The 144,179-nt window shown below is 42.1% G+C and overlaps 2 protein-coding genes across 3 annotated transcripts in view; both read right to left on the minus strand.

Annotated features, from left to right (window-relative positions):
* Positions 1-28,102: 28,102 nt before the first annotated feature.
* On the minus strand, positions 28,103-110,290 carry PID1 (phosphotyrosine interaction domain containing 1). 2 transcript variants are annotated; one of them, XM_057366907.1, is made up of 3 exons: positions 110,207-110,290; positions 77,710-77,856; positions 28,103-30,060 (listed from the first exon to the last, which is right to left on the minus strand). In XM_057366907.1, the coding sequence occupies exons 1-3, from the start codon at positions 110,234-110,236 to the stop codon at positions 29,584-29,586; spliced, it is 654 nt and encodes a 217-aa protein (XP_057222890.1). In that variant the 5' UTR covers positions 110,237-110,290; the 3' UTR covers positions 28,103-29,583. The 2 variants fall into 2 exon arrangements, with proteins under 2 accessions (XP_057222890.1, XP_057222891.1); XM_057366908.1 differs by lacking the exon at positions 110,207-110,290 and adding an exon at positions 88,664-88,703.
* Positions 110,291-124,859: 14,569 nt separating this feature from the next.
* Positions 124,860-144,179, minus strand: part of DNER (delta/notch like EGF repeat containing) — a 108,542-nt gene continuing 89,222 nt past the window's right edge. Inside the window, exons 8-13 of the mRNA XM_057366910.1 lie at positions 143,968-144,179; positions 137,880-138,002; positions 135,676-135,789; positions 134,514-134,645; positions 129,762-130,008; positions 124,860-125,947 (exon numbers count right to left, since the gene is read on the minus strand). The exon at positions 143,968-144,179 is cut by the window's right edge and continues 13 nt beyond it. Of these exons, the coding sequence (XP_057222893.1) occupies positions 125,836-125,947; positions 129,762-130,008; positions 134,514-134,645; positions 135,676-135,789; positions 137,880-138,002; positions 143,968-144,179 (940 nt within the window). The 3' untranslated portion in view covers positions 124,860-125,835. The remainder of the gene's footprint in view (positions 125,948-129,761; positions 130,009-134,513; positions 134,646-135,675; positions 135,790-137,879; positions 138,003-143,967) is intronic.

Below are 144,179 nucleotides of genomic sequence, written 5' to 3' on the forward strand. Positions count from 1 at the left end.
AGGAATGATGCTGGGCTATGCGTTTTATTTTAATAATGCAGTCTTTTGTGAAGATGAGTTTTAACCCAGCCACATGTAAATGCTGTTTTTTAATGACCACCGTAGTGGGGCAGCCCGTGAATGAGGTGACACCTGAGTGCATTTGAGCCACCCAGCAGTTGCTCTAATCACTCAGGAAAATGCCTTTGGGACTTCCCTTTCCCRAAAAGAATGGTACCCCTACAGACCATGAACTTCACTTCTCTCCCTGTCAAAGGGAAGAATTATTCTGTTGGTGACAGAAATAAATGTTTTCAGATTACTGAGACAATTATACACAAGGAGAAAATAATTCRTTTTGAGGTTTTATTTAAGAGACAAAACTCATTTAAAAACGGTCTTCTCCCCAATGATAYCTGCAGCCCTTTGCCAGAGCTTTCAATGTCAGCAGGACTGCACCTCTCTTTCTTGTGAGGAAAGACTCACTCTGTGATGATTACAAATGGAAAGAGTGAATAATACATACTGCTGAGAAAGTCCCGTGACTGGGAAGAATTCCTCTCATCTCCTRCTGCTGCTTTCCCCATCATCATCGGGGCTATTTGATGCTGCTGTGGTGCTTGCAGGGCAGCCAGTGCCGCAGGGCCCAGCGCTGCTGCTCCAGCTCCAGGGCCAGCTCTGCAAYTGGAAGGGCAGGAGGAGGTTAACACAAACACATCAGAGTGGAGAGCTAAAGGCAGCAYGAGACAAACCCTTGCAGTGATGGAGTTATCACAGCTTGGCTCTTTCCCCGTTGTAATTTCCTGTGGACATACAGGGATAGTGGGAAAAATAAACTTGTATATGTTTCAGTTAAATCCACTGTCGTGGTCTTTACGCCTTTCAAGATGAAAAYATAAATCTCAGAGTATCACTATCTGAACCCAAGAATGCATTTCCTCCTAATTGCACACGACTTCCAGAGCTGCAATTAGTTATTGAGTGTGCCTGTTTTCTTGGTCCCACCTAAGGATTCAGCCGTATTCAATATCCCTGTATTCAAYACCTCACCATGTTCTGTTTGGGCTCAGCATGCCCCCACATATCAGTGGGAGCTGGGAGCTCTCAAAGGAGCTGTGAATMTCTGTTAAGCTAACTTCCTTCTCACAGAATCACTGTTTTAAACATGGTATTTCACCAAGAGTTCTTTGTAGCAATCTCACCAGATGAGAATCATCAGCAAAATGCACTGAAGTGCAAGAACCAGCCTACAAAGTTTCTTTGAGAGCTGACAGGGAAGGAAAGTGAAGATTCAGATGAGTGAGTGACTTGCCTGGCTCTCTGGGCCAGAGGTGAAACCACAGCAAATCAGGTGCYGGGGGAATAAAAGAAAGCACTGAAAATTCCACTGCCTCGACAGGTGGGTCAGGATGACTGAAATGTCCCTTTTCATTTTGATGTCACTTTTCTGGGCAACCGATGTTTATATATTTAGGAACAGGAGAGTCATAAGAGATAAAACACTGTTTTTTCTCAGGAGGGAACAAGTCAACCCACAACAGAAATCTTTCTCTATATTTTCACCATAGTGACAAAGTAACTCCTATATTTTYATTAACAATATTGTACTTGTCAAGAAAAAGTCAAGTCAATAACTCAGAGCTTCTTGAAACATAAGGTTTTGACATGTGAGGTCTTTGCTTTCAGTTAATGGAAACYGGCTACACTGAGAGAACTTGTCTGTAACCTCCTGGTCTCACTCACGTCAGAAAATGCTGAAAGGCAGAAGTCAGGGTGAGTGGGAATTCTACATGGCAGGCTGGGACAGGCTTGGTCCCTATGGTCTTGCAGGACAGAAGACAGTGCATTCTTGTAAGTTTATTTGCAACATTTTGCCTGCTCCCCATACATTTACTTTTATTCATTCACACTCACCCACTAGTAGCCTACTCATCCCTCAACCCCAAARATTRCCACCAAGGTTTATGTAAAGGTTTRTTGTAAAAAATGAAAGGTACACATGAGAAAGGGGTAAAAATATACTTTCCCATTGCTACAGATATTCCATTCCAGTGCTTCCTARCAAGAGCCACTTGCAGACTTATCAAAATGGAATAGAAATGGTTTCATCAGTGTGCTACTGCTCCCCCAGTCACACTCTGACCTTGGGCAGGTAATTTATCTGCTCTGTGCATCAGTTTTTCCTTCTACAGCAAGGGGGAATTGAATTTTACCTTATAGGGGCATGCTGTGAAGCTGCAGAGTTTTAAGGATGACAGGAGCAGACCTAATAAAGGGAGAAGATACAAGACCCTGAGACAGATTCAGCTCTTGGGTTCATTTCCCAGGACTTTGCCCTTATAGTACATTTTGCAAACAAGGCCAAAAGAATTTCATTTTAAAAAAATAGAAAAAAAGGAAAAAATAACGATAGATAAGTCTTTATGAAGTTAAACATGAGATTAGCTGACTCTCAAAGTCATAACATTAAATTTAAAACTTCCAAATTACGAGAGCTTTCAGATCAAAGTGCTACACAGCAGCTCAAATGGAACAGAAATAAAAAGGCATTTATATCCAACTGCCCTCCTGCCAACCACTGCTTTGAAGGCTGGGCTCAGCTTCCATCAGCAGCTGCAGTGAATRCAGAGATTCTCTAGGCAGCAACAAGCTCTGCTCAGGAACCCCCACACCTGATTGAAACCCTGTGGGAYCAATTCCCCACTGGGAATCCCAGCAGAGCTGCAGTCCCTGCCCTGTGTGGGGTGTACCCGGAGCACTCACACCCAGCAGGGTCACAGCTGGTGACTGCCAGCACCTAAAATCCAACGGCATTGATACCAGCCAGCCTGGTCTGTCTGTCCATGGATGGACAAGGGCAGGTCAGTGCACRCCCCAGAGGAAAGGAGAGACACAAGAAACATGGACTGGGTTCAATCCAGAGACCTTGCAGCTGCTGATTTGGGTCCACACCTCCATCAGGAGCATTTTCATATGTCCGCTTTCCCACTCTGCAGCCCGGGAAACAAAATTACTCTGGGACATCTGTCAAATTCCTGCCCACCTCACTGGTTTTCTGCATTTTTTKGGGAGGTTTTATTTTTTGTTTGGTTTAAAAAAATAAAACAAACAACTTTCTTTGATTAAAGTCTAAAATTATTAGGTATCTTCTTTACTTTCTTTCTGAACACCAAGTCTAGTTCTCAAAACTGCATTTTAAAAGACAAGAGACTCTAGAAATGGGTCCTGCAGGGGTGGGACACATCTGACAAGGGCAAGGGGCAGTAGAGAGYGGCTCCACATGCAGGATGGGATGTGGCCGAGGCACAGAGTGGGCAGTGGGACTGCACAGCTCTCCTGCTGCACATTCCACAGGGAAGGCTCCTGCAGGGCCCTCTGACAGCAGCTGTTGGTGTGTGCAGAGCCACAAATCCGAGCTCTTTGCTGCTCCTCTTGCCATCCCTCTCCTCTCAACTCCCGGGTTCCCAAGGGAACCCTCTGAAACGCCTTGTCCCAAAAGATCCATTCATGGCAGTTTCTCAAGCAGCATTGCTTGCTAGATATTATTTCTGTTAATTAGGCCTTTTGGCTGCTTGATATGCTGAAAATTCACATTTTTCTACTCTTTTTCTCCTGCTTTTGAGTTGTTGTATTTATTCAAGATGAAAGCCAGATGTTATATTAATAAGAGAACTGCCTTTCCTAAAGGGAAGCATTCATCAGGGCAGACGCAGACATTGTAGCTTTGCTGTGAATTATTTAAATTCCTCCTTTTTTTTTTTCCTTCTGAACAGGAAATCCAAGAAGATGTATTTGAAAGCAATAGTATTGTGACTACAGAATAAAAGCCATTTACTCTAATCCCTTTAAAAGCTGGTAATAGGGATTTAAATGTACTGAAGTTTAAAAATGTTTAAATTTGAAGGAAAGTCAAATATAAACCCAAAATATTGGGAGAAAAGAGAATGTTTGGATAATTTACATAGCAAATACTTTACAAATTTAACAACAGATAATTACTATCAAACCAGCTGGATTTTTTTTTTATACCCAGTGGCAATTGTTTTTCCTACAGAGGCTCTTCTCTCAAAGCCAGGGTTTTAGCAGAAATGGACCTAAATGACATTTTGCTTTATGYTGAAAAAAGACACATTCTACAGCACATCTCCTCTGAGATTGTGCTGCAGGGGTACACTGTGATTATTTCCATAGGGAGGGTGGATGGATGGACCTGGGAACAAGTCATTTGTGCAAAGATGAACTTTCCCCATGGCACTGCCCAGGCGGGTTCTTGGGTGTTTCTGTCGCCTGGGTTTGGCCCTTGTGGAGCTGTGACTCCTGGTCCCGTGCTGGAGGTGGGAAATGCTCAGTGGGTGCCTATTTTCCTTCTCCTCCTCTCTCATTTCTCTTCACAGTGGCTGGAATGAACCGTTGGAAGAACAGCACAGAAGGGAAATGCAGTGTTTTCTCCCCATGAAAATTCAACAGCAAATAAAAAACACTTTTTTTTGGAAAAAAAAAACCCCTAAACTTTGCAACTGACTGATGGCTGCAGCATTTCCCTGTGAGCTGGGGCAAGAGCAGCCTCATGTATCACCCCACCCCACAACCCTGCTCTTGTGGGTGAGCTGCTCCCACTTACCTGTGACCTGCATCCCTTCCAGTGCCAAACATGGCTTAGAAACCTAACTTTAGGAGTATAACCTTTTAAACAAAGATCCAAGCTTCTCACACATCCAAATGACCACTTTGAAAACATCCCTGCTATGTGTAACCTAATATCTTTAACATTTAGATATATAACATATATATATATCAGAGATTTCTAATACTGTATATTCATAAAAATAATCATAATCCTGAAACCTCACTTACCCAATTTGGGAAAAATTGTTAAAGTTGTAATGAAATTATCTACTTGTATAGAATATTGTATCTTTATTATTAAATATTTCCATTTCTGGAATATTTTTAGAATTAATATAATTGGTTGTAATAAAAAGAAGAGGACTGGCATAGCTATTTGACAGAATGTGTTCCAGTTGAACGAGCTAATTAGCTTTTAATAATGAGATCCAGCCAATGRGCTTACAAAGCAAGCTACTGGAGCCTAATGATTTCAAAAGCTATCACATTTACAAGTTAATGTAGTATAAATTATTCATGAGCATCTTATAAATAAGTGCAATAAGTTATTTGCAGGGCTAGCGTTGCCTTAAAATGCAATTCTTCTGAAAAATGCCTTTAGAAAGAGAGCTTTGTGTGACCCCATATCCACCCTGGTTTGGGGAATTTTCACATGGAGTTGCAGAAGGTTGAAGGTCATTCCCCAGCACAGATTTCCTTCAGCCCAATCTCTGCTAAGCCCAGACAATCCCCATTTAGGGTTTAAGAGCGAGCAAAGGCATCAGAGGCACTTGGGGCAGTATTCAACTTTCCTGATTCTTTCTCTTAGTAGAATATAGGTACTGCCCATGCCTCCCTCAAAAAATTACTTCCAGGGAAACTTCCCAGTACTGAACCAGGAGAGCTGCACAGAGGCATCAGCAACACTTTCTTTGTCACCCAGCCCTTTCTTTCATGGGCAGGCTCTGGCTTATCCAGCAGATGAAATATCCTCCCCTGGGTGAAAAGTCTGTAAATTTTGCAAACATAAGAAACTCTGACCCAGGCTTTGTCACTCTTGCCCAGAAAAGAAGACAGAGTTTCAGTAGGAAAAGGTGAACCAAGCTTACAAAACYTTTTTAAAAATGGGTCAGGAGGTGGTTCAGGAGATATTCTACAGGTAGTTAMGAGTTTTGAGCCTAAAGGAGGAACACTAATTTAGAAGGAAGGATCTCTGGGGAACCAGGGACTAAGAGGAGGAGGAGGGAAGGGTTGGCTTGGTTTTAAGGTTTTTAAGGCATTTTTAGTCTTCTACCGTGCTCCTATTGCTGTGCTTGGCCTGCCTCAATGAATTCCAATTGTCAACTAAAGCAGCTGCAGCTGTTCAGGTCAGGGCTTCAGTTTGTATCACCTGGGGATGCTTTTGTTCAGTGTTCAGAATAGTAAAACTGGTTCATCAAGAAATTGCTTTAATTTGTGAGAATATTTGAAAGCCAAAACTTCTAGTGCACAGTCATCTCTGTCAAGCATCACTTTTTATGCAAAAAGAATCTCTCTTCTAGCAGGGATTTTGTATTTATTTTATATACAGGTCATAAATCTGCAAGTTCTAATTCCAATTTAAGACCAACAAACACACAGTAAGATTAAGGCAGGAATGTTTTCCCTGTTTAATTCCCTGTCTGAGTTACATCCTGACAAAGTTCCCTGTGATTTGTTTGTTCCCTTATGGATGGTACTCTAGACATTTTCYCCATTTTGTTATTTTGCTTACCAATAGGGGATTTGGATGACTCAGACACATCAGTTTCTGTAGAACTTCAAACTTTCAGAACAATCCCTGCCATTCCATTCAGCTGTCATCATTTGGGATTGTTTGGGTTTTGATTTTACTGAGTTTTTGAAGCCACAGCATGATCCCTTCAGGCCTCAGAAGGAACTWTGTGGTCCTCATAGTTCTTATTGATTAGCTACAACTGGTATTTTTAAATACGAGAGGACAGTTTATTTCACAATTGCTCATTGAAAGAAAGAGAATATTGTATTTTCTCTCAAAAAAGTAACTTGGCAATATTTATTTATCTTATCAGGAAATAGGACAAGGGAAGATACTTGAACTATGTTCCTCTGACTCACTGGTTACATGGAGAAGATGTTCARTACAAATTTGAAGGAGCAGAAGTTCATTAGATGTGTCAAACTGAAAACTCACTACTGCTTCATTATCAAAGTCCCTTTGCACGACAGGAGGAGACAAACTGGACTCAGAGGATTTCTAGCAAAGCGTGCATCATTTACCCCAGGGTCAGCTCAGGAGCATGGAGTCACTCCTCAAGAAGYTCTAGTTATTACCACCAGGCTCTCCAGCTTCCTTATCCCTTAAAGCTGCATTTTAGCCCTGTTTCCTCCATTGTAAGTATGTAGCAACCACAGCAATCTAGCAGAAAAGCTGATATATAGACATTAATATCCACATGTGCACGACTTGTCCTCCCAACACAAAAAAATCTTACAGAAGTCCAAAATATCTCCCCACAGGGAAAGGAAATAAGAGCAAACATCAGCCCACTATTATTTAAGAAAATTAGGTTGTTTTTCAAAGGGGACAAATGACTCTGTGAGGTGATGCCTTCCACTTGGGTATGCTCACCCCAAAGTTCATTCATGAAGTTAAATCCCAGTTTTGCAGCAACAGCAAACAAAATAGATGGGTCAGAAGGTCTGTAGAAGGCTAAGAGGGATGAGAGCACTTGAAATACTTCTCTATATTTGTGTAAGAGRTATGAAAAGCTATTCAATGCATACTCTTCAAAAAACCATTATGGATATTTAGTACTTCATGAACACTATCTGCTATTAGCTGGGCTCTTAGAGGGCACCCATGAAGCTCTGGTTCAAAAAACAACTTGATGATTCACTTGCAGGTTTCAGAGAAATCTACCTTTACAATCTATGACGAGGTCCTTAAGGAAGAGACAAGGAGCATCATCAGTATCTGGGCGTATTTATCAAAGTAGTTGGCATAAACATCCCAATGGCATATTAAAAACTTAAAAAACCCAAAGGAAACAGTTTTTCTCAATCAATTTAAATTACTTAATTTACAAAATGTTGAGAAAAAGCAACGCCCATGTTTGCAGACATTTCTGAGCTCTGTTTTTTCTCCTCCTTTAATTAGCAATTTATCAGACCTTTTAAAACCATTAGGGTTTGCCAAGCAGTTCCATCAAGTTGCATCCGTCAATGAGTCCATGAGTTTTCATTCAAGCGAAGAACAAATGAGAATGTCACCAAGACAGCTAACAGGAACCAGGTGGGGTTTGCACAGTGTTTTCAAGTCATGCGTCATCGTGTTGCATTCTTGAGCCTGGTGTGACTTCCTGGGAGCAGAGCCAAGGTCAGGCAAATCATTATTTACAATTAATGACATCTTGAATATCGCATACACTTAAATTCCTCTTGTCTTTGTTTCTTTTGAACTGCCTCTGTCTTTTTTTTTTTGAGTCTGTCTGCAAGCTTTTTGGGACAAGGATTTCCAACARTTTGCAGTGTTTGGGAAAAGGTCGGAGTCTCCAGAGATCAACCACCAAACCTGCACCCATCAGGAGACCAGTCTGGTTTCACAGGCACATGAACACAGCACTTTCCTCTCCCCAGGGAGGGGTTTGTTGTTCCCGAGTGTCACCCAGTGTAAGGTCACAAAGTTACTGAGAATTCCTCACACTACAGCCCAACTGTGAGGGATTCATTCCTACAGCACAGCTCAACTCCAGCCTTTCTGCTGCTCCCCAGCTGTTCCATTTTATCCAAATTAACTCTCAGCCCCTCGGACAGCTCCTGGTGGCATCTCACCACAGGCAAAGCCTTCCCAAATCCTCCTTCCAGCCCTTTCTCACAGCTGCCTTAGCTGCCTCAGTCTCCCCTGCGATGAGCACAGTCCCCTCGGGCAGGCAGAGCCAGGACCTGAGCACAGTCTCCATCTCCCCGCTTCTGACCCAGGGCGTGGCTTCATTTGCAGATTCCTGCTGCATGAYATCTGTAAGATGCAATTTTCTTATATATTGAGACATTAAAAAAAGTTCACCGGCACTACACCTCCCATCTGATACAATCTTGCCTCAAAAACTCAATCTCGTAGCTCATCCCCTTTCAGACACCTTCAGTGTGTCCCTGCATGGCACATACCTGTCACCAGCAAGCCCAGCCACCCCACTGCCTCCTCCCTCACCAATTCCCAGCTCCAGGCAGACATTTTGCAGCTTCACAGGCAAAAACCTCCATCATTTTTCCCCTTCACCTCCTTTGTTGATATAACATCCTATAACAGATAATTTTAAGAGCCTTTTGGACTAAAAGGCTTCCCAGGTACCCGCACCATTACCCATTCACTGTATTTACTCTGAACATCCAAAACCATCAACAAACAAATTAGACTCTTAATTACTGCAACAGGAAAATGAGCTTTACTATTAAAATATCACAATGCTCTCTTGCTGGAAAAAAAATTAAGGAACATGCAGAACAAGGAAAAGCACCGAGTGAACATAGAATCATACAATCATAAAATGGTTTGGGTTGGAAGGCACCTTAAAAATCATCAGTTCCAATCCCCTGCCACAGGCAGGGACACCTCCCACTAGACCAGGTTGCTCAGAGCTCCATCCAACCTGTCCTTGAACACTTCCCAATTTGCTCCAGTGTAATTCCCCTAATGTAKCTGGTCAAAGATGGACTGTTGATACATATTTTCTTATAAAAACCACCTCTTAAAAATTTCTTCTTATACTTCCTCCTAAAAGTCTTCAACAGTTTGCCATTTTGTAATTATTGTGTTATCTCCTGCATTTGTAGCACATCAAATCTCTCATTAGTTGCTTATCCACCAGGAATTGGAGATGATTATCGCTCTGCTGCTTTGAATTTATACTTTGATATGATAATTTGCTGTCTAGATTTTATCAATAAGAGCCAGAGGAAGCAGCCTGAACACCGTGGCTGTAATTTGATGAAGGATTTGTGGCCCTTCTTGGCAGTTCTTTAACCATCGATCTGCCTCTGCAGGGACTTTGCCCATCTCCCCCCTCTGCCAGGCAATGAATCAGGTTGTGGTGCAGGGGGAGAAGGGATTGTTCCAACACATTACTGCCAAGTCAGAGTGTCTAAACAGTGTCCACAGCCTGTATGGGAAGGGATGGCCATAGAGGACTTGTTTACAGCCCTGAATGCACGCTTCTCTTGGGATTTATTAAGGTAAACAGSCCAAGTGGTAGTCAGAGCTTGTACTTTGTGCCCAGTTGTAATTCAGTTGTAACTGCACCAAAAAGATTGTCAGCGACCTTTGCTAGTTCATTGTGTAGATTTGAAGATGAAAAAAGAGCTTGTTATTTATTTAATAAAAGGCTAATGCCAGACAGGCCTCCCTGCTAGCACTAGAACTGCATCTGAGSAGAGGAGGAGCACCAGTTTGCCAATTGCCCAGTCTTTCAAAAGACAGCCACATTTATTTTCTCAAAAAACAAGAGCAAAATTCGGCCATTCATCTGAACAAACGTTCTCCCCAGGGTGATGGTCCCTGCAGGGCCCCTGGATCTCATTTTGGTTTGGAACAAAGGCAGAGTGGGACGCCCCTCTGCACAGCTCATCCCTGCCAGCCTTGGCCTCGGGCACAACCTCAGGTGACCTGGCACTGCTGCCAGAGAGACACCGTGCCCCAGCCAGCACTGCACTCACAGGGGCTGCTCYGGGCTCAGAGCAAGCCTGGACTAAAATAATTACAGTCCCTTGTCAGCTGCATGGACAGAATGTCACTGTCACCAAAGCCAAATTCCCATAGTTTACAGCTCCCAAAGCAGGCTGCCAGCCTGCACCTGAGGCAGCATTTCTGTGACCCTTCACCAACACTGACTAAATAAATTCAGAAGAAAGATGATGACAAACACAAAATTGGAAGCAACCATAAAATTCTTTCCGTTTGTATTTTTCAGGACAATTCCTGTTTGTAAAAGTTCTCAGTTCTTGGACTCCTTGGCTCAGCAGCTGCTTGCCCGGTTGCATAGCAACTTTCTCTCTGCTTCTGCTTGCCAGAATCAAAGGGCCACATGTTGCATAAAATAATTAGAGAATTTCTTGGCTCAGAGGGACCCAAGTTCAAGCAGGCTGCTGGCACCTTGTGCCTGCATTCTCTCTGACTCCAAACTCCCACCTTGGCAATAAATGATTTCATAGCACTGAAATCACAGACCTACCATTTGCCTTTTCTTTTAAGGGCCACAAGTATGRTCCTTTCTGTCACTGGCCATCTCCTGCTCTGAAAAGCAAGATGAAAGGGCTCTCTATACAAGAAGATGATTATCCAGCATGAATGGGGAGCATCATTGTAAGAAAAYGTGGTTTTAGTACCACGTGGATTAGAAGACCCAAGTCTTCCCCAGTGAGACATATGATGGCTATTTCATACCTCATAAAGATGCAAGACCTGACTGTGGCAGCATCTCCAGGTGCCAGTGAGGGTGRTGGCAGTCAGCTCTGGACACAGATAGAGCCATGAAACTCTCACCAGCCCTGCCCATAGCCAGGTGCCAGCCCCCTGAAATGATATTGATGAAGCCTTTGTTATTGGCTTGGCTTCAGGACAAGAACAGCTGCATTTTAGCACAAAAGTGAAGCACGGTGAGCTCTCAGGGTGCCTCACCAGCTCCTTGCTCTGTGGTCTGGGAGGTTGCTGAGGGGACTCTGTTTTGATGGCATTTCATGTACTTTTGTGTATCTTTGCATTTCCTTCAGGCCTGTACTCCAATAGAGAGGGTGGCCTTTCTGAAGAGACCCAAGCTGTGCCCCTCATCACTGCTCTGTTTTGTGCTTTGCCCATAAAATCGGTGAGGGTATGCAATTACCTGAAACTCTTTCCAGCTATCACAAGCACAGCCATCTTTAGGAGCAGTACAACTTTCAATAGCAAAAAAAGCCAAACAAAAAACTGCTCTAAAAAGAGCCTTTTTTACAGGATCTTTAGGGCAAAAACCTGCTCAAGCTTAAAATGRCAAACGAGTGCCTTTGATGGAAATACGTGGATACACACATACAAGGATCCAGCCCTGCTGTCCTGTATTCCTGCTGTTACTGGGAAATGGCTCCATGGATTTAACCCAGTCCTTTAATTGACCCTAAACTTTTTTACATTTTTTTTTTTTTTTGCATCTTATAATTTGCAGAGCACAATGTCAGCAGGAAGGAAATCCCAGTGAACAGTCCATACCTGTGGAGAAGCTCTGAATCACCTGGGCAGTCCAGCATAGTCCTTGCTGTGATTTTGGGCCAGGCCACCCATCAGCAGTGCCAGGGTTTGCTGACAAGTGACAGAAAAAGGCTCTGCCCTGGCCAGCAGCCCTAAGAGCCCCCAGCAGCCATGGTCAATCCCCAGCACGCTGTGGGGTCAGCTGCAAACACGGTTCCTGGGGACATGAGCAACACACCAGAACTCAGGGGCTCAGGGAAAGGTGCTCAGTGCTCAGACAAAGCACCCAGCTTGTTTTGAGCACCTGCCACTCCCTAACAGCTGAGACAGAAACAGCTCCCTTGTTCCTCTTTCCAAAACCCCACACTCCCCAGTTCTTCTCTCCAAGCCCAAACTGGTGTCAGATATCAACCACRGGAGGAGAATCAACCCTATCTTGAATCAGCCCTATCTACCCACATCCTCTGGTGCAGCTCCTGCACCAGCTTCACAGGAGTCACACTTTATCTACATCACCCTGAATGAAAGGACAAAATYGGCTATTTTCAACATCCATCACTTATCCTAGCACATAAAGAGCAGCTTTGCTGAAARTATGTCGAAATCTCAGATTTAAAAGACCTAGGAACTTCTAAAGATGAGACCAGTGCTGGATTTGATCTGAAATGTGCAATGAAGAAAAAAAAGGCAGAAGCTCAGATCTTTTTTCTTAGTCTCTGAACAACATAAAAATGCACTTTTTTGAAGATGCTGTTTGCATTAGCTTCATCCTAATTCGATGCCTTTCCCCCTTAATCACCACAWCAAATTCCAGTGGGAAAAATAGTATCAATTTCTCCAATCCCATAAATATATCTTCAAACCTCTAAAGATTAAATTTGAAGAGGGTAAGGGCAGAGACAGGTCACCTACTCACCTTTCAGCAGGGTGAAARTGCACCCTGGAAAAGTGCAGCTGTGCCTGGGTGTAGAACAGCTATTAGTACCCAAGAGCACTAATTTGGTATGCCAAAGGATCCTCAACTCCTCTCATTTCAAACAATGACTGGAGACCAAGGCATATGTTTGTGYAGGGCATCAGAAATATGCCAATTATGTATATGTGTGTGAAGATAAATACATGTGCTGATTAGCAAATACTGGTTTTAGGGAGAATTAGGTATCTCAACWTTTTTTAACATTTGACCTCAGTGGCAGGAAGTAGTGATACTGTGCTCCAAATATTTAGCAATGCATAAAAAGCTGGTTCATGATAATCCTAAGGACACAGAAATTATTAGAGATTACCACAGAAAGAGTTTGTTAAGTAAAAGCCAATATATTCCAAAAGATTCTTTCCACCCACATTTCTTCCCAGCTGTCTGATGCTCATAGAATGGAAGTGCACACACAGAGTGGGCAGGAKGCTGGCTGCAGCTTCTTGAGATGAAGATAAATTTCTTCATTTAGATGAAACATTTCTAAAATTCTTCAGTCATCTTTCCAACCTAAAAAATACAATTATCTTTCCTCTYTCTATAAAGCTTCCCCTCCCGAAGAATGTCTTGGTGCCCAAGTGCCGATGTGTCTATCCTGTCACTTGTCACCCCAAGTGCTCCCAGGCTTCCCAGCCCTCCGGCCCCCTTGGGTGCAAGAGCTATTCAAAGGATGAGCACAGTCACAGTCTGCTCACATTCTCATCCCAGAAGGTGCAAGGATATTTCCTGCATTCCTTTGGAAGCTGGGGACTTAGACACAGCCTGGATGCTCCATTCGTGTTGGGATTTTACCTTAAACCCCCCTGACTACCTGGAAATGCCAAAATGATCCATCCTGAAAGGTTTGCTCAGCTCCTGCTGGTCTGGCCAGTGATGCCCAGAGCAGACACAGAGAGGAGACACCTTAAAGAATCCTAAATTCTGGCTCTTCCACTGCRATTAAAACAACCACTGAGCAATTCATTGTTCAGGTGAGCAACTCCTCTGTCCACACAATCCATCTGAGGAAGAAAAGGCGGTGTTATTCTGAGGAAACCCACTGTATTTTCTGTCTCACCATCTCCCAGGCTCACACTGACACTGCCAGGTTATGGCTGCTCAGTATCCAAAGCTGCTCTCTGGGCACGAGAGGAGGCTCTGGGCAGTGAATCCTCTGATCTCCTGCTGCCTGTTTGCAGCCTAAAAACCCCTCAGAGCCACCAGCCAGCTTGGCCATGCAGTGGCTGGATGGGGAGCATCCCCTTGGTGCTGCTGAGCCCCCAGTGCCATGGGCAGCTCAGGGCATTTCCCATCCCTGCCTGACTCYGAGCTCCCAGGCTCTGTGGGATCTCTCATCAGAAATGAAGCACTGCCTGAGCAGTATAATTTCCCTCCTTTTTTCTTTAATGAATGCAACAATGACAGCACAGTTATGATAAAAGGTTCCCTCTGGCAACAGAATCATAAAATAAGAATATGATAGGCCCTCTGTCTGCTCAGAGCCGTATATTGGCTCTGGCATTTTTATTTTTTAAAAATTCAACTCCAAAGTACATAAACTTGGGCAAAAGTTTATGGAAGTTGATTTATTGATCTTGAACAGGATTTGCTCCTGTGAAAATATTGTCACAGCTCCTCCTGCTTTGAGTTGTAGGAAAAGACATGAAAATAGCCATAGAAAACCATAGATGCCGGGGATTCTTCCCAAAAACCTCCCCTTTATGATAAATGTTGTTGTCCTTCAGGTTTTTTTTCACATTATCTTTAGAAAATCAAGCAATTCAAAGTTCAAAAGTGTCTCATCTTTGGCTCCCATCCAGTTGTGTGGAATCTTATCAAAGCCATCAGTATCACCTCAGTCCCAAAACTGGACCTGAAGTGGAAGTGAAAACCCCTCCACCCACAGGCCTCAGGAAGTCAGGATTTACAAATAGCCTTTTCGGTGGAAAAAGACCCATTTACCAACAACAAACCTGGGTACACCTGAGAAACTCATCCCAAAGGCAATACTTGAGCCCTGGTCCTAACTGATGGAAATAATGAGTATGTGATGTACTGGTAAATCTTATCCCTGGTGCAGTAAATCTGTCTAAAATTTTGTAGGAGTTCCCATRCACTGAACTGTTTGGCAATAAATTCTTTCAAGTAATAGAAACAGGACAAAACTAAGAAGATGCYGTCATTGAAATGTAGAGAGGAAATTAATTGCCAGCAAGTATTAATTTTATAAAAATACATATGCATAGTCCATATAAAAATATATACAAAGCATTTTATATATTGATATAAAATCTCATTACAGGGTATGCCAGGCACATGGGTTTATGTGTAGAGTATAGGTGCTACCCAACTACAAAAATGTTACAGTGATTTGTTGCTTATAACAAGTCTGCTCTTAAAACCACAGTTCATAACCTTGAAYATCCACATTTTGAAGTGGAATGTTTATAGCAGGCTCTTTATATGGTAGTTTTCTCACTTATAAAACTCTCTGTATGGTTAGCATAACAATGAAAAACTATTTTCTTCCATTGCAGTTGAAAATGGGTATTTTTTCACTAATTGGCAAGAGCTATTTATCTGAAATATATTAATTTAATTGGTTTGGCGATTGTTTGTGATTTCGCACTCTGACAGAATATGCAATTTGCATAAATAAATACTAAACCTCTGTCAACTTGGCTGACAAAASTATTCTCCCTGCTTTAGTCTTAAATTGCAGCATTTGCATTAAAATGGGCAAGCTTGATAAAAACAAGCCATGAAGARATAAAACTGCCTTGAAAAGGAAATAGGGACCTCACCTAAGCAATTTCTTTATCTCCAAACCACTCTTTGTAGGGTCCTGTGTGGCTTTGGCTGTGTGCAGGACACTTTGACAAGCCCAGAGGCACCAGAAGGAAAACTCCTTCCCAGCCCACAGAATGATTGCCACGTCCTATCTGTTAAACAAACAAATGATTTGTAGTTAAACCTAAATGAGGATTATTTGGGGGATTTAGAAACCTGACAAAAGAGTATCGATGCTGCCAATAWAAGCCTTAACCTTCTGTTGGTGTTTCCAGTTGTCAAGTGTGGTGTTTGGGATATGAACTCAAGTGTGAGAGGGTGGAAACTTTCCACTCCTTTCTTAGCTCTGTCTTGGGTTTTGCCAAGCRCTGAGAAAAGGCAGGTTTGCTGTCAGTGACAGCCCATCATTTGTGAGTGAAGAAACCCCTCCCTTTCTCTGGGAATTCACAAAGGGTTCCACATCCCAGCTGAGTCCCCTGGCTCGGAGGGCAGCTCTCAGCTGGACAGGCACTGACCACCAGAGCATTTAGCACTGACCCCTTCACTGCTGCTGCTCGTCCAGCACAGGCTTTTGCTCTGCAGGTCTATTAATTACAGACTGAAAGCATCCACATACTCAGGAGAGCTGCAACATTTTCCCCAGGAATGTGGGAGATATTTGACATTACCAACTTCAAAAGGGGGAGAGGGAGAGAAGGAATTTAATTCTGCTGGTGTATGAGGTAACGTCAATTCCTTGCAGTCAAGAGACTGGGCCTTAATTGATATCATATGGCTAACAAATGCACTCCAAAGCCAGCCTCATTTGATTGCTTTTTAATAACTAATAACTCTCGGTGGGAGTCCAAAATATGTATGTATGAAAAAGAGTGCTGGAGCTGCCTCTGCTGTCTGCCAAGATCGCTGTTACTGAAGCARATTTGTACCTTTTGCAGCCCTGGAACAGCTACCAGCAGTGGCTGGACACGTACTCTCTCCGCCTGCCCCAGCCAGGAGTGTCTGGARGAGCTGCAGAGGGTTGGAGGGCATGTCCCCATGTCCCCAGTGGTGGCAGTGGCTGTCCACCCTCACTGGGGTGGCTYTTGAGCTGTGGCTGGAGGGAGGATTGAATCCCTGCCGCTGTCCTCTCCTGCCTGCCCAGACCAGCTCCCCACCAGCACACTGCCCAGGGCTGCTTAAGTACCAGTGGGCAGTAATTCTATCAGGAATCATTTTCCCATGGAATTTTTTGATTTTGTTTTTGTTRGGGTTTGGTGAAGTTTTTTTGGCTGTTTTTTGGGGTTGTCTTTGTCCAGGGGACCAAATCTTGGAAAAAACCCTGATCCTGCGTCTTTCATTCTGTCCATGGTCAAAGRTTATTCTTGCTATGGGTTAGTGTCAAAAGGAATTCCGAGGGCTTGTATCTATAACCAGATGTAAAACTGGGCAAATTATACTTGGGATAATTAATTTGTATTTGATTTCTATTGCTTCACAAAAGGATGCAGGAGCAGGCTTATTTAAAAYGAGTTTGCAGAGGGACATCAAAGTCCATACTCTGAAAGCAATTAATAAGGGACCTCTCCTGGGATTATAAGAAWGACAGCAAATAATGAAAAATTAAAGATACTTGATGCAGAGGAAAACAAAACCCAGGCTGGATAATTAATGATGAAAACAAAATKATACCTTGCTTGGGAAGAAAACAAACACATTCAGAGAGTCCAGGGGTACTTCTGAGAATAGAGACTGATGACTGGAGTGCTACCACTGTTTCTATGAAGCACTGTCAATGTATCAAAATTAGAAAATTGTAGAAAAATTATGAACTTTAAAACTGTTCTTCAGAAAAGAAGAGGTGAAAGGCTAAAAATGGCTATTTTGTGTTGAAAAGGGGGGAAAAATTACTGCAATGTCTATTCCCCTGCTATTCCTCATCTATTCCCTCATTTCCAAGCCAGCAGAGGTAACGGGCACATCAGGGCATATCTGCCCACCCCAATTCCTACTGAGACACAATGGGACCAATTTATAAACGTCATTAATGGGAGCAGTGTCAGGAAAGATTGTGGACTGTTACATTAAAGTGGCTRGTGACTTTGTTTTACACACAGGCACGCTGATTTTACTTCACCTCTATAAARCTGCCATTGATTTGATTTTCATGAAGACTCACACTGAATTGCACAATAGTCACGTTTAAGTGAAGGCCTTTCCTTTGGCTTTTCCCCTTTCCTGTTTTTCTTTGTCCAACATAGCTCAAAATTATAATATTTTTCATTTTGTAGTATTAGATAATCAGAACTTTTCCTTCAGTGAGAGCCATGGCTGGCTCCAAGTACAGACCACAGGGGTCTCAATCAGACCCATGGGAGCTCCTGCACCAATGTGGCACCATCACCATCACTTAACTGCTTTCATTTCACAATAAAATGATACAAAACTTCTTGAGATTGCAAAGGTGCTCATAAAGAAGCCTGTTAATTTTTATGCCTCATAAATGTATAATACACTTTAAGTTTGCTGTGAAAACACTCCTTTTAAAATCTGAGTTTATAGGACATGGAACAAATAGGATTTAAGAATAAAAGCCTGGTTTCTATTATCTTGAGAATTCTATTATTGTTAATTAATAATTCTGGTTTGCCTTTCTTTGTTTTCAAGTCTTTTCAAGCCATGTATTTCTGAAGATCTGCTGTTTTACTGCTCTCCTTTGATGAATATTTTATCACATTGTAATGAACATCTTGTAAGGCAATTGTACAGTTTACAACAGTTACACAATGAAACATAAAGCAAGTGGGGGAAGCAAAAGCAGAATGCTATTAAACATTTAAACTTTTCGAAAAGCTGGAGTGACATAATATGAATTTATTCTAAAGCCAGGCAGCRTGTTGCCACTCTGCTGCTGCCTGTGGTGAGATTTGGCTGCTGGTGTTKGATCATATTGTTAATGACACTTTTGGCAGCGTGGGCACAGGGAGCTCTGGTGCCAGCGAGGCCACAGCACGGTCTGAGCTGGAACCTGGAGCTCTGGCACACCCCACAAATYCCTGTGCCTCTCTTGATTCAACCTTGTCCCAGCCTGGCAGCCATGGCAGCTGATCCAACACTGGATTTCATTAATGTCTGTGATGAAGAGCTCTTTGAAGGACTCGTGGAGGGTTTCTGGTCTGAGCATGAGGCCATTGCCCCTCTGGCTGTGCTGGGTGCATCCCACAGACACCCTCCTGATGCAGAACATCACCACTGGGGAAAGCATTTTCAACAGACATGRTTTATTTACAGGCTGACAAACTGTAGGCCTCAGGGCTGAATATTAATGCAACAACCCCAACTGTAATAAACCTGCTGCTTCCCACAAGTGATGTCCCACAGATTTCAATGGSCCTRTTTTCCCCCCRTATTCTTCACTGTTCTGAAAATCASACTGCTTTCATTTCCCTCTCTGGACAGTCAAGCAGCCTTTGTTTCACCGTTTTGTTTCAGGATTGATTCTTGTGTTCTGCTAAAGTCAGGGGCCTGCAAACTCTTTGCCAGACTGTTTTGAAGGTTTTATGTTTTGGGGGTTTTTAAACCTTCATAACTACATGCAGCACTCACCTGAGCAGTGTGCAGGTACCATAGATGTGTTGTCACTGTTCCATGAAGCTTCACACAGTTCAAATGCAGGAATTCTTTCACTGGCACATTTTTGTGGTGTGTGTTACATAGGTGGCTTTAGACCATTGTTACATTTGTGTTTTATGTCATGAGGAGCAGATAAAGGAAAGGTTGAGCCCAACTTGACAGAAAAGGTTCCTCTTCTCTCACTCTCTCCTTCAGCCCCAGCTCTGTGGATATTCCAACCTATTACAGACAGTGCAGAGCAGAACTTGGAGACCCAAAGCAAGGAAGCAAAAATCAGCCATGATACGCTAAACCTTCCATTTGGGGCAGACACAGGCACAAGGAAACATCTTCAGCTGCATAATACTGCCAGAACAGGAAAGAACAGGGTGATTTTATCCMTTATCACTGTGTTAGAGTGAAGAATGTTGCACGGGGGAGCAAACAGATTTTAAACAGCTTTAAAGATTGACTACTGATTTTTAAAAAGCTGCACACCATGTGCATAACCTATTAGCTTTGCCACATACTATCTGCATTCAATTGTTTGATAGGGTTCACATACAAATTAGGCATAGGAAAATGAGAATATCAGATGGCTCTAATGAGGCAGATAGGTTTAAAAAGATGGAAACACTCAGATCTCCTTGGAGCACAAGCCATTTCCAAAGACCAACAATGCACAGAACGGAGCATTGCTGTGCCTGCTATGGCAATTCCCAGTTACTGAAGAGCCTCATATTACATTTTACTGTGTCTTCTTACACAGTACATTTACAGCTGAGAAAAAATAGCACTTGCTCTCCTTGAAGTGCACACAAGAATTTTTTGGCTGCACACTCACATWACTGTAGAACTGCACAATCTGCCTTGGCTTTCCTCCTGGCATCATTCTGCCCTTGCCTGGCACCTCTGAGCCTCTTCCAGACAAACATTCCTGATCACTGCAGTGAGCTGATGGCAAAGCACAACATACTGAGCCTCGAAGCTGTGGCTAACACTGCAATGTGGAATTGTTGTCACTATCTCAGCATTCCAAATGGCATTAATCTTGAGCCCAGCATTATTGCTATTACCTTATCTCTGGAAACATCCAAAATCCAGTGCCTTGAAGCCCATTTTTTAAACAGGCTTTCAGTGGAACCCACAGGCTATCAGCCTGAGCACTGAAAATCAGAGGTGGGATTAACCAAATGAAGCCTTTCTCCTGACTCCTTTGCAATCCCRTGGCCACCAGCCCATCCAAAGGGGCAAGGCAGGAGCCAGCTCAGCACTGTTTTGCCTTTGGCTGTTGCAAATGCTGTTGGAATCTGCCTGACCACTGGGTTCACCACTCAGGGAAGCACCACGTAAATGAAGGTGGACAGAGGAGAGGGGAAAGAAACATCTATTTTTGGACATTAAAAGAAAATATTTTAAAAATCACCAATGTTAGCAAGGAAAAATACTTGATTTGAGGTTTGCAAGTAAGCAATTATATTTTTAAAGCTGGCAKGAAGCCTGCCCTTTGTCCCACAGGATCTAATCCAACACCAGCTGAAATCACTTGCCCATGGACTTGCACTTGGAYTTCCATGTAAGTTAATACTTTACATAAAAACTCCCAGTTCAAAATTACCCAATAGAACTGCCTGTAATAACTACCTTTCTATAAAAATAAGCCTCCATATTTTTTAGAAGCATTTTAAGTGTTTACTATAAAATTTTATTATATATTAAACTTAATTACCCAAATTAAATTCCCAGTTATTCTACCTGTGCACCCTGTTTTACTTTTTGCTTCAGTAATGCCAGGAAGCATAGCGATTCAATCTCATTTTSAAATTTTGATTGCATTTATTCAGGTATTTCAGGTTGGTGGTGAACTAATGATAGAACCTGGTTGAGTTTTAGTATYACTGACAGCAAGCACGCAGTCACGCCTGGCAGCACACCCTGGATTTGCTTGGGAGAAAGACAGCAGTGATCAAACAAATGGGACTGTCTGATAGGTCCTAATGTTGAATCAAAAGCAGATTTCCATTTTGGAGCCAAATCTTTCTCAAAACCAGGTTTTCATAGATGAAAACATTACATCACCTTGGGGGAAAAGGGAAAGGATACAATAAGAAATTTTAAGGCAAATAAGCCTTAAATCTTGCCAAGCATATGACTGCTGACAATTAATTTTATTTATGCACTTATGGAACATCTTTTGCATTCTTATATCCAGCATAATAACCTTCTCCCCCCATACCCTGAGTCTCCACAGTATTAAACTACTGAAATAAGAAGTTATATTCTTATTATTTTGATTTGAAATCTGAGTTCCCTGTTACTCTAAACGTTGTAAYAGGCATATATTTTCTGGTAAGCTCACTGATGAGCTCTGCTAGCCATACAAATAATACAAACATAATTCAYTCCAAAGATATGCCCCTTTCAGAGACCACTTCATTTATTCCTTGCAGTAGCTGAAAAATCCAGGCATGAAATCATGTTTTCCAGCTATGYTTTTTGTCATATTTATGGTCTCTTTGGTAAAATCAAAGGAATGCACTTCTGTGTAATGGGGCATAGTTTGAATGGGGCACAGTAACCATCACACCATAAAATTTAGAGTTGGGCTGCTTGATTACAAAAGCATGTCCTCACTCCAGCCTTTGCACAATGCAGCTGTTTAAATCACWGGGAGTTTTAAATTGGAGTCACTTGAGAACTAAAATTGCATGYGATGGTGAAATGGAAGAAGATATTAAGTTTGGGCTGCCAATTTCAGAGCAATTTCTAGAAGTCTGAGAGCTTACTGATAAAATTATGAGATGAAGAACCTGCAGCAGTCATTAAACTCTACCTGCAGAAGTCATTAAACTCCTTTCCTTTTGCTTGCATCCTGAGATTTCCTATCAACACTTTACTGTGGGACYCCTTGAATTKWGAAACAGGTACCAACAAACGAGAACAGGGTAATGAGATTTTTGATGAATGGAGCCTTTAACTCCTGCTGGTTTTCTCCAGAGAGACACTCTCTGCTACTGCTCACTGAAACATGAATAAAAGTTCATTTATTACTGTGTTGGACAAAATCTTGCAATCCCTACTTGGTTTAAAAATCTTCATGGTGTGACAATCCCATGTAAATTTTCAAGTACATAACAGCACGCTAATGCAATGACCACCCTCCTTTTCCTTAAGGAGATGTGCCTGGAGAAGGCTCCTGGGAGACCTCACTGCAGCCCTCCAGTACTTGAAGGGAGCTTGTAAAAAATGGGGAGAGAAACTTTTTTTACACAGGCAGAGAGTGATAGGACAAGGGGGAATGGTTTTAAACTWAAAGAGGAGAGATTTAGATTTGATGTTAGGAAGAAATCCTTCCCTGTGAGGGTGGTGGGCTCTGGCACAGATTCCCTGGAGAAGCTGTGGATCCCCCAGCCCTGGAAGGGCATTCCTTGCATGGGGCCCTGAGCAGCCTGGTGTGGTGGAAGRTGWCCCTGTCCAGGGCAGGGAGCTGGAACTGGATGATATTTAAGGTTTTTTCAGCAAAGCCATTTATGGTGATTTGATGCTGATGAAGATTTGTACCATGGTTTAGTCTGGACAGTGGAGCCACCCCTGATCCAGAAGGCAGATGGGGAGCTGRCCATCCCCAATACAACTCTGCTCTGGGAGCATGAAACAAAAAAATGTGGGGAGGTGTCACCTCACCAGACACTGTTAGCTACAATAACTGCATTGTTCTAATAAACTATAGGGGAATTTTTCTTTTCTTGTATTTTTCATACTCCTCCACAGAGGGACCCAAACCATGTGAGCTGTCAAGGATACCAAGGATGACATCATGTGACTCATTAAAACTCAATAAAAGCAGGTTTAATAGCATGCTTTTGCTGCTTTTTCTAATTTCAAATGCTAAATAGCCCTACATCTTCTTCAAGATAATTCCCAGTTTTCAAAAAGAGAAAGAGACAAGACCAGACTTCCCCACCCAAATATTACATATTGAAAACACAATTTAATTTTATCAGAAATACATAATAAAAGTGCTGTGATTATCAGAGCTAATGCCCCGCCATTGTCTCCTGAGGATGCCAGAGAGGGCTCCAGGTCTCATGTCAAAGCATCACTTATCTCCMATGCAGGGAGATTTCTGCAGGGCAAAGGCCAGAGCAGAATCTGCCCTCCACTGTTTGTTGAAGCTACTCACACGCTTTCCACAGGAAATGCAGTCTAAGGATTACCAGACACCATTGCAAGTCTGCTCCTTCTGGTTTTCCTATGCTAATAAACCCCCAGACCTGTTGCCAACAAATGTCAGAAAAAACTCAACAGCTTCCAAAACCCTGTGATAACTGAGTGGCATCTACAACAGCAGAGGGACCAGCAGAGCAATCCTCCTTCTTTACAGCCTCAAAACTGTTTTATTTGGAAGAGAGAGGAAAGCCATTGCTGAACCATCATGGGGAAATAAAGGTACAACACTTCTTTTTTTTTTTTTAGCTGTTAAACAGTTGTAGAATTTTTTTCCACATTTGCAGCTATTGTTCTTCGCCCTTCTATAAAATCTGGGCGCAAAGCACTTCAGATCATTTTCTTTTCCACCTGCAGGAAATTTGCACACATCTTGCATGGTCTGACATCACTTAATCTGCAAGATTAGAGTTAATTCTCTGTTTTACCTGATTAACTCCACTGAACTGATCACACTTGCTTCTCTCTCTGGTTAAGATGCACACAGCTGCTCATCTAAAGCATACAAATTATCTCATAGCCTAGTTATGCTGCTGACACAAGGTCATGAAAAATGTGCCAACAAAACAGAATCCCCAGCGCTCCAGCAGACAACAGCAAACCTCATATTTCACTATAACTTGGCAATTAAGTGGGAAGAAATACCTCGGGAGAGGAGCCTTCTCCAGGATTTCAAGCAGAACAAACCACTGCTGCTGAATTAGCTGAGACCCACTGCAGCGTGCAGGCAAAATGTGAACYGTGCTGAAAGGCTTTTTTCCTAATCTTTATAATGGAATAAATTAGGATTCCTGYAAGTAAGGCACAGGGAATGCTGAGATCTGCTGCATGAGACCATGCTGCCTTAGGAATGCTCAGCATCAGCATCACTTCTCCTGCAAAGTGCTGAAGTGCCGTGGCTTGGTTGGGTGTGGGAGCTCCCCACGGGGGTGGCAGGGCTGTCCTGGCCACACACGTGTCCCCATGTGCCCACTGGTGGCCAATGCCCCAGACACACGAGCCAGATGGGACCATCATCGAGTGACACCAGGGCACAATGACCTGAGGCACTGTAGAGGTGGCTGCACACCAGCAGAGATCTGTAATGAACCAATTAGCAAACGCTGGGCAATTACTGTCAGTTAAAGCTGTGCAGGAAGGAGCCTTTCCCCTGTGCTAAGCACAGCCCAGTGCATCACCACACACACTGCACAGCACTGGTAGGGAACAATGGGTATTTCTGACAGGTCACAATTTCATCAGAGCACTCTACCTGCAGGAGACACTGCAGTGGCTCAGGGAGCAGAGGAGGGTTCATTGGAAGTGACAGTCACCTCCTCACAGGGACACCAGGCAMAGGCACAGCATGATGGCCAAGCCAGGCAGAGCAGTGGGTGCAGGGACCCTGCAGCTGCTCCCACACAGATCTGCCTCCAGCTCCTCCCGGGTCACTCCTTTGCTCCCCCAAACCAAAGGCTGTTAGAAAATGGGAAGGGGAGCACAAATGCCTCTGCTCTGTGTGGCCAGAGCTGACTCGAAAAGACACAAAGAAACATACCTGAAACCCCAGAGAGGATCAGCTCCCAGCCCACTCAGGAGTGCCTGGGTAGATGTGAAGCACAGTCTGTCAGTCAAACAGGGTTTCAGATTTCACCTGCTCCTGCATTGGAGGAGCTCTGACATATTTTATGGACACAAAAATATCCCACAGTTGACTATCATCATTTAACCTCATTTTTCCTTTCTAGAAGAGTTTCCTTTGAAGTTCCTCTGTGTATTTCATTATTGTCTTGGGATCTGGAAAAGCTGTTGTTACTTGAAACCATGAGATCTGGAATCCATTAAAGAYGATACTGAGCCAGGGAGCATTGGCATGGTCCTGAGCACTCAGCCACAACAATTTAACCCAACTGTGCAAGAAAACCTTGATTAATTATATCCTCAGTAATTATGTCTAAAACTATTTCAACTCTCTAAATGAGAGGTAACTAAATCGAAATAACAAATTTGAAATAGGAATAACTCACTTTTTCACATTCACATGACCCATATCAACTGTATGAAATTACAGTTCACTAAGAATGAAATCCACTCCTGTCCATCATTCTCAGAAAATCTATACTGCCCGCAGAAAAACATACCAGCCCCATGATGCATYATTCATGGGATTACAGTATTTCCTCTCTTTCCAAGAGCAGTAAGATTTACAGGGAAATAACAGAGAATGTAAAGCACAAAATCAAACCATAACAGGTAAGAGTTACTCCAGTACTACCTGCCCACTCGGATGGGGAAAGGAGAGATGCTCCAGCCCCTGCTGAAGGGACACACTGGTTCTGCACAAGGTGACAGGCACAGTAACTCAGTCACTCCTTTGTCATCAAGAGCTGGGACCTTGCTAAAAACACYCAGTATCTGCTTAACATTACATTAGAAGAAAGGCATAATGAGTGTCTCTACTTTCATTAAAGCAAATATTTTCTTACTGCAGACTCTGGTCTACAGGATAACAATCATACGTTTAASTTATCACTTCCCAATTACATGCAAGTTAATTATTCCTACCACAGGGAAAAATGWGCCCAATCATGTATCAGTCTTACAGCAGCTAATTGGGCATGGAGTGGGACAGCTCTGGTGGTAAATGGTAAATAATGMATATAGTACATCAAATTCTGCATGTAGATAGACAAGTTAATTTGCTTTCTACTGAAAAAAACCAGAACTTTTTAATAAGTAAACCATTAATCTCAAGACTAACACACTGCCTTCAYACACATACCTATTGTTACATATGTCCATCATACAGAAAATATTTAACAAGCATCATGTTTCAAGATGGGTGTGTGCTGATATGTATGAATAAATATACCACACGTGTACACAGACACACAGAGAACCTTACAATTAAAAAAAAATTCATTGTGAATTCACTGATATAGAAATCCCAAAACTTCTGAGAATTACATGTTTGAAGTTTTCTAAGAGACTGATAAGGCATTGCCACTGTATCAAAGCCTCCTCAATCACGTGCTATTTCTTTGTAGGTTTTAGGAAAATTAAAAGAAATCCATTGGCAAAATCCAACTGCTTTTTCATGTAAAAATGAAGTCATTCACTACTGGAAAGCTAAGGAGTGGAACCATCTGCAGAGGGTTTTGTTTGGGATTTTTYTTTGCTTGTGTTTTCAGTTGTTCCYTTTTTTTTTTTCTGTAACAAAACAAAACATTCAGCTGTTCTTAGGGGCCTTTGAGTTTAAAACATGAAAGAAATTCCTCTATGCTTTTCTCCATCCCCCTGGGCTAAAACCCCATGCACATCTAAGCGATTCTCTTGCAATCCACRCTCACTAGTGCAGAGGGTTGCTCTCCCCATGGTACAACCACCATTCACTCACAGCTCCACAGAGGACTCTGTGCGGGTAGGAACAGAAGATATTTCGATTTCAGAGCTTGCAAACAAAACAAACTTACTCTATACAGAGTAACACTTTCTTAAGGTAGTTTAAAAAATTGTGAAAATAGCCTTGACACAAGTGTGGTGATGTTACGTAGTGATGCTGAGCTGTAAGGACCTAAATGCTCTCCARTTTTTCCACATTCCTAATAACACACAGATATTCAAACCCTTTCCACTCTCCCCTAGAAGCAGAAGAGGGAAAGAAATCCTTTACGTGTTTTCCTGGCTGACACCAAAGGAACCATCAACCCACAGCGGGATGCAGTGAGATCCAAAACTGGGCTCTTTGTAGTTGAACAGGAAAGCCTTTAGCCAACTGGAAATGACTCCTGATGGAAACTTTATGATTCTTCTTTTCCAAAAGATTAATTGGAGGAAAAGTTTAACTTGATATTTCATTCCAGTATCTACTGGCAACTGATAATCAGTGATAACTGCTACACTAGCAATTCAGGATTGGAAGCATTTGTCTCTGTTGCAAATGGCATCACACATTTGGTATTGATAATGCAGAGAGAGTTGGCCTGAATTCCAAAGTATCTAAGGATCCAAACGCATGATAATGATTATTTTTCAAATCTCATGTTTTCAAAGACAAACTGCAGTTCACATTCCCTCATATTCCCTCGCATGTTTGAACTATTAGAAAATAGCTGGTTCATGTTTCAAAGGGCCTGATTTTCTAATAAAAAGAACTAGATTTTTCTCCTTTTTATTTTATTTTATTTTACAAAATTCTCAGGTAACCAGTCTCCAATTGCTAAGGAGCTGCCAGCTGGTGGTTTATTCCCTATCCCACCATTAAATGCCTCGCCTGAGCCACTCTGATTTCTCTAAGCAAGGCCATACTGCCCCACTCAGCAGAGTTCATTTCAACTGCTCAGGTTGGGTGGGATGCTCTGCCACCTCCCTCTAAGCAAAAATGATAAATCATGTCCACACTGCACAAAGAAAAAAACAAACAAACAAAACCACCCCCAACCAAACAAACAAAAAAGCCCAAACAACCCAACACAACAAAAAACCCCCAAACAAGCTAACAAAAAAAAACACCAAAAAACCCAACAACCAACCAACCAAAACACCAAAAAAAAACCCAAAACCAAAACAAAACCTCACCACAATAATGAACCTAAATATTGGAAAGAAAACAATTAAAAAATGTTAATGATATTTCTCCTGAAGACTATTGTAATAATTAAATGAAAATAAATTAACATTTTYGTTCCACTAAATTAAATGAGCACAGACCCCACACACATAAAACCACAGAGTTTACATTGGAAAGACAGCTTAAAACTACCACGGTTTAACTCAAAACTTTTTTTTTTATTAAAGTATGAATGCATTTATGCTGAAGAACAGTTTACATACATTGTAAAGCAACAAGCGTATTTTTCAAGAGGTCCCTCCTCAATACATCTCCATGCTCAGTCTACATGCTTTACCACTGGACTCACATACACTCTCACATACAAACACAGCGACACGAAACACAGACACAGAGCTATCTGCTTGGATTAGCTTTCCTTTAAGGCTTCTGTAAGGTGCCCTAGTGCCCCTAACATTACCATAATTACAAACAAAATTGTACAAACGAGCAGCATTACTTGCAAACTATTGATCTGCTCTTAGCCTTAAAAAATATCAAGTGAAACAAGTTTTTCCTTTATTTGAGTTTTATTAAACATCTGCATTTAAGAAAGGCATGACCGTATATCTGTGAACAAGGAAAGATACGGGAATCTTAACACGAGGTTCTGAAGCCGAACAGATGTTCAAACCTGACTCCTAAGGGACCATTTCCTTTGATCTTTCCATGAGGCAGCCCTGTGTGGTGGGCACTGCCAGCTCCAAACCAACAGGGCTGCTGGACCAGCGACGCGGAGAGAGAGCGGGGACAGGGCTGAGCCACCGCGCTCRCACCACGCCAGACCTGAGCTTGATSAGAAGTCACAGTTCAAACACTGACACACCCAAGTGTCCCTCTGCTCTTCCCAGTGGGCCCCCCTCCTGTGGAGCACATCGGGGTAGGACAATGCACAGCCAGCAGTGCTGAACCCCCAGCCACTGGGAAATGTTTGTGCCCACCCCTTTTTGGTATCCTGCAGTACAAAGTCTGGAACTGCAACTACTGGTGTTGGGTGAAAGACGTGGCAGCAGGTATATTACGAAAATAGGWACAATGAATAAAATAAAGGATAGCATATGATATAATGTGTACATACAAGCATCTTTCATTTTTTATCTGTGAAATGTGAATTAACTGCAGAACGCCAGGCCATTAGTCTAAAAGGCTATGTACGGCTGTCTTAGCCTACGCACAGTCAAAGGATTTGTGGGATGGATCATGGAGAAAGATTCTTCAGGAACCATTAGGGCTTTCCAGATCTACTTGCTCTTGTGCATCAGCATCAGCCCGCAGCTAGGAATGCCAGAGAAGCAACTAACAAAATTGCCTGACCAGTCTCATGAGACAAACAGGAATGACTGCACTCCATGGTATGCACCTGAACTAGAGAGACGAGAAAGGGACGGTGATGGGTGGGTGACAGARATGGGGGAGGGAGATATTTTTCTCACTTTTACAACAGCAGCGATTTCAATGTAATGTAATTACTTTAATGATATGAATATGTAGGTACCAAATTGCTCTTTTGATTTAAAAAGCTGGTCAGACAAATGTTTGGCAGTCCTTTCATTCCCCAGTATCAATTGTTGCTTATTCATCTATGAGCTCTCATTCCCTAAGCCGTTTCTGCCGTTGCTGAACCGTGAATGAGTTCAGTCAGCCATCGTCAGATTCAAATTCATGAGACACCTCCTCCGACGAGCTGTTCCTGTGGATCCGGCCATCGCTTTTCATGCTGTGAAAAGTCTTCTTAAAGGCCTCCATCATGGCGTGGGCCAGCTTCTTGGCCTCCAGCTTRCTCTCACACTCCACAGCATGGCAGTCCATCTGGTAGGACAGGTCATCGTTGATCTCCCGATAGACCCAYGCGAAGATGTTTGGGCTGACGTTGTGGTCAGCAGTGCAGTAGGCGATCCGTGCTACCTGGAAGGTATCCATGTGGACTGTCGCCTCACCTTTGAGGTCCAGATGATGCAGCCAGACTTGGAAAGGGCGAATTTCCAGAAGGGCATTAGCTGGRTAAACATCCTCCCTGGTGAGCGTGTGCTTCTTCCACAATTCAATGACTGGTTTTTCCGTGCAGCCTGACAAAAATTGCATCCCTGTTGTGGAAACTTTACCCAAATACGTAACCTGCAAAGAAGAGCAAAGATAGGTGAAAACACAGAGGGCAGACTCCGCCGTTACTTTCTGCCACCCCAGGGAGTTTTAGCTGGAAAACAAAAGCACACAGCTCCCCCTGCAAACTCCTCGATTTCCCCACCGCTTTCAGTGAAAGAGTTTTCAAACTGCTTTCCTAATATTTGCTTTTTCAGATGATGACCTCATCATGCAAACCCAGAGATTAAAAATGCCCAGTGTCTGAGTTTCAAGGCATTCCACTTTCTTCATCTCCCCGAGAAAGCCCAGCTTTAGAGCCCATGACTACCCCTAAGCTCATTTTAGCAAGTGCAAGTGCCACTGGGGGCAACCCCAGGTAGCTGTGATGCAAACCACTTTTTTTTTTTTCTTCTTCTTACTTTATTCAGATGACTTATTTATATCAGATTTGAAGCATTTGTATTAGGGAGGGGGAGACATTTTCAGTTTGATAATGCAAGGCCGCGGGGGGTCAGAAAAGCATGATCACAGCAGAGGATTTTAAACAGTTTGAATGTTTCTTTTCCAAAATCATACTGGTTTTCCACCACTTCAGCTATTTCTACTTAAGTTTTAAACCAGGAATAGCTCAAAGCTGTTCAAAACTTATCCTGAGCAAGCCTGAGACATTTATTACATCAATTTAAGAAAATATGTTGCTACAAAATCYAGTAATAAATCTACCTTAGTTTAATCACATCATCTGTCTGCTTTTCTGTCTAATCCTTCGGAGCAAATATCCTGTTATCCAATCAGCACAGGAAAGCAAGGTGGTTTTAGTACCTTTACTGTATTTTTTCCACAAACATCAAATTCACTAGGAGGTCCACATCAAAATTCTGTATTAAGCCCATGCAGAAACATTCCCTTAAATCTGCGCAGCTACTAATGAGGCTTCCTCCCACTTACAGCTGAATGGAAGATTATTTTATCTGGGAAAAGGGATTTTCTCTAGAAAACACAGGTCAATGCCACATAAATACAATTATGCAGATTATTCTATTTATTGCTRCTGTCAGGATGGTGCATTTAAGAGCAACTATATGAAAGCAAAATTGCTGCTCATTCATCTCTCGCAGCAGTAACTGCTTGAGACAGAATCTTTTACCTCTTGCTTGATATCTTGTAACCTCTACATTGTGCTCAAGGCATTTGGAGGAAAAARGTAATCACATGCACTTTTCAAACTAATTTCTTCAAAATTCTGCATTAAGCACACTGTATAGATGATTTTTGTGTTGTAAATGTATTAATAAATAGAAATAAAAAACATGGAATTTCCACATTTAAGCACATTTTTAAAATCATAACCACAAAAAATACAGAATTTGTAATCCATGAAAAACAAAATTTTCCACAAGAAAAATATTTTGCTGCCAGCTTATACGTTTTGTTAAACTCAGAGACCTAAATTAAGCCGTAATTAAGGAAAAAGCTTACAAAACTTTATTGGAAGTCTGTGTGGCTTAATCATGCCTGCCAAAAAAAGCAATTTCATCGCACTGACATTTCAAAATGGGAAGTCTTATTCTTTGTCCATAAATATTCATGATTTGCACTGGGAATATGTTGAATCTTATAAAGCTTTATATTTTTTTTGGAACAGTGGGAAATACAACAGCTAGAACAGTTGACAAGGCAAGACCTACCAGTGTTTTCCCTTATTTTATTTTATTAGTGATGAGAGTTGAGTTCCCTCAAGTACTGTAGAAAAACTTCAAAGAAAACCTCAGAGCTCACAGTGCCAACCAAACACATACAAACAGCACATACAGGACCAAARAGGAATGTGCCTGCAACATACTGGGGGGTATTTCAACATATATCCACAGTCCTTTTGCTTGGAACAGAGAAACACCATTGTCCAAATTTGCACATTCAATACATTCTCCAAAGGTTTGCTCAGCACTGTTTCATACTCACAAGGCAGCTTACAAAAGACAAACACKGTAAACTGACATTTGGGGTCAAATTCAAAGCCCATTGCAGCATCAGAAGTTCTTCACTAACTTCAGASAGATTTGCACAAAGACTTTAAACCCTGAGAAACAGCGAAATAGCCTCTTGCTCATGCACTTTGTCACTGCCCAAATACACCGTGAATCCCTGGCCACAGGAGAGAGCTGCCACCACTGCAAGTTTTGTCCCCTCAGCTGCTGTTTGAGCAGACCAGTGTCACCTGGAGACTGSAGAAACCCATGAGTGCACACCAGGAGATGCAGGGAATTGTTTCACTACTGGCCTGTCCTAAAGAGGAGGCTGCTGACAGCTCATGAGCTGCCCTGAGCAGCAGCTCRAGGGTGGGGAGAGGGAGGAATGCAAATTTAGTGTTGCTGAACTCTGTGCTGCAAATTCACCCTCAGCACACAGCATCAGCTTCTGAGCATGGACAACTCCCAAGTGATGCTCGGACACCTCCAGCAGCTGAGGAGTAAGATCAGAGTGAGCTGGCACACAGAGCAGCATAAATTGAATTTAATGTTCTCCTCTGTTCCTCCACAACTGCTAACTGCAACCCCCTGTTGGCCATCAATCCATGTGTGGCCTGCTTAAGAGTGAAGTTTCAAAAAATAATGGATTTCCTTAAAATAAAGTAGTTATATTTTAAGGAGAAAAGCAGTGAATTACTCTGTAATCAGCCAATGCAAAAGGAACTAATAACAAGGATGGGATATTGGCTTGTTTACCAAAATGGGACAGACTGGTCTGATTTACTGTCCCAGTTCTGTCATGATATAACTGTGTAGGAACCTTTGGAAAGTTGCTTCTTTTAACATCACTTTGAACCTCTATTATATAAATTTCATTTTCCTTTGAGGACACAGCCATAATAACATAAATATTTATAAGGGGCTTAGACATTACAATAAGGAGTTCACAGGGGGGAATAAACAAAGCCTCTGCTTCAGAGTCTCTCCTGCACTGTGTTTTATATAGAAACATCTACATCTACTAGTGCTGTTATTTTTTGKTTTTTTTAATGAGTGATCATTTTTCTTCCTAGTTGAGATATAAGCATTTCTCAAAAGTAGCATCACTGAAGCTCTTGGTAAAGAGAAAAGGAATGCAAATTCAGCTCAATGCCACAGCACTAACCTTAAGCAGTGAAGGCATTTCCTACCATATCTTCTACCAGGGTAAGAGGATACTTATTTACGGCCCTTTCAGTCCTTTGGTTAGTGTGTTCCATCTGTCCCACAAATTTCTGGAAGATACATATGACTCACAAAAAATTCTTGTCCATGTTAAAAATTATCCACATTCTTTCYAGCCTTTCTCTGGCAAATTTCACCCTGTGACAAGCCACTGACATGGCACCAACCAAGACATAAAATAAACTTGAGGCTTCAGCATTTCTATGCTTGCAAACATTCAGACCCTTCGTAAAAGCCGAGCTGTTCCGAAGAGCTCTTTATTTCACCCTAGAGACTTGCCAACACCAGTGTCAGTATCTGACAAAACTGTTCTCAACTGAAAAATGCTGCGCCTTTGCCCTTTTGTAATGCAGCTGCACCCATCTGCCACATAGACTCATCTCATGTCAAAGGACGTGAAGAACAATTGATGTCATTTTTCATGCACTCTCCTGGAACCACAGGAACATCTGAGTATTTTGACATTGTTGTTTTCAGCCCCTCCAGCCCAACAATGTACAGTGAAAATGTATTTTAATAGCTATATTCAAGAGCTTACCAACTTCAGAAAGACCAGTAGAGCAGCTGCCATAGACATTTACACTTCTAGCACAGCATGAATTGTCCAATGTAATGAGGGATTTTTCCTTTCCATACCCAACTCCTTTATCACTGACCTCACACTGTTCACTCGCAATTCCCAGCAGACAAAGAGCAGCTCAGCTTCTGCATGTCCTGACCTCAGAGCTGACTCCCCAAAGGACCGTATGGCTGCATTGCTCCTATCTCACAAGCCTCACCTGGGCACCTGAAGTTAGGCAGTCAAATGACTTTTTGTCCTTCTGTTCCCTATCCCCAGGCCACAGACAATCATTGCTCTAAGAAAGCAGATCCAAGCTGTAAAGACCCATAATTACTAAATTACAGGAGGACAGATGGTCTCCTGGCACAGGAGCTTGGCACGGGAACATGTACACTCACAGGATTCTGGGCTCTCTCACTATTCAAGACCATGATCAAAAGACCATATGTAAATTTAACTCCTTGGTTATTTCCTTAAAATAAGTATTTCTTCTGTACCAGATAAGGAGGGTCTTAGTTGACAAAATTAACACAGAAAATGAAAAAATAATTTAAAAACAGAGAACTGACCTTGAGCCAGAAGGTATTTACTCTGCGTATTTGYAGTCACCAGAGGATGCCCTGGAGGATCTTGAATCTTTTGCAAACCTTAGTAGTAGATGACTATCTCTTTTGTTGGTCAGTGTTTTAAAATAAACATTCCTTTAGCCTCAAATGTGGTCTATTTGCAACTAATTATATTTGATCAAGACAGTAAAATATTCCTAATTAAAGGTGAGGGATACAGAGGTAATGAGACATTTTCTTTCTGAAAACAGAATTTCTCCTGTGGCAACTTCAAGATACACGGAAAAGAAGAAAATGACTGGAAGGGTCTGCGTTGAGAGGCACAGGCACAGACTCCCCAGTCAGCAAGTAAACCACCATGGAATCATGGAAATATCAGGGCTGGAAGAGACCTTTAGGATCACCCAGTCCAACCATCCACTCAGCACCACCACTGTAACCCATAGGCCACTGAACCACATCACCCAGTCAGACACCTGTGAAACACCTCCAGGGATGGTGACTCCRCCACCTCCCTGGAAAACCTGTACAATGCCTGAATTGTGTCAGTTTGTCCCAGCCAAGCAAGAACCACCAGCCTAAAGATTGGGTAAACTTGCACAAGTATTTAAGAATACAGAGATTTAGAGAAGAGCCGCCAAAAGCAGGTTTGGGTGGGAGGATGTGTGCATGTCTTGTTTAAAAGTGCTGMAGGAAAACACACATGGACATGATCCCTGGGTTTGCAGTACAAAAGCAGATGCAGGRTGAGAAAATTCAAGCTTCACCTAGACTCCAGGCACATACTGTTGAGGCAGAGACACAGAAAGCTTCATCTCCACATCATTACAAGRTCTGGGAAACTCTGCAAGAAGCTGCTACTCAGGAATCCTGTGCTCAACTTCACTGCAATGACAGTGGGCACAAAGCCCACAGTGGCACCTCCATGCTGGGTGGTTGGGGAGMGTCAGGGCTCACCAAAGGGTCACAGATTTGATGGCTCAAAGTGGATTTTTTTTAWCCACAGTGGAGCTGGATACAAGCTGGACAGGCCTGCAGACGCTGCCCAACAGCTTGGTGAGTCTTGGCACAGCTTTCATGTCAGTAAAAGCAGATTTAGCTGTAGAGTCATTTTCAACATCTTTAATTAGCACATCCAGCTCCAGGCACAGTGGGAGCGCTCTGTGCTGGACAGGGTGCCCGTGTCACCRCACCAGCTCGGCTCTCCTCGCCCTAAAGCACGGTGACTCAGCCTCAGGCTGGCAACTGGGGATTTACAGCCAAAACCAGCTTTTTGGCTCTGAAGGAAAAACAAAAATATCCCAGACATTCCACTGGATCACTGAGCAAATACCACAAACTGCATTCAAGCAACATTTGCTTAAGACCCAGGAAAATAACTCAGTCAAGTAAAAAGGCTGCACAGTTTCCCTCTGTCTGTCACTGCTTCCTCACCCACACTGCCTGGGTCCAGCCAAAGCCCTGCAGCACAAACACSAGGGTCTTTGTGGGAACGGCAGGGCTCCTCAGCACACAGAAATACCCTGTAAAGGCAGTAATGTGGCTTACAGAAATATGTGAAGAACAGTTTTAGTTTTGAGACAAAATTCAGAGGGAGAACAGACTAAGCTAGGCAAATGCTTAATGGAAAATAACCATCCACTCTGACTGGCTGCCCACTGGATTAGGAGGGGGGGAAAAAAAAAGAGATCAGTAGTTAATGTCTGATTTATTCCAAGGAATCAAAGAGTAGCTCCAGAAAAAGCTKGAAGCGTCAGCACCTCTCCAGCAGTTCAGTCAACAGCCAGCATCTGACGCCTTTTGTGGGACCAAAGCTGAACTTAAGTCTTAAAACAATGCCACAATTCCCCCTTGAAAAGAAAAATAATAAACAAGCCCAGCAAGAAATGCATTYGACTCTTTACATCTTCAGAACTCCTAAGGAAAAACAACTGCTGGGCAGCAGCTGCTCCGTCTGTCCATCTGTCCCCACAGCCACGCTCACAGCAGCCCTTTGCAGGTGCCTTTATTTTCCCAAGTGTTTCTMAGCTGTGACCATGCAGCAGATCCTGCCTTAGCTTCCCCCAGGAAGGGTTCACCACACAAGTGAGGCATAAAGTGGTAGCACAGAATAGTCACTTTGGATRTAATTCCCYAACTAAAGGCCTTTGAAGGATACAYGAGTTCTGATTACTTCAGTGCATCATTGTTCTTTCAGATTTTCCAGCCTCTATGCTTCCCAGTAACTGTACGAATAGGAAATGCCGGGGCACTGTGAAAATACCTTTCTTGAAAAATGCTCTTCCCCAGTAGAAAGAAAACCATAATACCAATTTCAACGCTGCTGCTTCTGAGGTAGCCTAGGAAAGCAGAGCTCATCCATGAAGAACCTCTCACTTCCTCAAACACTGTGCAGGACAAACAACATCCCTGGTGGTGATCAAAGTGCAGGGCACATCTCTGAGATCCTGTCCCAGCCCTGAGTGACACCCAAAGGCACACAGAAATCCCAGAGTCCCTCTTCATGGCCAAATAGAGCTCTCACCCTTCCAGAGCAGAGCTCTGCCTCACACTGATGGCACTTGGGGAGGGAAGCAGAAGACAAAAACCTCTGCAGAAWGCCCACAGGAGTGGAATGGAACCCTCCTTACCCCATGTGATCAGCCCCATCACCAACACTAACCCACACTGCCTGAGAAGGACACAGGAAAACACACCAGCATTTGGCAAGTTTAAGATTTAGTGAATAAATGTACTGGAATAGAAAAGATTTTCCCTTGATGGCCTAATTTATAAACTCTGAGAGGAGCAAAAGGCAACAAGAAAAGGCCCACKGAGTCCACAGGCCACACAGCCAGTGTGGGGTAAATAAGGCAGCAAGCCAACCTTTCCTTCAGGATGACAACCCTGAGAAACACAATGATCCAAGCTTTTCACCTTTCATTACATCAGGCTGCTGCACAGCAAGCCTCTTTACAAACTACCCCAGGTACTAAACTACTGCTCTCAGTTAGACCTGAGAGCATCTAACTCATATCCAGTGACCAGGAGTCTCTGCCTCACTGGCAAAATGGTTAACCAAGCCCAAACACAACCTCAGCAAGAGCCAGCTCTGCTCCCTGCAGCCTCCTGTTAGCAACAAAAGGATTGCCTCTTGCATTTCATTCTCCACTGGACAGGAAGCTCTTTTTGTGGTTTGGCTTGGGGGGATGAATCTGAAATGAAATCAAGTGGAACTGGCAAACTGCTGCGAGCTTGCAGTCAGAGACTTTTYGGTCCTGGTGTGAGTGGAAGATTTACACTGCACTATTTAAAACTCAAGAAATCAATTTCATTTTAGCAGCAATTTAAAAATGTTGTAGTGCAAGACACAACTGAATGAACAAATACATCCATCACAAACAGCCTCAGCAGGGCTGCTGGACACCCTATTGTATAAGTCGATGATTACTTTATTCCCAAGTATTTTCTTTATGCTGCTATTTAGATCACTTTCCTCCTTTGTCTCCTTTCATCGCTTCCCATAACTTCCTCTGTCTGTACTCAGTTGCCACTGGGTTGAAATTATTTCTTGGATAAGCCGGTTCATTTCCCTTTATTCTTCAGGAGTCTTCACACGGCAAGGAAAGGGGTTGAGGCAGCCAGGAAAGTGAGAAGAAAACAAACCCACTCTGTAGCCACTATTGCAATTACTCTAAGTTTCCTTCACACAACATCCTTCCAAAACCTTTCCTCTTCTACCTCAAAACCTTCACACTGAGAACCTCCCTTGTGCCAGGAGAATGTGGCACAAGTTTGCACGACCAYGATCTCCCTGCAAATAGAAACCTACATTCATGTTTATGTTCAAAGTACACACAAACCTTTTTCATTACACATTCTTTATTCACATGAGGTTGAAAGCAAACATGGAAATCTGATTAAGCACCTCATCATGTTTCAGAAAGCTTTTTAGTCCTGGGCTCCTTGCAGCTGTTGTCTCACAGTAGAGGGAAGGAGCCCACGGACACAGAGAGGAGCAGACTGTTCGCTTTTACTTTGTTCCCCTTCCTTTCCAACCCACAGAAAGTTCCCTTTGGCACCAATCCTACAAAAACCTCAATCGTACCTCATTGAGCAAGCAAAGAAGGAACCAGGGAAACAGTTACATACTTCAGTCATCTTTTCTACTGAGGCACGTGTATTTTACACGCTCTCGGACACTGAAGTACTCCCAGAAAGCCACGCAGAATGTATGTTTTTCACTGTCTTTTATGGATAAGAGATCTGTCCTCAAGGTTCCCTTCTTTTTGCATTCCCCAGAAGATCCTTGTGTTTCCCCTTTAGTTMTTCCTTTCAAAAGAAGATGCCAAGCAATAAAATTGAACAAAGCCTCTGTTACTAAGACATTCAGTTCTGGAGACCAAAAATCTCAACTGCACTTGCTTCCTGGCACAACTTGACAACACCTGAAATTAAGAGCAAAAGAGAAGGGAGCCAGCTTCAGGAGCCACTGAAGATGACTACAAATTTGGGTTGTATTTCAAGGGAAGTGTCAGGTCTACATAGCAGGAAGAACAGAAGTAATAATAACTAAATTATTTGAATTCTTCCTCCCCCAAGTGCTGTAAGACCAGTACCATTCAAAAAAAGGGGAAAATTACAAAACAAACCACAGAGACTCCCAGAAATGGCAGTACTTGCTCCTTCTGCTATCATTCATACACTGCAAATGAAACACATTCCCTGAAGAGTACAGGGGAGCACAGAAATATCACCCCCATATAAATGAAACTGTACCCACATCCCATAAATTCTCTGATTAAAATACTCTGGCAGTACTTTTAAATCTCCTTCATGAATCATTAYGTGAAATGAGTTCCATGACTTAGCAAAACCCTTTGAGATTTTTCCAGCTCTCTCAAGTTTTARCATCTCCAGGAAAAGTCTTATTCAAAGGCTGGAGAAGAAGAAATACAGTGCCTACACTGGGATGGAGCTCKTACACTGCTGCAGCAGCGAAAAACAGACCTTGCATATTTCAAYTTAATAAAAAGAACTAAACATATTATGAAGAAGAAAATACAGTTAAACAACTTTTTGTATTGCTAAATGAGCCCTTAGATAAAAATGCCTGATTTATCATTTATTTCTGTTRTTAAATTCTGGATCCACAGCAATACAGCTTCTACACAGACAAGGARGAATACCACCTCACTGCCTCTAAGGTTTATGACACTGTATCACAATTAAACCAGAAATTTCCCACTCAACAATACAACAGGATGTTAGCAGACTAAAAAAAAAAAAAAAAAAAAAAAAAAAAAAAAAAAAAAAAAAAAAAAAAAAGACTTTAAAGGAACAAATATGTTCCAAAGAGTATAATGATGGAAGACAACAGTGCCATATAGTTTTTAATTCATTTCCAAAGCCACAGTTCACAGTGCCTCGAAGGTCTTGTTTTCACAATGGATTTAGTGCTTGCCTGTGTGTTCCACACAGTCACTTTCCATTTAGATAGTGTTTTGCCAACCAGCACAGAAGGACCTGAAAGCAATCCTTAGCCCCTGAGAGTGAACTGGGTATTATTCAGGCTCTCTGGGCTCCAGAGATGCTCACCTCCTGGGAATTTCTCTCAGCATCACTGTTTYTTACAGTGTCCCAGGGGGAGCCTCCTTCCTTTCCTGGTTAATTTAATCACAGTAGCACCCAAGCACATCTCCCAGAAAAGCTGCATTGCCTCCAACCCATTCTCATGGGGTGTATTTCAACTCTAAGGTGACGAGCCTGCAAAGCAGCCAGAAATACAACCCTCCACCACCTGAAGCAAAAATGGAGACATGGAGATTTCTATAGTCTGATTTCAGCCAAGATGAAAGGAAAAAGCAAACCTAAGATGGCAGAGCTTAGAAAGCAGCACTCCAAAGCAGAGGAGTATCTRGAGGAAAGAAGGGGATGGGGGCAAAGGTCCCCTTCTCTGGGGGTAGCTCTGCTTCTCACTGCTGCAATTCGTGTCACCATTAGAGCAGCTGGCCCCAGTCCATTCACCTGGCTGTGGTCACACTGATCACTATTCACACCACTTGTACAGCAAACTCCTAGGAGCTCCCTTCATATCCACAGTTCATCTCGCTGTACTGCAGAGGTCATGGCTTTTACAAAGGGCAGGAAATTCATTTTCATAGTTTCCACTGGCCCTGAAGTTGACTTTGCAGAGACAAAATCTACAGTGAATAGCAGCCCTGCTGTCGATCTGTTTGATGAAGGAAAGACTGCTGCAAATTTTAGAGATCTAAGGAAGAAAGAAACTACTTAGGAAAAATAAAAAAACCCTTCACTGTTTTTCTACACATTTGCCATCTTTATGCAATAATGAACACCAGCAGCTGGAAATGTCATAATCCTATTTTCTACCTTCCAGTCTGCAGTTTGACAGTGCCTGGGATTACACCAGGCTGTAGGGAGCAGAGAGCCCACCAGGGGCTTTGGCACTGACACTCAGACACCTTTATTCCAGCTGCTGCTCGGCCTTACCAGGGACAGAGGGACTGTTCTGGATACAGCAACTAACRCTGAAATGGCTCTGCAGCATGACAGAATACAGCTTCCTAAARAAACAAACATTACAGGATGCCTATGAAATTCTCTTGAACAAAACACACCATATGAAGCACAGGCCACTCTGTAGCAAAATGAGATCAAGGAGATCTCACCACCCAAAATTAGCATATTGCTAACTATGACTGCAGTGTATAGATCATACTCTATCCGAACTACATCTCAGAACTCTGATTATTGTTTTCTCTATAAACAATTGCTCTAACATTTTCCATTAACAAGGTGTTTCACAGCTCTGTAACAATCAGAAACTCAGTTTCATTTACCATCGTCCTAGAGCTACAATTTCCATATAGTTATTAAAATTATTTAATAGAATAAGCAGATCTTTTAAGAGCTTACAAGCTCTTGATCATATCAACCAACCGAAGAGTCCAACTAGTGYATAATACTTTCTCCAGCACTTTCCAGGATCAGACAGAAAGGAAGAATAAAGGAGAAGAGTAAAGAAGTAGTGTCCAAACTGACAAAGCAACAGCCAAGACAGGAATAAACTGCTCACAGGGGAAGATTTCTCTTCCCCAGAGAGCAGGAACCAAATATTTCCAGGCATTTCAAGAAAGCCCACAGGTTTTGAGTGCTCTTTCCCTTTGCTTTGAGATATTGACAGAGAGATTTTCAAGAGAGCACAGACAGMGACACGTGTCAAGCATTTTAAGAAAAACTGACCATTCTTTATCTAAAAACGCAGGCAGAAATCTGGCAAGAGAAACTGGTGTGTGTGTTAACAAATAAAGAATTACTCATCCTTTAAAATTCTGTAGCTTTCCCCATGTAGCCCAAAGCCAGCAGAAGCCAAGCGCTCCTGCTCCCAGGGAGTCTGATGCAGCACTGGTATGAGACATGGCTGTGTTTTTACTCAGGGATTAGAGCCTTTGCTAAGCCTCTYCTAGCACTCTCATTTCCTACCAAAGCTGTTATTATTTTGGTTAAATAGTTTAAAATAGAAAATTACATATATTTTAGGTTTAATTATGTAAGAGCTTAAATATGACAGTGCAAAGAGCACTTTCAGTAAGAAAGAATTTATGCTGAAAATATAGATATTTACAGTACAACCACACACTATTAATTGTTTCCTATTATCTGCCTCTAGCCTTCCATTCTTTTCCTCTGCTGCCTCCTCATCAAAACAGATTGGTATCTCTTGTTGGGCCAAAACCAAGCAGAAGATTCTTTAATTACAGTGCAAACACACAAGCAGCATTAAGTTCAAGCAGTGTATACAAAAATCAAACCTGAACAGACCAACCTAGCTATTCCTGGGAGGTAATCTTAYTTACAAGAAAATATACTGCATCTACAACAAACTCATGGGGAGGGGGAGAACTCCAACAACAAAAAAACCTTGCACTGTTTCTTACTCCAGGCAAGGGCAGCCAGCATGTGTGTTTCTTTGAAGGATCTTGTTTACCTTTTTTTTTCCAAGGAGAAAAAGCTGAAATAAAGGTTATTCCCCTCCTGAAAAACCAAATACTACGGCACACAATATATACATTTTTTTCTTCATATTTTGTCACTAACAAGGTCATATATTTAATTTTTTAAAATTAAATGTAAAGTAACTGCTCTCCCCTTCTCACAAAAGCATCAGAGAGATTATAAAAATCTCCACATTGAAATCAACTACAGCAAAAACAAGGCAGCCCCTCCCATGGCAGCAAGATCATGCAATTTGCACCAGTGAACTGCAGCACAGCCCTTCTGGGGATGAACTYGTAACACCCAGAAATGGCATTAATGCCTCATATCATAATGCCTGTCACAGCCTCAATTCCTACGGCCCCAAATTGCTCAGAAGTGCAAACAGACAGCTTCCCATCTGCATGCTTCAAGTGACACTACGCCGTTCTATAGGCTATAACATACATATATATGTGCTACAAAATAACTCTTGAATTATTTATAACACTTTTTTTCTTAAAGAAGCATTTAGCAAGCTGTATCATTAAAATATAGCCTGCAGCTGCCCACATATCCCTCTATAAACCAAATTCAACGTTTAAAAGAGGAGGTGATGAATAGCATTACTGAGGGAAACTGYGAGGGCAATTTGTGAGGGAGCAGTGCCATGAACAAAAACACAAACTGAGCTCCAGCAGGCACGCTCAGGGTGCTACTCCTGCAAAAAGAGACACAGCTTTGTAATGACTGCCTCATTCACAGCACAGTGTCATTAGAGACAGGACAGGGGGAGCAGTGGCTTTGCAAATCTTTGCAGAGCAGGTTCTGGCCACCCAAGAACAAGCAAACACAAAGGACAGCCATAGGTGAAGCAAGAACACTTCACTACTTTCTTGCATCTGCTTTCTTTCCTGCCTGCCATTTGCTCTGCTTCCTGTCTTTGCTCCCAGCAAAGTGCAATCCTGGCATTGACAAGTGCCCCCCAGCACTGTCCGGGTGATGAAGTGGGTGTGAGCAGCACCTGCTTGGGACAGAGCCCGGGCAGAATGTGGAAYCTACGGAAACTGCAGCAAGAGGCAACTTTAGGGAAGACTGGAAATGTGTGGAACAGAGAAAGAGCCACGACATGACCTGGGGAAAGCTCCTGAGGGATGTGCMGCTGTTTTGAGGGTGGACTGCAAACCAGAGCACACCCATCACAGGGAAATGCATGGATGTCCTCGATCCATAAAGATACTCCTGTGCTCCTACAGTCACTCACAGGGAGTTCATGTGATCCTAACCAGTGACTAGAAGAAATACTGTAAGATTTACCCAGACATTTTTAATTTAAAATATTGGGATGAAATTTTAGAAGGTGAACAGAAGAAATTCCATGGAGTGGTCCAAAACCCAGTGCATCTCAAGGGTGGGTCATAGAGTAGAGGATACCAGCCAGAAAGGCTCATAAAAACAGAGAAGCTGTGAGATCCCAGCAGAACTGCCACCTGTGCTCTCTTGGAGCTGGTCCAAGAGGATGACGGCACCATACCACAGGCCAAAGCAAAATCTACTCTCCATTAGAGCACACTGCTGCCCTTTGGAAAAATATATAACCAGCACAGCTAGGTTTAGCTAGAGGGAACTTGAGAGAAGGCAAAAATCAYTTTGGCTATTACTTATAGATTGGGYTTGGACTTGTATTAAAAACTGTCTGGAAGAGATCAGGAAACCAAACATTGCTCTTTGATGTAGAGTCCAAACTGCTCTGGAGTTTCTTGTTAAAAGGAAAATGTTCTTTTCCTTTTATGCTTTAGGCAAAGGARACATAATGTCCTTCACACTTCCAGCTAACACTTAAAGCTCTTACACAACACAATGTCAGGTGTAACCAGAATCTAATTAAATCAAGGATGCAATGACAAGAGCAGGCTTCATCTCACTCGTATTTTTCTCCAATTCCAGCAACTAAGCTGCCACCTTCAGGCACAYACTTTTTTCCTAAAGGAAAATTAAGTAAATATACACTGTAAAAGAACAGAAGAGACATTTGTATCCAAGAGTGTTCAGCAAGTGTGGAAAACGAGATAAAGCTCTGGACTTTGCCAAATGGCACAATCATCTAAGGCCTGGAAAAACTCTAAAAGAATCAACAAAAGACTAACACAAATCCTTCCACATAAATGGGTAAAGACACACAGAGCAGCTTGCATAACACTCAAAGACCTTGACTTAGCTACGTGTGCAATCATCCTCCTTTATCACTACATAACCTGATAAGGAATGCAAACTCACCACTTATATATGCACTTCTCAGATGTTTCTCAGGTGAACAAAGCCTAATCACTCCTGAAGGACATTATAACAAGCACAGAACTGCCAAAACACCAAGCACCTCATATTCTGAAGTCACAATGAATTCCTGGTTGAAAGAAATGATAGCTCTTTTCCAACAGATGATCAGCTGAAGTTATTAAGAAATTAGTGGGGTTTGTGGTGTGTTTTTTTTAACTAAAAAAGATAGACTGGTGTCCAACTCTTCACCAGCAAAGCAACAGAGAACACACACYCAGCAAGGTCACAGAGCAGAACTGGGGCTCCCAGTGCTCCATGTCAGCCCATGTGAACTCCATGAGTGCTTTGGGAGCACAGCACAGCACTGATCTTCCCTGCTTCCTCCGAGTGACTTCATGCAAAACAGCAACAGCTTAAAGGAGAATGGAATTTTGACACCCTTGAACAAGAGAAGGTGTAAAAGTTGCTCAGAAGAAAACCAAGGGCAGGTCTGGAGGTCCTGGTAACTCTCATGGGGCAAAACACACATTCCTGCTAGCAAATGACATAGAGGGAAACAAAAACTCTTCTCAGCATCAGCAGCAGTAACACCTTTCCTAAAACCTTGAGTCCTATGATATGGTCTTGTTTGATCTGTCATAACCAGCCAGTAAAATGACTTGAAGCAACTGCAGAGCCTGGGCTCTGGTCCGTGGCTCGAATACCAAGCAATTATGGATGTGTATCTGAGGTATTTCATCCTGCCCTGAGTTAGTCCAAGCCACTGCCTAACAGGAAGGCTGTTTTGAGTTTGACCTGTTCTGCGCTTGGTCACCAGCATTTGTGAAGGGGAAGAAACAAACACGATTTTAACCTCTGCCACAGAGCACAGGAAGCAGAAATACAGTGGCCAGCASAGTCTCCTGTGCACTGATGTCTGCCATTTGAAGCAATCGTTGATTTTTAATGATRAAGCCTTTCAGATATTTACTCCCTCACCTCTGACTTCAGGAGCACAGTCCATGGTCACTCACATTWAAGGACTTTGACTGAAATGGTAAAGCTCACAGAGACTGTGTGACTGTCAGATACTAGCAAGGAAAACTAAAGATAAAGTAGTGAAGAAATTCACMAAGTTATATGGATAGAATCTTAAAGGTTTTAAAATGTTTGGYTTAATTTCCTGAATGCCTCTTTCAACCCCTAAATCATCACTGGAAATCAGAAATCTAGAACAGAAACTTAGGAGACATTAGTCATATATTTTCCCTGACAGTCCATTGCTACTTAGAACAAAAATGCAGTGTTTTCTTAATTTGTTAAGATAAAAATGAAGAATAGTTTCCCATCTTAAGCCTTTAGAGGACAATCTATTTGTGCTGCACTGCTTTTAACCTTATAGTTCCACTACCAAGAAAGAGGAACATCACRCTTAGAAAATTATTGCAATTATCAGCCATTAAGGATGCAGCTTATAATGTAGTACAAATCCCTTATAAAATGCTATAACTTCAGCTGATGTGCAATTTTATGTCTATTAAGTAACAGCCTAGAAAGTAATGGCTTTCTTTGCAAATTGGGCAGGAACCAGAAAGCACATGAAGATTTTATTTCTTGCAGTCTTTGCATAGTAATCTTTGCAGTATTTAATGTCACCCCATGGGTACCCATACACAGACACAGTCATATGCGAGGTGAACTTATGTAACTTGAAAAGAATCAAAGATTCCTGAAAATGTCAAGTCAGCAGAAAATACATTTGACATTTGCAGGCAAAAAAATAAAATAAAATTAAAAAAAAAAGGTAAAAAAGCTGAAACTCTGAAATTTCAGCCCTGGTCTGATGAAGCCCTCCCATCAGAGGAAGCTGACATTTAAAAGACTGTTTAGAGSAAGCTGGATGATGTCTGTGCCCAGTGCCAGTCTGTAGCCACACAATGTCACWGAAGCCACAGTCATTTATCCCTCCTGGGGCTGTGTGATCACTACCAGACACCCTGTGAAACAAGGAAACCATCTGCAGTGCATGGGATCAACTTCTCCCACTCTTTCAAACACAGTCRTTAAACTTAACAATGCTCGGTGACATCCACACCTCCAGAGGGAATCGTAATTCTTTCTTAGTTGCAGAGATATCACATCTTCATTAGGAACTAGAGCTCTACCAAGTGCTTTTATTCAGAAATATTGCTGAAGTTCTAACAGCTGCCTTCACAGTCACATATGCAAAATAGTAGGCTGGAATTACCCATTAATCTTACAAAAGAGAATTAGGTTGATGTCACATARTTTGAATCGTAATTATAGCATGAACTAGAAACTGTTCACAGTAATAAAAATTGTTATAAACAGCTCTAGATCCACAGAGTATGATGAATGACTTGTTATGACACTGAATAATGTTATAAATATTGCATTGCTTAAATTTTAGCACAAAGCACCATATTCAAATCTAGGGTGACTCAAATTTGATTCACACCAAAAGTTCACTTGACCTGTAGTRTCTTAATTTAGAAATATGGGTACAGCCAGTTGTCCACACATGATTTTGCCAAGAAGATCAATGTGATATTTTATTTGAATTCTGCATGATTAAAAAACAAATCTCAGTCAAACCACTAGGAGGTTTCAGTCCTGTAAACACACTGCTGTCTCAAAGTCTTGAAATGAATCTTGGGAAGTATCTCTAAAGCTGAGTGACAAAGCTAAAACTGCCCTAACCAAATTAGGTTATATCCAGCAATGGATGCAGCAGCTCGAACACCTGCCTGCAACACCACCACTCTTCATAATGGCACCTTCTGGGGACAAAAACATTCTAGCTACTCAACMAAATACCACTTTCAGTGGGTATTTTTAAACTTCAGTCTAACTTTGGCAAGTCACTATTTTTAATGATTCTCCCTACTATTTTTCTGGAGTAAAAATGATGGAAATATTTTGATTTATTTTTCTTGCTGCTTGACAGCTAATTAAATTTGATATTTACATTTTACTGGATRATGAAATGTCAAGATGGATATTATAGCAACATTTATGAAGATAGCAATTTAACCTTCAGCAATCCAATTTGAGTCAATGGTGTCAACATGCTTGCAARTAATTGTATTTTGATCCCTGATGAAAGAAAGACACCCTTCCCCTCTTACACTGCTGGGTCTGGAGTGCCACTCGGTGGCCAAATACAAACACTCTTCTTGTAGGCACCTCCCTAACACCAGGCAAGCCATGTGACCCAGACCAAGTTTGGGATGGACTGGATTTGGAAACAGTCATTCTGCCTTTACTTACATGACAGCCTAACACAATCAGGAACATTTCTAGTCTTCATGTAAACTGAGCTCATGAAATTCTGGTGACCATCAACACATTCTCAGTGAGGCAGAAAACCTCCAATTCTACAKGCTCAATCTCTCACCTCTTACTTCAAAAAAAAAAAAATGCAGCTGTAACAAGCATGTCCCAYGTGCAGGACACACACAGAGGGACCTGCAGCCTGTCCTCACCAGTGGGTGACTTGAATCCTTAGCACTGGGCTTAAAAAAGTATTTCTTAACTTTTAAAAAATCAAGTTTCTTTACATAAACAAARATGTCTATTTTACCTGAAGAAGGAATCAGAAGCTAGGGTGGGGCAGGCAAACAGCACTTTATAAAGCTGGGACCATCTGTACCACTTGTACACTACCATCAGAGGAGAGTAAATTACCATTCATTTATTCACAATACGTCAGAATTCCAGGCCAGTGCTGAACYTGCATCACTCTGACCTCGCCATCTTCAAGGGCAAAGCACTTCCTGTACCATCAGAAAATTTGCACTGCCTCTTACTCARCTGCCTCCCAGACATTGAGGTGCAACAGGGTTTTTTGTGTTCTTACTTGTTTTTATTAGAGAGCAACAGCAGCAGCCAGCAACAGCATTCACATGCAGCACAGGCACCACACCATCAGCAGGTGGGTAAGAAAACATGGAGAAAATTAGTTTGTGCACAACTAACATCTTTCATCCTTCAGAGAATAAGAAAAAATTCACTCCTAAATTTGAGAAGCTCCTCACCATCAGGTGAGTTAGTTGCACTGTTCCTTTTCCTGTTGGATAGTATAGTATATGGAAATGGAGAGCAGAAGTGAGTATCTTGCATGAAGAATCTTATCTACAGAAATGAGATTTCATTAAATCAAAAAATGTCAAACATCTTTTATTATTAATACTTTTATTGTAAGCTTTCCAAATTGTTAGCCAGCCTCCCAAAACATTTTTACTTKGTTTTCTCTCAAGGGTAAATGGTCCCTGGTAAGTTTAAGAAATTTAATCAGAGTCCACTTTTATAYTGTTATCTGAATAAATCCCAGTTAGATCAAATTAGTATTCAGAATTCTTCAGTAACATATCCACACYAGTTTAAAGAAATGAAAAAATACCATCTTACTATAACCTGATATCAGACCGGAAACTACTGTCAAATACAACACAAGGCAGGAAAAGACAATGCATTCTTAATTCAACAAGACATTAACTCATCCTGCATCAATCCACACCACCAGGCAAGGCCCCTGCTGTGACATGACTCACACACAGGCATCAGTCTAGGGGAACAAGAAACTGCCTGTAAAGCCAAAAGTTGCTGCATGGGAGACTTGCACCCATGTGGGAAAACCTCAGAGGCTTGGGACCTGCTGGAGGGTGTTTACACTGCCCACTTCAGCAGAGCCTGGSATGCTGAAAATATCCACAGTGATACAAAGGAAGGTCACTACAATTGTGCCTGCTCTGTGGCACCAAAAAGATCTGTCTTTCAAGGGAGGAAAAAAGGAACAAGGTGAAGTCATCACAAAAAACAAAAACCTACATGATTTTTGTAAGAATTCTGTGACTTCACCGTTCCCCATGACTTCATCACAAGAGGTGCAATGAGAAGCAGCTCTGATATGCAAAAGGTTCGTTGTAGCATCGTTTTCTTAWATCAGAAGGTGACAGTGACAGTGTGCTGAAACCACACCATGCGTACACAGAGAAGTTCCTAGCAGGGCTTTAAAAGATGCCAGCATTTACATCARATCAGCTACAAAGCCATCATCTGGTTTTGCCATTAAAGTTATCAAAACCGGTGTRTTCCAAATACCTTTAAATCCCCGTGTTGCAATAAAAAATGTGGTCCAACCAGTGAACATCTGCAGGCAGATGCATTCTGTGTTATTCACCACTTGAAAATGGAAAAAAGGGAGATGATTTGCTGCGAGCAAAACACCTGAGATATGAATTACACACCTGAGATGTGAACTACACACCTGAGATGTGAACTACACACCTGAGATGTGAACTACACTCCTGAGATGTGGACTACACACCTGAGATATGTGCCACAGACTTATTTCAGGGGGGCTGAAGTCCAACCTGCTCAAACTGGAGGAAGCCAGCAGTGGGCTGAGACAGTCCCACAGAATTTCCCTGCCATAGGACCAAAAAGCTGAGCCAACCTGGTCAAGAGCCCGACGAGGAGCAGCAAGCTGAGCTCACCAGCTCCTCACGCTTTTCGTACGACTTCAGTGAAGTGCTTAAGCACAGGAACCAACGCATGCTCTCTGTGTAACAGGAAACATTTACTTTTGTGAATGATTATAAACTGAAGGCCCTTGAAAGGGCTTCACTCACCAACAGAACCCTTAAATATTTACATTCTGAGGGCTGATGTGCAGTGAGGGCTGTTCACTGCCAAGGCGGCTCGGGGAGCTCGCCCACAGCACATGTGCCACATCTGTCACAGCAGAAAACGGGCGGCCACAGTCAAACTTCTGCCTAATCTGCCCYTCAGTGCATTTGCAAATAAGCCACCTGTATTTTCCCTTCCCAGGACACAGCCCAGCCATCATCTTAAATGTCTGAGCAGCCCCCATCAGAGACTGAATGCAACTCTGCCCACCACACCAGAGMYTTCTGGAAACAGCAGAAATAATTMCCTGCAACTAACAGACATTAAATRGGGTTTTGTTTTCTTTTTTTCTCTGGGAACTAAAGATGGCTCTCAAAAGAAGCTGCTGATATAACCCTTACATCCCTCCCAAATACAATTCGTTATAGTGGTAAGCAAGATACCGAAGATGAATGAAATGAAAATATGGAAGAAATACAATAGRGACATTTACATTAACTTCTGTGAGATGACCAAAGCTGTTCCTAGTTGCAAAAGTGTGCAATGTCCATTCACCAGTCCATTTTTCAGCTTTTCACTTAGATGGAGAACCAGGCATTTAGCATAAGCAAATAAAAATCCCRAAAATGCACAATAGGTGGTTCCTGTTCTGAGACAGCTCTAGTTTATCACATTTTTTTCTTTATTGCTATTTAATGACTCATATCATGCAACTCTTTCCTCATTCCTAATGTCTGCTGCTGAAGTCTCCTCTAGGAAGATAATACTTGAATGCCTGAGGGAAAGTCAGAGAGAAAGATAACTGCAAAAAAACCACAGGAGTCATCATTTCCTAAGTCTGCACTGAAACAGATAAAACTTCCATTGCCAAGAGTAGTTCATACAGTACAATACATGGGGAGATGGGCAGGTCTCTTTACATGGGATGATAGGATGAATCTTTACATCAGATATATATGCAGACATATGTGAAATAGTTTCTTTGGAATCAGCTGAGCTACTTTTGATTCACAGCCAGAAATCTAAGGTCTGAAATGAGCTTGCTCTGTGACTTGGCAGCTAGAAAATCCAACTGATTGTCACAGAGAAGGTGCATCTTGGCTTTTGGAATAAAGCCAAGAACTGTAAGCAGAAAAAAAATAAACCAGATGTTACCACAGTATCTCGTAGCATCCAGACCCRTTAGTTACTAACTAATTTCATGCACAATAACCTGCTAAACTAAAGCTGTAACTGTCACAAATGGTGCTATCCCTGTTTCATCATCACAGGTGATTTGATTCACCTTGGCTAAATATGAACCATATTGTAATTACTGAACAAAATTGTTCAGCCCAGATCTTCACCTCCATACTTTCCCTAAAGAATGCACAGCAGTCCTGAACATTTTGATATGGGCTGGTTTATATCATAGCAATGAGTACAGTTGCCTCCTGCTCTCAAAACTCTAAGTAATAAATCTGTTTCCACAAGTGTGCATTAGCTCATTGCTGGCCAACATCCCTGACAGCACAGGTAAGTGAAGATGTTTTATACAGCACATAATGGGAAATCAGAGATCTATCCTGTGAAAATCAATAAAACCCACATGACTGCACAACTAGGCCTGCAGATATTCCTCAGGGATTTCCCTGGAGAATTATGGATAAGAAAACTGAGAAAATTGTAAAACCAATTCCAGGGCATTTTCCAAGTGGGCAGATGACTTAATTTAGACAGTAACATTGGCATAATTTAGTAAAACATACATTTATGTTAAATTAAAATAAAAAGTATTTTTTAAATGAGCCTGCACCAGGTCTGACACCCAGGCAGAGACACTGCCATGACCAGGTGACATCCTCCCCTCGTGCTGCAGCCCTCCAGGTTCCTCAGTGCTCAGGCTGATGGATCMATCAGTGTGGACACACCCTGCTGTGTGCCACAAGGCACAGGGGCATTTCCCACACATCGACCTGCAGCAAAACTGGAAGAGGAGCTGCCTACGGGCAACTGCACACTGAAAGAAACTCTGCAGAAGTAGAAAATACTTTCCATGTTTTCTGTCTTCCTCATGAGACTGCAGAAGTCACACACAAAAACCTCTGGSTCCTACTGAGAGAAACTAACTGTGCTCAGTAGATAATGCCTTTAGAGAGAATTGCAGGGAAATAGGAATATGTTCTGCCAGGGGTGGGGCCGCAACAGGAGACTGCCAGCCTGGTCATATTGAGGCTTGATGAAGTGCCATAGGAAATGCRTTGCAGAGGTGAGCCCCAGGCTTCCCCTTCTTCTTGCTGGGAAGAGTCAGCATGCAAGGACCACAGCCAGACCACATGCACTGCATTCCTGATGCTCCATTCACAACCTACTCGCTATGCACTATGGAAGGCAGCACAGAAACCTGGTAGGAGTAAGATTCTTCCTACAGTCTACTTCCCAACATCTGAAAATGCAGCTTGGTTTGACTGTAGTTACCTACTTCCCACTGCCTGCTGTGACCCCCTACCCAGAGCAGTGACTGCACAGAGCTGGAAATGCTCAGAGAAGAAAGTGCATCCCTTCCTCCTCCAGCCACCAGCTGATGCCACCAGTCCTGAGTAGCCAGCTGAAGCTCTACCCATGCAAAGCCTCCAACAGCACAATTAAAGGATTCCTCAGCTAAGCAGGAAAGCAATTTATCCTTGCAATTACCAGAATGCCKCACAAATCTTCCAAGTGCCCTTCAAACAACACTGGATTTGCACTGACAGAAAAAGCAACTGATTCCATGCTGGCAAAGGTGGAAAATTCAGGGACACGTTAGACTGGGGTTAATACGGCAGAGACAGGGTGCCTTCAGGAACACCCGTGGTCCTCCCCAGCTCCAGGGACAAAACCATCAGTGCTTCCAASCTAAGCTGCTGGAGACGAGCTCCTTGAAGTGCAGGTCTTTCATCACGGATGCCTRTTTGATAACCACCAGCCCCTAAGGTAAATATGGATTTCCATTTCAATTGATAAGCATCATTTACTGTGCATCAAAAGGGCCTCTGTGTCGGTAGAAGGGATTAGAAAACCAGGAGGTGCCTCAAGAAGGCCTTGAAGCTTTCCCCTTATGAATTTCTTTTCCCAAATCTCCATCTTTTCTCATTTCCATCTCCATAAACATTATTTTATCCACCAATTTCTGCAAATTCAGGTAACTGGTAGCAACACTCCTTAGGTGGGGGAACCCTCATCCAGGGTTAAAYAATGTTTTGCCAGTTTTGTAATGTCATTAACAAACAAGGAAAACATTTGTGTTTGCTGTGACTTTGATGTGAAATGCATTTAAATGAAGTCATTTAGGCTGAGCTTGGGGCAAAATTAAAACCCCCCACATAGGAAAGCAAATTCACGGAGCTTTGTAGAAATCATTACAGAGATCCAAGCAGAAAAACCATTGTTGACTTACTGCAAGAATGGCTAAATTACAAAGACAACACTGAAACATTATAGTCAAAACACATAATCATGAAAGAATTTAGGATTTTTTTCTTGTGGCCGCTGCAGCCCAGGCCCCCAGTGGGTCTGTGCACAGAATTTCTATTGTCTTCAGCAGGAGACTTTTGTATGGAAGAGTCACTAACCAAAATATTATTTCATGCCATTGAAACAGGTTTTAAATGGTTTTAAATGTTTATGTTTACATTCAGACATATACACAAATGCACATACCTTTTAAAAATCTTCAAAATTAGGCATTATAACAAATTTTCTCAATCATGAGAATTGGAAAGGGCTCCCTAAATTTTTATCAAAAGATAATGCAATTTTCTGGAAATGCAAAAAAAGGTAAATACATATTTTTTAAATACTTCAAGACTTCTTCCAGAATTCAGCTCATTTGTTAAATACTCTTACAGCCACTACTTTTCTCTTTTCTAAACCTTTTGAAAGAAAGACAGCCTACCTCCTTTCGAACCCAGTGAGCCAGAAAAACCATCTGTGGCATATGTGGCAACACCTATCCTTATATCAGAAACCATATTCCCCTTYATCTTATAATACAACAATAAAAATATAAGTTGCCATCCCCTTAGTGTGCACTGCAGGACACCTCCTCAGACTTCAGGCCCTCCTCCAGCAGTGCTGGCAGCAGCAGCCAGTGCTGAGCACAGTTATTTGAAACCTTAGCAAACGGTGACCCAAAGAAGGGACCTCCCTGCCCTCCCCACCACTGCAAAGATCCCAGGAAGAAGGGCTGATCTCAGCCTGCACCAGGAGTGATGAGATCTGTGCCATTCTGGCTACAATTATTTTTAAAGCTTTGGAGGGGTTTTAATACTTTCTGAGACTAGGAGAATGTCAAAATTAAGTATTTGTTACTCTCAGTACTTTGTTTAGGAACTGCTCCTTAAATATGGCAGAATTAAAGTCAAACCAACCAGAGTTTGTTCTTTTTGGATAACTCAGTAGCCTCATCCCAGTGATTTGGGATGAAGCAATTCCATCATTGTGATACATGGCCACGCTCAACAACAGCATGGGGAAATGAAACAAGAAAGGAAGGAAAACAAAAAAAAATACCAAAAGGAGACTACTTAATATGGTTGCAATTGGTTAGTCACTGTGATCCAAAACTCTAAGCCAAAGAACATAGAGAACTGACAGCTCGTGTTTGCAACCTGCATCTTCCAGCAGCCAGAGCACATTGAAACAGAAATAATATAGGGGACCTTAAAAGAAGCTATTCTGCAGGTTTGCATCCCCATACATTCATGCAGCCTGCAAACACTACCTCCTCTGGGTATGTGATGGCCACTGATCCTGCAAAACAAAACTCCAGAGCAGGAGAAAATGGAAGAAAATGCCCAAGAACAGGCACAGATGCTCTGTCCGTGGGCAGCTCTCACCACGGGCACAGTGCCATGTCCATACTCCTGTCCTTGGCTAGATGCAGGAGTAACATGGAGAAAGTAACACGTATGTATCACAGAACCAGATGTAAAAATAGTCAAAGTCACAACTTGTCTAAAAATACTCACTATAAAAACAAATCTGTTTTATTCCAGGCACTGTTAAAACATAACACAATGCAAGATAGAGCAAATTAGAACAAAATCATGAAAAATATCTAGAAAAAGCAGTGTAATTCTATTTCAGATTTTGATTCAGTTACTGTGCTGGAATAACTCCAGGTTTATACCATCCTGTCAGACTATCATYTGCTACCACAAATACAAAATCTTCCTCTGAGTCAGTGCAAAAAAACTCTACAAAAAGCCTGAAGAAGTCCAAGAATCCCTGTACAACATRAGAGGCTCAAAGGGGAGTCCAAGAATCCTAAGTAAAAATATTTTGCTTTTTCCAAGTATGCACATGTGGAAAAAGTGCCTCTGAAACAATGGCAGTTTGCAAAACATCAGCACACAGAAGTGCTGAAATCACCTCTCCACCCGACAGCAAAGTGTTTGCAGCTGCCACACCGTGTTGTGATCAGCTGGAAACCTGTGSTCTGCACTCCCTCCTCCTCTCCTGAACCTGGAGAGAAGACAGACCCATGAGTCCTCTATTTGCTTTTGGGTTTTCAGAGCAGAGTACACCAGTCTTTCTTTAAAAAAAAAAAAAAATCTAAAAATTTAAAAAGCTGGATGTCAAGAACCAAAACCTTCTCCTCTTGACAAACAATTGTTTCCACTGAATGGCACACAGACTCCCTCCTGCTTGTTGAGGTAGCTCCATAAAGCAGATTGTATTTTAATCRGCATTTCCTGCCCAGACAGTATTTGTCACTGAGTACTTCTCTCCCCTTAAAAGACTGTCCAGCAAGAACAACCAAAAATTTAGTGTTTTCAAAAAGARGGATTTTCAGGACTGTGAGATATGATCTTAAAAACTTCCTGCTTCTGCCTCCGCAGTCTGTTTGGGTGCCARCCTTGGCAAGAGCAGTATTCAGCAGGGACAGGCATGGAGACAAACAGCTCAGCCCTCCTGGCTGGTGCGAGCCAGGAAGAAATACCAAAAGTTCTCTGAAAAGCCCACACCAAAAGCCATGGACTGGGCAGGCAACCCCAACTCTCCAAGATGTGTCCCTGAAAGATGCTTTCTCCTCTGCTACCACAGGACTGCAGTTCTGAAGCAAAAAGTGACCTTTAAAGCAAATCTGGAAGGTCATGATGTTTCTCCTGCTTCTGGTACGTGTGTTCAGAAGCAAAGTAAAGGGCACTTTCACACCTCTGCTCTCAATCTGAAAGCAACGTGGGCAATCTCCAAAGGAGAGGAGCAAGGAACGGCATAGCAGCCATTTTAATAAAGTAAGAGTTTGTTAGAATACAGGAACCAACGAAAACACAGGAGACTGCCAGACATGAAGAGCAGATTCTGCTCAGCTCCAGCCCCTCCAGGCCTTACCCAACCCARTATCATGAAAGCCTGAACTCAGGGAAAAAATGAAGCAATGTGACAGTCTCGGTGCCCTTGCTGTCCATACCTTGTTACTCAATTCATGAAAGCAATCTATAATTTAACACACCCAGATGACAGAAAATCAAGAAACACAGCACAAGAGAAAAGCAAAGGACATTTTCTCATATGAGACCGATGTGTGTGATAATAGCAGTAACAAGAAGAGACTGTGTATATGTGCTCCAGGTTAACAGACTTCTCAGCGAACTCSTTCCTGCCACTATTTATATTTCTGTAGGACAGGAGTATGAAATTATCCTGAAGGAAACACTCACCTCAAAATCATGATGTCCTGTCAGTTGTCACGTAGCTGCAGAGCCCTTTCCCTCCATGTGGGCACTCAATAGCTACACTCCTGTTCTGCATTATGTCTACAGCACTTGCACAATAGGTTCATACTTAGGTAGAAAAAAACGCTTTTTGCTTCTTTGAATCCTACATGTTTTACAGTTTCCCTTGTTCTTTCACCCTTCATCATCAGCTTGATTCCTTGCTTTGCTGCTTCAGCTAAGAAGCAGGGAAGAGGGTGGAGAAGAAGGGTCTGGCTTTGCCTCCAATGCAGCCTTTCCAGTGCAAAGAGCATGAAAACACTTTGGGTCCTACAAAATACAAAATAGGTGCTGTGGAGCTGATGTTGCAGGACTCCTAGGAAAACAAGCTCTTTCCAGATCAGCTTGACAACTTAGCAGTAACACACATCATTAAAATCCCCACTTAGTAGAGATGTGTGTACCCGTACAATGCCCCTCTGGGATCTCGTGTTAGGAAGTGTGTTATTGTCTGAGTGACTGGGAGCAAAAACATGCTTTCATCTGGACTACTTACTTAAAACTCCTGTAATTATTCCTGCTGCAACCCACTCAAAAAACATGCAGCACTGACTGCAAAAGTGAATGAATTACACAGTGGTGTTCCTCATTCACAAGCACTACACCCTGAAGTCTACAGCCGACATCCATGAAGGATCTTCTTCCCTTTCCTCATTCACACAGACTTCTTGAAACTGCATTACTCATACACTGGACAAAAGAGCTATGCCCGAATGTGCAAAATCAAACCTTATTAAATCGTTAGTCACACRGTGCCTTAGGACATGGCAGAACACCTACTTATTTGTAGGTGTTTCATAACTGGACCCTGCCTGTGATCCAAAGACGACGTATTGAGTCAGTACTGGATGGCCAATTCCTTCCATGCACAGCACAGGAGCTGAATACAGCCCATGGCAGAGCAGAACCATCCCACCGTGATCCCTCCAGCATCCCCYTAACACACTTGCCCATGTGACAGTGACTGGGGTAAAATCTATAGAAAATGGTTTTTAATATATTTGTTATTTATGGTCAGTGTATCTTTACTTCCCTCATCTGCATGGAATTATTGTCCCTTTCAAGATTGAAACTTGGTACATTTTCTGTCAAGATGACTTTACAAGGTCTTGTATGTGATATTCATTTCAACAGCACTCTAATATTGCACAACAGTCATATGATCCAGTGTGTGTGCTTTATGAGACAGACATGACACATGAAAATTAAAAACAGGTTCCTCGTCTGGAATACAGAGAGGAACTGCAGGGGAAAAAGGAAAAAAACAATGAGAGTGTGCGCCCAGAGATCAGGGTGGAGAGAAAAGGGGAGGAAAAAACAGGATGAGACGTCAGAGTCATGTCGTCGTGCCCAGAGTGAAAACAGCTTTCACCAGTATGAAAGACAATTAATTTGCATAAATTTACTGCACAGTACAATTGAACGGCACTGCTGTAGTTCAGGACTAGCAGTAAGGATTGCAATGCCTATAGCCTATATGCCTGTAGTCATTTATTAATAATTCACAATATTCCCTTCTGCAAGCAAGACTTTGTAATTGCCCTTGCATTTCAAATGACATTTTCTGTAAGTATTCCATTGAAGAGGAGATGTGGAGAACCAGGTTTTAAATGCACAGGATTTAAAGTTTATTTTGTAATCCATARTCTAAGCACTCAGTAAGAGCAAGGAGGTATTTCCTGTGGTCAAAAGTATCCTTCTGCATGTTGTGCTAATCACAGAGGACTCAGAAGTATTTCAAATATCTCAGCCCTGATCTGAGTGCACCTCTCATTCAGACTCACCCTCCAGACTGCATGACTGAACAATTTACAAGATCACCAGCAGTTGCAGTCATTTTAGTCTGTTTAACTTTGAATATAWTTTTATTGCCATGTATGCATCATATACTATACTGAGAACAGCACAGGCAGAGCAGAGAACCTCTGGCTCAGGAAGAGAACAGAGCAGATGCAGTCTCTGAGCTTCTGCAGAGGTCACAGCGGGAAAAATCACTTTTACTTTGTCTGGCCTGATGTTACTGGCTGAGACAAAGAGGCTCCCTCTTTTAACCAAGTGTACTTCCTTGGTCAAAAGGTTATAAAATGGGTAATTTTACAAAGTTAGGTAACACAGCAGGTGTTATATTTACAGCTATGTGAGCATGAACAGAAAGACCTGAGGYAATCAAATTTCATGCTTGAAGGATAAGAGGATTCGTAAGATGATCACCAGCTGAGATCAGGATTTATCCCACACCCCTTAGACAGTGAGCAACCAGCCAGGTGCAGGCAAATGTCTTTTTGTTTACTTTTCAGTTTCTCCTTCCTCAAGACATCCACTGCTGGAGGTCAAATAGAGAACAAGATGATGATCCAGGTTCACTTGTTTTAYCCCATGTAAGCAAAGTGCAGATGAGACACAAATATCTCAGCACACACATATAACGGTGAGGCAAGCCTCGACTGGCCAAAACGCTTGTACTTCTCCATGTATCTCAAACACACACCACAGGCCTACACAAAACCAAAAGCACTCCTCCAAACATRTGAATGATCCTTCACTTTTGCTGCCTCTCTCAATGGTAATAACCCTAGGGATAGTTAGCAACATTCTTGAGGTAAACATATGTTCCATTGTGTGGAGATAGACTATTTCTCAAATGTGTTCACCTCTGTGGGATCTTTTGGAACAAGCAAATTTAAATTAATACCATCACAACCATGTGCATTTTATGACAATCTCTCTTGAAAAAATTATTTYTAAACATAGATGTTGATTTTATGGGGAACTGAATGCCAAGAAGCAAATAAGTACAAAAATATATAACAAACGAACAAAAACATTTCCTTTGAGCGAGAAAAGCTGTTGGAAATGAGCACCTAAAAAGCCATTTTTGTAACTCCTGTTCCACAGATTAGCAGGACACAAACATCAACTGGTTCTGCCTGTATATGCAGTTATCTGCATCTGTGGTTGCAAGGGAGTATTCCCAMCAGTAAACAACCACTACTGTGCCTGTTGAACCTCCCTGCACACATAAATATCAAAAAATAAACAAGTTCCACAAGAAGCATCTGAACACTGYGAATTTTCAAACTGCCCTTCTCTGCTTTGCAGTTTCTTCTTTAACAGCTTTAATGAGCAATTTGTCTTTGTTTCTTTAAATATTAAATAAAAATGCCAAGGTCAGCAAATCTGCTTGTCAAAGGTACACTATTTAATGGATAAAAAAGGAAAAAACAAAAAACGGTCATAAAAGGCAACAGCACCCTTCAGCCAAATCCAACTACAACCAATATCAAAGGAATAGTCATCATGAACTTCAAAYAGGACTAAAAATTGTATCTAAAACTATGATTAAAAAAGCAGCTTTCAGAAAATAAGAGAACAGGGGGACTGTATGAGCAGGAAAAAATATAAATAAACTKACTTAATTGAATCTACATTCATTGACAAAGAAGATCAGGACTAAACTGATTGCTTCCTACCCTCCATTGGTGCTAGTGTAGAATATCAGAGAAGAACAATCAATCTCAGTTCTATCTGAAGTAAATGACACTGAAATGAAAGCAGTATCGGATTTTCCTCATGGTACTCTACAAAGAGGAACAAAAGGGCCCCAAGATAGTATTCATTTTGTGGGTTAAAAAAAAAAAAAAAAAAAAAAAAAGGAAAATGATCCTTAAAAGGTTTGGAATTTATTTTGGGTTTTTTTTTAACCAAAAAATTTGGAAAATTGTTTGTTTAGCCAATCTTTTGGAGAACTTGTTAAAGGACTTGAAAGGAACATTTCCAGCCAATGGTACTTGCATTCCATATTGTTCACAGCCCTGCAAAGAAAGTCTTAATTTGCTTTGAGACAGGTTTCCATTTTAGCTGTCTTGAAGGATGCTAAAAATATCACCCAGTAAACTGGACTTTTTCTTGTGTGCATACAAGCTTTCATGCATATATCTGACCTCCAGAAAAAACATGATGCAGGCAAAGGTAAATATAATGTTGTCTAAATTACAAAAAAAAAAAAAAAAAAGTAAAAAGGAGTGGGAGAGAAGGACAGGGTCCACTTCTGTCACCCCTACATGTTGAAGCAAACCAGGTAAATTCATTCAGATTCACCAAAACTTTGGTAAAATGTCTGAAAATAACTTCATTTCTCACCACAAGGAAACCATGAGGATTTACTCATCACATCATTACCRGTGTGTTCTGCTGTCTACCCAGTACAGCCAAGCATAACTCTCCTAGTTTTTTTGTAGCATCTCTACAAAATAATTCAGAGATGGTTAGGGTCTGTATCCCCAATACAAAATCTGAAATCTAAACAGAGGAAGTGGTTGGTACAGAARATTTGTAGGGACACATTTTTAACATGGCGAAACCTTCAACCACCCTCACACCCATCTCCTGCCCGAACCATTGATGGGTGCACAAGGTAACTGGACTCAGGGAAAAGTCAGGGATATAGGCATTATTCACATTTTATAAAAGGATCAAAACAGCAGTGGCCAATGCTATCTTACCGTTCTTTTATGTTTAGAAGGGAGAGAATGAAACACTGGATAAAATTGATATATATTAACTGTGAGGAATGCATGGTGTTTTGAGGTTTCATTTTCTACTAAGATGCCTGAATTTTACAATTGGGAATAGCAGCCTGAGCCTGCTTTTTTTATATGCTGAACAAGCATCTTAAATATCTTATATACATTTTGATTATGTCAAACTGTTCCATACATGAAAAGACCATGGCTTGCTTTGTGCTATACAGCAATGGCCACAATCATTTATATGATCTGGACCCTCAGCAAAATAAATCCAAAACAGATTTCACTTGGTAGAATATGAACAATATGTTTCCTATATTACCCAAAACGTAGYTGGCTTTATATGCAACACTCCTCTCATCATGGAGGAACTTACAACTGTGCTTTATATTGCAGTGGGGGGATATCAGAGCAATTCTACATGTTCCGTGAAGTTGCTGAGGAGTTATACTGCTCTAAAATGAGAAGGGAATTTGCTTATGAATAGACAGCGCTCTATAAAAAATACTTTTAATATCTGTATAATCAGGCAGCACTTTCACCATYACCTGACACATGCCCCCTAATATATTTCACGTTATTCAGCCCATCAGCTCTGGAAGAATTAATCGAAGAGATAGCCCAGAGATGTGAACCAACACAGCAGCTTAACCAAATGCAGGGTTAAACCACAGGGCACCTCCGGCTCGTTCACAGTGATGATCCTCATTTATACCTCCTGTCAGCTGGAAATAAAGAAACACTTCATATCTTGAGGCTACAGCCAGGCATGACTACAGGATAATTTGTCCATATACTGTCTGATTTCGAGAGCAGCATGAGATACTAGGGAGCTAGGCAGCTTCTTTTCTATTTATTCCCTGCTTCCTTTTTAACAATGTTCCTGGGGTGGGGAAAAAAAAGGAAAACTATTTATCACCCTGGAATCTCATAGGAAAGACTCAGTGCTTTAGGGATGACATTTGTGACACCTTCCTCTCAACTACAGCCTGCAGTCTCTCACACTTTCTCCCCACCCTACATGTGACAGGGWCCGACAACCCACACACAAAAGTCACCAAGAAAAGTACCAAGCTCTCATCCCAAGGTCCGATCATGCCACTGAGGAACTACTGGGTTAGCCACATGTTTGCATGTTTTAATTGCACTTTCTTGGCCTTTAAAGAATGCTATTGAAAACAGGTAGCAGCTTGTTTTAAGTGGGGGCTAATGTAGAGAAAGTAGTGAAGGACATTTGCTCGTTTCATGCACTGGGTCGAATTTAGCATGCCTGCATTTTTGCATAGTCATGCTCTTAGGAGAAGAAAGCATTTATTCAAAAGAACAAATCTAGTCTCTCTTTCTTGAAAAGACAGCGAGGCTTTCTCTCATGTACTGGGAAATGCCATTATTTGTCTACGCAGTTATACAAGAACATCAACAATGAACTTGACGTTGAGAAGTCAATTATTGTACAAATTACTCAATCTTTTGTAGTTGTCCATGTAATAAATCTTATTTCTACCCTATACACATGAAGGATGTTCTAAAACATAAACAACAACCATGTAATTTGTATGTTTTATTTTGGTTTCCCTTCTGAGAAAAGATGTTGCTCCCTGGCAAGGACAGATAAGATGGGACAGAACTGATTGACTCCGCAGCTAYGGATTAGTCACTTAAACCTCCCCAATTTCCAGTCTGCCCATGTGTGTAATGGGGYAGCTCTGCCCAGGATTGTTAGGAGGATTAACTGACACTGAAAGGCTTTGAGATTTGCTCAGTAAAAATTATTTCTATAAAAGTGCATATGCATAAAATGTTAATTGATGCCAGCTGGCCTTTCATCCTGGGCAGCAAAACAGCTTCTTACCACACACATTTCCTTTAGTGGGCACTAGTGGCATATTTTTTTAATTCTAAATTCCTGGGGTTTGCCTTAAAACATACAAACCATTTCATTTTCAGGAATACTCCATTAGGAAATTGRTATAGCAATGTATTTCAGAAATTACCTTGATTAACCTTCCACAGGCAGTAAGTGTAAACATTTTAACACCCTTCAAACTGAGAAATTAGCCCTATTTGCAGTGCACAATTCCTAGAAAAACCTGACAATCAGTTTACAATGGCCCTTGAAATGAATCAGAAAGCTGCTGTTCCTGAACTGGCCTCATATGGCAAGGCAGCATCAAATGAAGATATATAAGTAATTATTTTTAATTTAATTTCTCCTCTGCGCTGCAAACAACCGTGTTTTCTGGAGCCCCTCCCTCAGCTGCAGAAAGTTGGAAATGCTCCACCTGCTTATGTTTGCTGATAGACGCCAGAGGAATTTTCACTTCATCTGTTTCACAGATGCTCAGACTTTTTTCTCGAGACAYATCACACAAAAATGTCTCCAAAATAATTAGCAGGATTTCAGTCAGCATGACTGTGGGGCTGCACGTAAAGTGAAGCTCAGACAGSTCTTAAGAAATTGAAGCTCTGGAATGAGTGTCTGGGACCTTAACAGCACTTACTTAAATCTTCCTGCTTGACACATTTATAGGCTTTCATGTAGTCAAAAGGGCAAAGGGGTTGGTATGCAGAAAGCTGCTACAATGTGAGAAACATCCTGAACTTCTATAACCTCTTGTACTTATGATGACGTTAAGGTAATTGCTAATGGAGTACAAACATGCAATCTAATTCAAAGAGGGGAAAAATTACGGAAAGATCTCAGTAATCATTGTCTCTATGTCTCACTTCAAACTAAAATTCACTACCTTACTCAGGAACTAACTGAATAAAAATAATCCAATGGAATGTGTTGCAATATTCTCGTATTTAACTGAAAGATGCCCCTCCTTTGGCCATTTGCCTGGCAGTGCAAATATCAAGAGGGGCTCTTAACCATCCCAAGGCTGCTCCTCCCTCCCTGCTCCTCACCATCCCCAGCAAGGGCAGCCGAGCCACAGGCAGAACATGAGKACTCGACTGCAAAATGAGGACATGCTAACAAATCTAAAGAGACAGCAGGAGTGCCTCGTGATAGTTCCCAAGGCTCATGCTACTGAGTCCAGGGGATAAATTACCTAAACTTCTCTGGCTGTGCACTAGACTCAGAGAATCCTCCAGTGCCACAGTGAAGGACTCAGATWGCAGCCCTTTCCTCGAAAATGATAGGCATCTAATTCCCACTGCATAAACTTTTATTGAGAATATTTCAAATGGCCACAAGTCACGTGATTTCAGGCCTATTGTCACTTGCAAGCATCCTTAAAAGGGACAGGAAGGGGGATCTAAGGAATGGGATGGCTGCTCTGGCCACKCCTCCACCCAAAGCCACACCAGACAGGCTTTTGCTTTCTTTTATTTCCCCTTGGAGGGCAGGAAGGGCTTATTGCTGTTGGCTTAAGTTGTCAGGATGACAAAGGCTCAGAAGAGCTGCAAGTGTTCACCCCACAGCCCATGGCACAGGGTGCTCAGGGATGCTCAGACACCTGCACCATACACCATACCCAGGTGGCAGCAGGGTCACCTGGCCCTAAAGGATGGAGTCACCTGAAGGTAAAGAATACACAAAAAACATCCCACAGAAAACAGCAAACCCGCCATAGCCCCACTATGGCCCTGAGGCAGAGCCCAGGGAGAGGCTCCAGGAGGTGACAGCCATGCTGGGCCTGGGGCAGCCCTGTCCCCAATGGGTGTCATCAGCATCCCAGGGGGCCACACAGACATCCCAAATCTAYGGCCTGTTCCATTCCTATTTATTTATTTCCTTAGTTAACCCAGGCTCGCTTGCTTGTGACAGTACCACACACAGAACCTGAAAAGTTCACACAACTGCAGCTGCTGAGCAGGGCCAGGACTGGGACACAGAAACCCCACCAAGTGTTTTCATACCCATCATTTTTCTGATTTGGGAATGCAATGACACAATTTATTTGGCCATGTATGAAGGCCTTCAAAATCCAACTCAAGGCAAARCTCTGGGGTGAAAACACACCTTTCTTTAAAACACTTCTATGCTGTTTCATAAAGATCATTTCAAGAATTAGTTAATATTTTTAATGCTGCCTAATGGCAAATGACAAACAGCACTGGTTCCCATAGGCTGTATTCAATTACTTTGGTTTTATTAACAGACTGCTTTCAATCAATAGGGACTCCAAGCCACATGTCAAACTAGAACGCCAGATTCTGAAATGATATAACTTAGCATGGCAGKTCAGTCAGAGGAAGTATGCCAATTTATACCAGAGCAAAGCAACTCAAGAACTGCATCCCATTAATGAAAATTCCCAAGGGGATTCTGGCCACTGTGGTTACAAACAGCTGACAAAGCTGAAGTGTATTATTGCACTAATTGTAAGAATGAGTAAGACATCAGCACAAGGGAATTACTCCCAGCCTACAGATAATTCAGTCAAAAAAGCAGCTTTCAGAGAGAATTAAAACCAGTTTGTTTTTTGCCCAGCTTGTTCCAGAGGACACTCCGAATCAACTTCCATTGCATTCTCAAAATAATCACAATACACATAAACTACTTTAGTTCTTTTTCTATTTTCCTTATCATCTCTCTGTATTTACTATTCAATTGTACTAGTGTTTAGGGACATCCTTCCCTAATGTTGGAGATACTAATTTAAATCTGTATCTGACTTCAAGCCTGCTTTCTCCACTTTTGAAAAACAAATTGGGGACAGGGGAACCCACAACAAACACTGAAATAAAACAAGTCCCCAGGGATGAAAAAAATCTCATAAAATAACTACTCATTGACAAATCTTTCTCAGCAAACAGTTCMATGAATCTTCAGTGAACTTTACAAAGTACAGTTATAAAGACCCTTTCARCTTGCTCTTTTTCCAAAATTTGCTCATTTAAGTTAAAGTCGTTTCCTTCTACTTTAAATGATCGTATATGGACATCTACTAAATGTAAGGTTATCAACATCTCAGGTTTGGGATTATAAAGTGCAGGTCACTGCCATGCCATTTAAATCCTGAGAGCACTTTAATCAAAAGATCATGTCACCATGGCCTAGCTGATTAACTCACTAATTCTTTTTCCTCAGTGTGCTATGCTCTAGCACTCAGAAAGCAACCCTAATATCTAACAGGCAAATGAAAATCAGCTTCCAAAAATGGATGGACCAGACCCTCGGTGTGKATTCTGGCCCATCAAAGTTAACAGGGCACTACCAATTCAACATTGCTTTCTCAGTCACTGATAAAGCGTGATAAACTTAATTCCAAATTTACATTGCTGTGAAATTCAGTATCTTACTTGTGTGGCAATATATATCATTTAATAGGATCTTGCTGTGAAATGACTACGGTAAATGCCAGAGATTCTTGGGTTTAGTAATACATGGGAAGTTCTTAACCTAGGAATASCTACTCATTTTCCACATCAGACTAAAATTTTAAACTTGATCTGTCTCGTTTCTTAGAGAAAAAAACAAACAACACAGCCTCATACTTCTGTTGCACCTGTTCTCCCTATACAACCAAGGGTTTCAGGGAAGAAAGCTTACTGAATCACACCAGCCTGAAGTCCAATATTCACAATATGTACAATAAAGGTAGTTYATCAGCAACTGGTAACATGCATCAGGCCTTAAAGTTGCCCAAAAGCATTGTGATGGTTATTATTATGAATCTTTAACTATGAAAAGAAAAAATATTTCAATGAAATAAATAAAAGATGTTATTCTCACTGACATCCAAATCCTGGAATGGAAAAATGTCTCTCTCTTCTGAGCTAATGTATTTATCCATTACACTGCATTGCAGACCATATTGCAACAGTACAAGGGGAATGGGATTACTTGTGGAACTAACAGAAACAGAGGTGGCACAAAACCTTCCCCTCTCTTATGACATAAAGCACTTTGGACTGCAGTGCCAATCTACATTGCAGCAGCCTGCGCCCCTACAGACATGGCCACTGGTTCCTCATCCACGGGAGAATGGATCTGTAATCCAATTTCAGCCTGCTTGCTTGCCACTGTCATCTGCTCCAGCGGGAAGCTTTCAGCACACAGGACTGGCTTCAAAATACGTACTGCTGGGTTTGGGCATAGTACAGCTGTAAGCAGAGATTACAAATTCCCAAGAAGGCTCATGTTGGCTCAAACTAGTGTGAGCAGTGGGCATCCAGTGCCAAATGCAAATTTTGCAGTATTCTAATGGAAATCAAAGAAACAATATCCATGGCTTCAGGGGAAGAGCCACACAGAATACCTTCACAGAATAAGCACACATGCTTTTGTTGTGAAAAAGCACATCTGAAAAGATCTGCCAACACCTCTCCCAGCACATTTCATGCTGGTGAGTGGGGAGGTGCCCATTGCAACAATAAGAGGGAGCAACAACCRCAGCACCAGAAGTTTTTCCATTCTGTCAAAGAATAATTTCATGTGCTCTGAAGGAAGGGTGCCTCCTCCCCCTGAGAACCAGCTCACAGCAGGGTCCCTAATACCCCGAGGGCCATGGAGAAGCAGCAGCTTCCTGTGCTCTCCAGCAACACAAACCACAGCTCCATCCTTACATTGCAACAGCCACACAAAGACAGAAATATTTCTCAAGGACACACTAGAACAAAACAATTGACAGTGACTGCAGCATCTGCTCAGCATAACCAACATAATAAATTTCAATCTCATTTTAATTTTTATATGTCTAAAGCTATTAGGTCTTAKATATTTGAACTTTAATTATTATGGAGGCAATTTGCTCATATGACCAGAAGGCTTTGCCTGAGCAATTTCGATGAGCACAATATTTTCTACAGCATAAAAAATAAAYACCCTGACACATCTGTAGCTATCTAAGACCTTGCAACTGTCACTGTGTTTCACACTGGTGTCCTGGCTTTGTGCCAGATTGCAAAAGCTGGGACTTACTGGCATAAGCTATATGACATTGTATATATGTGTAACTACTCCTAAGGTATTCGGTAAATTTAGAATTTCAAAATTTAAGTATTTCCTGCTGTAGAGAGATTAAACTGGTTTTRAATATTTAAATATTCTTTCAGAGAAAACTATTTTGGTACATTATCTCCCACAAAGACAGCTATAATTAAACAACAGTTCCAAGTACCCTGAAAAGTGTTATTTCTAAAACTGACAAAAAAACTTATATTTGTGTTTCAAGATACAGAAATATTCTGTGGAGCTTTGTGCATCAAAGGAATTTCATTAAWATACATTGCTTTTTAGTACCTTCATTCAATGCATTACTACTTGACAGAAGCAYGCATTTTAATTCTCATCATCTTTTTCAGTTTTCCCCTTGTGTATTTTATCCACAGTACAGTGTGCCCACACAGCCTTCCCCGAGCTCTGGTGAGCTGCTCTGACCTCTGCAAACAAGGCTGCTGGCAGAGAGAGGCAGCTGAACAGCAGGGGACAACAAAGCTGTCTCACAAGGGGTTTGGGCATCTTCCTGCTTCAGAAATGCTACAGAAGTACAAGAATACACAGGAAAGAGTGACTGAGCATTCACCTGCACACAGTGTCTGGCCTCCTCRGTAACTCACAAATTTCCCAGCTGCTTTTACAAGCAAGGGTGGAAATTCAGGAATAGACARTGCTTGTTCTTAACCAAGTCACTGAGAGCTTTTTTAATTCCTATATCGTGGCATTTTGCACAGTGCTTTTTGAATGCCAATCACTATCTCTTCCATAACTAAATGAAATATAAACTGTTTAGTGCCTTGTTTTACATTAAGATGTTTGATTTAGATGACTTCTGCTGATAAATACCATTTGCTAACAAAATCAAGGTCCAAGGACTTCCAATTCAAGCTTCTGTTAAATCAAAGGCAACTAATAATGTCAAAGCYTTGAAGCCAAAGGAAGTGCTAGATTCCAACCAAAGGGATTTCTGTTTAAGTTAAAAACATTTTCCCAGGCTCCATATCATGTATTGTCACCTACTTTCTTCCCCAATGCATCCACTACAAGGGCAGAACTAGAGCAGTAAGAAGAAATGGAATGTACACAATGGCTGTGCAAGTGATAAAATACATGCACCAAGAGGAGGAGTAAAGCACATCGTGCCAATGGATGCTGTGACTTTTTATACCCTTGCGTTTTCAAGGGGGTTTTGTTGTTAGGGGTTATTTTCTGCGGTCTACTGCCAAAGAAAGCTGGCTTGGACACACATAAATCTGAGCAAAGTCTGGCTGACCTGGTGCAACCTTTCTGCTCTTATTTCTTCATGCAAGACAGAGCAGTGCAAGGAGCTGTCTGTCAGCAGTGGGGCAGGCACCTCTGTTCCCAGGTGAGCAGTCTGTCTGCGTGGCCCACAGCAACTGGAAACCTTCCCATGCCGCCCCAGGAGCAGGGACCACAGTCCTCTAGTCCTCCAGGGAGTGTGCAAACACACAGAACTATTTGCAGCGTATTTTCACACTTTTCTGTGAAACTCAACTCACTCCCTAATCCTCCTGACAATATGCCCAGCCTTGAGCTCCCACTTCTGGAAGCAAACCCAAGGGGAATCAGAGGAAAAAGGCCCCACACTCAGGGAATTTCCAGTCCTCTGCTGCTCACAAATGTGCAGGGCAGCTCCCAAAAAACCTCCTAAACTCACTGTCACCAGTGCTCTCCTCCCAAGGTGGTGGTCTTAATCTTTTTCGCAAGCTCTTTAAAATTATTTGAGACATGCTTTCTTTATGAAAATCCAAAAGGAAACAGAAATAGGCAAAACTGACTTCCTTTAATTAATATACCTACATTCAGAGCAAGGTTGCTCCACTGTATGCAGAAAACAGGCATACACTTTCTTCTGTGAAGGCAGCTAAAGCAGAAATATGAAGCTGAGTGCAATGTGTGACCATTTTTAGATGGGATGTAAGAACTTTCTGAATAACAAGATGCCCTTTACTTGAACCACGGCTTGAAAAATGTCACCAGTGCAAATGCTAAGGAAAAAACAAATACCACCAACATATCTGACAGGACATAAGACATAACTTCCACCACTCTCAGTATACATTATTCTTACAATGCCACTTGATCAGTAAGCAAATAAAGTTATGCCAGAATACATCYAACACAGCAAAACTGAACACTGCAGAAGATACTATTTAAAGCAAGCTCAGTTAAAGATTAATTCAATTGCTTCACCCAATTTATATTCTCCACCTAAGACTCCTGGACATCAGGAAATGAAGCATTACGATGCTTTAACAACCTTCTGCACTTGCATCTACCCTTCATGTTTCTATTAGATCCTCTGCACTCATTTAAAGTATAAATTCTCACTGACATAAATGGGTTTTCCATGCATGTAATTAAAAAAATCATATGCAAGAGAGACTCTTTCTACAGCTGAGAGCAGCCAGTGTCAAACACCCTGCAGTGAGAGCTGCCTGAGGGCCACTGCCATCCTGCACAGCTCATCCCACCTTGCTCACAGTGGAGCCCCATGGCAAAGATTTCAGCAGCTCCACAGGCACCAGGGCAGGACCTTACCATATGGACATGTTTTGGAACAGAAATGAGCACATGCAACTCTCCATTTTCAATGTCAGAACAAGATTCAGCCAATTAAATCATGTGGGAAGTTTCTACAAGCAATTTACTCTTTCACAACTTCAAGATTTTTTTCTTTCATTTCTGTAACACTAAACAAATAAAAAGTAAAAAAAAAAATCATCTTTATATAGCATACCTGTTGGGTTATTAGTTTATTGGATGCACTTCACCTTTCAAAAACACATCATTGTGTGTGTTTTTGAACACAGCCTCTGCATCTCTCACCAGCCAGCACTGTATCTAAATATAGTGAAGCTACTAAGTTTTGTCCCTTGCAAGAGTTCATGTGTGCCCTTTTGGTTCATTTTATGAGGGGAGAAAGAAGCACAAAAACAAGCTCTCCATTTACAATACAAAATAAGTAATGCTTAAGSATAAAGTAGAAAGCCTTTAATAAAGCAGGAAGAAAATAAACTCTGTGCTTCTGACCCAAATTAAACATGGTAGAAAACAGCAGGCTGGGGAGTGATGGTATAATTAGCTTTTCTCACTWGTTTAATTTGTTTCTTTATTAAAGTTAATGGTTATCTTAATATTACAGGCCGACAAAATGGTAATGAAGGCCAGGCAACTAGCGGGACTTGTATTTACAGCTGCACTCAAAACAATCATCCCTGACCATTCTATAGATGCAAGGAGAACACTCTTATTAAGTTTTATAAGGATAAAGTGAGGTGGTTTTAAGAATATTGCAATTTCCAAGCAGCCATGGTTTCAGTAGCCAAAAGAGCAATAAACATTCAAGGGGAGTAGGCTTTTTTAATTATTTGTGGAAATTTAAGTAAAACACAACATTGTTAACTACCCACTTATAYCATCTGTATTTTACCAGCCCAGAAAGACTGTGGACACAATTTCAGCCCCTTCGAGTCAACAGGACATAAAACCAGTMGAGCACCTTGGTCTCTGGGTACTGAAATGAGAGACAGTGTTCTTGTTGCATTTTTTTTTCTGGTTCAGTATGAAGACAAAACCAGCCCAGAACAGTAACACAATTACAGGGCAGCAGAGGGGAGCCATTCACYCACACTTCAGCGGCCCAGAGCAAAAACTCAGGGGCTGGGGAGCAATGAAGGGGAAGAGGAATGGTGGCTGGAACTGCCACCACCAAAATCATGCTGTATGGGCTGCCTGAAGCTGGGAGGGTGGCTCATCAGTTTGGACATTTTCTGAATGTTGAAGGGCCCCCAGGCCCAGCAGATGGGGAAGATGCTCTCCCCCCCGAATGCTAAAGTGGCCACAGATTTGGCCACCCATAAGGCTGAGCTGATTAGGGTGGAACACCAGTGGAAGAGGTTGCCAGAAATGCTGAGGAAAACAGCTTGGGAAAGTCTGGTCTACAGGGAAAAAAGTACCAACATTATAAGTTTTGAAAATGCAATGACCAATAAAAGCAACGACACAGCATTACTAAATTTGCTATAGAGGCATGTAGGGTAGAGAAGAAATGGGGCAYTTTGCAAGTATGTTGTAAGAGACAGTCCTGCTGCAAGGCCTTTGCAATCAAAATTAACAAGGCAGAAAACCAAAAAKAGGCAATAATAGGCAAAAGACATGATTCCTAAATTAGTCTCACACAAGGAATGAGAACAGGCTGGGCAGGGCAATTTTAAGACCATGTTTCATTTCTTTAATATGTATCCCAATGAGAAACATTGTAATTCTAAAGACCATAATTAAATCACAATCAATACTACTTCCTAGTCATCCTATAAGCTTATTATGAGCTTTTCCCTTGCAGACCAAACTTCCAGCCTCTGACACACTGCTGTACCTCCTGATGCTCAAAGGATGTGAGACCATTTCACCTGCGTGGAGATTGATTAGTAGGGGCCACCAATGTCTCTAATGGTGAATGCTACTTCTGAGAAAAAAAGAAAAACAGGAGCAAGAGAGACAAAGAGAAAATGGAAACTGTTGGCAGCAGCCAGCAAAGCCAGGAGAAGAGCAGGAACAAGGGCAACAGACTGTGGCTTTGCTGAAGGGCCAGAGCTGCTGCTGGAGGGCAGGCACAGGTCAGGGCCCCTCAGGCACTGCACAACTGTCCCAGAAAACACCCCAAATGCAGTTCATAGGTTGACATACATGTACCAGCACCAGGTGTGCCACAGAGCTACACCAGCCAAGCTCAGTGTCCAGCTGCTCACACCTCACTGGTGCCAGGGAAGCCCAGCTGTGGCCTTGGCCCCACTGTCATCACCAGCCTGCAGCCAGCTTGTACAGGAACCCCTTTCTTTCTGCCTTGGCAGTGAAGCTATTAAGCTACTCTGAAAGTCCAAACTCCATTTATTTACATCACTTCTTGTCTACTTTTAAATCTCTATCAGTATGTGCAAGACCTGATTTTAAAACACCATTACCACACAAATGCCATTTATACCAATTGTTAAACAAGACTCATTCACCTTTAACTAACATACACCACCACAGAAATTTGCACTTCTACAAAGCCTGAATTAATAAGCTCACCAAGTCAATCCAATAAGACAAGCAAGCAACAAGTATCATTCCTGCAAATACCATATCATTAAAATATATTTTCCCATTTCACAAAAGCATACTCTTAAGAATACAGTTATTTGCACTGTTTAAGCTCCTCTSAGCCTCCCAGGCTGCTGAGAAAAGCTTGTCCACTGGTGGGAACTGGAGGAATAAGATTTCCTGACCAGTCAAGCTACTGATTATTCAGCACTGACTTCACTTTGAAGAGCCTTCCAATAAAAAGGAAAAAAAAATTGAACCTACTACACCACTTTAAAAATTGCAGACAGCATTTTTAACCTCTGTCCTTTTGCATTACTGCAGCAGTGCCTGGAAAAGCTACAGCAGAAAAGAGAGAGAGTCACTTAGGCTGCTCCCTTCGTGCCACCACCACAGCTCAAAGGGACAGAAATCAAGAAACATTAGAATCAATATAAGCCGATTAGGACATTAAGGAAGAATAAACCACGCAGAAATTAAACAAAATCTGTTAAAAGGCATGGAGAAAGCAGGCTTTTCGGAGTAAAAAGAAACTTATTTTCTACAGATACTCCAGATTTTGCATTTCCATCTGGTGGTATTTAGTGTTGTGATAAGCAACAAGGAGGTTTCCAGCAGAAACACAAAACATTTGACATGAAAGACGTACAAGCAGGACAGGCCACAATCTTAATGAAATCCTGAAGTTCTGATCAAGAATGGACGCTTTTTTATATACACACATCTCAATCACACTCATACCCAAATGGAAAAAATCCTTACTAAAATAAAATTAAATTGGGACATTCAGATTGAAAGTGTGGTCCAGCTACTAATAAAATATGTATTCTCACACTTCTTTGTCCTTCCCCAGCAATGGGTGGTTTAGCTTAAGCTGAGAGTTGCCATTTACAGGTATACATAAACTAGTGGGTTTTTTCATTCTTTGGAGCAGCTGCCAACCTTAGCCCTTGGTGACACAAATGTCACACCCATCACAGGGAAGAGGCAGGATGCACAAAGATCCTGAGCTGTGTCTCCCAGAGAAATGGCAGCTCTCTGGGCACCTCAGCTGAAGGAGGACGAGAAGCTACAGCTCCTCTGGGGCCAGAGACCTGTCTCTCATCTACCATAAACCATGATTCAAATAAAAGCAAATGATCCCCCAGGAAAACCAGAGCCTGAGTGCTTTATTGTACCCAGAAATCCTGCTCTGGTTTAGGCTCTCTGCTGCGTGGGGCTGTGCCAGTCTGACCCCAGGGTGCACGGCTGTCACTCCCCATTTGCACACAGGACTGGTGGGGAAAGGAAAGCAAGAGGGGCAAGAAGGTGCCCTTTGGGAACTACAGCCTCAGAGTCAACCCATCTGACTGAGCAACCAGCAGCACAAACTCCCAGATGAGTGCACCTAAAGCTCTGTGCTGCAAATCAGTGCTAACACTGTCCATTTCTCCTGCTTGCGGAAATCGTGCCCACGAGTCTGGAAGGGTGGGAAGGACAAGCACATCCGACCCAAGCAGGGAGGTGTAGACATGAAGTTACAGAAGGAATAAGTCCTAAACCTTCTGCTGTAAGTAAAAAATATATTTTAGGACCCGTGATGGCAACGAAGTGGCATCAGATGTGGAACAGGACAAGAAAGAAAAGCTCTCTGAATTTGTTCAATTCTTTAACTTTCCAGATTCGGTGGGGGTTCCCCCTAGATTACATCAAACAATAAATCTCCCTGCTATTCTTAAAACCATCCCATTCAATTAATAAATGAGATTAGCTCTCAGCAAAAAAGTTTTGTTTCTTCAAGATTCAGCAGCTAACTGCAAATGAAAGCAAAAAGAGAAGCCTGCCTTGGGATAAAAGGGCAAGTGAAGTAGCAATCACATCAGAAAACCAATGCCCAGACCTCTGAACAGCAAAGCACTTGCATGTGTCAAATTCCCGTAACAACATGGTACCAGCTGAGGCTTATGTTAAAACTGTGCAATAAAATTAGATGTCTGGAGCCTCTGTCAGAAGAATGATGCTATCTCATTAATGGGATTACACAGAAAAATTGGAGGGATTTCAGTCAAGAGGAATAAAATGATTAAGGATCAAAAGAATGTGACTCATGAAAGCGAGCAGAAACTGGATGCTGTGCTCTTGCATGAAATGCCCAAGTCTCAGAACCAGACAGGCCTGGTGGTACCAGCAACACCCCAGAATCTCCTCCCTCACACCCAGAATAACAGGAATAGATCAGAGCCCTCTCCAGAGCAAAAACTCACATTATAAAATTCTAGCTTTTTTATGGCAACACTATTATTCTATCACTCAGCAAAAAAACTGATAATCAGAGGGGCAAGAGGAAAGGAAGGTTAAACAGCTGACAGGAAGGACACATGTTGTCAGGAAAAAAGAGAAGGGGGAAAAAGAGACACTGTGACCAAAGAGACTGGTAAAACTGAAGTTTTTCAGTTAGTTACAGGAGAGGATTTCTTAGCTACAGGAACAACATACATGTGGAACCATCTTTCCCAAGGTGGAAACTGAAAATCACAACTGCTGAATCAGCTGAAGAGGGCCTGGCCACTACCCCAAAACCCATCACCGTATGACTCCAGCACTGACAGGAGGTAAACTAGCTATAGATGAAGGGAGGAAGGAAAAMCAGTGTAAGCAGGAAAAGGGGAGTGTTGTGGTAGCAGATGTTCCCTAGTCAGCACTACCATGTTATACTGMAGGAAAAATAAATGAATAAATAAAAAGAGATCTAAACATAGCATGAGATTCTCTTCACTGAGGGGTTCAACATTCCCTCTGCGATTCATCTTTTCCAATTGAAGCACCGTAAGTTGAATAAAAAGGTTCATTTAAATTCTATACACATTTGCAAAGATAAACTGATTTCAGAAAGCCTTATTAYGTCTGACCTCTCTCACTAGGGGTGAAAGCCAGATCCTTTGAATCATTTTGATCACAGCTAATATTCTCTAAAAATTCATTAGATGTCAACATAAAGGACAAGAAGCATTACCATGGAAGAGCAGATGCTTCGAGCTACCATATAAAGCATGTTAGGGCCACTTCCCCTGCATTCCTCTGCATCAGCACAGGACAGCTCTGCTTCAACACCCAGCAGTGATCCTGTTCTTTGCCTGTGACAGGCAAAGAGTCACAGAAAAGTGACACTTCCCAAGAAGGAACTTTGCTGAGGAAGCGCCAGACCTGAAGGTGCCCAAGCATAGTACGATGAGAGAAGCAGAGCAACACAGGAAAGCAATTTTTTCCAAGCCCACCTCACTCATATCAGAACCCCCAACATGGAAAGGTGTGTGTGCACATGTTTATGTATGTACACTGGCAGGGAAGGGGTTTAGGACATTTAATTGCACTTTGGMTCTTACCAAGCACACAGAGCACCAGGTGACAGCTCTGCTGGAGTTCACCCTTTACAGAGCAGGGGAGTCTGAAGCCCAGCTCCCCCATTTTCACTAAGACCCTGAGGGCAGGTGGATTCTCCCTACAGCTGGCAGCCAGGCTGGGTGAAGGGGAATCACTGCCATGCCCAACTGGCAGCACAGGCCAAACTGGTCCCCAGCTCAGAGGCTGCCAATGGCTCTGCAAGGCCAGGCGAGCTCTGTGATCAAGGAAAATGACTCCAAGAGAAGATGCAAACAGAGCAGATTTGTTTCTTATTTTTACATAGTTTCTTACCACAGAAGAACACACTTGAGGCTCTTAAGCCATTAAGCTTTTAAAAACAGGAATAGCTTTTGCAGAAGCTGTGCTTTGATGTAACTGGGCATATTATCTTGTTGCTTGACCAAACTGAGACCTAAGTCTTCCATCCCCTTTTTTTCCTTTATCTTAAAAAACACATTTTTTCCTTTTTTATCTTTAAAAATACAAACAAACAAAAAATTTCCAACCAAACTAACCTCGAGTTTTAAGCTGCTACACTAACCCTTACAAAATAATGTCAGTGTGTACAGCAAGCAGTGTTCAGCACAGTCTATTAGAAATCCTCCATAATTTGCATTGTGASACATAACTGGCTTTTCTTCCTGAAGCCCAAAATTTCTGGTCCAAAATGCTCAATGACTTTTTTTATTCAGAAACTCTATAGTACTAATAGCAGTTAATGGAATTTCCAGAATGACAGCAATGTTGGGTATTTTAGGCTCCTTAAGAGTTCTCACAGACACAYAGGACACCTCCACAGTGGCCTCATTCCTTAAGTTTGTATTTCCAAGTACCTTGCATCCAGTGTGAGTCCGAGTCTTCATGAGGGGAGTTGTGGTGCACAGCTCAATGGCTTCTGGTTCATGGAAGATCACTGTCGGGAGAGGCTCTTTACGAAGAGTTAGGACATTCAACTTAGTCTTTAACATGGTCTGAAAGTGCTAAACAGAAAAAAAAAAGAAGAAGAAATTACCTCCAGTTCTAGTGCAGAAAAATGAGAGTTAATGTTTGGATGTGTTTCAGTTGCTGTTCAATGCCTTGCAAGCTTTCCTGGGAAGACTTAACAAGTTCTGTAACTTGAGAGCATTCATTATTACTATCAGCAGTGTGGATACTGTTTTTAATTATAAAAGATATACACATACAAAGTGAGATGATTCATTATAGTCCACATATATTCCACAAAGGGTTTAAATTCAACCTCTGATTACTTGCAAGTGTATTATAAAAGTGCCCATGGACCCAGTTCCTCTACTAATGTCCACAGGGACGAAAGAACAGAGGATCAAAGACCATCAAAAGAACTATGGATTCATCCACYCTTGTTCTCCTTCCTCTGTACTTAAATCTCATCCCAGTGACCTTTGCAGACATTACCATTCCCACTGAGGTGAATCCCTCATTGGTTTGCCTTTGCTATGTGAATTTTATATTCTCTTCCTTTGTAAGCAATAGTTCCCCTAGCCTCCAATGGAAATGTCACTCCCAGTACTAATGAATAGATGTCATTCWAAACTTGTCACTTTCTGTAACAGAGCCCCCTGGCATAGTTGAAGAACCATCCAAGTGGACAGTAAAGTCATTAAATTAAAATATTCTCACCAATTGCTGAGTGGGGAAAGTCAATCCTTGAAAGATTCCAACTTTGTGGAATCAGGGAAGTCAAAGAAATTTTTAATGTTTAGATGTTTCTTTGAAAAAGAAAAAATGCAGATATGAAYCAAATCAAGGCAGTCCCATACCACAGCACTGTCTAATGAAAGATGACTTTATCGAAGCTTCATAACTTGACTCTTATCAAGCAGCAGTTATCAGACATAAGTGSAATGACACCAGATTACTTTCATCAAAACTAAACCATTTGTTCTGACTTTTGATAGGAGATTCTTAACTTGTTTTGCAGCCACCCCCACTTCTCAGTCTCCCCTTTACCTCTGCAATGCAAGCATTACAGGCTTTGGCTTGCAGAAAATGATTTCCCAGAACCATGCAAGAAGTCGCTATTTGAGCTATAAAATCAACACAGATTCTTGCCATTCTGTACTGTGCTTTACATGAAGAGAGCATCTATTCAACATTTTATTTATACATGAGATGAATCAACTACATCTCCAATAAAGAATGATGCTTCCCTTGGACAATAGATTAAAAAAACTCCATTTAGCMCTTCTGAGTACTGAGCTTGGTCCTGCAAAAGCATTGTTCTCCTCTGCTGACATCTCTATAAACTTCAGTGGCACTATTGACAGAAAGGGCACAATTTGACCAAAATGARGAAAACTGTGGCAATGATCTATCTTTTTTTCACGTCGCAACAACTGCATATCCAATATTAAACAAGGAGAAGCCTACTCTGTGCCTTACAAAGGCATTTCAGTACTTGTRTGAGCAGCAAGTTGGAGCGGCTGGGTGCCAAAAACACGAGAGCACAATTGGCAGCAARCAGCTGATCAGTTGCCAGAGAAGCGCAGAATGAATTGGGGGTGGACACAGAAATAGCCTTTTGCTTTGGCCCACGGGGCTAACGCAGAGCACGCTGTGCTCCTGCACAGGTCAYGTGATGGCTGCCATAGGAAAATCAGATCCCTGCCAGGAGACATCAYGCAGGGAGCCCCCAAATAAGCACGTTATTTAAACACAGGCCCAACTTCCACTATGTGAGCAGTCTCAGTGAAGCACACGTGGGTAGTCAATGGGATTATTCATGTGCTCTAAGCCAAGAGCAGGACAGAGTGCTTCGCTGAACCCATTTCTTGGGTTTCCACTCCAAACTGGCATCTCCTGCAGAAACTGTTGGCAAAAGCTGACCTGTAACAGTAGCCAATGTATTTTTTGGGAAGAGGCTTTCACTCTCCACTRCTGTGAACCCAAAATATTTCTTTAAAGTGCTTTAAGTTCACAAAGTTCTTGAAAAGCATGACTTTGGCAATCCMGTGAATAAAGTTTCAGGGAACATTATACCATTCCATTTCATGTGCCAGAACCACTAAGTTCATTTGGTGGCTCTAATACTGAAAATCATCAKCAGAAGATATTCTCAGTTGGCACGATTATACCAACAGCTCAAAAATACACATCACTCATTCTTTATCGGTTTAGATGGTGCTACTGATATGACTTCTACATTTGAAAGAAATGCAAGGAGCAACATAACATTAAGAAATTGACMGTAAGATGAAAAATACCTTGAGCAAACAAAAATACCTTGAATGCCAAAGAAAGCATCAGACCTGCAATTAGCATGGTATTTTCCTAGTTGCTGAACATTATATCATTCAGAGCAAAATTTAAGTAATGCTGCCAATAACAATGGACAATTACCTTAATTCAAAACCACAGTTTTGCTTATTCAAGGATTCATGTTCCATCAGTTTATTTTGCTTAGTTTACCCATCTTAATGGCATCCTTTCCCCCTGCAGAAAAAAATCAAATGGTTTTATAACTGGTAGCCCAAACCCATAGCAGGCTAAGGCTGTCACTSCCTTGGTGACCCTATTTCAATGAAAATGCCATCACTAACCCTCTTAGCTACCAGTTAATCTAACATAAGAATCATGAACTTCTAAATTGTTGAACATATATTTTGTTATCAGCTCAACAGTCACACATTAGCTCYAGCCTAACTATTTCACAACTTTCAATTTGCACATTTTAGGTGCTGCTTATTTAGTTCAGGCACAATTTCTGCTGCTGTTAAAACTAAAAATTAACAGCATTGGGTTTTGGTTTAGCCTGTCAGCAAGAATACAGTCACTTCCACAACTCAGGCCAAATGTCTTGGAGAAAATAACTATGATTCCATGCGATGAAACATGACTTGGAGGAGAAAATTATGCACTGAAATGGCTAATAATAATGCTCTTCATCTTCAGGTCTTGACAAAATAGTCACTGCTGTCCACAATATTGAGTCTTCAGCAGCCAAGCCTAGTGGCTTTTAATTTTCATGATGGAAATAAAGGCCCAAATTCAAAAATCTAATAAAAGGATATATATTGGATAGGAATATAAAAATAAATGTTAAGAAAGTGGGGACTGTAATCTGCAATCCAGCAACAGGAGATAAGCAAAATAACTATATTTTACTGGCTTATTGGGTTGAAACATGATGATTGGTAAGAAAAGTCTTCAGCACCTTAGCCCACATCCCCCACTCCCTCTTAACAACTGCATTACAACCAACACATGACTGCACAAACTGGCTTCACATTTCCAGATGCTCTGTACTTGGCCAATTTTGCCAAAGATGCACATTGAATTCAAACCCCAAAATGACAGGATGTTAACTTATGAAAAAGAGTTATTCTAAAAGTTCAAAGACTCTGAAAAAGGGAACTGCCAGAACAAGAAGCAGTCCTCTGGGCAATTCATCCGTTTACAGCACCTACAAAGGAATTCCCAGATGAAATCCATGTTAGTGCATCAGCAAAAGATCAGTCCCAGGGAAATTCAAAAATAATCCCTATAATTTACTATTTCAGCACAAGTACCTCTCTACCTCTGAAACGCATTTAGTTCTGGAATAAACCCAAAACTTTTCAACAGCATCCTACAGCCTGTGAGAGAAAAGACACAATGAAGTGAAATTGAACTGCAAGAAAATTTTGGAAAGTCCAAATATTCCAAATATTCCTTTTTACCAGCATATCCAGTTTGTAGGTACTAGAAGAGATGACAACAGAACAGACCTTTAGCACTATGGTCACCCCATCAGTGGCATGAACACAGCTGTGAGCTGAGGACCACCCAACCCCAAGCCTCCAGCTTTTCAGCAAGGAAAAAATTCTGATCAATATGAAAACTGATCCATGTCAAGGCTTTGTTTTGTTTAAAGCCAATCTGCCCAGTACAGATAAATGTCATAACTGATCCATTTCTTGTTAAACAAACACAGCTAATACAGTTTAAATGCTTTCCCTCCCCCACATTAAGCTCTACCATGCTTTATTTACCCTTTACTAGCAGTTCATATAAACATTGTACTGAATACTACAATAAAACCCTCTACAGAAGGGATGGAAGCAATTTATCATGTTAAAGTCAGAAATCATCCCATCAGCAGCCTGCTCTGTAACACAAAACTGACTGGCATGCATAAACCCAAGACCATGTCAAACTATACTCAAGAAGATCCATCCCAAATAACCTCCTTGAAACCAATCCAAATCCAGAAATCTGGTTATTAAAAGCATAKCCCATCTAGCATCTCAAGACCTATATTTGTCAGCCTACTAAAGCAAAACCATTCAATCTCTTTCAGGTAAYAGATGCTATTTATGCGAAAAATCAGATGATTATGTCTGAATTTACAGCTCTCTATTACAAAGAAATGGCAACATGCAGAAGTGGTTTCCTGCAGGCACCCTCTGACACATTCAGAAGTAGAGGCACCTTCTGACACATTCAGAAGTAGAGGAGCTTGGACTGGCCCATGGCACAACTTGGCATGACTCAGGGGGCTGAGGGCATGGCACACCCAAGGATCTTGGGACAAAGCATCTGGGAAATGTTGATCCACAAAAAAAGCACCCCAAACCACACAAACAAAATTTTACCCGCCCCCTCCACATGTCAAATGACCCTGCATGGTTGCACATTAGAGACTGAACCAGTGCCTGCCAACACTTCCCTCCTCTTGTCCCCATGCTCCTTCCACCCTACCCAGCAGATGGCACAGGAGAGAGCTGGGRTGGCAGGGAGAGATTTGGGCATAGAAAGGAGTATTCTGCATTTGACAGGATAAGCTCTAAGCTGTATGACAGGACAGCAAGGAGAAGATGGCATCAAAGCAAGCTGGGCATGAGACTGAGGRAAGGAAAGAGCCAGGAGAGGCAGGGCTACAAGCAGTGCTGCCAGGCAGGGCCCCTCCTGGACTTCTCCTGCCATTACTGAGTGTGATAAGGGAGTCAAGGATAAAGCATTGACGAAAAAATCTACAGATACAGACCCAAAGGGAAGGGGGACACGAGATGGCACATAGAAAAGTGTGACAACATACATAGGAAACCAAAATCAGCTAAGGGYCAAAAAGCCTTCCCGCAAAGATGCTACTGCATCTTTGCATGGAAGCACTGAAAATTATTCCATCTCACTCTAATACCAACTCCTCAGGAATGTTCTTCCTGTGGTAACAAGACATAGCTCTTAAAAAACACGTATYTATCAAGATTTCGTAAATAAAACCTGCACTCCCTATCAATAGCTGTGATCACACAGCTGTCTGTGTGATGATGCTCACATTGCCTTGTTTTCTTACAAGTTTAAAGAATTTCTGTTTCCTCACAATTTAATTCATGTGAAACGTTTTGTTCTCAGCCCCTGTGTACTTTGAGTTTGCTCTGGCTGAATGCCCCCGTTCTGTTGCCAAGCTTATGYGATTCCGATCAGCAGGATTGCTGCCCAAACAAAACACAGCCCCAGATACAAACACCCTCCGAACTGCAGGGAACTTCAGAGCCAGATGAGAATTTCATGACTAATCCTCTAACATCTTTCTATCATCAGTCAAACTAAACCCCAACCTAAACAAATCTAAATATACAGGATATTCAGAGACCAAGTTCCCAGTTTAGTCATAACTGCTCAATGCCTAAAGCTCCACTATAGAGATTCACATCAGACTAGAAAGAGTCAGTATTTCAGGACACTCATAATCATGAAAATAAAATAAGACCTCCCTAAGATATGAGTGGAGGACAAAAAAAGTCACAGTACCACAAYAAAAAGTTCTTTCACCAATTTTTACACTACAGTGCTTAAATTCCCAGGCTATTATTTCAGTGGAAATTAGGCATGCTGGATGGAAGACGAACACCCAAATATATCTGTTTGGATTTGGGCTTTTACAGTCTTTTATCTACTGATGACTATTAAATGTATTTTGAAATAAGCTGTAGTTTCTGATGCCTGGTGTTCATGGCATAAACATTTTATAACAGGACATTTTCTCAGCATCAATAGAAATAAAACACAGTAACTTTCACCAATGTATCAGTAGAGCTGCTCTCATAAATAACTGTTATCAAAATTTTGGCCCCAGAAATCACTGTTAACTCAAACTCTGATAACTTTGTCACAACTTGGCATAAGTCTTATACCATCAAAACTAAATTAATGGATAGCTTTGCATTATATTAAATGTAAGCATTTTAAATAACATTTACACTTGCAGTAACAAGTCTGCCTTTTTCTTCTATCCCATCCTGATGTTGTGGGTCTTCAAACTGTCTGAAGTGCTGGAAACAAAACCAGTGTGGGAAGCACAGCTCTGTTCCRTGGCACTGAAGGAAAATGTCATCCCCATTATATGCTGTTCATTGCCTCAACATTAGGGCACCACATCTGGGTGCAAGCCTGGAATCTTAAACTAGATTACTGTTTCAAAAATACAAGAATTTCTTAGTGGAAGCAGAAGAATTTATCAGCGCCAGCATTTTTCAGGACAAATGGCAGTGAAAATACAAGTCCAAGACAAGGCAATTTTTTTTTTTAAAGAAGAGTAGAAATAAATTAAGAAATAGGAGCTGACAAGAAAAGAAAGAACAGAATAGAACACGCAGCAGCACAGATACGTCAAGTTCATTCACTTTGATTTTGAGCTGACCCCTTAGCTGCTTTCCAACATATTTTCCTCCTAACACGAGTTTCCAGTACATGTATTATTTGGTAGAGTTGGCCCAATATTAAAACAATGGAATCCTGCAGCATGAAGGCGGCTGTTGCTTTTTCAATTTGCTCTTGGAGGCTTTCCAATAATTTCTGTGTCAGAGGATGCTTTAAAAAGTTCTTTCTCCTCACTCTGTGCCTGGCACAACAAGCCCATCTCAGACAATACCTGCCAGACAGCCACTGTACACTCCAACACAGCCCTTTCAAAACCAGCATTTCACTCTGTCACTCTTCTTCAGTTTTTGTAATAAATCAATAACTTCGTAAACAGTTATATAGCTCACTGACCTCTCTCTTGCCTTGCTGAGACTTATTTTCTGAGATGGGTGGGTGACAAAGGAACTTGCTACAAACAAGGAATCTGCCCTGATTATTTGTTAGAAGTAATATTGTGCCTAGTACTATGGAGACACAAAGGATACAAATTTCACAAAAAAAGTTTCATTGCTTAAATATAAACACAAATAATGCTTAAATATAAATGAACTTCTGGTCTCATGAAATACTGTATTTACAGTTGCAAAGTAATGAGAATCCATTCCTTCCTCTAAGCTATTTTATCACTGAGTCCTTTGATGCTAATTTGCAACCCTGCCTATTCCAGGTCAGAACACCCCCAAGATTTAAGCCTGGCATTCCTGAGGGTCTCTGAGAAGGGGTCATCCTATTTCCCAGGGACACAAGCCATTTCTAAGGGAATGGACCTGCATCTTTAGCAAATCAGCCCTTTTGAAAAGCCTTAATCAGGGTGTACCCCTCAGCCCTTGGAAGCCTGGTGGCTTTAGCCTTCCCTCCCTGCACACATCCCACTGATCACCATCAGTACACGCCCCAGAGCATCCCCAGGGATCTGTGTCTGCCCAGCACTACTGTCCCATCACCAGGAGATTTCCCCAGCCCTGACCACACTCACAGGCATTTCATTTCCTGCAATACACTCCCACCTCCAAAAGCAAATTATTCATCATGGGGGAACTCTGCCAGGATTTATAGCTATACAAACCTTTGAGCAGACAATGCAGAATACAGATAAAAATTGGGTCCCACTGCAGTGCAGATACACAGCCACTACCCCAGGGCAGCTTCACACAGTAGTTCTTTCCACTCCTTTAAGCCACGAATAAAAGTGGTACACTAGAGAGCCTACATCAGAAATAAGGGAGGCTACATACAGAAAGTGATCAAAAATACCTTTCTACAAAGTGTCTCATTAATTCAGCAAAACTTTAGAGTTGGATAATTGACAGGATTTGCACCAAGAAACCTTTACAAAAGAAAAATCAAACCAAGTCATTTACATTCCTGCTTCTCCTGCAACTGCCTTACTTGTTAAGCTGAGCTGAAACAGCCAGATGCAAAATATTCTGCTTTGTCCAGTTCAGAATGAGTCTAGTAAAATGGCTGAGGATGGTGCTCCCCTTTGCTCAGCCCAGCAGGGCCCATGGRCAGGACAGCCCTCCAATATCCACATCCTCCAGATATAAAAGTTAAATCTACATAGCATTTTCAAGGTTTTTCCAAAAGTAATTAATCTTTTCTGATACTTCAATTTTTCTGGTTTTCAAAGGACAATTCCTTAGCACTTGACAAGAGGGAGATTAGGCTTCTGACTTCTAGCAATTTAGTTGTGCAAACTTGGAGATACTCAGAAACTCCAGCTTCTCCAWAAAACCTCAATTTCTTCCTCTTTACTTCTCAGCAAAGTTCAGATAATTTTGCAGAAGCCTAACTAATCCCTTGGCTGAGTATTAAGTTTCAAAATGCTAGTGGTTATACATATATATATACATATCTACAGTTCTTAGAACAAAGAYGGAGCAAAAAATCAAGGAAAAAAAGCAAATCCCTCCAGAAAAGAAATAAAATATGCACCATGAGATTCAACCAGATGCCCTCATCCCCTCAAGGCATGGTTAATGTACTATCTGCCAGTACATATGGGACCAATTAAAAAGAGCTAACTCCTCACACAGGCGCTGCAGCGTCACTCTGGAGGAACCCACAATCCATTAAACAAACTCATTCCAAGTAATTCCATTCTGGAAACACGTGCTCATTCAGAACCAAATCCCAGTCTTTAGGAATCTCGTATACTATGAAAAAAACAACCCTGCTTCCACAGAAATCTCTGGCAAAACAATCTGAAGTTCAACAGGAACAGAAYTACCCCTCGTCTTTACTCCTGTTTTACATGTGTTACTACATGCACCTACATGAAGAATTACTACCAATTCCTAGAGAAGGAACTGTCCCAATTTTACAATTCAACACTGCCAATGAAATTAACTGCACTGAATGATGGAAATATTGAACTGTTTAACTAAAGGAAACAGAAGAGTTCAAAACTATCCAAATGTTCCCTTCCTGCAAGACCAGCAGAATTGGAAGACCAGGCCTGTACAGGGATCATCATTCAACCTCTTCACATTCTGAAAGCTACTTCCTCTGTTTCCAGTAATTATACTCTCCCTTTTGTCCAATCTGCTCCAAACTTTGTTCAACACAGCAATGACTTACAAGTTTCTGCACACAACAGTTACAGAGTAAAGAATTCCACTCAGCAACAAAGAGGAACATCCTTATCCTCAGTAAGACTTTCTTCCCCCCTCCATTGACTGYTCACCACCACAAACACCATCCATTCTCTTTACAACCTAAATMATTTTGCAYTTTAAAAAATCCTGTGTTTTCCAGTTTGGGCTCAACTTCAAGAACTGAAATTGCACAAGAAACAGGAATGTAGATGAGAGGGTTGTTTGGGGGGGTGATCATTATTAAATGTTTGTTCATGCAAACCCTGTCAATTACTGCAAGCAGTATTTTAACATGTTTTGAGCTTAGGGCAAATACAATAATACAGAACATCAAGAGCCAAGGAAAGGGACCTGGAATGTTAAAGCCCTGAACTTCTCTAGATGTAGATCTAATATATATATTCTTGTAATAAGATGGAAGTATTCTGAATATCCACTACATTTACAGTCTCCCATCTGCCTGTATCAGGCAGCTAGTTAAACAGATGTGAAAGAACCAACAAAATTAAAATAAATTAACTGCCTGCCCAGCATTTCCCCACCRTCCTCCTCCTTCGCCCCATTCAATTTAACTTTGGAGCATTACTCATGCAGTTATTCCAGCAACCCTCAAAGCACACAGAGCTGTAACTCCACAGGAGATGTTAACAAGGTGGCTTTTATCAAACTTGATGCAGCTGAAATCTAAATTATTTACCCTGAAAGAGAAGGGAATAAAAGAATTTAGGGGCGTCTGATAAAATATTGAAGTATTGCATCCTGTGAATACCTATTAGTCATTCCTCTGGGGAAAAAAGTATCAAGACAAATATTTCTTTTAATAAAAAAAAGGCATGCATTTGGCTTAAAGAAAATACTCAACTCTGATGCAAAATGTTTGAGCAGCTTCACAAATTCAGTCCTCTATAATTATACTGAGACTGCTAAAAATTCCACTTTCATAACCACCACCACCACAAATAAATAAGTGTCAAAATAAATCCAGTAGATTATCATGCAAAAATATGTCTTCTACAGCTTAATCTTGAGATAATGCTTTTTATAGCATGCCTTTCCACCCAGATTTGCAGCTCTTGTTATTTGCATTCTGACCACTAAGCACAAGGGTCATCAATCTCATAATTCATTTTTTTCATTCAATTCTTCATGCTGCAGCGCRGCTGATGGCTTCTCACCTCTGCTTATCTAAGGTATTTGCATACAGAATAGCCACACAGTTCTTTAAAAGATCTCCAAGCATACTAAGTGATGTCAAGGACAGTAATTTAGCCAAAAGAAAAGAGAAAAACCCAAAACATTTAGAGRTAAACTGTAAATATGAGGCAGATGGATGAATGCACACAGAATTCAATATGAATCTCCAGTGACACTTCTCCATGGGTCAGCCAGCCCCAGTTTTGCAACAAAGAAGAATTCACAGAAGACTTTTCAAGGGAATCTATCCAGTTTCCTGGTCTCTTCCAGGAACTCTCTAGCTCCAAGCGTTTATTGCAGTTTCTCACATTTGGAAAGCATGGATCATTTACAAAATAATTAAAGTGAATACCAGTCCATGGCTGGGGTGATGAAGCCCAACYACTCTGATGGTGCACCATCCTCAGAACATCATCAGAAGGGAACCACTCACTGTGGAGAGCATTTGTCAGCAGAGCTCCCCAGCACCCAGGGCACAGCATGACAGCTTGTTGGCATAAAACCAACCCAAGACACAGCTCCACAAGGCTTGTGCCTCGCCACCACGCGCTCCCAGCAGAGCTTCACTGCAGCTGCCGAGATCCTGAGCGCTGCCCACTGCAAAGCTGCTCTGCCTACACCCTAATCACAAACGTTCAGCACAAAACGTTCCATGTGGGCACAAAATAAGGTTTTGCCTCTAGGTCTCCACTTGGGAAGTCAAAAGGCAGTCAGAGCTGAACACTCAAAATCAACATTGGTCTTGCTGACAGGTAATTCTGAGCTCGATGACAGACGGCTGTTTTCCTGCTTTCCAAGCATTGCCATTATTTAAAGGCAAGTCTGTAAAAATGTTTGTACTGTTGCTGAGTTTCTTGGGAGACCACCGCAAGTAAAATATTTTCATTTTAAAAAAAGTATGTCATTTCAGTCCAGAAGCAAAGCTTGAAACAGATAACCTCAAAAGTGGAAAGTCTTGGGCAAGTTGTTAACTGAAGTCACAGATTTTCAGAGAGGACTTTTACTCCACATCAATTAATCACCACTAGTTCCCCTCCTACAGAACAACCTTTAATCCAACTACACTAATTTTAGTGTGAGATGGCTTGAGGAACAGAAGGTATCCTTGTTTGATTTTTTTCAKTTTTGGATCCCAGGTTGTCTGACTGGAACAGATTTTCAGATGACATTAGAAAAGCCTCTGAAATAACATCAGTCAAGTTCTGCACAGCTATTTGCACAAGCCAATTCTACAGTTTTACAAGACAATCGGCTACATAAACATCTGTCTGCTCCATTCCCAGCAGCTGAGGAGCGAAGGGGACCTTTGATCATTCAACAAAGCCAGTTCCCTCCTGGGTGCAATCCAGCAACCACCACAATTCAAGGGTTCCAAGTTTCRTTTTTTCCCAGTCCTGAAGCGCTGGTTGGCTATCATGTGCATGTCAGTGTCATCCACAGCACAACAGAGAAAATCAGAGGCTGAAGCTACAGCGACTCCCTGCAGAAACAGGAACCCAAATTCCCCCACTGTCTGTTGTTCAAGCAAAGGGAGTGCATGCAGTAATTATCCACACAGGCTGACCACGGGTTTTGACTGTCACACAATGAAAAAGATATGACAAGGGCATCTGTTAAAAAAAAAAAGAATTAAAATATTTACTTTTTTTAAAATACAGATTAGAAATAATTTGAAAACCATGATATTCTGCAAGGTGCTTCTTCACTAGTATAAAGATTAAAAGAGGAACAGCTTCAACCAGTGCATGAAACAGGGCTATGTGTTATGATCTATTTTCCCTGTAGCATCTGTAGAAAGCTGATTAGCTCCAACTCATGCTGTACAACATGAGCACTTCCACTTTCATGTTTTAGCACCATTATAGTCAGAAATTAAAATACTCTGGTGGCCATCACTSATGTTCTGAACCTGGCAGAACAAAGCCATTCCTGAAAGATTTTTGGGATTGCCTTTTCTGCTTACACAGTAGAGAAACCACAAGTGCAGTTTACTGTAAAGCTGGCAATATTTAATAGTGTTTAATGATGCAGTATCTGAGKGGAAAAAGGGCGTGAGCATATATCTAGAGAACAAATTAGTTCACCAGCTTCCATTGAGTTTCCCTCTTTGCCTTGCTCTCTGAATATGTTGGAGTAACCTGCAGCTTGGGGGCTATTTATTTGCTGAAATACCATACCAGAGATGATTCCAAGGAAGAAACAGGAAAAATTCTGAAAACAGACATAATAACATGCACACATTGAAGAAATACCACAGGCAGAACACAGGGGTAAATCTCAGTRATAACTTGGCAGAGATACCAATGGCAAGACCTGCCACCTGCCTGAGGCTGCATAAAACACACCGGGGTGTTGCTGCCCTGTAGGTTAGGCTGCAGCCAGCCTGAATGACCCCCACATCTGCTTCCTCATCAAGARTCACAGATGGTGGCTACCCTTCTGTTTCTTTAGCTCTAAGTATGCATACACAGCAGAAGAAACAAGTAATGCAAAGCTCATTTTGGCCCAACCTCTTTGGTTTGGAAGACATTCTTCTCCAGTTCAGGACATGAAGTGCTCTGGCTTCAGCTTCTTTTCTATTAGGCACACAATCAAACCATACTTGGAGGAAACCTAATTCTTCTATGAAAGTTGAATCTCAATATATTGTGACTTACCCCTATTCCCTATCCCCATTCAAAGGGAGAGAGAACTGCATAGCTTCCAAAGCCATTCCCATTTAAACATTACTTTCCATCTGTACATTTTTCAACTTCCAAAACTGCACTTGGTATGAAAAAAGAACAGCAAAGAAGCAAGGTTGTCTTACTGTATTATATTCACTTAATAATCATAAGCAATTTCTCAGAGAAGTCCTCCAGGCACAGTTTTAATGTTAAAGCAATTCTTGCTTCATTTTAACCATCCACTGATGCAGAGCTGATAGCCCAGCTCATTAAAAAGTACARGGCACTATTTCAAGAAATGTCATAATTTATCAAGCAGAGTTTAGTCACGCTGCACACAGCAGCCTGGCTGCACAACACCRACTGCCTCTGACACTTTGTGAATCCAGCTCTCAAGTCCCTCTGCTTTGGGCTCAGCTGCCCGTGCTGCATGAAGTCACACAGCAAAGCTTCCTGCTACAGTGTCTTCTACCGMAATTTTTCAAAAGGCTTAGCAACATTTAAAAACACATGAATCTCACTTGAGTGACAAGCCATTTAACCAACTTTAAAACTCATTACAGGAAGGATGGTTGGAAGAAGATAAATACTGCAATCTTTTTTTTTTTAAACATTAACATGGAAAGTCCCACATTAGTTTGTCTAAGGAGTCTAAAACAGTGGCAGAGATCTCATTTTGTCCTGTTGCAGATCAGTTGTTTGTCACTTGATTTGTCATATCAGTGATTAGATCTGACACCTAGACTCTGCAAATTGTAACAGGCAATGCAAGGAATCATTACTTGGGATGAGGTTCAATTTAGCCCTCAAATTATTCTTTTGAGGGACTGTGTTTCAATTCTCTCAAGTACTGCCAACACACAGGAGATAATTTTGGATCTTTGGACTCACACAAGATGGTGATGAACCAACTCCCCTGCCCATCAGAAGGTATTATTCCAAGAAAATGGGCATCAGAAGAAAGCAGTAAACCCTTCCCAAGCCCTCATCAGGAAGGTGTGTATTTGGGACTATAAAACATACTGGAAACCAAGTGGTGACTTTACCAGTAAATTCAAGTGGCTGTTTGTTGAACTAGGTGCTACACCCAAGTGAGACACTGCAAAACCAAAGTACCTTCCTGATCCACTCTGACTCTGCAAACATCACACTGCACTGCTTAGAGATTTGTGTTGCTTTCTGGAAGAAAACCTTATTTTTAAACTAAAGTCCACTAGAAGAAGATTAACTGCCCTTAAAAAGTACTTAACCACCTCTTTGCTTGCTATCAAGTGGCCCATACATATCTGTCAGATGAGCACTGTTGATAATGAATTAAAATAAACACTTCTGCTTAAAATACRTAAATGTACTTGTGAGTAGTTTGAGACACACAAATATCTACAGCTTATTCAATTCAGGAATCCTCTGCTCTCAAAATGTCCATTCAGCAGCCCTGCCAGATACTGTTTCACAATACTACAGGCTCACTTATTCATAAACAAATCATTAACATTCTTGACATAAATCCATAGTGTACAACAAATCCCAGCTATGATAGTGTTTTACTACATTTGCTGTGCCCATCATGAATGGGAGTTCTGTTTTCACTAAAAAAACACTCTCAACAAATAAAAGRCAAATTATTCTCTGCAAGAAACACATCAGGATGAAACGCCTATGCACAGATTACAAACTAATTATCAAGTTCATACAGGAATAAACCTAGTATTCAGTTAGTGAAAAGGGCTGCCAAAATTTATGCAAGAAATTTTCTTGCTAGAACTTCAATAACTAAGAAACTCTAATGGTAAAACACACCATTACAGGCTTTTACAATTTCCTCAGCTACTCAGGAACGTTTTGTACATCCCCRTTTCTCCACACACGGGCACAAGAATCATCTGAGAAGACAGGTTGAAAGCCCTTCAGCTTTCACTCACTGCCAGGGATTTATTGACAGCCTTGGATCAGCAGGTTTGAGCCAAGCCCAAAAGGATCAAGGCCCATTTTTATATACCTACCACAACTTTAATTACACTAATTAAAATTAATGGATGCTTCAAGATGAGGTTTCTTGCTCTCTCTGATTATACTCCACACAGATGGCAGCGCAGGGCAATATTTCCCCAACAAACACCATCCACAGGTGAATCCTCTGTGGGTACCCCAGAAAGGCTCACCCATGCAGGCAGCATACYCCCATGCTGAGGGGCATGAAGGGCATGGCATGATGGGATTCCCTGCTCAAAGATGGTGCACACAAGGAGGGAAACTCCCACAGCACCTGCCAGGACAGGTCACATATCGTCACACAGCATTCCACCATCGGCAAAGCTTTGGATATCACGAGGTTAAACCCTCTACCCTCAATTCACTAATACCTTCCTCACCATATTTAAAGAATTAAACGCCTCCCTGAATGGCCATATTTAAGTAAAAAAAAAAAAAAAAAAAAAAAAAAAAAAAAAAAAAAAAGAGGGTGGAAGATAGTTAAGTTACTATTGATGCTCTTGGCAGATGAGAAATACGCTCACAAGAGCTGGACTTCTCCCCGGACTGATAAACATAGAGCAGACTGCCTTCTGTGCCGGCTGCCAGCTCAGCCCGGGGAATAAAAGATGTTTTCAATTCCGGAAAAGATACATGTGCATTGAAATACTGAACACTCAGCAAGGCCTCAGTCCCTTACTTACAGTGCACAGGCCTGTGGGCGCCGGGGGCTGCTCACTGTACGTAAAAATACRCATATGGCAAAGTTTTGCAGAAATGAGACCTCTGTTATTGTAAATACATACAGACTCTCATAGCAATTACACTGCAGCTTTTTAAGGGGCATGACTCCTCTTTTTATTATTTCCATTGGCATGGCTTTTCCATTTCAGCTTGCTTTAGTTCCAGTTCTGTGCTAATGTCACGGCAGTACACTCGTGTGTGAATATATCCAGCATGAATGGCTCACTGACTACTGAGGGCTGTTCTGCAATTCAGGAGAGCAGGTTTRCAGGATCTATTTATGGGTCTCACCCCACAGCCAACTGTCCCGAATGAGCGTGCTCGAGATCACCCAAAAAACGAAAGGAAAGGAGGAGGAGGAGGGGAGGATGCACCACCACACMAACCTCTGAAAACATTTCAGATTTATTTTTGCCAGAGAACACAGCTACCAAAAAAACCACTGGTGTTGTCTAATTTGACTTTTGGTATCACAGAGCTCACCATACCTAAAGTTCTTGCTTTCACCCCTGATGTCCTAAAGTTGTAACATATCCATTAGTATGGAAACCATCAGAGCTGAAAGAGTTCAAGGGATGAATAAGTTTAGGAATCTTCTCAATTGCCTCCAGGTTTTCTGAACATCTCAATCACAGTTTTAGATGTTGTCTGCAACAGTAACAGATAAAACCTACCTCTAAAAAAGCAACAATTTAAAATGGGAAACCCCATGTAATCCCACATTTTTAGTAAATGAGGCACTACAGAAATCCCAGACTATGAAGGTCAGACTAAAGCAATAGATAATTTGAAAGAAGACAAGCAGCTCTGACGGGAATCAGCAAAGAAATCTGGCAAGTTAAGCAGTCATTTGCAGTGTGACACAACAGCCAAATGACATTGAAACCTCAGTGTCAGGTCACCCAAAGAAATGTCCATRCTGCTGAGCAGCCTGGGAAGTCCATGCTTAGGAAACACACACCACACGGCTTTGCTGAGTGGTGCTGGGAAACAGCAAGAGTGGAAACAACTAAGCAATACTGGAAAACTCAGGAGATACTCATAATCTGGAGTAATTTCATCCTCCCGAGTTGCAGGTAGCTCAGAAAGCTTGCAGAGCAGCTTGTAAAGAGGGAGTGATCCCAGTGAAATGCCGCCCACAGAGTGTCAAAAACCCCTGCGCTGGCTCGTGGAGAATTGCAACAGGCAAAGCCACGAGCCAATGGCAAAAAACCTGAATTAAYAGGGAGGCTGAGCAGAAATCCTGAAGACATAAACGTTTGCCAGCTTTGATTGCCCATCTTCYGAAAACAGCACTATTTCCAGCCCCAACTTTCCTTTGCTGACCAGTAAGAGCATAAAAAACATTAAGCTCTGCAAACAAACAGCTGCACAGCACTTGGTACTGCTAACAGCTCTTCACGAACCTGGTTTAGAAGCCGAAATAAACATTACACTTGAGTTTCTAAAGGCAAAAGCTGGTCATCAAAACCCATCTGTCACTGGCTGTGCCCCAAAACACATCTCATGCTAAACCCCAGTGTGCAATTGCACAAAGCACACCCCACTCACAGGGCTCCAGCAGGCACACTGACCAACTGCTTGTCTCCATCAATACACTACTGCTGTACTTTGCTCTCTGATCTAGTACCTGAAAAAGGAAAAAAAAAAAGGCATGAGTCTCTGGCCCCTGATCCAGCAGCAAAGTTGTCAGTATTTTAACAGTGATTTCAAACAGGAGCAAAGTCAAGCCTGAATCCTCAGATTATCCTTTGCAAAACCCCAGCATCAGCATTAGCAAACGAAAAGATCAAAATCAGTTGGCTCAGACAGACTGTAATTTCTGTACCTATATTTATTAACACTAGGTACACAAAACTGAGGAAAAGAAGTGCTAGAAAAACATGCAATGATGTTAACCACAATGGCAAACTGAATGTACTGATCCTTTCCTCCAGCCAGGAAACATTTTCAAGCTGTTTCTTTTACAGCTAGTCACTGGGTAGGAAATGCTTTTCAGACAGAAAAATATTTTCTTTTCCAGAAGACACCATAAAACCCAGGCAGAGCACAGTATATGTTTTGATGAGAATTAATTACTTGTTTACTGTGGTAGTTCATTACATAGCTAATCCCCACACATTGTCTAAACAACTCATTTCCTTCAGTGAGTGAGGAAAGGTCAACAGAAACAAAATAGTTCCATTTTTTTAAAAATAAGGAGATGCAGAGCACTGGCAACACATCTGCAGGGTGTAAAAAGCTGAAGAGCAGCATTGGAGGATGTCCTTTGAGGACCTTCCAGTTTTTTCTAAGTGAAGGTATTCCAGAATGAAATGTTACCAAATATAATGGAATTGAGATGTTCCAGTGTACAAAATATTATTTTAAACCAAGAGCTATTAATTCTTGGGAGCCGTGGGCTGTAGTTTATCATTAGCATCTAGAAGTGAAGGATRGCTATAACAGTCAATTCCATTTCTCCCCAGTGACTAAATTATGTACTAGCTAAATCATTTATTAATGTCAAAGGGTGACAGTTTTCAATTAAGATAATGAGATTCTAGAGGCTCTGGCCATCTGAACCGTGTTTGTGAATTTTCTTGCCAATTTAAAAAAAAAAAAAAAGAAAACACAAAAGGAAGCAGTACAACAAACTAATTTTACTTAAACTGGTACKAACAATTTAGCATTAATTCTACCACATATCTGCTACCTACATACCAAGAATAAATATTTATACCGGTAACCACATGCTGTTAGGCATTAACACAGGGTTAAGAAGATGTTAATTGAATCATGGACACYGGAAAATGAAATCATCTTGCTCCCCTTGTAGCTCTTCAGCTCCTCAGGCGAGAACTCAGCCTTTCTCCATACAGCATCTCAGCAAATGGACACACAGCATCCAGGGTCTGGCTGCTATAGGAGAAAAGGGCAAAACTATCAAGGGAGAAAATCAACAAACTGCCCTCTCACACAGAGGAGTGGGCAACATCCCAACTCCCCAACACCCAAAGTGCCCTGCTGATCCTGGTCAAGTCCAAATGAGGACACATCCCTTCAGTAGCAAACACTGCCCAAGAGTGGAGATACATATTCCAGATCTTTGCAAATATGACCCGTGTAAGTGAAAATCCTACCCCTTAGATCCTTCCTTTATTGTTAACTTCCATGAAGTATCTATAATAAAASTGCTGGTAGCAACAACCATTATTCTCTTCAGCCATCTCACAGCCACTGTTCAAAGTGATTATTTGTATTGACCCACCAGTTTTCACAAAAAGTAAAACAAACTAAAAAAAATCAAAAGAAACCATAAAGAACAACAACTACATAGTGAAAGTTAAGTTTCTCAGGGCAAAACTTCAAACTCACACRGAAGTTCAGTAAAGTCAAGTCAGAAAAGTAACACCGCATCAGACTTGTTGGTTCAGACGTTACTAAGCACTGGCCAGACTCCACGCTTTCTCTTTTTATTTTACTTACAATTAGCTGGCAAGAGATTATGATTAGCTAGCAAAACCACATTCCCTTTTGACCTCCAGGTGTACAAAGCAGAGCAGCATTAAGTRTTTCCCAAAGCAAACCCTGGATTTGTAGGCAGTGTGCAGTAAGGCATCCAGCAGCCCCAGCTGCAAGTCACCACAGTGTTTATGGCACAAATGTCACTGTGGAGCCCATCAGCTCCTGCTCAGATCTATCAAGGCAGGYACTGAGTGCCATGGCACTCTCAGGCAGGCACCTGCCTCCAGACTCTTTTCCAAAGCCTTGTTCCAAGGCTGGACCTGTACAAACTASCACACACATGAGAATTTTACAGAGGACAAGATTACAGCTTATTTCTGTAGAATGGTGTGCACTGCCAGATCAACTCCCTGCTCCACTGGAGATCTGGACCTTACCATCTCTGTTCCCAGTTCACAGCCACACTCAGGAAGAATTAGAGGGGCCAAAGAGGGCAACAACAATSCCAAGTATTGTGAATCACTGGGGCAAAGCAAGGGGTGTTACTGGTGCAGGCAGCTTTTGTTCATCGGGGGAATGTCACTGGACAGCACACAGGATCCAATCACCCTGGCATTGCTGGCACTGCCATCATCTCTTCCCAGTGGAAAAACTGGTTACATTTAGGAGGTGATGATATGCTCCAAAGTCATTCCTCYCCACCTCCAATAGATGGACAAATTGTGCAGTGTCAGTTTGTTCTGGTTACAAAATAGTCCCCAGTTCCCCTGGAGCGCTYCCAACAGCCCTGTTCCCTCCCTAGCCAGTCCATGCACTGGCACTGCAAAGGGAGCCTTTAGCTGCTCCTTTAGCCACAGAGTTCCAACTAAACAGCTTTAATAAAACTCTACCTTRAATAAAACTACTGCTGCCTGATGAGACCTTCTAGTTGGGATATTTCCAAGAGTAACTCTTCTGAAAACCTGAACAGCCAAAACCACTCTGCACTGAGGGCTCAGCAGCACAACTGCAATTGTYAGCAGCGACTAACAACACTTGCTATCTAGAACTCCTCAAATTTACAACATTACTTTACAACCAATTTGGCAAGTCACAAACAGCACTGGCATTGCAGTGGAAGGACTAGGTCATTTTAAAGCAAATACCAAGYTACAGAGCTCAGTGGAGACCAGATTTAAAAACCTCCCAGAAAAGTGYTTAAAAATTAGGAAAAAAAAATTTAAATCACCGGACAGATTTCCTGGAAATGAGGAAGAATATGACTGCACTTTTCACTGCTCATGTACGGATTGAGAGTAAGAAAATATTGGGAACGATGGGGTTTTTTTTTTTCCCTGTATGAGGCACACTGCTCTCTAACATCAGCTCTGTAATGACGGTTGCTGGATAAGAAACATTTGTTTGTTCCCGAGAAATGTTGAAAAAAATTAAAAAGCAAAGCAGGCATTTTACATCCTTTGAAGAAACAAATACATGACGTTTTCACAAGAAAATGTGAAAAATAAGAAAATATCTTAGAAACAGACTGGATCGYAAATAAGAAATACGGGGTTTGGCTGAAAACAGAAAATATTTGCTGAGGCTCTGGAGGTGTGTCAGGCTGTTGGCTGTGCCAGGGGTGGCTGCAGCCACCATGGAGCATCAGGGCTGGGGATGCTCCCACCCTTCAGTGAGGGACCCACACTCCCTTTTCCCCCCCAGAGAGGAGGACCTGGGTGACATGAGGCTTATCAACACTCCCAYAAGAATTCTGTAAAGCAGTTTCCCCCCAGCCCCCAGCGAGCGGGCGGTGCTCAGTGCGTGACAGAAGTTCCTCTGGCGGATACAGAGCAGCCYCTTATCCAAACAGCATTAGGGCCTGGTCCAGGATGACCTCAATAGCACACACTTTCCAGAAAGAGTCATACAGAAACATTTAATTCAGCCCTCTTAGACATTAAGTCCTGTCTCATATGGCTACTCTTAAAAAAAACCAAAAAAAAAACAAGTAAAATTCGGAGTTTAAAGAAGTTTGTTGTCAACCACAATAAAAGAAACATAGGATAACTCCACTGGCATTAATATTGGCACTTAGATTTTTAACAAAATTCTCAAGAATTTGGACCAAAACCAAGACCCACATATGGGCAGTGGCAAAGTTTATCCCCAAGTGAATAAAATGACATCTCTTGTAGACATTAATGGCTTCTGAAACTCTCTAGCTTGATACAACATTAGTGATTTAAATGCCAAACCACATTCACTCTGTTTATCTTGGGAAGTTCCACATCCATGTAAGAACGCCCTCGGACCATAACAGAGGAATGAAAGGTCAGACTGTTACTTCCAGAACCAATGCAGTAAACTTAAGCAAGGTATGAGCATTTCCCTGGTTGGTTCTGCCCACTGCAGTGGCTACTTTTCAAGTATCATATAAGAGGCATGAATAACTTCTGATAGAGAGAAATAAAAAACTCAACTTGAAAGAAACAATATAAATATCTCTGAAAGTRATTTAAACTAACCAGAAGTAAGCTATTTCAGTGCAAGATTTCTGCAAACRTGGTTCCTGTGCCATGCCAGACTGCCCACGGACCGCTCAGGTCCCCAGGTGATGACCTGCCACTCCTCCCCCAGAAGCTCTACATCACTACAAAGCACTTAGCTTCATCCAAAGCCTCCTTAGATTCTGTCTTTCTGACAAACACGTGTAGGTACCTTAATCTGTACGGACCTCACTGTCCCACAAAGCTGGACCCTGCTCTGCTGGAGCACAGTCCCAGGCTAAGAAAACTTGTCGAGCTGGTCCAGCCACAGGGGTGAACACCCAAAGCCACAGGTCTGAATGTCTCTTTCCAGGTAAAGATRTGTCCATGACTCATTTCAGCTCACACTTGCAGCTCAGCATTTCTTTAAATGTGACTTTTCCTTAGGGGAGATGAGCTCTGCCACTTCTGCAGCCTGAAACTTGTCAGCATTTTAAATGTGAGCAGGACGGGGGAGAATGGCTGCAGGAAAGGAATTATTAAACACTGACTAACTAGAATTTACAACTAGAATAAGTGAGTATTTTTCACTGTCTTGAAGTGCCAGCACTTTTCACTACCTTTGATTATGAAAGGCAGTCATCTCCTTCATTTAGAGATGGGTTTCAGGCTGGCCATGATGCCCAGAAAGTCTACCCTGTGCCTTTGCAGACCCTACAGCAAGCCTGGTATTTCTGACAGGGCCATTTCCTACACCAGGCAGCCCCATTTCCCACAGACACCCCCAAGGATATTATCTGAACTCCGTGAGTGACAGCCATTGAGGAAAACAAAATCCCAAGTCTTCACAGTGGGAGCTGTGTCGTGTTCCCAAGCCAGAAGCTGCAGGACTCTGAAGGGCAGGTGCAAGGAATCACACATGACCTCAAAGCTACAAGAAAAAGAACTGACTATTGTAATATCCATGGGGAAAGGCAACAGCTCCTGTAACCTTTCTAACTGTTCAACTGGACCTTCCATATGAACTCTGTATTTTAGTGGTACCAGATTAAAACATTGCCCTTTGAAAATGTTACATGTCCCAGCACCAAGCTTCAGGCTCTTTAATGAAAAAAGAGCCTCTAAACACCAGATCAAAACAAAAGTCAGTCACAAACAAATGCTTCCAAACATTCCTTATAAACCACAGAAAAGTTACATTGCCGTCTCAAATGGCAAGATAAAAGTTAATAGATTCAAAGGCCTATCCCTATGCTCTGAGATAAGGCTGCATGACTAAACCTGAGTGATTTAACGTCATTTATCAAAGTGAACTGTCCRATCTCATAGCAAGCAACATCCCTTCTGCAGACTTCAGCACTGATGCTCCATCAACAAGAACGTGACACAGAGGGTTCCATTTCTCCCATCCAACAGGCAGCGTTGCCGATGGAAGCGGAGCACAGCCTGAAGCGAGCCAGGGTCACAAATCCACAGTTCCCAGGGCAGCCCAGCTCAGGAAGGGTGAGCCTGAACCCAGCCCCTAYGCCTTGTCCATGGCTGGAGGATCACAGGGCTTTGGGGGTCTTGGGAATCTCTTTGTTACCTAYCAGAAAAAACAAGCACCAGCACTCTTTAGTAGCACTGCACATCCCTGCAGCAGTTTGTTCTAGCAGGAGGCACCAAAGCTGTCTTTACTATCAGGATTTTCTCAAACACAGAGCACCAAGCTCAATAGGTCCTTTCAGCTGCACTATCAAGAGGGCCGACATAAAATTTTCAAAATATCCTTCCTTCTAATTCTAATCCAAACAACAGAGCACAGCTGTGAAAACTGAAGYCTGCACAGATCCACACTGTACAGGCTCCTTAAAGGCACTGGGACAGGATTCAAGCTTCTACATTTTCTGATTCAAATTTATAGTCAGGCACAGAAAATTCCCATGGACTAGGGGAAAAACAAAAATGCTTAAGCTGACAATTTTCTGAAAGATGAAAAAAATTCACTACTGTCTTCTGCTGACACAGTGYGTGGTGAGCTGGGACAGAGATCCACACTATGCCATGACAACAAGGCAGCTCAGGGAGCTGCCAGTTGGTGTTTGCTTAAGTTTCAAAAGGTACTTTTCTGGTCAAAACCTAGAAAAAATATAATAAATTCCAAATGGAAAAGCTAAAATTGGGTAAAAGGTTCTGTTAAATATATAGCCTCAAATGAGGGAGAAAAGGATTAAAATCCTATTTTTGAAGTCTGATGTATTTTTTCTAACAATTTTTCTGCTTGTCTTTTTATGCTCTCCATCTCAGAGCCAAAGCCAGAACAACCAGCACACCATAACACATTCCACAGTGCWCCTCTCCCCAGCAGAATGAAATACTAGAAAACCAAGGACAAAATCCCTTAACGTGACACTAAACCAAGTTCAGCATACTAATTTGGATGGGACAGCTTTGGTGAGTATGAACATAAATTTAGTTTGCCTGTTTTTCTTAACCAGAATGACAGGGAAGGAGGGATGGGTGACTGCTCTCCCCAAGAAACTACCATTTTCAGGGTAGTGTCACCATGATTGGCTCAGAAAGCACAGATTAATCCTGACAGCAGGAAAGCTGGTCCCCAGCTACAGGAAAGCCCCAGARCAGCTGAGACTCGCTCTGGAGAGCCTCTCCCTGTAGCCACTCAGAGAAGGAATGTTGTCCAACTCTCCCTCCTGTCCCCCAACACCCAGGCTCAGGGAGGGAAAAGAGAGCTAGCAACTTACAGGCTCAGATGATGTATTTGGTGCTGCCACCATCACCATGGAGGTCCCATGCCCTTGCGACAGACCCCACAGGCTCCAAACTCCTCCCATCCTGCCTTCCAACCTGCAGATTTTCTCAGGAAGCTCCACAGCAGGGAGAGCTGTTCATTTTCAGTGAGACTGTACAAACCCTCTGGATGTCCCATAACAGTCCCATGGATGGGTTTCCTGCCCTGCTTCTCTCACCAGGCTCAAGACTGGTACTGACCACAGCAAAGTTTGGATCAGATCCCACTGCAAGACCCTCAGAGCAGCTACTCCACAGTGGGACCACACTGAACATCAGTTCTCCTCTCCCAACACTCGGTGAGGGGGTGAGCTTTCACAATAGCACAGTCCACCAGGTAAAATACTCTCAGGCAAAGACTGGCCCTAAAGAGATCTGAACACAGCTGAATACTTGTAAACTTACTCTGGGGTCATTCTGAAAGCTTCACATGGGACGTATGGAATAACTGTCTCTCAAAACCAGAGGGAGCTTGGCATGAGAAGAAAGAGGTGGACATAAATCTGAGCTTCAGGACACTTAATTACATTTCTATCTGTTCTCAGTGTTCTTGGCAGTTCCCATCAAATATATCTGGAGAAAATGTTTTCACGTGCGGAGACATTTGAAAATGGTCTGGCACAACACAGAGCCAAGGCCACAAAGGGTGATGGCGCAAGGATTCTGCCTGCCCTGTGCTATCCCAAACCCAGCAGCACTGTGCTCACAGCAGAGCTCYGTCACAAAAACTCACCAGCAGCAACTCAGGCTACAAAGGTACCTGCTCTCACTGTCTGGGAGCAAAACCAGCCATTAAGCTGTGAGAGGAACATTTATTTACATGGTCCCAATAAAAACACATATRGAGGTTTTTCAATGACCAACACTCRAGAAGTCATCACCAAACTGCCAAGGTGTCAGTGCAACAAGAGCAACTTAWTCATTCYGAGGCTGTGTATAATTTTGTTGAAGCAACATCATTAAAAGAATATTAAATACTGGCAATACACAACTTCTAACTTTTCCTTCACATTCTATGCAAAAATTTATATTTGCCACTCCATATTTTCAGTATTTCWGAAGGAAAAAGAAATCATTAAATGTTATATTAGGTCTTCTCAGGACACTTGTACAACCACCCAAATTTAACATCTTTGGTCAAAGAGCTCTGATGCACTTATTCAGAAACATCTCAGAAGACACTGTCATCTGTAACTTTCCAGCTATTATTTGAAGTGCAAATAAGTTCAATTACTATACATGAAAGCACTACAGGGGAAAAAAATTGTAAGTACTAAACATTGTTTAAAGGGATTTTTCAGCTAYTCATTTACGTGTCTCTGGGCCAGACTGTCATCTTGCCTGCACAGAGCCACATCAAAAGCACAGYAGTGCTGGAAGGGTGAGGACACTTAGCCCCACACCTCAGCACCAAGGCAAGGCGTGTCTGCTGAGAACACAGCCATGWGAGGAGGGAAATGGTAACATCTGGACACACCACTGCTGACTGTCCTGCTGGATGACACTGGGGACACACAAGATCTGAAACARGCACTTAAAATTCTGAACTACTTAGACTGAATGCTTTAGTTTGCCTTTCTTCATGGAAATTACTGCTTTATTTTTTTTCCTTGGTCATCAAATAGGCTGGCAGTTTCATAAACAGAAACTAGTAGTACACTGTAAATGAACCCTGAAGATCATTTCCCAGGGGGCTTTCCACAAGGCACTCACTGATTCTGATTTTCTTTTGGTCACAGAGTGCTTCCCAAAATTATCATTTTTCCAGAGCCATTCATTTTCTATGAAGAATAAATAATGTAGAAAAAAAGGAACTGCCTGAGCTAAGTGGTGCCAGATGAGCCTGCTGGAATCACAGGGCTTTGTTTTAAAGATTTCTGACTGCTGTAAAGCCATAGAAGCAAACTAGTGCAAAAACTCYGATGCCTTGAAAGATATCCCGGTGCCAAAACACCGGGCTGTGAGACCTCAGACATTTGCAGCCACATGACTCAGGCTTAAATTTCAAATACTTTTCACTTTTTCCTTCTGACATAATATTTAATGAAACCAGAGTTCAGTAGTAGTATCAGTCCTGCTATACATGTCTTGCAGCAGTTTCTGCCTAGACAGCTGTTYGTGTGCTTACAACTCGCTTGTGTTTGGTTTAGAAGGGTTTTCCATATGCTTTAAAAATTGGATAACTATTGTTTCAACTGACTGTATGCTGCATTTTTTAACAGACATGAATCTGAACACTGGAAAGGATTAGAAGTTCATTTTGAAAGCACCAATAGCACCTAAAACCACATTACATCTGAACACATGCAAWCATTTGTCACAAAACCACAGCAGCCATGATCACCTTGAAGCTATCGCACATGTAAGTCCAACCAGAGCTGACTTTTCTTTAGTGAAAGCTCCTGATATGGGAAAGGCATTTGATGTGTATACTAGTGGTAGTGGACACATGTCATGTACATGAATTTAGCAACAGAGTTTATAGTCACAAAATTTAAAAGCATAGAAGTAGATTGAAGATGCAAATTATAGGGTACATCAACAAATTCCTGTAAAACAAGCAATATGTTTATGAAGCCTTGGAAAACTGTGCTTACAGGCCAGCTCAAAGGTAAGCAGCAACACCCCAACACTGCAACCTTCACTTTTTTCMCTTCCATTAATACACTGTCATTCTACGGCTGTGTCCTAATGGCGTGGAGGTACATAACACCAGCATTTCAAAGACTGCAGTAAAGCAACCTTACACAGTGTTATTTCTCATGGACTACAGAGGAGCTGCACAAGTTACATGATGGCAGAATGGGGTTCAGGAAATCAAGCTTGCCCTAATAAAGGACTTGAAGCTTCCTGCCCTTCATCACCCGCTTCACTTCATCTCATCTTGCCCACCCGCAGCTCTCCTGAACAGTATTTCACAGCACATTAAGAGGGAGGTGGAACTYCACTTTATGAAAGAAATAAATTCTAACAATATGAGAATACACTACAGCCATCCATTATTAAATCCTTGCCCAACAATGGCTCCAAACTGCGGGTTTCAATAAGAATATTGAATTTCCAGAYGAGCAGCGAATCCCTGAAGTCCTACAGTGAACACTTTGCTATTTGCACAGCCGTATGAACCCAAGCAGTGCCCAGCACAAAGATCCATGATACCGCACCCCYGTCTACTGCTCCCCTGTGCCTGATCCCCACTGATGTGAGCCCACCCACTCCACCACCCAGAGAAGCAGTGAGACCTTCTCCAGGAACAGGGCTCATGAGCATGGCACAGCTCAGGGACACCTGGCAAGGCAGCACGAGGCTGGGCAGCACCAATGCTGCTGCACCTCTGCTCCAGGGGAAAAGCTACTTGAACACCGTGATCCCTATTACCCACATGTGTCAGGAGAAGCAGAGAAACTTATAAACAGGGCTTACAAACAGCATGACCTCGGAAACTATGCACCCACTGGGATTTATTATCTAGAAACAACGTCTGGCATCATGCTTCCAGGAAAATTTAGGTTGCAAAGCAAACAGCAGCCACACAAAACTGTGAGAACACCTTGCTTGTTTTCAAACACCACTTCAGAGTCCTCATGGGAGCATCACTGAGACCGTGAGCTCCATTATCCCAGCTGTGCTGCCAAGGGCTGCTGAACCGGGCACAGAAAGTACATTTGGAAATAGTTTCAAAGAAAGATTGCAAAATACATTTCAGCATCATTTCAACAAGTGCCRCTGCCACAAACATCAAGCCACAAATCAGTGCACACTGCTTATGGCCACTGATAAGGTCTGCTGCAAACACAGCAATGAAAACCATAGCAGGCAGGCACAGTGAGCCYTGGGCTGGAGCCTCTGCATTCCCAGCAGGGGGAACAACCTTTAAATACCTAAAGCGACCTTGGYTGCTGCTCCAGAGAAGACTGGGAGRCACACAYATGTACTCACCTGCTTTTTACTGACACAAGCCMGCAATGCTACCACTGAAATCAGAAGGGAAAAAGTCTCCCAAACAGACACAGTCCCAGATCACCTCTTGTACGTTAAATGTGAATAATGCTTATCCTGCATTACCTGCAAAATCATGATCTTCTTACCACACCAGAGACTCGCTGATCCCTGTGATATATTCCTGCAACATCCCAGCTGTATGATTTCACATGTAACTGCCTGTCCCACTAACTTTGGAGAAAACAGAWGAAACTTCAGTGCTGCTATAGGTGAAAGAATCACAAAAGATGGAAGGAAAGGAACAGCAAAAGAAAAAGCAGGCTTCACTGTATTATATTTTCAAGAAGAAACTTCAATAAYTACATTTTTCTAGCTTATTCTTCTAATCCATTGCATTCAATTTATCATATCTTCCAGAAACAGAGAGGCTTCTTCATTAAGCGGCAGGATGACAGTAAAAGCTTCCATCAGAGGGAAGTAGACAACAGGCTGACCAAAAGAAAAAAAAAAAAAAAAATTGGGAAAAATATGAACCTAAGTAAATTGTATGAAACCAGAGGGAACATTTAACCAGTTGTTTTAAAAACGAACCAAAAGCTAAAAAAAAAAAAAAAAAAAACCAAAAACCAACCCACAAACCAAAAAACAAGTAATCACATCTTATTCCAGCAAAGCCAAAAACCAAGACTCTGGGAAGGGAGGCACATTTTAGCAGCTGATGAAACTTTCAGCAGCAAGTGGCCTCAACAGCAGTGGGGACAAGTCCAGTCCATGCCCCAGCTCACTGCACTCTGTAACCCAGCTGCTGATGACACCTCATTCCTATTGCATATGCGTGAGTTTTGCTGCTGACCTCACTACTGGAATTGTACCCATCCAGTCAACGCCAAAAACTTCGGCACAAACTATGAAACTTGACAGGAATGAGCACATTTGGAACAGAAGTAGATTTTGCGTGAACGGCAACAGACCAGGAATGTGCAGTCTTGTCATCCATCGTGTGGGGCTGGGAAAGGGGCCCATGAGCAGCAGAGGACCACAGCACACTTTGTCAGAACACGGCAGGAGCCRTCACACCACCACGTTCGCTGCCATTTAAGTGAAACATGCACAGCTTGCCTTARCACTGAGGGCAGGACTGACCCATACCAACAGGCATCCACTTCCAAAGGCAGTTCATACTTTCCCTTACTGAGCCAGGCCAAAAGAAATAKTCTGAGAGATGAAAATATTTTCTTTGCTGTTTTACTTAGTACAGAGCTACACCATGGACTAACAACAGACCCGCACTTCACCGCAGCTGGGTACTGACACAAGATACATGTGGGTCAAAATAAAGCCACATGCCATGCACACACTAGAACATCAAGAAAGCTGGGCCAGCTCCATGCTCTCTGCACCCATACATCAGCCTGCTGTGAACGACAGKGCTCTATCTGCCATTGTACATCCCCCAAATATCCTACAGTAGTGACTTGCATAACCTGTAATCCCAGAATACGTTAACAGAGACCATAAAATGCCATCTACTCTACACACACCACCCTGCTACTACCAAAACCTCACACCCAGCACCTTCACAACACCTGCTTGTCAGGCAGGGTGACACGTTTGGTGCCAGGGACAAGCAGATGGCCCCCCTTCAACACCCCCACTSCACCAACATTTGTTTGATGGCAGCTATGTGCGGGGAGAGAGGGAGCCTGGGGACAAAGAGAGCAACATGGGACACCTGAAACTAAATTAAGATGCTCAGGGGTGGAAGGAGAGAAAAAAGATACATCTATATCTTGCACAAGCTCTCCTCAGGGGGACAGGCAGCACTGCCAGCAGTTCTGGCCAGGCTGGTGATTCACAACATGTCAAGGCRAGATCCGACTCCTTGAACAGACCAGGCTTCAAGGGCTTCTTGGAGAAAAAATTTCACAGGGGTTGGGGATATTAGACAGTCTACTGCCCACGTAACTACAGSTCATATATATATGGATTAGCACTGAGCTTTCAGTTACAGGATCTCATCCTAATTACCCCAGCATCCTTCCCCTCATTGTAATCATTTTGTCCACAATTCACTATACTGTCATTCAATCCCTTGTGTGAACACAGAATTATTATGGACTTCTTGTGACTTTTCCAAGGCTTTCTCCTCATTTCAGGAGCTGGCACAAGTCCAAAGCATCATTTAATTCTGCAATTTTGGATTCTCCCTGATTTATTTATTTTTTAGAGCTCCTACAGTAATCCGTGTATTTCCCCAGAAACTTGTGTTGGTGAAAAGTGCATTTATAGGGACTCAGCATTTTGATGGAGGATGCCTGGAGCCTCCAGCCAGAGGCAACGAACAGTAGGTTTGCACAAAGATAGTGGCTGCTGCTAAGAACTCGGGTGCTCAGGGCTCCCCTTCAAGAACAGGCTCAGGTTCTGCTGCAACAAGTAAGTGAGAGGCCAAGTGATGATCCCCACTGCAGGCAGCCCTGGTTCCCCACAGCACACAGCCATTCCCACCCGCTCCCTAAGGCGAGACCCCTAATAGTGCACAGGATACAGCTAAACAAGGTTATTCTGCCAAACATGAGCATTTGGTTCTCTTTAGCCTTGCATGCTCTTGTAGGCAGTATCAGATATTTGTCATAACAGTACTTTGTTATTTTAACACCTCCCTGATTCCACAAAGGGGACACAAAGCCAGTCTGCACAATCCAGACCAGCATCACACTACTAACCTGGGCTTTCTCTTTGTCCTTCCCTTCCCTCACCTYCTCCTTTGTCACCAACCGCTTGGTGCAGCCTCACTGAGGTCTGTCCCCTGCAGCAGCACCTCCCCAGGGAGCACCGCTGCCTCCACAGCGCGCCCAAGACCATTAACTCCTTCACACAGGGCATCCTGACACTTGCGTTTAGCAGAGAGGTTTCTAACTAACACAAGGAAAGAACTAATAATATGCTCACATAGTTTTTCCCCGGAATCCATCCGGTTGGATGGATAGGTATGTGGTACGTTATTCCTATCACTAACAATYAAGCTTCTTATTGTCAAGAAAAGTACAGCTTTTTCACACCAGRAATTATTCCCATTACTGGCTGGTGCAGATTAAAGCTCACGGATCTCTCAGCTTGGCTCTACTATCAACTCCAAATCAAACCACTGAATTTTCTGCTCCATGGTATCAAAGCAAACTCTCAATTTGAATTGCAAAAGTAGTAATAACCTTTTCTTGTCATCTCCTGTGCCCATTGATTCTTATTTAAGATGGCCAATTCTCTCTCATTAGGCACTTGCTCCGGAAAASTACATGAAACAGACGCAGTGGAACTACAAAGTGAGTTTGATTTCATCTCGCTCTTTGCCCGTCTCAGATTCCCCCGGACCGTGCTCCACGCACACGAGCCACGCCAACAACGGCAGAGCCGGCACCGCACAGCCGASCGCCGCCGGAGGGTGCGGCGAGCGGGGATCCCAGTGACCCTGACAAACCCCGACCTCCGGCCGTGGGGATGGCGAAGGACTGCCAGGGGATTCCGCATCCCCCGCGCACCGCCCCAGGGACCCTCCCGCTGCCGCGGGTCAGGCGGGGCCGGGCCGGGGGCGCCCCTCAGCGAGGGGGGCGATGGAGAAGCCCCGGAGCGGCGCGTCCCCCACCGAGCCCCGCCGGGAGCGCCGGAGCCGCGGGCAGCGACAGCCGGGATGCACCGGAGCGGCGGCCCCCGCACCGTGCGCCTGGGGTGTGCGCGTGTCCCGTGTCCCCGCACGCCCGCCCTCCGCTCCGGCGGGGGTAGAAGTTGCCACAAACTCCCGGCGCGGGGGTGATGCTCCGCCGGTCCCGCTGCCACCCCGCCGCCCCCTCCGGCTCGCACCCCGGCCGGCCCCCCTACCTGCAGCCGCTCCGTGGCCGGCTGCCACATGGTGCCGCGGCGGCGGGAGGCGCTGCCGAGCGGGGCCGCGCGCGGCTCTCTGCGGGCGCGCGCCCCGCCCCGCCCCGCCCCGCCCCGTCCCGCCCACGCGTGGGGGCCACGCGCGGACCCGCCCGGCATCCAACCTTCCGGGCATGGCATCCCCTGGGCTCGGCATCTGTCCCCCGGGACACGGCATCCATCTCCGGGCACGGCATCCAACCCCGGGCACAGCATCCATCCCCTGGGCACGGCATCCATCCCCCGGGACACGGCATCCATCCCCCGGGACACGGCATCCATCCCCGGGCACAGCATCCATCCCCTGGGCACGACATCCATCCCCCGGGACACGGCATCCATCCCCCCGGGACACGACATCCATCCCCCCGGGACACGGCATCCATCCCCCCGGGACACGACATCCATCCCCGCGGGACACGGCATCCATCCCCCCGGGACACGGCATCCATCCCCCCGGCACACGGCATCCATCTCCGGGACACGGCATCCATCCCCAGGGAACGACATCCATCCCCCCGGGCATGGCAAAAGTCCCACCTGGACACCTGCGGGGACGGGGACAGCGCCTCGCCCCAAGCGCTGGCCCAGCCCGGCGTGTCCCGCCCCGCATCCCACTCTCGGGCAGTGGTTCGGGCCTCCCCACTGGCGTWTGCTGTGCGCTGCCTGGGAGGGTCTGGGGCCAGCCCCTTCTCCCCCGCAGAGGAGCCTTCCCCAGGGGATGTTTGCCTCGCCGCAACTGAAACTTTTTCCTCCTGCAGGTGGTTCTGCAGGTGGTTCAAGCTGCAGCGAGCATGAAGGACGTGTCATGGCTCTGTAAGGCCGCTGCGGTTGGCCGTGCAGGGTCGTGGAGAACACRGAGCCACCAGCTAGGAGAGGGCCCTCCCTGGCCGGTCAGTCCCAGGGTGATCCCCTGRGGGGTCAGCACCAAGGGGACAGCACCAAGCCAGCATCAAGGCCACATTGTGCTGTTTGGGTGTCAGACGTCTCATCTGTGCCTGCACTCACAAGGACAGACACACRCTGTGCAGAACTGTGCAGGCACGGCTGTTCCTTGTGCAGGTCAGAAAGGCCACAGGAAAGCAAAGTCTCTGCAGGTCCCAAAGCTTCACCAAGGGACTTTTTTCCAGACACAAAAGCTGCCCCTGGCCCTCCCTGCTCACCTGAGGCTGCCTGGGCAGTGCCCCATGCTTGGTTACAGGAGGATTTGTTAAAAACCTAGAGGAGCCCGTGTCACACTTGATCCAAACATTGACACCACATCCCACAGCCTGCAAGCCAGGCTCCTACACATTGTGGGTGTGTACCCCAGGGACACAGGGTACCCTTTCAGTGTTAGTGATTTAAATAGCAAAGAAAAGCAATGCTGAATCTTCTTAAACCAACAAGCATCAGGCTCACCTGTGGACAAACCATGACTTTTGGCAGGGCAGCTCTGCCATAGGATCCATCTCAAGGACCTTGGGACACATTGCAGGATCTGGGCAAGGCTGGATGTGGTCAGATTGAGGCCTTAATGAGCATGAACTTTTAGACTGTTTCTAAAAAGACTCCACCAATTTATCCCTGGGCAGTGATGGCCTAATTAAAGCAATTCAAGTCTTTCACTCCATTCACTGATGCATCACCCACCTCTCTCAAGGAAGGCAAGCACTAAATCTGCACCAGYTCTTGGCCGAGAAGCCCACCAGAGCTCTTTCCAAATACCATGTCCCTGTCACTCTGTTGTTTCTTCCAACTGGTGCCTACACTCCTGCACGAGGGCCTTTTCCAAAAGCCTCACTTTTCCTCAAGTGAAGTCTGGAGCAGTTTCATGGATCCTGCCCATATGGGTAAATCCACCCGCCATCATTTCCTGAACCAGCTGGCAGCTGGCACAACCCAGGCTGTCAGCAGCAGGGCACACAAAGGAAGTTCAGGATCTGCAATTGGCACGAGGAGACCAACCCTGGGGCTGGAGGCTGCTTCTCTCTTATTTTACATGACTTTTATACAAATGAAAACAATTGGAGAGGGAAATCTGCATTTGCTACAAAATGGGTGGCATGTTATGAGAACAAATGAATAACTTAATATTTGAAAGGATATGAAAACAAGAGAAAATGAATGCTGTAGGCTTCGTGAGAGGAAGATAGGAACATGCTCACATGGGGAGGAGCAGCTCAGCTGCACATTTTTGAAATCTAGCTGGTTGGTTAGAAAACAATCTGTGAGCCCCTGAGCTTCACCAGCATCCTCCCCAAGCCTTACTGCTCACCAAGGCAGCAAGTGGCACTGTGGGGACAAGAGAGCTACCGAGCCCTTCTGCTCATGTTTGCTTAGCTCCAGGTGTGCTCAGCATCATGGCCTGTCTCAGGAAATCCAGCTGTTTCGCCCTTTKGGACATGCCCCACGACACCTCTGCAGGAAACTCAGTTTTCAGCCAGGCCAGGTGCTGCTGGGGTGGTCAGGCACCAGCCAGAGCCCAGCTCAGGAAATGATTCATTAAACTTGGGTGAGTTCATGTCACAATCTACTAAGATGAGGTCATTTCTACCTAGACTTTCTCATATTTTAATCCAAGCATCATTTTTTATTTGGTATTTAATCTGTTCTGCATTAGGTAAGTCCTGCTCCAAGCCAGTCAGAGATCTTTCATTTAAATAAATAGTGCAAATTCCTATGTCCAGGATGTACTCTGTTCCAGAATGTTACTGTAAGAAGATAGCGATATTTTTTTTCTATTAATTTTCCTTTTACTGTGCCAGATTGTGTAGTTTCTCTTTTTAGAATGAGTTAAGACAATTTTTTTCCAAATACTGCAATACATTATACAGGTTGGTCCCACTTCTCTCAGTCTCCTTCATTTCAGTGCTCACAGGACAGAAATACTGGAGCCAGGGGAGATCTTGCATTTCAAAAGGGAATATTGGATGCAATAGGASCAATTTCACTTCTATTCACATAGTAAATCTGAAGCATTTCCAGTGACTCCAGGATATTTTGTCTCTTTTAATGGCTTCTAGCTACTGAGTTTGTTTTCCTTTTGCATCATCTCATCCCCTAATGTGAAGCCTTTATAGCAACATAGATCCTCTGCATTTGAAAACAAAAATAAACTTTTTGGGTTTTAACTATAATATTGCCTTTTAAAATTAATTAAACTTGTTCARTTGCTGATCCCATTGAATTATTTGACTTCATAAGCTCCATTTAGCTTTAGGAGCACTATTATTTCTCACTGAAACACGACTAGAAGAGTCATTCAGTTATTTAAATGCTGCTTCCCCAAATATTTTGCAGACTTTGCAAGTCCTGTTTCCAAGATCCTCTTTTTGATTACACAAGTTTTTACAAAGCATGCAGAAGTCATTAAGCACATCTCTTTTTTTTATTATAAATTCGGTTTACCTTGTATTTGCTTTTGTAGAGTAAGTTTGCCTAATTAACAAATTTTATGTTCTGTAAAGTGCTGTAATTAATAGCATACTTCCAAAATCTAAATATACTTGTTACTCTTAAACATTTTGTCAAATCATTTGAAACAAATGCAGCTTCCCTGCTTAGATGGACACCAGACAYATCCTCTGAGCTTCACAATATCTTTCTGAAAAAATGTTTAGTGACTGAGTAACTCAAAATACACTGTCCAAGTATTCCAAAGGATTTTTTTACAACTATTACATTTTAACATTCAAGGTGTATTTTCAATAAGTGTATTTTTATATAGAACTTCATCTTATGCAGATGGCAAAACTGGCTGGACTAGCATGATCTCAACTTTATGTCATAATAATATGGCTGAGGAAACACCCAGCTTAGAGATTTCCAGTTCCCATGGCTGGGTGCATGCTTTGGAGTCTTGGCATGGGCGAACTGCAGTGGGAGCGTTACCTGGGGAAGGCACAGTCAGGCTGGTCATGCAGGCAGGTGTAGCCAGGGGCAGCCAGTTTGGCAGTTTGCAAACACTGACAGCAGAAACCTGGGTTTTGAGGGGACTCCGTCATTTGCAGAGTACAGAGGCTACTGAGAAGCAACTTCAATGTACACRTAGTGACAGATACACCCCCTCTGCWGGGAACAGCAGCACCTAAAGGGCTGCCTCTGATTCCTTACCTGGGATCCCCTCAGGCATGGCCACTGTTAAACCAGCAGCGATTCAACTGTAAGAGTGTTTCATTGAAATAATGGCAAAATACAGGGCCGTGATTTCCTTTCAGTATTGYGTTTTGATAATTTGAAAGGGAAAATTATTTACATGCCTGCTTAGARTATAGTCCCTAAAGTTATTTCAGTAATCATTTTCATTCTGGTTGTGTTGKTGCATTGAGATGATTGTGCAGACATGGGAGTGCAGCTCCACCAAAGGTGGTTCAGCTGAGGGCACTTCTGCTCACAATGCATCTGGCTCATCATCCTCTTCACAGGTGTTTTAAAATGGCATCAGGAGATGCTGCAACCTGAAGCAATATGGTGTTAATGATTTGTGAAATTGAGGCAGCAGTAAGTATCCCAGTGAAGGGAGATAATTCAGGTTGGATATGCCATATTCTCCCACCCATCCAGGCTGTCCTTGCCAGGAATAATGAGGTCCTGATTTCCAATTTGTTAGAGAAGCTCTCTGTGGGGTTCCCATAGCGACCAGGCAGGTGTCTTTAATTACCTGTGCTGGTGCCACAAAAGGCTGTATTTCTRCCTCCCTCTTCAGCTGTAACTACACCACCACCTTCCCAAGTACCATAAAAGTAAGTTCAATTTTGGAGGTGGCTGGACTAAATGAAAGCATGAACTGCATAGGTAGTGACCTATTTGGCCATATTTATGTGATATCTCTTTTTTCTTACCTCTAGAGGTCTCTTCTTTAGAAAGGCAGATATTTGGTCTTACTTCTTCTTCCTTCATGTTGGCACTGTGCCAGCCCGGCTCAAAGCAGCAGTGAAAATAAAACACCAAAGCTGTGGCCGGTCAAGAAATGCAGAAGGAAKGTTGCTGCAAAGGTCTTGCACACGTTTCAAAGGGCACATCACTTCTGTGCAGGACAAAATATATGATACTGAAAGGGCGAGTAAGGTTTATTTTTAATACTCCCATCACCTCTGCCAGGCAGCCCCTCCATGGCGCCCTCAGGAGCCCGGGGGAGCGAAGGAAAGTGTCAGCCTCGCAGCAAACACAGAGTTGTTCTTTGGGACACGCCACCCCCTCTGGTCAATAGCCCCAGCCCGAGGCACGAAAGGCCGAGGCTGTGGCCCTGGCAGTGCCCGTTCCTCGGGGCTGCGGCCCCGGCAGTGCCCGCTCCTCGGGGTACAGGCGGCCCCGGCAGTGCCCGTTCCTCGGGGCTGCGGCCCCGGCAGTGCCCGCTCCTCGGGGCTGCGGCCCCGGCAGTGCCCGCTCCTCGGGGCACAGGCGGCCCTTGGCAGTGCTCGCTCCTCGGGGCTGCGGCCCCGGCAGTGCCCGCTCCTCGGGGCTGTGGCCCTGGCAGTGCCCGCTCCTCGGGGTACAGGCGGCCCCGGCAGTGCCCGCTCCTCGGGGCACAGGCGGCCCCGGCAGTGCCCGCTCCTCGGGGCACAGGCAGCCCTTGGCTCCGGGCACAGGCGGCTCTGCCAGCGGGCAGCAAGAGTCGGGCCGCGGGGAATTCAGGCCACCGAATCTGGGCCGCAGCGGCCGCCAGAAAAGCGCCAGAGGGAGCGGGAGGGGCGGATGTGCTCACCAACCCCCGGGCCGGGCATGTGGGGATGGCGAGAGGCAGGGCGGGTACGGGGGGATTTGGGCAGTGTCCAGCTGTGGGGACAGGTGAGGGCCAGCGATCCGGGCACAGCGGCCCCAGGCAGGACATCCAGAGAGGAAATGGGACTGCAGAGAGGCAGCGAGGAGGCACAGGGGGGAGAAACCCGATGCTCAGAGCCTGCGGAAGGCAAAGTAGAGAGGGCTGTGGGGGCAGCGATGACATGCAGAGGAAAGGACAGGACATGGGGCAGGAGGATAAGCCGTCACCTCCCCAAGGAATGCTCTCACCCCGTCACCACTGGCACAGCTGCTGGCCAGACACCTCCTTGCAGGAACAGTGATGTTTCCCAGGCACCCTCTAACAGCAAATCGTGCATTAACAAAACTAAAGAAGCTCAAGTCCAGCTCTTAATGCACCAATTAATCTTGTAAGCAGCAGAAAATAAAGGCCAGAAGATCTTTGAGTTGACATGTGCCAGATGCTTACATATTTGTTCTCTCCTAGTACAGAAAAACTTGAAACAAGACCTCTCAAAACCCCTGTCAACCTTGAGCACCTTTGACTGCCTTGTCTTTATTTGTTAATTAYCCCTTATGACTATTAAATGCTAATTTGCCTGTGCAAAATATGTACCTCCACAAATTTGTACAGAGTTCCTGATGACCCTTACCACCAGTTTTACACAAAGCTGAATCCATGGCATCTGCATAGCTCCTGATCTTGACACTTTTGTGAGTTGCACGGATGTGATTCAGGGAAATAAATTTAAATAACTTCTGATTTTTAACAACATAAATGAGAGAAGAATCATGCCTATGTAGATAAGCTGTTTCTAGAGTGAGCACTGAAGAGAATGAAATTATAAAAAATAATGATGAATTATAAATGATAAATAATACTGGTGGGCAATTTCATGTGCACTGGATAGTCCATCAGAATAAGAAATTCACTAAGAAAAGAGACTTCTGAGAGTCTCAAATCAAAACTTTTGTCTGCAGAGCATCATTATTGCAACAAGATTTGGCAATATGTCATCTAGATTTCACCATTCTAGCTGCTCAAATTTATCTGTAAAAATAGGAAGTTACTAGAAGCCACACTTCCGATTTCAGTGACACGTCCCCAGCAGTTATTCATAGGCTTAGGGACACTGGTCAGCGATGTGGCAATCCAGGAGATGCTTCTCCTTCCCTCCTCSAGCACGGGAATGTAGAGAGCTGCTGCAGCAAACCCAATTCTCCTGGCAGCAACCGTGCACACAAATATTGTTGAAGAGCTAAACCCAAGTAATTTTCAAAGTGCACTGCTGAGATGTTCATGGCACAGTGTGCAGCAGCACTGGTGTCCCTTGTTTAATGCACTCACTGTGCCCCAGAGCCAACAACTGCACCAGAGAAACCCTAATGGCTGAGTGTGGCCAAGCACAGAAAGGTGCAGACAGCCAAGACCAGTGTAGGACAAGGGACGCATATTCCCTGCTCTGCAGTGATCCTAGACTATGAAATGTGTGAGACAGGAAACAGCAGAGTTCAAGGATTAAACCACACCCCAGTTCARCCCAGCCCCAATGAAGAAAAGGCAGACAGGTAAGCTGGGAAAGGCTGCCTTCTTGGTCCCTAACCTGGGCATTACACTCATTAGCGGGAGGAATTTTAACAAATGTTGCTGGGTGGATGTGAATTGATTTCCTGGCAAATATCCATAAAAGTTGTAAATAGAGATTTACAAATCATTCAGAAAATCACAAGAATCACCCTCTTGTGTACAGTAATTTAGTGGACTTGAGTCCTCTAAATGTTTTTGGGAATGAGAGTGAATGTGGAGCCCTCACTGAAGGTACAATGCTGATGCCATCAACATTTCACATGAGGTTTTTCCAAGTCTTGCAGCTCAGAGATCTATAAATGTAAAATTCCTTCAACCCTAGAATAAGCAGAAATACATTACAGAAAGTTAACAAACCTCTGAAGTCTTTCATTAAGCTCAGCACAAGCAGTCCCCAGCACAGCAATGCAGCTGGATTCCCAGGCTTGGCTCAGCACCATACAGGAGCTCATTTCAAGCAAAGAGCAAGAGATGGGTTACACAGCTGGACCTGAGACAGTCAGAGGGACTCCCAGTGGGTCCAGCACATGAAATGCCAATGCCACATGTACCAGAGCAATTTTTGCACATGTAACATATCTATAAGTAATTATGAGATGAGTTATTATGAGATGGGATTTGCATTTGTCCTTTCAAAAAGAATTGTCWTTTTAAAGAAATTCAAGGGTTGTGTGCCTCTTTGGTGTCTAACAAAGAAGAATGCATCCCCTTGCTGAGGGAAGGGATTTGCCAACTATTGCTACATAATATTACACAGAAAATTGCACTCATAAATCACCCTTGACACTAGAGTTTGAAGGAGAGGGATTTATGTCAGAGACAACACATAAATGAAAAAGAGAGAGACAATGAATCCTCAGCAATCTCAAGGCTGAGTTGCTTTTGAATGAAGAGTATATTTAACTGCTAATTTGAAGGTGGATATTTCCCTGCCCACAATTTCTGCCCTTCTTGAGAGGTACTGCCTTATGGGTAAAGAGYAAAATCAGAGCTTCTCAAAAAAGCAATCAGAAGAACATGGATAGTGTCAGCCCTAGAACCAGGGTAGGGTAGTAGTTTTGTTGAGAATTTTGGTTTTCTCTGCAGATAGCAGTCCTCCAAAGTGAGGACAAATTAGATCATATTAACCATTTTTTACAGAAATTTTGTAGTCCATAGCATGGAACTCTAAAATGCTACCAAGCACCACCATATTTACCATTCAATAATCAATTCCATTGAATGATGTGTTCCAAATTAAATCTTTCAAAATTCAGCAGCATATATCACTAAGTAAATCACAGCTGTGAGACATTTTTATTGAAACCTGACATGTCTGTCAATACTGCCAGCTTAATACCTTATTTTAAATCTTGCATGCATAAAAGTAAAATAACCCTTCAAAGCTCTCAGGGATTAAAACATCTCCATGGAATTGTACAACATTCTCTCTGTGGAAATGAAATAAATGAAAGAGGAAAACTGATAAACTCAAGACCTAATTCAAGGCTCTGAAAATCTCCTCCTGTCTTTGTCCTTATCACAGGCAGACACGATGGGGGCACAGGGAAAGGGGAGCAACATGATGAGTACAGGAGATAAAAATAACTGGTCATCATCTTTTGTATGCAGGATAATCTCAAATTCAAATTCATGGCAAGATGAAAGAGAAATGGCAAAAGAGGCATCTGCAAAAGCAGATCTGTCTTCAGTTTCATGACATTGTGCCAGTTTTGTTTTGACAGACCTTTCTAGAAAATGCCATACCAAGGCAAAACAACTGAAATAAATATTGTAATTAAATTAATAGGAGGAACTGGTGTCATGTACAGACCACAAATAAGACATTGTGGACAGCACATTTTAGGTATGAAATCCTTGAAATAAATTATTCTGCATCATTACATTTACTGGCTGGTTGCCTTCTTCCCATGACAGATGCAACATAGCAAACCAAACAACTGCAGACAGATCTGTAGAATAAATATCAATGCCATAGGATCTACAAACACCCTTTTCAGCAAGCTGATGCTGCTTTCTGCTCTCTGTAACCTATCCATACGTTCCTCTGTTCTCAGGGAGAAAGAATCATAACTGGAACCTGTTGTTTGTGCTCTCTCTGTCCCAATAAGATCAAAAATAAGCTTCTAGGAGAACAAATTGCATCAGCAATGATAACATATCCAACCATTACAACGGGGGGTGAGAACAAAGTATTCTGCTGAGAAACTAATTGCTAATAGAGCTCTTACATGCCAAAATAACTTCAATTGAATTAGGCTTTTTGCTTTTTTCCACAGAAGCTACGTGCATTTTTTTGTTACCTTGTGCTTCTTTTATCTGGTTTATAGACTCAGATTCCAGGCAGATTTACTCCAGATCTCTTCAAATCCATAAATCAATAAAAAAACATGGTGAAAATTGGAACAGTCACACTCATTTCCTTGCGTGGTGTTGGACTGAGATCTGTGTAGAGTCACACTGCTCACATGGAAACATGAATGGAGTCCAGAGTTTAAGACACTGCAGATTCAGATTTTTGTCCATGTGTGTTCTGCTCCCAGGAGATGGAAGAGAAGCCACAGCTGACTTCATAAGAGATCTCTGTTCTGTTGCGAGGAGCTACCTCTGACAGGAAGCAGACCAGTCCACAGGAAAAGAAACAAATCAAAAATTTAGGCTGAAGGACATCTTGACAAGATAGCATTGCTGCCACAGCRATAAACAGAATCTCTCCTGGTCTGTGGGATGCTAGCAGAAAGTCCAGGGTCAGCAAGATAGAGCAGATTGTTTCCCTTAGGCTGGTCTGTTATTGAAAAAAGCACAGCAGAACAGCTTATTTTCCTTAATGATTAACTTTGCTGCCTTTTCTGCTCAGCACATCAGATAAAGAAGTTTATTCAGTTAGCTTATTTATTTACATTCCTTTGCCAAAGATCTCACCAAACAAAGCCTATTTGATGATTTATTCTTTGCTAAGGGGGAAGCTTATTTACAATAATCATCTTATCATAAACTTCTTAAAAGGAGGATTTGAAACTGGAATTCATAATAACAGAGAAATCTGACTTTTCCAGAGAGGTCATATTTGTCATCCATTTTGCACTGTAGAAGAAAAGAAGCCAGCTGAGCCCAGATGAAGCTGTATGTGGCATAACTTTGAAGTTTTGTTTGTTTTCACTGGTTGACCCACATCCTGTTGGAAGGAATCACCTTCACATATTCGGAGCCATTCCAAAATGTGAGAGGCAAAGGGGAAAGAAAGGGTTCAGATGCTGGGTCCTGCAGAGGGGATTCTGCAGCACAGAAGTTGCCCCAGAGGGATCACCTCTAGTGCAAACAGCAGAGAGTCAAGGAGTACAAAGATGACTTCTGAGGTCATGAGACCAAGCAGGAGCTGAGAGCACATCACACTGCCCACCTCTGCAGCRATCTCCAGCCTTCTCGGGCAGCAGCAATGTCTGACTGCTCAGATGTCAGACTCTGGCTGCTCTCTTCTCCCTGACGAGACGTTTAAGATGGGCATAAGTGTCTCAGATTTGCCTTGTGCCATCCCTCCTGACCTTACACTACCACAGAGCTTTGGCAGATGCTCAGCCCAAGTCTCAAGGGACAGAAGACAAACTTGCAGGGAGAAGACAGAGCAGATCAGCTCTGTGGCTCTCRTTTGGTACTAGTTCTGTGTTTTGCCCTTCTCTCGCTGCTCCCCTGCTCACACAGAGCATTTCCTAACAGTAATGGATGCTGAGAGAGAAAGCATATTTAAAACAAGAATTTTGTTTATATTTTGTTGTAAAATAAAAGGTGCCTGAAAGCTGTAAGCCAGTGCACATCTCTCTCAGCAGGTTTCAAGAGGTTTGAGCAAACACTGGACTGCCCTGACACTCCCATTCTTTATGTTGGGAACATGTCTGAACTCATTAGCTCTTGATAATACACTCATTATTTTAACTATTCATAGCAGGGAATAGCATGAGAGACTAAACTGTTCCCTGGATTTCAGCTGCCCTCCATGATCCATGGCAGGACTGAACTTCTGCCCCCCCTGTGAGGTCAAGAATACAGGAGCAGAGTAGCACACAAACAGCAATTTCAGCCCAGCGGGTACTGAGCAGCACATGAACCTCAAAAATATGGCAGTAGTGAATAAAAAAGTTTCTCAAAGCTGGTCACAGAGTAAATACCTCCCACAGAAACCAGGCTGGAGGCACCCAAAGGGAGGACAGGCTGGATTTGCATCTGTCTGGTGCAATGTGGCTGTCAGCTCTGCAAAAGCTGGGTGATTGTGTGTAACGTGAGAAGGGAATCTCTGAGAAATTTTGGACACAGAAGGATTTAGCCACATGAAGGGGAAAAGAAGTTCCCTCTGGCACCACAAGTGAGGGAGGAGCGGCTCTTYGATTCCTTTCCGCCATTCACATTCAGAGGTGTTGAGTTTATTCCTCATCAGGTGTCTGTTGCTATCAAAGAAGAAACTGCACATCTTCAGGAATGTCATAASTGCTCAGGCATTTCTCAACAAAGCCTTGCCGGAGAAAAACCATGCTGTTTTTAGAAATTAGGCTGAGACAAGATGAAAACATCAGTTCTATGACTGAAGTTTCACCACACAAGACTTCAGTAAAAAAAGTGATGTTTACTCCTATGGTCAGGTCAGTTCTTCACATCAATTTTTAGATGCAGAGACACCGAGACACTTTCCTCTGAAACATCACACACATTGTCTTTAAAATCCCATTGTTTTCAAAGGGATTAACCATAGAGAGACTTTTGCTGTTTGAGGATGCACTTTGCTGAGCTGAAGTCTCTCTTCAGCCCTCATTCCTCTCACACCAGTGTAGCATTTGGCGACATTTGCAGTGGAGGGAGAGCAGCAAAATCGGGTCAATGGGTTTGGTACAGGGTGTTACCCAGCCCTGGCTGACAATGCATGGGGTCATTTGGGGCAGGGGCACCACAGAGCTCTTTGAAACCTCTCACAGGCCACATGTGCCAACCCCACATGCCAGCGCTGGCCTTGAGTGTCCCCCTGAGCCCATTGTTTAATACACTAACAGCAATAGGGTTAGAGAGCTGAGAGCAGAGTTCCCACAGGCTCAGCTAGGGCAGGACTGCATCTCCAGGCCTTTCATGCTCTGCCTGCTTCCCCAGGCGAGGGATGGGGCTGGCAGTGCCCCTCTGGGACTCCTGGCAGGGCTGCAGCCGTGTGCTCCTCCCGCCAGGCACAGGGACACAGCAGGGCTCTCAGGTCCCCACAAAGGATGGACAGTCCTTGAGCCACCTGCACCAGCATCATTTCTGTGTCTGTGGAACATGGAGCCAGGAAGGACCGAGAGCCAGCTTCTTCCAAGGGCAAGCTCTGYTCCTGAACACTGGCTCCCATGTGGGACTGAGGCTTCTCACCTGAGGATTCAGTAGGATGGAGCCCACACAGAGGGAATGCAGATTCCCAAATCACCTCCCAGAGACAAGATGCAAAGAGAGGATGAAGCTGTGGCAATGGTTTAATTTTTCTCAGCCAAAGTTAGGTTTACATCTGCAGGCTTTAATGGGATAATTTGTATGGTTTTAGTAAACATGTGTTTTCTAGCTGTTATGCTCAACAATTCCCTCAGGCCTTGTTTCTACCCCATACTGCAATTAGTCCAGCCACATGGGTAGGGTCACTCATTTTGGGTAGTAGTCCATCATTTTGGACTGACTCTACCCAGAATCCATGTAAATGATGATCTTTTCCTGTCAGCACATGTATCACAACTCTGATTTGTAAAGGCAAGTTCCATACCATCCCAAGAAAGATGCAAGAATACATGTCCATGCTTCTGGGAAAAAAACACTCAAGGATGCTTTCCTGTTTCCAGATGGAAGAGGATGAAAAAATAACCAAACTCGGAGAGTGCACAAGTACTGGAGGTTAATGACAAGCCCAGAGATTGTCCCTGGCTTGTCGATGAAGAGCTGGAGGCTGTTAGCTCTTCGCCAGGGGAAGACATGCAATCACCCCTTTTTGAGACTGGATGATTTACAGAAAAAAAAACAAAAAAACCAAACAAAACATGAAAAAACAACAACAAAAAAAAAGCAGACTATATTAACAGCAAGTAGTATTTGCTATCTGTATTTGCTCTCTATACAGAACAAACCTTATATGGTTGGAGGAAGGAAATGAAATAATCAGTGTCCTTTGTCCACATTTGTGGTCATCCTCAGGACATGAGCTGGTGTATACAGACAGTAACCAACTCGTTCTTGCAGATTCAGAGCTGGGGTACAAACACAAGATGGGTTTGTTCCCTCCAGGTCTTAGGGCAGCTCCATCTGGCAGGCAGTGCAGTGCCTCACAAATATCTCACAAGTGCATGCATAACATGCCATCAGTGTTCAATAAAATAAATTGGAAGGAGACAAAGTAATTTTCAGAATACAATTCACAAGATGCACAGGATGATTTACAGAAGCTAGAGGCTGCAAGCTGACAGGAAAATAGCTCCTCACAAATTACTTATCTTTCAGGTCAGTCAATTGAGAGAAATATAGGTTGGTCTAGAATTGCTACCAAGGTGTGATTTGTATGCAGAAATGCTGCTGCTCATCCCAACATCTCTCTTGTAAAATACGGATCATGAATATGTATGTTCCCTACAACAACAGAGTTGCTTATTTCTCTACTTCATATAGATTTACAAGCCAATATTTTATGACTGAAAAGGCCAAAAGTTCTGAAGAATGAGTATTTCCCTTCCTCTGATTAACAAATCAATTACAACAGTGTCCCTTTTCCGCTCAGTTCTCAAAACATTCCTAGAAGTCATGGTAAACACAAGTTTCAATATATTGGTACAGCAAAAGATTGTACCAATGAAGAAACCTCATCTGACAGCCACCAGATACAAATTTATGACCTTTGTCAGAGAAAACCATGCCTGAAGAATGAATCTAATTTAAACTTGGACCCGAGCTCCTTAGTTCTCTTCTTAATAATTATTGTCTTGGWCCACCATCGTTGAGAGCCCGTGGCAGCGGACACAGGACATCAGGACAGGTGCTCTGGATTTCTGGGGAGCATTTGGCATTTCTGAAATTCAAACACAGCATGGTGTTACTAATCTGCACATCCACCATCCAGGACTGTGCCTTTACCCTGGAGCTGCATCTGTCTCACTTTGGAGAGATTACTTTGATAATACAAATGCAAATCCCTTTTCAGATTAACAGCGGAATATCATCTCTTGGCATTATTTATAGTGCATCATATGCTCATGTCCTCTCAAATTTAGAGATAACACTTCASTTTGAAATGAAGAAAAACAAAGAAACAGCTGCAATCTTCACTGGTTAACGTTTATTCAGTATTTTCTGAAATAAGCAAGAATTTAAGACGCCCATAAGCGATCAAATACAGCCACAAAAACCCCATACTGATCCTAAATAAGAAGCACTATGAGAAATACACAATATTTCATGAAACAATACTGTACATCGACAACCTTTAGGAAACAAACAACTCAAACCATATGCTTAGTTTACTCACAATATAAAAAACTTTAACCTTTAAAGAAAAATATAGATTCAGTCCAATTGTAGGATCCAATCCCATACCCAGTGAAGTCAATGGAAGCTCTCTCATTGATTTCAATGTTTAAAGGATCATGCCCTTACTTTGCCTCAAGAGGCACTTTAATTATTATACAAGGCCTAGCCTGAATAACTATTACAAAAATGTCAAACAATAACTCAAGAGTATGTTTTAGCAACTTTCAGGAAATAATGGAGAAATAGGTTATCTATCCATGCATGGAATAAGGCAAAAGCTAATTCATTCAGATTAGGAATAATAATTTTTACTAGTTTCTTTTTCACAACACAAACATTTTAGACTTTTTTAATTAATGGATATATTATATATCATATTATGCTTCACATTTTTCCTACCTCTACTGAGAAAGCTGGCACTGACATGTCATAAAGAACTCCTCATTAATTATTGTTTTCTGTTCTGTAACAACCACAAGAAACTCATCTGGGTTTAGTAATAGTGTCTACCAAGAAAAAAGCACACACTATCATAAGCTTATAGTTTATAGAGCTCAAGGTACATTAAAATGTAAATCATGAAGTTCACAAATTCTGTTTTAAAATATTTTTTTCAAACTAAAAGCTGCAGAAAATTGGTTCTTAAATATTCTACAGAAAATTCTGAAGCATCTAATGGTTTAAATTACTTATGCTTTCTTCTTAAAAATATTTAAATTAGGTTAGTAGCCCATCCTTTTGAAAAATAATCCAAAAAAGATACACTAGATTACAAATCTTTTGTCTTAATCAGTGTAACCAAAGGTTTGTCATCTGGGCTGTAATCTTCATAAGCAATGGGGGTTGCATCATACATTGCAGGTCGGGATTTCTTGCCAAACCTGGAAATACAAGAAAACTTTTGGTGACGAACAGAAATATGAATTTGTTCATAGCAACAACACAGTGAGTTATGGTCTGTAATCAGAAACAAAGTCAGAGAGCTTAGATAAACTCTATATAACAACAGAAATCACAGGAAAATGAGGCAAAAATTATCAAGAATTTTTTCTTATTGACCTGATGCAGAGAAAACAGTATAGAAAACACAGAATCAGAATTATTTATGTAGTCATCCACACTAAGGATTTTTATACACTTATGTACTATATTAAGCCCATATTAAGTTGTGCACACTGGAAAGTGAGATCCAGAAAATTCAGATTTTGAGGATAATATTTAGCCCAAACCAAAATTAACTTGATTTTCTTCCAAGATTTTTATGCAGCTTCATGACTTCCAATTTTATTCTTGCCTGTTTTCAGTGATCTAGAATTGCTGACAAAACTGAAATGGCTGAAAGCATTATGACATATACAGCGAAAATTTCCTTTTCCAAAGTATTTCAGCTGCCAATAAAACCACACTAGATTCAATCCCATGCATGAATGTCTGCCTTCTTCTATAGCTTATTTTAATAAATACAGACAGGTCACATTTGCTCATCAGCCTCAYGATGGATAAACCTGATTTTCTACAAATGAGATAAAATTTCAAGAAATGAATGAAGGGATTAAGTTACGGCATCTTACTAAATCAGAGGCAGTGCTGAGTTCTGAATCCCCCCTTTTTCACCATCACACTCAAGGGCTTAAAGGAAACAGAGCTTTGCAGAGATACAAATGATGATGAACATTCTCCAGAGATTTAACTCAAAGTCTGCCTGCTCTTTCTGACAGTACAGAGCACATGGCTTGTTGCACACAGTGAAGCAGGACAACATTTATTTTCCTGTGTAGGTCAGGGTTGACATGTGCCCCTAATTAGAAAAGGCAGAGAAAGAAGCACAGCACATGTGCAAGCTGTTTATGGTCTGGTTGAGCCACTGAGCTGCTCCACCAGATTGATCAGGTGGCTCAGAAGTCACTCCCTGCTCATAACAGCAAACAGAGTTCTCACCAACCTCAGGGGTTTATGTTAAAGCTTTGAATAGGAACTGTGCTCAGTGGGTGTGTATTTCAGTGGGTGTGTATGGGGTAGGGCTGCACAACAGTGCTGTGCTATCAAATTGATGATAGAAAGGAGCACACAAAGCAATTATCAATACAATTGGCAAGAGGCAGTGATTCCAGGGCTAATCGATGGTGAAAAGATGCAGGTCCCTGCTACAGAGCATGCTGGATCAATTAACTGCCTGCTCACAACAAAAGCACATGCAAACAAGTCAATAAAGATTTTTTTTTTCCAGGGCAACAAAACACAAGATTATTCATCTAACAAAGAGTATACCCTGTGTGGGGAAATCTTGATCCTTGGAAGCACTGAGTGTGGAAAAAGACTGGAGGGACATGATGGATTATCGTTTTAACGTTGGCTTCAATGCCATACTGTGAACARTTATGGGCTTGGGTTGGTAAACAGTGTAGCAGCAGCCCTGGGGAAGTTCTAGAGGCTCTACATTTTGCTCTGGCATATCCATGCATGACTGACAATGGGGTTATTCTGTTCAAAACCAGCAACTGGCTAAAGGAGTCCACAAACAAAGTTTAAACAAGAGAAGTAAAAGAGAGAGAGCAGAAGTTTAAAAAAGAATAAAGCATATTGAGAGGAGGAATGGATTATTTTGGCTTTCACAGGAGGAGAATGAGATTTATCTCCTCTGCATTATTCAGAGAAAAGGTCAGGTGGGCAAGTGRTATTGTGCCTTGCTTAGAAAAAATGAGCTATAATCCTCGAGTTCCCAGAAAATTAACCCTGGCAGAGGATGYGTATTAAGCAATTGGCAGGTGATGTGGAGACCGGAGTATTTATGAACATGATCACACTTTTACAAGAGGCAGTGACTGAAACCTGTGTGAGGAAATGGTAAGAAATGAGTGTGTGCTGATGCTCATCTGATTCAGGTTTTCATGTGTCATACAGTAGCTCTGTCCTCTCCCAGTGCACCACTAAAGGCAAAAGGAGTGCTCAGTGTGCTCATGGTGAGGAGATACTGAGATCCCATGGAAAAGATGTATGGCTAAGTGGCAAAGGGGACTTCAAGGAAACTTGAAAGAATACTGATTTTATCCCTGTGTTAAAACAACTTTACACATCTTCCTTTTTAAAATACTTACTGACTAATGCACTTTGACAATAAATAAATGTTTTATTGTAAACCTAGCCAGAACACTTTGAAGAGCTGCTACTCAAGCTGTGATGTGATTAACTGAGTCTCTGGAAATGCCTCACCCATTTCAGATAATTTTGATGACTTCAGCAGCAGTACAATCTAACCTATTTCATTTTCAGTGAAACAGAGCTGGAGCATTCAGAAAATGAATTACCAGCAATCACCAACCAATATGAACACATTTCTCCACGTCAATGCACAGGAACCTGTATCCCTCAGTTGTTTTAAGAGCATTTTAATGGTAACACACATGAACACACTGTTGGAATTTGAAGTGATCTTGACAAATTGAAGAAATRGGAAAAAGAAACAACAAAAATGAACGTTATACCCTGCTAAGAGAAATGTCAAACACAGCAGAAACCATGCTGGCTAGGAAGCAAAATGACACAAAGGCTCTTGGGATGAGGAAAAGGTCTAACAGGCCCAAAATTTGTCACTAGAAAGGAAAAAAATGAAAAGGAAAATAAAAAGAAAAAACCCAAAACTAAGCAAGTTTCTTTTTCAGATGTATGAATAGGAATGCCAGAAATAAGATGAAGGAGGTGATCACTCAGTTTATTTGGTGCACATAAATCTTCAGACAGAGGACTACTTCCAGCTTTAGGGACACCCTCTCAAAAAAAAATAAATAAAGGAAAAGAGAAAGACAATCTGGAATGTGTCCCAGGAAGACAATAAAAAAGCTGACATGATCTGGGAGTAGATACTGAAAGAATGGGTTAGTTAAATCTAGGAAAGAAAAAAGTTGTTTTGCTTTGTTTGTTTTTATCATAAAATAGAAGGGGGAGAGGGCTCAGCACTTGATATACAAGTGATATTAACAGTGATAAATTATCCTTCATGACAGCCTGAAGAGCAATAAGAAAGCAGCCTAGTTCATAGCAAAGAAAATCCAGGTTAGATTTTGGGATAGCCCATTCTAAGTCTACTCAACTCCGTTGGAAGTTTTTTAACACAATGGTTGGCAGGGAGTTAGGTATRTTTAATGCTAAATCAGTGCCATGGCTTACACTTGAGTTCTCAAATCCCTTCCACTTCTACTTTTGTATTATTCTGACACCAAATGCTCTGCCATGCAAGTGCTCCATAAATTTTAAAGTAAAAAAATTACTGTCTCTAGGAAAGCAAGTTAGAAAGGCAAATATGAGCACAAAAAAGAGTGATGTGAAGAGATTCTCACTGAATAATGTGGTAAACTAGTCACAAAAATCAATGTGTCTTTGCTCTCTGATCATATTACTTGAGTGTGGCAGTTAAAGAATCTCTTTATCCCAAACAGAAGATCTGACAGGCTAAGAACTCTGCATCTGTTCCACTTCACCAGTTGCACCAAATAAAATCAGAATAACTCCCTCTGTTTTGGAGGACTTTTGCTGTATTATCACACTAGAGATGAGAGCAGTGAGCAGTGCAGATGATGTTGTGTTTTCCCAGCAGAGCAGCCCACTCACTCTCTGCCAGCAGCACTTAGGGGCACCATGCACAAACCCAGATTACCCATCAGAACAGATTCCCAGGCAATTCCCTTGCCCAGCACCAACCTGGCATGTCGGATGGAAGCGATTGCACTGCTGAATTCACTGTCAATGCTCCTGCAGTTGTAGAACTCCTCGTAGGCTGGCCGGGAGGAGCCCTGGTACTCGATGCGGCTGATGCGGCAGATGCCCACGATCAGGATGATCAGCATCAGCACAAAGGCCACGCACAGCGCCCCGATGATGATGTACAGGGAGTGACGGGGCATATTGGTCAGACTCTCTGCCATATGCCCAGACTTCCACTGCAGATCTGACAGCAAGAAAGAAAAGTTTATCATTAATGAATAATTTATATCCGTCCTGCTGAATAGAACTACTTTATGGTATTAATTTTCAATATTTCTGGCTTTTGAAGCTATGGAGAGAGGTAATTTTAACCTTCCCAGGCTCTGTTACCAATACCACCAAAAGGCCTAACTTGCCACAAGTTTGAATAGCACTATGTCACACCTTCACCCATTTTTTTTCTGTTGATTTTTAAAGTCATATGGGAACACCTATCTAGTTTGATTTCCTGTACAACCCAAGTAACAGAAAATCACTGAGTTATTCTTGCATTATCTTATTTTATACCATAGGCTCTCTAAAGGCAGGAAGGTTTTATGCAAAAGCTTCTAGTAACCCACCAGTCCTGTGTGCAGTTTGTCCTAATAGTGAAGCSTTCCACTAAAATGTGATATTTAATATGCATTAAACACACTTGTTTTTTAATTTGAAATACAGACTTTTCTATTGCTATCTCCATCAGACTGCAGAGACTTCGAAACCAGTATTTCAAGGACCAAAAGGACACTTCATAAGGYCCTACAGTAGTGAGCTAACTAGAGTCTTTTCCCAAGAATAATTTTCCCAAGATTCTCTAAGCAGGCCTTAAAGTAAAGACAATCTGGAAGATGCTCCTTGTATTTATGTGTTCCAGATCTTCTGTATAAATATTCTTCATCCCCAAACTATATCTATGCCAAACATATTTTCTACCATTTGCATATGTCCTCAGATCTGTTTCTCCCTAGCATGGGTCAGAATATTTCTAATTAACCTGTACTTCCCTCCAGGGTTCCTTTTTGGCAGTCTTTAAGCCTATGGTCTCATAAATTATTTCAAAACAGGAACAGACTTGAATCATACTGACTACAGAAATGTGACACTCTGCAAAAGTTATTTCTAGTAGGTGCCTGTTCCTTTCTCAAATGTACTTCTGCTTTGCACTGATTTAGAAACTGTCTTTGCTCAATCACAAACAGTCTGGGAGCAGGGCTACCAAGCATATGCTTTGGGAGGTTAAGAAATTCTCAGAAGGAACCTCTCAAGGATGCTGATGGTGGCACGTAATTGATTCAAGCACCTGAATTGAAATCACCAGTTTAGTGGCATCTATGAATAAAATCTCCATCTATGGTAGAAATATAGGGAATGTACAAGGACAGGAAAAAAAAATCCATTTTAGAGGAAGGGGCTGAGAAAGCCTGAAGCTGTATCATGTGGGATTCAGCTGAGCAGAGTTTGGAAAAATGGTAGCTCTTTGTCACAACAGTGAAGGTTGTCCTGAAGCACCTCTCAGCTCAGGGTGCTCAGACTTTGTCCACAAATGTAAGCTGAGTTTAAGAACTGGCCGTTTGTTGCTCTTATCTTCTTCAGAAATCAGGAAAGTTTTGATCAGCCTGAACCATTCAGTGATTTAATGTTCCTAAAGTGCTGTTCCTGCAGTTTGCCCAGTCAGGACATGAGGGAGGGAATACAGCTGTGCTCTGTGCAGTTTGGGATGGGCTTCTATTTCTGTTCTGCAGCACATTTGTCACACACAGTGGTTTCTGTCAGGCTGTCAGACTAGGCCGAATTCAGATTTAATGTGTGCAGATATATGGCAAGAYAGTTCTGATTTAGATTCCATGTCTTCCATCTCTGGATGACAAAGATGAGAAAAAATTCTTCCTTTTTTCCTCACCGTATCAAAACACAAAGATTTAAAATTTATAATCCAAAGATTAGAAATAGCATATGACAGCTCAAAACCACAGTATTTTCAGTTGTTATATTAATGTACATAAAATTAATTAAGAATTCGATTTCAATGCATATCACAGTGTGTACTAGAAATTCTTCATAATGTTCATTTTCAAGTGACCACATGGTTTGGCATACCACTGTAACTGCATTAGTAATTGCAGAAGTGGCAAAGGTAATGGTATTAACAAATAACCAGCAGGCATTAGAGAATTCATATGAGACATTTGTAAGCATTTTTACAGTGAATGCTCCATTAACTTTTTAGGCAAATGCATTTCATTTTGAAAGGAAGACTATCCTCTTTATAATTAAGACCAATTTAATCCTATTTAACTGGAATTGCTAACACTAGTAAGGACTATAAGATGATATAATAAATAYCACAGTTCATCCAGGCAACATACATCTTGTCTAGCTTGTTGTATATGCAGCACTTGGAAATTAAAAAAAAACAGTGTGACAAGAAGATAACCCTGAAATCCTGTTAAGGCAGTCACTTCAAGCAGCTAAACCAGGTGGTGAAAACAGGGGGAACTATAAATAGGGTGGTTCTACAAARAAGACTAAGTACCAATAGCCTCCTTCATGGCCAGTTAGAGAAAATCACAAAAGATGTGRTCTATTGAGTCAAATGACTCCCAAACTTCTTATTTGTTCTTCAGAATATATCTTTTTGTGGCTTTAAGACGATTTCTTTTCCTGTTTTCATTCAAGACCAACCCAACCAGAATTTTTTACATTGCATTTTTTTATCTCCTCCATTACTGTTATTATCACATGCATGCGCTCTATTAGCTACTGATACGTGTTTGATAAAAGATACAGTAATTTCAACCTCTTCAGYTGAAAACAATTGCCATGAAAAAGGCAAGGTCAAATATTTCTGGCTGAGAATCAGCCTTGCAGTGTTACTGTTAGTTAAAATTCAGACAATTCCCTGCTTTCTGTCACAGTAGTCACAACATAGAAGAATTTGCACCCCACCTAACAGGGGAAAGAAGAAATAACTGAGTAGCTGGACAGTAGAAGAGGCTCCTTCCACCCTCTCTTCTGCTCCTCTCCTTTTTCTATATGTTTATATACACTTTCCTGTGTATCTGTGGTGCCAACAGCCAAACTCTGAGTGACTCCAGAACACGCACCACTGAATTCCAGTGGCACATCTGCAGCCCCAGAAAGCATGCAAGCCTTTGTATCCCTTTGGTATTCCACACCATAACAGAAATGTGATTGTTACTTAATYGAGGGACTCCAGAAAGTGTGTTTCCAGGCTGATTATTGCTTTCTCCAASAGCTAAACCCATCTGTCAGTCAGCCAACTACTGGATAGTGAAGGCAGGCAGAGCTACAGTGCCTTGCTGATCAACATGGACATGCATGTTGCAGGTGTCACCAACAGCAGCCTTGTCWGGAAAAGCTCATCTGAGCATGTTTGAGCACAGCAATATGGCACACAGCACACTGTGCTGTGCTCCCAACGCCTGCTGGCTCTGCACCACTCAGGGAAGTGTGTGTGCCATTCACAGAAACAACAAGAGACAGGGCTGTCACCATCTCTGGGATAGCTGGCAATGGTCTTCTTCAGTTTTTGCTTGCACCAGAAAGCACTGAAACTGAATGTACTGGGCTAAAGTAAGGACTAACATAAAGAACATCAAGAGCAGAATCAATTTAAAGAACGCAGCTGATATGTTTAAGTAAAGTTTAAGTGAAAGAGAGTAAAAAATAGAAGGTTCACATGCTCCTAGTGTAAATGAGATACAGAAAACATTTTTTATTCCAGCCTCTGTGTTTTCTTTATTAATCTCTCACCTATCTCTGCAACATTAACTATGGTAACAAACCTGTGTATCTGTATAATGACTCAAAGGGATCTATGATCACAGCACCTGAGCATTCAAGCAGTAAAATACAGAGTTGAATCCCCTAGCAAAGACARCATCTCTAGCTCAAGAACAAGACATCAGGGAAATACAAAGCAGGTCTGTGAACAGCAGAACTAATGAAGCCTAATTTCTGTTTTAACTCTTCCACAGTTGGGCTTCACACTTTCTGCCTCTCCTGGACTGTCCACTGTGCCCTAAGGAGGCCCTTACAGTGAAGCATCTCTCCAAATTAAGAAGCAAGATCACACTGAAGCTGTTCCTTCCCACCAGTGGAACATCTCTTAAATCTTACTGCATGCTTTGGAAATACTTKGTTTTGGAGCCCTTCTTTCTAACAAAACTGGTGGAAATTGGCCTGTGGCTGGAAAAGTTATTCCTGAAGAAGTCGGTAAATGCGTGAACACAGAAATCACAGCACAACTACATAGAACTGGTTTCCTTAGGTAAGCAWGGTCCAAGTTGTTTGGCTGAAGCACCACCAGAGCTGCAGCTGCTCAGAGTCAATTCAAKCCTGTTTGGACCATGCTTACGGTGCCATGGAATGCATTGGACCCAAAGTGTGCAGGGAGGTTCTGATGCATGAGCACAGTTAAAAGGCAAACTGATCAGTGCCCAGTTCTGAGACAGCATCCCTGACAATCTAGGCTGACACATCTTGAAGCACAGTATCCAAAACCAGAAGTTTTTAAATCTTATAACCACTTTTGAAATGCTGTGGCCAAAAATAAAATGAATTTAACATGATTTTGGTAATTTACATATGATTCAGAGTATTTGTGCAGATAGGCATTTAGAGATAAATAGAAATTTCTTTAATATAACGTATCATTTTTTGAAATGTTTAGAGAAGTACAAAACTTACGTATTTCACAGTTTGCACCAACCCATCCATGAGGACAATGGCAGGTGTAACCACCAGGCTGATCTATGCAAGTTCCAGCATGGTGACATGGATTGCTGTCACAGTCATTTACATCAATTTCACATTCTTCACCTTAGATAGGGAAAAAAAATTAACAAAAAATAAAGTTCTATATGGCAAGTACCTGATATATCAAGTATATCCTCAGTCTTTTAATTTCTCTCTTGCTGCAAAACACCTTATAGTGCWATACATCTTTATTCTCAGAACATCAAAAGGATTCCAAGAAGAAAGTATTATCCTCATTCAAGCAGGCGAAAACAAAGCCTGAGGACCAAGGGCTTTGACTAACCTCACCCAGACTCTGTCTCATTTTTCTAAATATWATTTCCATCCCAAGAAAATGTGGTCTAGCAGCTGATCATGGATATGCTGATATGGTATACAATAAAGTAAATCAGTGCCTAGGAAACTGACACTTTACAATGGAAAGGTAATTCTTTTCCAAAGAATGCCTTTTAATTAGCASAGACACAAAGAACAATTTGATCTATAAAATAGCTATGAATGGGTTTACCTATTACTCTCACATTGGATATTACCTTTCATGACTAACAGAACATCAGGTTGTAAATTRCCTTGACATCAGATATTTGGATTACACCAATCACATCATCTAAGTACAAGGCCAAAGGATTAAATGGGTTTCTTACCAGTACTCTGAAAGTGTAAATTGATTCATAACAAGTATTTTAGGCTTTCAGCAATTGCATATTAAGATAATGGAATAAGCTGTTCCTTGAGCACACAGTAACTAAGGTCACTGTTAAAACATTTTCAAGTTTCTACAGTGTCCAATTAGTATATTGGCTTACCTGGAAATGTTCAAAATGCTATTTTTAAAATGCAATCTAGTCTCAAGTAGTAAAGTCATAAGCAATGCTGAAYAGCTGTTAGCTTTGTCAAGTCTCTTTGGTAACGGGCTTTTTTGCCACTAAGTTCAAAGCAGATGTAAGTAATGTAATTCTCAATAGACTGATCACAATTCAGCAAAGTCCAAATTGATTTATTTCTTGAAGACACAGTCTCACTTGGTATTTGTCTTCCTCTGGACACAGTGAACAATGASAACCAGACCTTCTGTGTAACACAAAGCACTTGCCTGCATATCCAGGTGCACAAATACAGGTAGCATTTAGACCTTCACTGTCACAAGTGCCACCGTTCTGGCAGTTGATGTTAACACAAGGATCTTTGTATAATTCACAGTGCCTTCCTGAAAAGAAAAAATCAGGAATTGCCATTGACATGACTAGTATTGGCATGAAATCAGTACATGCAGTAATGTGATTTCACCCAGATGAGTGTGCAGACTCCAAACCTGTCCTTTTAGGTTGATGGTATCATAACACTAAAGCTGYGTATTTTATGCTGGCTAAACCTTTTATACACGTGCCTCTTCTCTGCTCTTCCCACAGGCTGTGGTCTAGGAGAGATAGGCCAATTTCTGTGCAGAACTACTGGATGTCTATGCAAAACCATACAATGAAGCATAAACTGATCAGTTATCTAAAATTCTTTATAAAATGTAAACAATTATCATCTTGACTAAGATTTTAATGTAATAGCTTATTTAATAATATACATAAGCATGCCTCTRATGCCTCTCATTAACTTTTGCTGGAAAGAGTATTACTAAGGTAATAGAACAGATTTATTCAAATGTATTGTTAAAATAAATATTTGGATRGCTCTACCTCATGCCACTACCTTCACTCTTTCATGCCCAGTATAGGCTTTGTGAATCCTTGGTTGTGAATCCAAGGTTTGCCTTGGAGAGACAGTGAAAGCCTTTAACTGGCATACAGAACACATAACAGCATATTCCCACCTAGGGATGGGGAGAGAGACTCTAATGCCCCTGCTACGTGCATCATTCTCTTGGGRTCTACTGTTCAGATAAAACTTATTTTTATATATATTTTTGTATGCATATACACACACACATTTACACACACACACACTACAGACCTGCCACAATCATTTTGCTGATATTTGCAGTGTTAGCAACAAAAAAGCAGAGCACTCTGAGCATCCTKAAGGTGAGGACCAGCAGAGGCAGCATATCTTGAGCTGGGTACCTCAGGTCTGTTCATTAGTGTCACTGAACCCTTCAAATGCTGCAATGATGGGAGCTCAGTGACCAGCAAAAACTGCTCCCAGCACCAGGGGCTCTGCTTTCATCTAAAGCACATCGTGCTGTGCCCTCAGTGCTGCCAGCTTCATGGACAGGTCGAAGATGAACATCAGGGTGAACATCATGGTTGAGTGCTGCTTAAACTGTCATGAAAAGCTGAGGGTCATTTCCTCTCCAGGCCTCTAAAATGATGAATTCTGTATCTACTGTCAGAGAGCAGTGCAATCACCAGCGTGGAATACATATTTAGCCCCAAGCAGCTGTTAAGTGAGTGTTACTTATCAGCACAGATAAGGATTGATATGCTTAATGAGAAAATGCTGGAGCAATGTTCCTTAAAACATAGTCACTGCATGTAAAATATTTATTTCTTTATTTTTATTCCTAATAGCATATAAAATTAAATTCAAAATGTCCTCACAGCACAACTGAACACCATACACTAAAAAAGTATCATTTTAGCCCTCCCCAGAAGAACTTGTCACAGACCACTGAYATATGTTAATCTGTTTAGAGCTAAAATCTACTGTGAGAGAAAAGATTTTGTACAGCCAAACACTCTTCTCATCTATTTTATAAATTACTTAAGAAATGCCAAAGATGGATTATATTTGAACATAGATCTAAGAATAGTTGCAGTTAACACAGAAAAGCAGTCACAGACCCACTACCCTCAGCTTTACAGTTTCTAAATGAACAATCAATATAAAAAATTATTTCTACTTCTTTGTGGTAATCTATTTCAAATGCCAACCTTTTATTATTATGTTTTTAGCTCACTTCACTGGAGAAAATTAGTAAAAAATAATTTGAAAGCTTTCCATGTAAAGGCTCCTAACAATAACTGATGAAAAGTCTATTTAGCAGTCATGTTTTCTTTTAAAAACTCATCACTTTCTAATGTATCTTAAAAACAGCAAGAAAAACCTACACCTGAGAAAAACAGAGAAAACCCATTTGTGCTCAGACAAGGACATGCATTCCTCACAGGTGAGATAAATCTGAACTATTCATTTGAATAAAKATTATGGGAGCAAGATCAATACTGAAGCTTGTCTCCATTAATTTTATATGAGGGATATATTTCTGCCCTGTASAGGATATGGCATCTCTCTGTAACAGAACCAACCAGAAAAAAATACAGAGAACAATTCCAAAGCTCAGCCTACCTTCRTATTCAGCAAGGCACACACACTCGTAGCTGTTGACGAGGTCTCTGCAGGTGGCTCCGTTCTGGCACGGTGCAGAGAGGCATTCATTATATTCCTCCTCACAGTAAAGGCCATGGTAACCTAAATCACATGAAGAGGAAATAAAAATAGCTATGAAACACTTCCCAGTAAAAATTAACAATTAGGCAACTACAAGCTGTGGGCAGATGTTTGCTAATTCAAATATACTGCGCAGACAGATACATGTTAAGATGATTTTAAAGGCATCAGCTCCCCAGGTGAAAATTACCAAAAAAATATTGGAAGCACAATGTTCTGAGAGAGGCCCCAGCCCTGTGATAAACCCCAGTGAGGTGTAAGGATGGAGGCTGGTGGCAGAGGCCAGAAGCAGCAATGTGAATACCCATGCTCTGATTGTTAAAAGAAACACAGGAATATCGAMTATCTCCCAGCTCCTTTGGATCCTTGCATCAAAGAGGTGATGATTGTGCAGCAGTAGTTAGAATGATAACATGTTTTAGCTTTAATGCCATACAATGTCAAAGCACTGTAGAAGAATTAAGGTGCTTCCATCTTTCCAGCATTCCCAAGCCATGGGCTGGTATCACAGCCTGATTAGGCTGACATGGAAAGCAGAAGAGAGAAAAGCTACACGGCCTTTTCACCAAGCCATTTGCATTATGAGATAAGAAAATAGAGTTAATCCACTTGAAAACAGCACTTTTTTCATTACTTASGGTGCCATATGATCATTATTCTTAACAGCAGTTGAAATTACAGATTCAATGTAGTCTATGATACAGTACCATGCACTGGAACAGTGCTCATGTGCTTATAAAAGCTTTCTTTACCCATTACTTAAAAGAACCATTAGATGAGTGAACGTTCAGTGAATAAATATGCAATGGGCATGGGTAGAGCTGCCAGGAAAAAGGCCTAAGATGCAAAGTGTAGATTCTGCAGTGTGATTTTACTGCTTAAAGTAATCTTTAGTTAGTCACAAAACTCAGACATGAAATGAGGGTATCTCTCGTGAACAAAGAACCAAAGGGAGGGGCAGATTCTCAGCTTAGTAAGGGTCAATYTGTATTCAGTATCCTGGTCTAAATTTTCCCCAAAAGTCTCATAGATTCATAGAAAATAGGRCAAATGCTGCCTCCAGACACCATTTGCATTCACCCTCAATTCACCCTTATTATGGATAATTCRAAACAAAATTTTATGAATACACAACAATTAGTACTACTCAAGATGTACAGACAACACCATCCATTATGATTGTCAAAAAATTGTCCTTTCTTAGGAAATAGTTGTACTAGTAACTTATTAAGAAACAYTTCAGAACCACTTTCTCCAAAGCTGTCAGCCAGGCAACACAGAATAAATTGTGCTAAATGTTSTGGGGTTTCTTACTGGCCTACGAGGAGGTTTATCTAGCTTATGATTCTAGGAAATATCCTTATGTAGTGAGATCTGTAGCCAACACACAAACCACCAAAATCAGATGGGAAAATCGGAAAGAAGAACAGATGGGAATTCCCAGTGTATAATGCCGATGTAATTAGACATTCTCAGAAAAAAATGCTTTCCACTTCTCACCTTTCCAAGAGAATGAAGGCAATTTGTGACTAAATAGTTGTCTGGTTTCCAAAATCAATATGAGCTATGGTATCACCTCCTCAGGCTGCAGCCAGCCCACGCTGCCAGACACTGCWCACAGCCAGGGAAAGATGTTTCCTCTCTCCACGAGAGGGCAGATCTCACCCACACACCATTTCACCCTCAAGGTCCTCACTCCCTTCTGGAACTGCTGGGATGGGGAATGTTCTGCTATGGGACCACACGAGGGAAAGGCAAGCTTCTCCTCAGGGACATAAGAGGCACTTTGCCATTCTTAATGAGCTTTTCTCATTGTGTTACTGATTTTAAATGATACTGATATATAAAACATCATATTTACACKGAATTCAGACATATCATATATCTTWAAAAAACTACATAAGTAATTTCTACTTTTTTTGTTGAAGAATTTAGTTTGAAAAGGGAGAATTTTTCATAAATAACTTCAGAATAATGGATTCTAGTGTTGTTGCTTCCTCTCTTTCTAGCAGTTTTACGACTGCTGTTTTTATGTTCATAGACAATGCCAAATTCAGCTCTTTGCATCTTTTGTGGTGTGTCACATTTCTGTGGATATATTCAGAAAGAAATAAAAAATACTACATTAACAACATTTCTCCAACTATTTTGTCCTGAGCAGGACTAAAAAAAAACACAGTAGGCACTGCAGCTTCAAAAAGGGCAACTTTTTTTTTCTGGGTCACTTGAAATTGRAAAAGCTTTCAGTAAGAGCATCTTCATGAACTCAAGCATAACCTGAAAATGAAAGTCCCGTTCTGATGTGCTCTCTTCAGAGGCTGAGGGATGGACAGGGAACCTAAAAAAGCCTAAAATACAGATGTCCTTACGTTACCTATTTTCCCTCTCCGTGACTGTCCCTCTGCTACTGGCCATTACAAAGGCAGAAAAAGATCTGTTGCCCTTCTCCKCTTGATCCCCAAATTCTTCTTCCTCTTTCTTAAGCAACAGGGAGGCTGCCTCGAAGAGAGCGGGTTATTTTCCTGATGCTTTCAGGCATGGCATTCAGAGAGCTGCATGCTGAACTGCACTGCCTTTGCACATGGCTGATAAAAACAGGAGAAAATGGGAAATGGAGCCCACAATCTGTGTCACACGGGCTGATGAGGAGGAGACATGGGCTTAGTCAAAGCCTTCGAGAGCAAAAGATGCAGCAGAGTAACCTCTCTAGAATATTTGCACTATCAGGTTAACAAAAGAAAGAGGCAGAAGCTTACTCTCCCTTTAGAAATCAATAAAGACACTAACTCCTCAAGAGTGATTCTCTGGGCTTATCCATACTTAACACTTCACCCAATCAAGACAGCAGAACAAAAAATCCCATCTTTATGGGAAGGCCTAATGGGGCACAATGCAAAAGAGCTCTGCTTGGCAGGGAGCAGCATCAGTCCACACACTGCTCACTAACACATGTTTTATAGCAGGAAATAAAAGTGCTCAGTTAAAGGCWGAGCTTACACAGCAATTAAATAAAAGAAAGAGAGAAGGCTGCTCCAGATGGCAGGAAGGTAGGAAGCCATGCTTACCAGGCACGGCCAGATTGCATGGAAGGTTGTCTTAATGTGGAAGTGGAAACAAGATGAGGAAACAGAAGCAATAACAGGCTCAGAGACAGTCAGGAACTCGAATTAACCTAAAGTCACTTCTTCCAGAGCTCACACATCCTGTCCCAGTTACAAAATGTGGGAAGGGGAAAGACAGAGAAAAGAAAAACWGCAACTGCTACAGAAAAATGTTGCATTGGCCTCTGCAAAGGCACTAAAATAAACCTATTCTCCTAGAACCTTCTATTAAGYTGCATGAGCAGTAAAATCAAGGGAACGTACTCCATTGTACTTCTAAAGCTGCAACCCCTTTTTATACCCTGCAGCACTTTTTCTAAAACTCCTCTTTTCTTCCCCCCTCCCCCCCCCCGAATGTTCTATATATGCCATCATATATATTGATATAGAGGGCAGGTGTTAATGTCTGTACATGCACTTTGCAGTTTCAAAATCTATGACTTTAAAAATTCAAAACTTTGCTGCAATATTAAGCTATGCAATTTCTAGCTATATTTTTCCACTTTGGATCAGACAAACTTAAAAATACTATATTAAATATTTGCATTTGAAATTTATAACAGTAACTGTCTTAAAATMATTGAATGTAAAGAGTAAAAAGCTTTAAGAGAAAAGGTTTAAGAGGAGGAATGCTTTGCAATACAGGGACTAAATAAACATTGTACAAACAGACACAATGGGCTCCACTAGTTTCAGCAACCGGTTCTAGATCAGAAATCCAGCAAATGAGCACAAAAACTTTAATTAGAATTAATAATAAAATTAATATGAGTTCTTTAATATGGAGTAAGCAGGAAAACATAACACAAACTCTGAATCTAATGTCCAAACATTAAGTATTTGTTATTTTTAAAGGRCCAGGTGATAAATATTAATAACTGGGCTGTGTAAGCATATAATAAAGACTTAAGGTAAGGTTTCATGTGCAATTGAAAAATCACACACAGTACAAAGTAGGTATGGTTGCATAGGCTTGGGAATTCCACAGAGCTGCTCAGTAGACATTTGAAGTATGTTCCACTTGGAAATAACTTACACACTTTTCCTTCCATTCTGGAAACRGGAACATTCAAAAGTATTAGACTGCTTTCCAAGTTGTCTTGTACAAATTAGCTTTCTGTACAAGCTATTAGATGATGGAGATTATAATGATGCCCACAACGAAAGCCAACACACACACAAAAAATCAGTAATGTCTGGTTGTTCATGTTCTGCAAATTGTGCAGCTATGCAAGTATAACTACTATCATTTATCATTCTTCAAATCTGTACACTGGCCAAAAAACCACGGAAGCCAAACTGCCTACTAAACAAGGAGACTCGCACAGACCTTGGGCTAATTGGAACTATATAAAACTCCACTCCTGTTTAATTTTTGAGGCAGAGTTAACACAGAAGAAAATCCAACTGATGCTATAAAAAGCRCATAAAGGAAGGATGGCATTCAGGACATACATTTAAGCAAAAGTCTTAGGCACTTTGTTAGAAAATTGTTGTGGTTAAAGTCATTAATATGTTTCAATGGTTAAAGCTTTGACACRAGATTCTTATCTTCTAGTATGTATAAATTTAGAAGTGCTGTCAAAAAAAGTATTATAARGTAACACTACTATGGTATTATCKGCATTTCACTTTCCTATAATTCTGYTTTATGAAAGGGTATGTAATTTWACTGTAAATCTGTTAACTACAACAACGAATTTCCATTAGCTTCTGGTAATTCGTAAGTACCTTCCAAAAAACTTCTAATGGTTCCTTCCTTAGATGTCTCTAAACAGCAGATAAATGCTGGCACCACCTAAAATGCTGACTTAGTAGATTCTATTACAAAATCCCCATATTCACAAATATCCACAAATAGAWTGGTAGGATAGCTGCACATCCTGCTATTTGAGATGGAAGAGATGAAGAATTGGGACTGGTTTCTCACAAAACAAGGAAAAGCAGTAGAGGTATTCCTCCGAAAGGAGTGTATAACATGTCACAGCTCCTAAGTATCCAATAAAATTCCTTGGTTTATTCCTTGTGCACTGGAAATTTGTTTTGTTCCTAATTTCCTCAGTTTTCAAGTTTATAGCTTTATAGGGACAAACTTTAAAAAAGAAAAGGTGCCAAAATTATTCAAGTGAAAACAAAGGTTGGTGCACACTCTGTGGTGAGTGAGCAGTGGTGGATGTGCAACACTGGTTATCAGATATTCTAACTGCTACTTCCCCTATTAATTATCATTGCTAAATGTACAGAGGGAGCTATGAGCACCCCAATATTCTGTGATATGGATACAATGATGAAGAACATCTGGAGCTGAGCCAATTWCTGCCCAGACCCCATGACTGTCAGGCTGTGGCTGTGCTGTCAAACAATTCCCAGCTGAGTGTCTTCACCCAGCTCACCTCAGCAGCAGCACCAGATCTTCTCCAGAGACACAATTTATGTAAGCAGGGCTTTGCAAAATTCATTTAAAGTAACCTTTGGAGTAACCAATATTCTTCRTTCCCTACTTTTATTCAGCCACTTGGTTTGTTTTTCTCCTTCCCTAATGATCAGTGTCACATTTTGCACTCTCTCTACCAAATATTGTAACTCCAACAGTGCTGATGCCTTGCCTTAGAAAGATTTATCCTGCAGACTGCATTTTGTAATACAGCTGTAGAGTTCAGTCAAACCATATGGATCTCAGTGGGTATTTCAGTGCTCACTCTGCAATTTTTGGTTTTCCAAGTGCAATGTGTAGATTCCTATCATTACTCTAAGCAGAAAGAACATCTGCTCAATGTGTTTTATAGACCAAAAAGAAAAAAAAAGGAAGTAATTTTAAGCTATATATGGAACCTATATATAAAAATATTAGAAGATTTGCAAAGMATGTAACTGCTGGTACAAACCAGGGATGCAGAGGCATCTGTAGCTGGTTCCAACGCTGCGACAAATGCCRTGTGCACACGGGTTCAGGGCACAGAAGTCAATCAGCTGAGCACATGTAGGTCCTGTAAATCCAGGACTRCAGCTGCAGGAGAAGGCCAGTCTGTCTGCATAACAGGTCCCATTGTTCTGGCAGGGAGATGATGCGCAAGGGTCGATTTTCTCCTCACAAGTG

Source organism: Malurus melanocephalus, unplaced genomic scaffold (assembly GCF_030028575.1).
Source record: "Malurus melanocephalus ecotype Western Australia unplaced genomic scaffold, MMel_1.1 scaffold_73, whole genome shotgun sequence".
In the NCBI taxonomy this organism is placed as follows: domain Eukaryota; kingdom Metazoa; phylum Chordata; class Aves; order Passeriformes; family Maluridae; genus Malurus; species Malurus melanocephalus.